Source organism: Hyla sarda, chromosome 2, assembly GCF_029499605.1.
Source record: "Hyla sarda isolate aHylSar1 chromosome 2, aHylSar1.hap1, whole genome shotgun sequence".
NCBI lineage: Eukaryota > Metazoa > Chordata > Amphibia > Anura > Hylidae > Hyla > Hyla sarda.
The window spans coordinates 231,195,695-231,339,873 of NC_079190.1; the positions used below are offsets into that span (position 1 = coordinate 231,195,695).

The window sequence follows — 144,179 nt, forward strand, 5'->3', positions numbered from 1 at the left end:
CGACCTGGTCACTACCGCCGCAGCAAGACCATCCCGCTTTGCGGCGGGCTCTGGTGAAAACCAGTAGTGGCTTAGAACCGGTCCACTAGCACGGTCCACGCCAATCCCTCTCTGGCACAGAGGGTCCACTACCTGCCAGCCGGCATCGTGACAGTAGATCCGGCCATGGATCCCGCTGAAGTTCCTCTGCCAGTTGTCGCTGACCTCACCACGGTGGTCGCCCAGCAGTCACAACAGATTGCGCAACAAGGCCAACAGCTGTCTCAACTGACCGTTATGCTACAACAGTTGCTACCACAGCTTCAGCAGTCATCTCCTCCGCCAGCTCCTGCACCTCCTCCGCAGCGAGTGGCCGCTCCTGGGATACGCTTATCCTTGCCGGATAAGTTTGATGGGGACTCTAAGTTTTGCCGTGGCTTCCTTTCCCAATGTTCCCTGCATCTGGAGATGATGTCGGACCTGTTTCCCACTGAAAGGTCTAAGGTGGCTTTCGTAGTCAGTCTTCTGTCCGGAAAAGCCCTGTCATGGGCCACACCGCTCTGGGACCGCAATGACCCCGTCACTGCCTCAGTACACTCCTTCTTCTCGGAAATCCGAAGTGTCTTTGAGGAACCTGCCCGAGCCTCTTCTGCTGAGACTGCCCTGTTGAACCTGGTCCAGGGTAATTCTTCCGTTGGCGAGTATGCCGTACAATTCCGTACACTTGCTTCAGAATTGTCCTGGAATAATGAGGCCCTCTGCGCGACCTTCAAAAAAGGCCTATCCAGCAACATTAAAGATGTTCTGGCCGCACGAGAAATTCCTGCTAATCTACATGAACTTATTCACCTAGCCACTCGCATTGACATGCGTTTTTCTGAAAGGCGTCAGGAACTCCGCCAAGATATGGACTCTGTTCGCACGAGGCGTTTCGTCTCCTCGGCTCCTCTCTCCTCTGGTCCCCTGCAATCTGTTCCTGTGCCTCCCGCCGTGGAGGCTATGCAGGTCGACCGGTCTCGCCTGACACCTCAAGAGATGGACACTTTGAGTATCTGGTCATGCCCTTTGGACTGTGCAATGCCCCTGCCGTCTTCCAAGACTTTGTCAATGAAATTTTTCGTGATCTATTATACTCCTGTGTTGTGGTATATCTGGACGATATCCTAATTTTTTCTGCCAATCTAGAGGAACACCGCCGGCATGTCCGTATGGTTCTTCAGAGACTTCGTGACAACCAACTCTATGCCAAAATTGAGAAATGTCTGTTTGAATGCCAATCTCTTCCTTTTCTAGGATATTTGGTCTCTGGCCAGGGACTACAGATGGATCCAGACAAACTCTCTGCCGTCTTAAATTGGCCACGCCCCTCCGGACTCCGTGCTATCCAACGCTTTTTGGGGTTCGCCAATTATTACAGGCAATTTATTCCACATTTTTCTACCATTGTGGCTCCTATCGTGGCTTTAACCAAGAAAAATGCTGATCCCAAGTCCTGGCCTCCTCAAGCAGAAGACTCCTTTAAACAACTCAAGTCTGCCTTTTCTTCGGCTCCCGTGCTCTCCAGACCTGACCCTTCCAAACCCTTCCTATTGGAGGTTGATGCCTCCTCAGTAGGAGCTGGAGCTGTTCTTCTACAAAAAAATCCTTCCGGGCATGCTGTCACTTGTGGTTTTTTCTCTAGGACCTTCTCTCCAGCGGAGAGGAACTACTCCATCGGGGATCGAGAACTTCTAGCCATTAAATTAGCACTTGAGGAATGGAGGCATCTGCTGGAGGGATCAAGATTTCCTGTTATTATCTACACCGACCACAAGAACCTCTCCTACCTCCAGTCGGCCCAACGGCTGAATCCTCGCCAGGCCCGGTGGTCTCTGTTCTTTGCCCGATTTAATTTTGAGATTCACTTTCGTCCTGCCGATAAGAACATTAGAGCCGATGCTCTCTCTCGTTCCTCGGATGCCTCAGAAGTTGATCTCCCTCCGCAACACATCATTCCACCTGACTGCCTGATCTCCACTTCTCCTGCCTCCATCAGACAGACTCCTCCAGGAAAGACCTTTGTTTCTCCACGCCAACGCCTCGGAATCCTCAAATGGGGTCACTCCTCCCATCTCGCAGGTCATGCGGGCATCAAGAAATCTGTGCAACTCATCTCCCGCTTCTATTGGTGGCCAACTCTGGAGACGGATGTTGGGGACTTTGTGCGAGCCTGCACTATCTGTGCCCGGGATAAGACTCCTCGCCAGAAGCCCGCTGGTTTTCTTCATCCTCTGCCTGTCCCCGAACAGCCTTGGTCTCTGATTGGTATGGATTTTATTACTGATTTACCCCCTTCCCGTGGCAACACCGTTATTTGGGTGGTCGTTGATCGATTCTCCAAAATGGCACATTTCATTCCTCTTCCTGGTCTTCCTTCTGCGCCTCAGTTGGCTAAACAATTTTTTGTACACATTTTTCGTCTTCACGGGTTGCCTACGCAGATTGTCTCGGATAGAGGGGTCCAATTCGTGTCTAAATTCTGGAGAGCTCTCTGTAAACAACTCAAGATTAAATTAAATTTTTCCTCTGCATATCATCCCCAGTCCAATGGACAAGTAGAAAGAATTAACCAGATCCTGGGTGATTATTTGCGACATTTTGTTTCCTCCCGCCAGGATGACTGGGCAGATCTCCTTCCATGGGCCGAATTCTCGTATAACTTCAGGGTCTCTGAATCTTCCTCCAAATCCCCATTTTTCGTGGTGTACGGCCGTCACCCTCTTCCCCCCCTCCCTACCCCCTTGCCCTCTGGTCTGCCCGCTGTGGATGAAATTTCTCGTGACCTTTCCATTATATGGAGAGAGACCCAAAATTCTCTCTTACAGGCTTCTTCACGCATGAAGAGGTTCGCGGATAAGAAAAGAAGAGCTCCCCCCGTTTTTTCCCCTGGAGACAAGGTATGGCTCTCCGCTAAATATGTCCGCTTCCGTGTCCCTAGCTACAAGTTGGGACCACGCTATCTTGGTCCTTTCAAAATTCTGTGTCAAATTAATCCTGTCTCTTATAAACTTCTTCTTCCTCCTTCTCTTCGTATCCCTAATGCCTTTCACGTCTCTCTTCTCAAACCACTCATCCTCAACCGTTTTTCTCCCAAATCTGTTCCTCCCACTCCTGTTTCCGGCTCCTCGGACGTCTTCTCGGTCAAGGAGATTTTGGCTGCCAAAAAGGTCAGAGGAAAAAATTTTTTTTTAGTAGACTGGGAGGGTTGTGGTCCTGAAGAGAGATCCTGGGAACCTGAGGACAACATCCTTGACAAAAGTCTGCTCCTCAGGTTCTCAGGCTCCAAGAAGAGGGGGAGACCCAAGGGGGGGGGTACTGTTACGCCGAGCGCTCCGGGTTCCCGCTCCTCCCCAGAGCGCTCGCTTCACCTCCTCCGCTGCAGCGCCCCGGTCACGTCCTCTGACCCGGGGCGCTGCGATCCTGCTGCTAGCCGGGATGCGATTCGCGATGCGGGTAGCGCCCGCTCGCGATGCGCACCCCGGCTCTCCTACCTGACTCGCTCCCCGTCTGTTCTGTCCCGGCGCGCGCGGCCCCGCTCCCTAGGGCGCGCGCGCGCCGGGTCTCTGCGATTTAAAGGGCCACTGCGCCGCTGATTGGCGCAGTGGTTCCAATTAGAGTTATCACCTGTGCACTCCCTATATTACCTCACTTCCCTTGCACTCCCTTGCCGGATCTTGTTGCCTTAGTGCCAGTGAAAGCGTTCCTTGTGTGTCCCTTGCCAGTGTTTCCAGACCTTCTGCCGTTGCCCCTGACTACGATCCTTGCTGCCTGCCCCGACCTTCTGCTACGTCCGACCTTGCTTCTGCCTACTCCCTTGTACCGCGCCTATCTTCAGCAGCCAGAGAGGTGAGCCGTTGCTAGTGGATACGACCTGGTCACTACCGCCGCAGCAAGACCATCCCGCTTTGCGGCGGGCTCTGGTGAAAACCAGTAGTGGCTTAGAACCGGTCCACTAGCACGGTCCACGCCAATCCCTCTCTGGCACAGAGGGTCCACTACCTGCCAGCCGGCATCGTGACAACAGGAATAATACACAGTGATGTCACAATTCAGGGATAATACACAGTGATGTCACAGTACAGGGATAATATACACAGTGGTGTCACAGTACAGAGATAATACACACAGTGATGTCAAAGTACAGGGATAATACACAGTGATGTCACAATACAGGGATAATACACACAGTGATGTCACAGTACAGGAATAATACACACAGTGATGTCACAGTACAGGGATAATATACACAGTGATGTCACAGTACAGGGATAATATACACAGTGATGTCACAGTACAGGGATAATATACACAGTGATGTCACAATACAGGAATAATACACAGTGATGTCACAATTCAGGGATAATACACAGTGATGTCACAGTACAGGGATAATATACACAGTGGTGTCACAGTACAGAGATAATACACACAGTGATGTCACAATACAGGAATAATACACAGTGATGTCACAATACAGGGATAATACACACAGTGATGTCACAGTACAGGGATAATATACACCGTGATGTCAGAGTACAGGGATAATACCCACAGTGATGTCACAATACAGGGATAGTACACACAGTGATGTCACAATACAGGGATACTACACAGTGATGTCACAGTTCAGGGATAATATATACAGTGATGTCACAATACAGGAATAATACACACAGTGATGTCACAATACAGGGATAATACACAGTGATGTCACAGTACAGGGATAATACACACAGTGATGTCACGCTACAGGGATAATATACACAGTGATGTCACAGAACTGCGGGCTGTCACTCAGTCTGCAAGCAGGACAGACCTTCACCTCGTCAGCAGGGGTGCTGTCTGTGCCCTGCTGTGGGCGTGATTGGGGGCTTGGGCTCCTTCTCAACAAGCTGAGGTGGCCCCAAGGAGTACCCTCCCGTGGGTCTAAATCTACAACCCCCCCAATCCCCCCCCCCCCCCCCCCCGAAGTATGGTTTAAAAAAACTATATATATATATATATATATATATATATAAAGAGAGAGATAGGTGTGTGTATGTATGTTAAATAAGTACCCTCCCGTGGGTCTAAATCTACAACCCCCCCAATCCCCCCCCCCCCCCCCGAAGTATGGTTTAAAAAAACTATATATATATATATAAAGAGAGAGATAGGTGTGTGTATGTATGTTAAATAAATAAAAAAAAACAAAAAACTGCTGCATCTATACGGATGCATCGCGGTTATTGCATACAGGTGGGATCTATAATCACTCAGTAGGGGGTTACCGCCGGTGAGGCGCTCATAACACCTCTGTCGCCATAGGGTTGCTCATACAAACTGTAATTATTTACGCTAGTTGTTTCTATCATCCTGTTTATTCTGCAGGTGGTTCGGTCGTGTCTGTTTTCTTCCAAGTCAATCCAGAAGTTGCTAGTTTCCTTAGGTAATTGTGGTTGGTTATGTCGCACGGTATCAACAGTATGTAGTTCACTTGGTCGGTTTAGATCCTTGTTCGGGAATACCTTGCTGCTGACTCATCTTCAGAGCAAAAAAAAAAACCAGTGACTACTGACACGTCTTCAGAGCACTTCATAGTCTAATATGTTCGTGTGTGCGGACATATGCGGCCGTCTGCGGGCGGGGGCGCGCCATGGTTGGGTGGTGGCGCTCTCGTGCGCCCGCAGGCGTCCTCCCACCGCTGTGCGGGTACACACGAACATGTTCCAGTGAGGTTAACCAGTTATCTGACTCTTCTTCAGATGGGGCCTACTGCACTTATTGTTACTGACTCATCTTCAGAACAATACCACGGTTCATGTATTGCATAAGGCCACCGCCGTGTCTGACTCCTCTTCAGATGGTGCCTGTTTGCATGTGTTGTTCTGACTCGTCTTCAGCGCAACAACACAATTTAGCTAACCTTTGTCTCAAGCTTGCATCTATAACCCAGTATTCATGTTTAGAAGAGGGTTAGGCAATTCACTGATTCACGGTTAAAGAGGGTGGCTGGTTGGTGTGTTCGGGTATTCTCGGGGCCAGCAGCAGCGTGCGCCCAGTTCAATTTCCCACTATTTTCACAGGTTCAGGCTTCCTTTGTCTCATCAGGCGTGAAGTGGTTCCACTCCGAGTCTAGGTCTTATCGGTCGCAAGTCAGTAGCTTCATCTTAGGCTAGGTCCCGTAGGCTTTTCTGGTACTTATGTTTATCTCATCTTCCCACCGGCACCCGTTTTGGCCCGGACAGGTCCGGCTAATATGTCCAATCCATCTGATATCGAGGAGGCGCTTTCGGTCCCGGATACCCCAGCAAGGGCTTCCGACCGGGGAAGCCTACCATCATATCGGTCTTGGACCATCCCCAAGTTCATGGAGGAGCTGAGGAGGAAAGGAATTCCCTTCCCGGCGTCCGCCAGAAAAGGGGAGCTGTATAGTCTCCTGAACCCTGATGCTGTCCCAGGGGGCAGTCAGGACGTACCTTCCTTGCGGACCATGAACACTTCTCTATCCCAACTGCATTCCATGATGAACACTATGATGACCTCCATGACTGCGTTCGGCTCCAGATTGAATGCGGTAGAACGTGACAGGGTCATTACAATCCCTGCCACCCCCGTTCCTCCCATGCCGCCTACAGTACAGGCTGCCAACTCAGGTACGCAGCTACGTCCCCCCAATATCACACCAGCACACTTTATCCCTGCTGCCATCAAAAAGGACATCTTGGAGGGGAAAGATGTGAACTTGGCCTCATTGTTGATCGCGACGAACGATCTCAATGAGACTAAGACCGTGGCTTGTGGCGAACTCTCGGTGGTGTTCAAAAGTAAAGATGCACGACTCAACAGGAAGTTGAGCATCGTGGAGTTCGTCATAGCCTTTGGTTTGTACAGGGATGTGGTGTGTTCGGCAAAGCCTGAGCGTAGGGAGGAGCTTGATTCATACCTGCACAAGATTTCACAGTTGGCATACAAATATGGGGGCACAACGTTCTATGACTATCATAAGTCCTTCGCTGCTAAAGCGGCAGCAGCTTACGCCCAGTTCAATTATGTCACGAATTGGGGGGCAGTGGACACTGAATTGTTTTGCGATCACTTCGCCGGGCTAAAAAGCCCGTCCTGCAGCCTTTGCAATGCTAACATGCACACGTCGGCCTGGTGCTCTTAGTTAAACGAGCAGAGTGAGGCTAGCACTAGCAAAGCCCCCACCGTTGCCGGTGCTCCAATGCAGAAATCCTCTTCTGCGGTAGACAGATTGGGCCGTCCAGTGAGATACCTGGGTAAGACACAGATTTGTAACAATTTCAACTTAGCATCTTGCACGTACAGTAACTGTCGTCTGCTCCATGTGTGTTTCAATTGTTATAGGGCTCATCCCAGCACGATTTGTACTCTGAGGGGCAATCAGGCATGACTAGTCGGGGTGCAGGTTCAGGCCCTTGCTCAGGTTCTGGCTGGTCATCCTGATCCCACATGGGTCGATTGGCTGGTGACGGGCTTCTGTAGCGGGTTTCACACGGGCATGGTAGCAGTATCTCAGTTCACTGTTGAGTGCAGGAACCTCATGTCAGCACTCAGGGAGCCAGAGATCGTCTCTTCCCTGCTACTGGTAGAAGTGGAGAAGGGCTTTGTCATAGGCCCTTTTGCCAGCTCTCCCTATGAGGTCTGTAGAGTCAGCCCACTAGGCTTAGCCAAGGGCAAGTTCAGTAATAAAAGTAGATTGATTTACGACCTCTCTGCGCCTTATTCCACGTCAGTCCCCAGTATCAACTCGCTAACCCCATTAGATGAATTCTCCATGAGGTATGCCTCTATAGACCAGGCCATCCAAGTAATCCTACAGTTGGGGAGGGGCACCTGGCTCTCGAAGGCAGATATCACAGATGCCTTCAAGTTGTTGCCGATCCGGGAAGACCTCTGGAAGTGGTACGGGGTAAAATGGCTGGAGCAATATTACTTTGTGGTGAGGTTAACGTTTGGGGCTAAAAGTAGCCCGTGGTTATTTAACCAGCTTGCCACAGCACTACACTGGGTCTTACAGAATGTGGCAAATTGCGAGTTCACAATTCACTATTTAGATGACTTTCTCCTGTTGGAACATCCAGCTTCCAGCCCAACCAACCTCGAGTTGTTACGGAGTCTATTCCTCAAGTTAGGGGTCCCGGTGTCCCCTCACAAAACAGAGAGTCCCACTAAGCGACTCACGTTCTTGGGCATCACGCTGGACTCAGCCAGTATGCAGGCCAGTTTGCCTCCAGAGAAACTGGCGAGGATACAACAGACGATCCACAAATTTTCAAAATGCCGCTCAGTCACTAGAGTTGAACTGCAGAGTTTGTTAGGCATGTTGGCTTTCGCGATGTGGATTGTCCCTCAGGGTCGGTCATTTATCTCCAGGCTGTTAGCGCTGCTACCAGCGGTGTCGGGGCAGCGGGACTCAGTACGCATGGATGAGGAGGCTATGGCAGACCTAGCAATGTGGGACTTGTTTCTGTCACAATGGAACGGAATCTCGTTTTTCGTGCCATCAGTGTCAGATCAGTCTCCGTTGGTAGTAACCGACTCCTCGGCTGTGGGCTTTGCAGCGTTGCACGCTCGCCATTGGTTGGCCAGCACATGGCCTTCGGAGGTGTTGGATATTCCCGGGTTCAACAGGACCTCAGCCCTGTTCGAAATTTACCCGGTAGTAGCTGCTGCTTTCGTCTGGGGTGACACCTGGGCGCATAACACTGTCAGGTTCCTGTGTGACAACGCCTCTATAGTTGACATCCTAAACAAGGGGCGTTCTAGCTCAGTGCACATCATGAGGTTTGTGAGACGCTTTACGTGGCTCTCACTTCATCACAAATTTCACTTTGCGTTCCAACACATAGAGGGGTCAAAGAACTTGGCAGCAGATGCGCTTTCCAGAGCTAAATTTAACGTGTTCTTTCAGGTGTGTCCAGACGCAGATGCAGCGGGCATCTCGGCCCCCTCCTTCAGAGATCTAGTCATGGACTAAATGCCTATACAGAAGTGGCTAACTCTTTGATCAGGCGGTCACTGGCCCCTAGCACCATTCAAGCCTACGACTCAGCCATCACCTTGTTCACTTCTTTCATGTACAACGTAGGTTTGTCCCCTGTCATTTCCGTTCACAATGCTCTGGCTTTTGTTGGTTTTTGCCACTCGTCACTACACTTATCATTTAACACTATCAAACTTTACCTCTCCGGTTTGCAACACTACCATTCTCTTTCTCACCCTGAAGCACTTTCTCTGCACTCTTCGCATGCAGTTAAGGCAGCACTCAAAGGTGTACAGATGCTGGCGGCACCCAGGCCTCCTACACGCCTGCCAGTCACGGGTGAACTATTTTTCGGCATGTCTTCTCTCCTGGACACGTATCCCTTCGGTTATCAGGTCAGCACGGTGATTAAAGCGGCTATCTATCTGGCATTCTATGGGTTTCTTAGACCAGGGGAATTCACCCGTTCTCACAACAGGTCACCGGGTCTGTCTCTGGGTCAGCTGTTACCTTGTAGTTATGGTTTCACACTCACGTTGTTATCCACTAAAACCAACAGGAACGGTGCAATCGTCAAATACATTCCAACGGCCCATCAGTGGTGTCCGGTGACAGTCTTTGCACAACTCATTTCTATGTTGGCAGGCAAATCTGCAGACAGTCCGCTTCTGCCTCTCGGTTCATCTGCTCTCACCACCGCGCAATTCCTTAGCCATGTCCGTACGTTAGTAAAAACTCTAGGCCATGATCCGCTACGCATCACGGGCCACTCATTCCAGATTGGGGCTGCGTCAGCAGCTTCCAAACACGATGTTCCTGCCCACATCATCAAAAGGTTGGGCCGATGGAATTCAAGTTGTTTTGATAGGTACATTCCTGATCCCTTTTGTGAAATGGCCAGGGTGTTCAAGGTGTTGGCGTTAAATAAAATAAAATAGAGTTGCACCTTATATTTTATGTATTGTCTTTTTTGCCCTCTATAGGCATTCCCTCCGTACGCGGTTTTGGGCACACATCAACTGTATTTTGTTTATCATCTCTATTTATTTTAGATGCTTATTGACAGCTCCAGGTATCCAGAAATGTAAGTATGAATAATTTGTGATGTTGGTATTTTGTTGGGTCACAGGTTGGTCGACTCTTCGAGCAATGACCACAAATCCAATGTGAAAGACTAAGGACTATGAGGGAGATTTATCAAAATGTCTGTAGAGGAAGAGTGGTGCAGTTGCCCATAGCAACCAAATTGTTTCTTTCATTTAAAAATGAAAGAAGCAATCTAGTTAGTTGCTATGGGCAACTGCACCACTCTTCCTCTACAAACGTTTTGATAAATCTTCCCCTATGACCAGTTGGGGGAACTTGAGGATCGAGCTTAGGAAACAATGATCTACAATGATAACCGGGTCGCGTCCTCTATGGTAGACAAAGGGCGGGAGTTTAATCTCGCGATAAAGCGGGAGCACCCCCGCATCAGGAAGACCTCACAGCAGCACACTATTATCTACTACAAGCCAACCTAACTTCAGATGGCGCTAAAGACCCGCCCACATATTGTTCATTCTCATTGCTTATTGGATGTCGAGTTATCCGTCTAAATGCCGACTCGTGATCCGGTGCTGGGATTGGTTTAGCGGCGCCCACCATCACCCTCCTCTTTCTTCAGAGCAGCGCTGCAGACTCCGCCTCCTCCCCGTGCCTTCGTTGCTTATTGGACGGTGACCTGTCCGTCTAATCCTGACTTTGGATGCTCTGCTGGGATTGGGTGAGTCGCGCTAGCACGTAGGCGGACGCAGGGTCGCAGAACAGGAGTGGATCCGGAGCCCAGTAAGGAAAATGGCGTACACCCAGGGAACAAAGAAGAAAGTGTGCTATTATTATGATGGTAAGGCGAGCGTTCAGGGCATATGGTGGAGGAAAGGGGGATGTGCGGGGGAGTACCATGCTGGGGATTGGTGTGGGCAGCAGGGGCCAGTGATATGGGGGTGCACGTACCGGGAGGAGACGTGTGATGCCAACCAGCTAGGTGTGAGTCCTCTTCTTCCCGCCCACAGTGCTAGGTATAGCGAGGACATGGGATGCCGGTATGGCGTGTTCTCACAGGTGGGAGCCGGCAGTTTACGGAAGCGTATCCCTGTATCGTGTCCGCCCTGCACGTAATCGGGGGAGAATGATGGATGGGACAATGTATGGACTTGTGGGGGCACTCTACTTGTATGGCCCCCAGTACATCAGTTGTAGACCAGCAAATAGCACGATCGGGATGTGATCAGCCATCTATTCTTGTATATATTATCAGTTGTGCATTATATACCTTTACATATGTATATATTCCTTCTTACCATTGAAGATGTACGTTAATGTTCAAATGGGATGTTGAAAATCTGACTAAAACACTACCTTTAAATGGTTAACTTTGGACAAACGTGAGACTATATCTAGTGTTCAGTTTGAATGGGCAGCAATGTATTGCTTGGTAGGAGACCCCCCCCCCCCCCCAGATCTATTAGTGGCTCCGCAGCCGTGACATTAAAGGGATACTCCGGCGCTTAGACATCCTATCCCCTATCCTTTTGGATGTTCGCTCCGGGTCTGATTACTGGCGACCACGGGGCCGGCGGCGTGTGATGTCACACTCTGCCCCCTCAATGCAAGTCTATGGGAGGGGGTGTGACAGCTGTTACGCGTGACGTCACACACCACCTGCCCCGTGGTCGCCGGTAATCAAACCCGGAGCGAACACGCTCAGGGGACTGATTTTAACTAGGGTGCTGCGTGCAAGATCACAGGGGTCCCCAGCGGCGGGACCCCCACGGGCAGGCATCTTATCCCCTATCCTTTGCATAGGGGATAAGATATCTAAGTGCCGGAGTACCCCTTTAACAGTATTTGGCCCTTTTTGATATGACAGCAACTGATCTCAATTGGCTGCCGGCTATCTCACACGGCCGGCTGTCCCCGTTTCGCTTCTGTTCTTGCAGGCTGTAAACGGATTAAAGACGGTTTAAAAAAAAAAAAATTCCATTCATGTCAGTGGGATTTTTTTACAATCAGTTTGTATCCTTCTGCGCTCATTTCCGTTTTTTGACGGCAGAAAAAACGGCACATGCAGTATTTAAATTTTTTTTTTCTTTCGTCAAAAAAAACCAGATACAGTAAATTTTACATTGAAGTCCTATGGAAAACAAATGAGCCTTTAATGGCATCTGTTTCCGTTTTTCTTTCTTTTTGGTTTATTAAGCGAACAATGACGGATATAAATGGATAACATCCGTTGTCCCTTTTTTTTTTGTCAGTTTTTATTTTTGACGGAAGAACAGGACAGGTCAAGATGGCCGTGTGAACGCAGCCTTAGGACAGTGTTTCCCAACTAGGGTGCCTCCAGCGGTGGCCAAACTACAACACCCAGCATGCCCGGACAGCCTTCAGCTGTCCGGGCATGCTGGGTGTTGTAGTTAGGCCACCACTGGAGGCACCCTAGTTGGGAAACACTGTCGTTGATAGGTGTCAGATCACAGTATGACTAAAACCCATTGCAATCCTGAGAACAAGTTTCTTGATTTGGAATAGAACTGTGGGTTGCACATGGTAACCATTCATTGTTTATGGGGTGAGAGTCCAGTCCAGTACAGTTCTTAGCTGTATAGACAAGTGTAACTCGTCCCTCCGCTCCACAATACTTAGGTAACCCTTCTCAATCAAGCAGACCCCCTGCTATCTGACACTTATTCCTTAAATGGGCACTGTCAGATACAAAAACTTTTGATATGTTGTAAAGCATGCAATAGGTTTTACAATTGCCTTCATTAGAAAATTTTCAGTATTTCATAGTAAAAAAGCCAGTCAAACGTCTGCCCCCCCGCCTGTTTGGACACATACTGGTCCTGCTGTGTCCATGCATCATCACCTATGTCATGGACACACTTCCTTGATTGACAGCTGTGAGCGCAGGGCTCATAGCTAGAGGAAAAATCCTCCCACTGTCAGCTTGTGTCCCGCTACTGTCAGTGAGGACAAGCTGGGAGTTGTAGTTTTGCTAATGCTAGGGGAGATGTGAGCAGACAGCATACTGAGGGAGGGGGCGGAGACCTGCACAGTGAGGCCACGCCCTCTCCCTTTGAGAGGAATTCAGACTAGTGAGCTAAATTGAAAGTGTAATATTAAAAATAAAGGTGCTAGACATATAAAAATAGATGTACATGGTCAGAATTAGGTACTGAGTGATATATTAAAAAACAGTTTTTAAATAAAGTAGCAGTGTCTTATCTCCAGCGCCCCTGACTCTCTGCTCTTGCTAGTCAGAGTAAACGTCTCAGGAGAACACATCCTATTCTTTGTTCTTACATCTACTTCTGAACCAGAAAGAACTGATGTCCGGCACAAGGTGATCCGATAAACTTGCCTTTATTGGAGATTCACAAATTCATAGGAAAAAACACAGGTACATGAAAACTTGAAGTTTTCACGTACCTGTGTCTTTTCCTATGAATTTGCTAATCTCCAATAAAGGCAAGTTTATCGGATCACCTTGTGCCGGACATCAGTTCTTTCTGGTTTGGATGCGCTTAATGGGTGCCGGCGGGTCCGTCGCACAGGTGTGTCTGAGAGGCCGTGGTGTAGCTGTATATGTTTGGATCTTTACATCTACTTCTGGTTCTGTTTAAAAAGTAAGACAGAATTTATCAAACCATTAACCCCTTAACGACGAAGGATGTATATTTACGTCCTCCGCGGGGTCACGCGCATATCGGGTCGGTCCCGGCGGCTATAAACGGCCGGAGCCCGCGGCTAATACAAGACATCACCGATCGCGGTGATTCCCTGTATTAACCCTTCAGACACGGCAATCAAAGCTGATCGCCGCGTCTGAAGTGAAAGTAACACGGCTGCTCTGTCGGGCTGTTCAGGACAGCCGCGGTGAAATCGCGGCGTCCCGAACAGCTTACAGGACACCGGGAGGGCCCTTACCTACCTCCTCGGTGTCCGATCAACGAATGACTGCTCCGTGCCTGAGATTAGGGATCGACCGATATCGTTTTTTTTAGGGCCGATACCGATAATCTGTGGAGGTTAGGGCCGATAGCCGATAATTTATACCAATATTCCGGTATAAGTTATCAGCTATTTACCCCCTCTTCCCCTGCAGATAATTGATTTAAAGTGGGCGCTTTAAATCAATGAACTGCAGCGGCTTTTGCGGTGCCATAGACGGCCACCCGCTTATCTCCCACTGTCTGTCCGGGGGTCCTGAATCCTATCACCGCGACCGCCGCACCGCTCCGCGCCCCCTACCTCCCCACTGCGTCGCACCGCACCCCCCACCCCCATTGCCTTCCCCATCCCCGGTTTCATAATTACCTGTTCCCGGGGTCCACTCTACATCTGGCTCCAGTGGTGTCCTCCTGAGCTGTCACTGTGCGCACTGACGGTGACGTTGCGTCACGTCACTCGTCATTGCGCGCAGCGTAACGCAGCAGGAGCCAGAAGTAGCGTTGACCCCCGGGAACAGGTAATTATAAAACCGGAGAGGCAATGGGGTAGGGATGTAAGAAAAAATCGATTCTCGCGATAATCGCGATTTTTCATTTGCCGATACAGAATCGATTCAAAATATTTTTTTTTAGGGATGTGAAATTTTTATCTGCGGACGCCCGTATCTTACCTGCCAACGAGCCCGCGGAGCTCCGGTACAGGTGTTCGGTCCCCGGGCTGTATTCTTCTTACTTCCTGTTAGTCCGGCACGTCACATGGAGCTTCAGCCTATCACCAGCCGCAGCGATGTCCCGCCTCCGCTGGTGATAGGCTGAAGCTCCATGTGACGTGCCGGACTAACAGGAAGTAAGAAGAATACAGCCCGGGGACCGAACACCTGTACCGGACTGTACCGGAGCTCCGCGGGCTCGTTGGCAGGTAAGATAAAGTGTGTTTTATTTTATTTTGCAGCCCGGACGGGATAACATGAGAAAAGTGAGCACCGGAGTACTAGATCGCCGCTGTCAAAGCTGACAGCGGCGTCTATTGGGATCTATGAATGCTCCCAGGTGGGCGATATATCGCGATATATCGCGATGTATCGTCACCTAGACGGTATCGCGATATATCGGGATATATCAAATCGCCACACTGGTATCGCGAATCGAATCGCCAAATTCTTGGCGATTCACACCCCTACAATGGGGCCGCGGAGGGTCGGTGGGGGGGCGGGGCATTATCGGCATATTGGCAAGGTAATTGCCGATACCGATAATGCCCAAAATCGTGATTATCGGCCAACCGATAATCGGTCGATCCCTACCTGAGATGCAGACAGGAGCAGTCAAGCGTCAATAACGCTGATCACAGGCATGTTAATACACGCCAGTGAACAGCATGAGATCAGTGAGTGCAGTGTTATAGGTCCCTATGGGAGCTATAACACTGCAAAAAGAAGTGTTAATAAAGGTCATTTAACCCATTCCCTAATAAAAGTTTGAATCACTCCCCTTTTCCCATAAAAAATAAAATAAAAGTGTAAATAAAAATAAACATGTGGTATCGCTGTGTGCGTAAATGTCCGAACTATAAAAAGCGTATTTTTGGTCACTTTTTATACCATTAAAAAGTTATCAATAAGTCCGATCAAAACAAAAATCATACCGATAAAAACTTCAGATCACGGCACAAAAAATGAGTCCTCATACCGCCCTGTACGTCGAAAAATAAAAAAGTTATAGGGGTCAGAAGATGAAATTTTTAAACGTATAAGTTTTCCTGCATGTAGTTATGATTTCTTTCCCCCGGAAGTACTACAAAATCCAACCTATATAAGTAGGGTATCATTTTAACCATTTGGACCTATAGAATAATGATAAGGTGTAATTTTTACCGAAATATGCACTGCGTAGAAATGGAAGCCCCCAAAAGTTACAAAATGGCGTTTTTTTTCTTCGATTTTTGTCGCACAATGATTTTCTTTTTCCGTTTCGCCGTGAATGTTTGGGTAAAATGACTAATGTCACTGCAAAGTAGAATTGGTGACACAAAAAATAAGCCATCATATGGATTTTTAGGTGGAAAAATGAAAGGGTTATGATTTTTAAAAGGTAAGGAGGAAAAAACGAAAGTGCAAAAAACTGAAAAACCCTGCGTCCTTAAGGGGTTAAAACCCTCTTTTTTTTTTTTTTTTTTTTTTTTTTTTTTTTTTTTTTTCCTTAAAGCGTACGCATCAGGTCCCAAAATAAAAAAAAAATTTTTAAATATCACTCAGTTCCTAATCCTGACCATGTACATCTAATTTTTGTGTCTAGCACCATTTATTTATTTATTTTATTACACTTTTAATTAAGCTCACTAGTCTGAATTCCTCTCAAAGGGAGGGGGTGTGGCCTCACTGAAGGTCTCGGCCCCCTCCCTCAGTATGCTGTCTGCTCACATCTCCCCTAGCATTAGCAAAACTACAACTCCCAGCTTGTCCTCACTGACAGTAGCCATACACAAGCTGACAGTCGGAGGATTTTTCCTCCAGCTATGAGCCCTGCACTCACAGCTGTCAATCAAGGAAGTGTGTCCATGACATAGGTGATGACGCATGGACACAGCAGGACTAGTATGTGTCCAAGCAGGCAGGGGGAGCAGTTGTTTGACTGTGTTTTTCAGTATGAAATACAGAACATTTTCTAATGAAAGCAATTACAAAATCTATTGGTTATACATGCTTTACAACATATCAAAAGTTTTTGTATCTGACAGTGCTCATTTAGAGACACATATCAGATTTGAAAAAACGCACTGGGTCATATAGGCCAAAACTAGCTGGGTCATGAAGGGATTAAGATGGCCACCCCACCACACAAATGAGGGCTCATTTTTGCACCGTCGTCTGTAGTTTTTATCGGTACCATTTTTTTTTTTTTATGGGACTTTTTGAATGCTTTTTATTTTTATGGTATATGAAGTGACCAAAAATGCACAATTTTGGACTTTGGTATAATTTTTTTTTACGTTTACGCCATCAACTGTGCGGTTTAGCTAACCTTATATTTTAATAGTGCAGACATTTACGCACGCGGCGGTACCACATATGATTTTTATTCATTATTACATTATTTTATTTAAAAAATGGGGAAAGGGGGGTGATTTAAATATTTTAATAGGGAAGGGGTTAATGAACTTTTATTAAATTTTATTTATTTTTTACACTTTTTTTTTTTTTTTTTTTGCCCAACAACATGCAACAACGTGCAACCTTCTGATTGCATTCACTGATCAGTGCTATGCCATTGCATAGCATTGCATTGATCAGTGTAACCGGCGATCTGCTGCTTTAGCCAGGCATAGAGCAGTAGATCGCCAATTGGACGATGGAGAGGTAGGCGAGGACCCTCCTGTCGTCTGGTAAGCTGATCGGGACATCGCGATTTTGTCGCGAAAGTCCCGATTAACTCCGCTGAGCTGCCAGGATTCTTTTACTTTCGCTTTAGACGCTGCAATCAACTTTGTTCGTGGCGTCTAAAGGGTTAATGCCGGGCATCAGCTGCCTGTAGCAACCAAGACCCAACGGGTTTAACCCATTCTCCGCCGGTGACAATGGTTTAAACCTGTTAACCTGGACCAGGGCGTACAGGTATGCCCTGAGTCCTTAAGGATCGGGGATGCAGGGCGTATGCATACGCCCTGCGTCCCCAAGAGGTTAAAACATGGGCAAAGATTTCTAACATTCTCTCCACTTTATTATGGGGTATTGAGTGCAGAATGATGGGTAGTGTGTTTTTTTTTTTTTTTTTTTGCCTACTTATCTTTTGAACAAGTTTGTATCAGTCCTGGTGCTGACACCCCCCACCAATCGCTAAACTGAAGAGGCAAAAGGGCATGGCTGCATGCACTGTGCCCCTTTATCTCCTCTCTGTTCAGTTAAAGCAAGCTGTGTACAGAATTGATAGAAGCCTGATAGTCTTCCATTGTATTTCCATATACCACTCGCTTTAGCTGTACAGAGCGTAGAGAACAGTGCTTCTGCACTCTCATTTTAGCGATTGGTTGGGGTCTCTGCACCTGGACCTCCATTAATACAAATTTTCTTATGTGTTATCTAATTTGACTAAGAAGTGACTTCAATCACAAGGTTGACAGTCATACAAAAGGAAGAACTACAGAACTTCCTGGGTGGAGGGATGAGAGAACTGTGGCTGATAAAGGACTTACATATTTTGGAATAGGATATTGGAAAAGTGTTTAACTTTGCTTCACTGCTCATTGTTCAAAACTACTTTTATCAATTCAATGTGATCTGTAACATTTTTGTAAAGTCATGACTCCTTACACCCAAAAAAGATCTAAAGTCTTACCAACTAGGTGTCCCACTTCTCTGCAATCTACTGTCCACTGCCTATTAGGCTCAGTCTGTCTCTAGTAAAGGAGACCCTGATGGAATACAGGAAATGGGGTGCAGGGCTTAGCTAATGCTGTGTCTGTTAGAGAGCCTGGGTTGGTTACCATCACTCTGTTTGCATGTTTCCATCCTCCAGATAGTCCCAACTGTTCCTAAAAGGCCAATCAAGGCTTCCTTTTCATCCCAGCAGCAGTTCAGTGATTATTGAAACTTATCTATTTTTCTCGAGGAGAAGCAATCCCTGTACACGTTAGACAGGCAATCAGTTTAGATTCTAATTTTATTTAGGACTGCAGCTAACGATTATATTAATAATCGATTAGTTGTCGATTATTTTATCGATTAATCAGAAAAAAACGTCAAAATGCCAAAATAAGGGGCTGATTCTACTTGAAGAATTATGTACAATTATGTGACCAAACAGCAATTTTGGACTTTTTACATTTTTTTTTTTTTTTTTTTTTTTTTTACGTTTACGCCGGTTGCTATACAGAGTCATTATTAATGATCCTGTAGAGAAACCTGTGTAAATTTGATATTGCTGCATGGGTAACTGTCTGAACTATTAAAATAAAATGTTAATGATTTAATAACATTTAATTTTAATAGTTCAGACAATTAGCCATGTATAGTAATAGTAAAAGGGGGAGCTAATTTTTATTGGGGGAGCGGTTTATTTAAATTTTTGTTTTTATACTTTACACTTTTTAAATAGCACTCCTATACACATAGGGATGTTTTCAGACTGCAGAGCATTGCACCAAACCCATATCTGTAGTACAGACTCTAGGATGCAAATGCTCTGCACCCCTCCCCCCAATGTGTATAGCAGTGTATATGTACTATACACACTGTTTTACCCATGGGGGTATGTGCACAGCATTGCATCCTTGTGTCTGTACTACAGACACAAGGGTGCAATGCTCTGCACATACCCCCATGTTTATATTAGTGTAAGTGTGTACTACATGCACACTGCTATACACATGGTAGTATGTGCAGAGCATTGCACCCTAGTGTCTACCGCAGACACAAGGGTGCAATGCTCTGCTATACACATAGGGGTATATGCAGTGTGTGCAGAGCATTGCACCCCTATGTCTGTAGTACAGACACTAGGATGCAATGCTGTGCACATACTGCCATGTGTATAGCAGTGTATGTGCAGAGCATTGCATCCTAGTGGCTGACACTAGGGTGCAATGCTCTGCAGATACCCCCCCCCCCCCCCATGTGTATGTCAATATGCAATAACTGCAGTAACAGGGGCAGGGCGCATTAAACTGCAGGAAACTGTCCTACCGGCGGCAGTAGTACGGAGTCCTCCGCGGCAGGCTGAGGAGGCATAATACAGAGCGTCGACAAGCGGTGGGGGAGGAGAACAGAGAAGCAGCACTCGATTGGTGAGCAGTGGATAGCGGAGGGTGGGTCAGGGGACTTAACTAATATAACAGGGGCTGCGCGTGACCGCGCGGCCGCAGCACCGTTATGACAGCTGGCGCCCGGACAACGAATCGGCCGATTATTCGATAACGGGATTCGTCTACAACGAATCCAGTTATCGAATTTCATCGAATAACATCGATTAATCGTTTCAGCCCTAATTTTATTATTCATCTTGTGCCATTTTAGAAAAACTTCTTGCAAGTATGCGAGACCTAAATGGCCCTTATCTGTTATAACAGCAAAACCTACACATTTTAACTTCCTACCTTGTTTCTAGCCGCACTAGCCTGTTTGTTTTTACACTATATGTATGATCCAATCTCATGACCTGTCTTATTTTTATAGGAGATGTTGGCAACTATTATTATGGGCAGGGACATCCTATGAAGCCTCACAGAATTCGTATGACACACAATCTGCTTTTGAACTATGGACTCTACCGCAAGATGGAAATCTATGTAAGATCATGGTATAGATGATAAGGGGGGAAATTGTGACAAGCATATACACAGGGATCAATTCTAGGGTATCTAATAGCTGGATATGTTTTCTGTAATGTCCTTTGTAACTGTCCTTTGACAATGCACATTAAAAAGATACTATAATATAAATGTGAACAGTGACTCTTTTGGAAGTTCACGTAGTGGCTGCACCTGGAGACCTGTATTCTGTATTTGAAGGGGTTGTCGAAGCAGAAACAAGCACTATGTGCATACATTTGATGGCCACAGACTACCGTATATACTCGAGTATAAGCCGAGTTTTTCAGCACGATTTTTCGTGCTTAAAACGCCCCCCTCGGCTTATACTCGAGTGAACTCTCCTCCTGTCAATCCCTTCATCAGTGGTCTTCAACCTGTGGACCTCCAGATGTTGCTAAACTACAACTCCCAGCATGCCCGGGCAGCCATTGGCTGCCCGGGCATGCTGGTAGTTGTAGTTCTGCAACATCTGGAGGTCCGCAGGTTGAAGACCACTGGTGAAGGGATTGACAGGCGGTGATGATGACGGGGGTCTGGATGATTACATGGGGGAGGGGGGGGGGGTGATGTATTTCATCAACCTAGACTTATAGTGGGGTCAATACATTTTCCTGGGTTTTGCGGTATAATTAGTGGCCTCAGCTTATACTTGAGTATATACGGTTCCTGGTTGCCACTCATCTGGCTTTCAGCACCCCTGATAAATGGCTGATTTTGCTGAGCAAACAGTGGTTAGCAACGTACTTACCTGTAGGTGTTCAAAGCCTCCATAGCAGGGCTTCTATTTGTTCTTACTCAGACAAGATTACATTAACGGGTTCTGTTTCAATGACTTTAACCCCCTGTCCCAGAACACCGTTTATAAACGGCACTGCGGCACGGCAGGTTTATGAAGCGAGCTCAGGAGCTGAGCTTGCATCATACCCGCATGGTCACCCCCTTTTTCCATAAAAAAAAAAAACTATGAATATAAACGTGGTATCGCCACGTGCGTAAAATGTCCGAACTATAAAAATGTTAATTAAACCGCACAGTCATTGGTGTACACGTAAAAAAAATTCAAAAGTACAAAATAGCGTATTTTTTGGTCACTTTTTATACCATAAAAAAATGAATAACAAGTGATCAAAAAGTCTGATCAAAACAAAAATGGTACCGATAAAAACTTCAGATCATGGTGCAAAAAATTAGTCCTCATACCACCCTGTTATAGGGGTCAGAATAGGATATTTAAACATTAAACGTATTAATTTTCCTGCATGTAGTTATGATTTTTTTTTTTTAGTAAAACAAATCAAACCTATATAAGTAGGGTATCATTTTAATCGTATGGACCTACAGAATAATAAGGTGTCATTTTTACCGAACAATGCACTGCGTAGAAACGGAAGCCCGTAGACTACTGATGTCATTACAAAGTAGAGTTGGTGGCGCAAAACACAAGCCATCATATGGGTCTGTAGGCGCAAAATTGAAAGGGTTATGTTTTTGTTTTTTTTAATGGTGTAGGGAAAAAAGGAAAGTGCAAAAATGAGGGGGAGCTGTCCTTAAGGGGTTAATGCATCTCTGGAAATATGAATCTTTTTCAATTTTAAAAGATCGAATAGTTTCTTTAAAAAAAAAATGTGAGTCTTAGTCAGACACAATACATTAGCGTTCAGTTCAATTGTTTTGTGCTGCAAAAATGGCAATCTCAGCCTGGGCAACTCTTCTAGTGTCATTAGAGAGCGTGTGACATGACATTGATATATAGAGCGGATGAAAAACAAATAATTTTATTTAAAAAATAAGTAACTCTGACAGGCACAAGTTACAAATGCTTTTGTACCAATTTCTATTTTTAACAGAGACCTCACAAAGCTAATGCAGAAGAGATGACAAAATATCACAGTGATGATTACATCAAATTTCTTCGCTCCATTAGGCCAGATAACATGTCAGAATACAGCAAGCAGATGCAGAGGTGTAAGTTTTCCTCTAGAGCACCTTCAGTAAAATTTGAGAAGTTAAATATTTAAATAACATTTTTCTCTTTCTACAGTTAACGTTGGGGAGGACTGTCCAGTGTTTGATGGACTGTTTGAGTTCTGCCAGTTGTCAACAGGGGGCTCTGTAGGTACGTCCCTTAACCTCTTCTACTGGCATGCCTTTGGGGCCTTAACCTCTTAAGGATCAAGCCCATTTTGACCTTAAGGACTAGGCCAATTTTATTTTAGCTTTTTCGTTCTTTCCTTTTCTCTCCTTTTTAAAAATCTTAACTCATTTTATTTTTTATTTTCATATTTTCATCCACAGACCCATATGAGGGCTTGGTTTTTATTTATTTATTTATTTTTTCCCCGACCAGTTGTCGTTTTTGTAATATTGCTCATTTTACCATAAATTGTATGGCGCAACAAAAAAATATTTGTTTGGGGAAATTGAAAAGCAAACCGCAATTTTGGAAGGTTTTGTTTTAACGCTGTACAATTTGCAGTAAAAATGACATGTTCTTTATTCTGTGGGTCAATACGATTAGTGACACCAATGATTATATACTTTTCTGTTATTGTACCGCTTAAAAAAAAAAAAAAAAAAATTTTGACCAAATTAGTACAGTGCCCCCCCCCCCCCCCCTCCCCTCCCTCCCTCCCTCCCCCTCAGACCTACGATGGCCCCAACATACGATGGTAGCATCAACATACGATGCTTTTGTATGTCTGGTCCACCGCATAAACGGCTATCCGGCAGCGCAGACTACTTCAGCTGCTGCAGGATAAGGTGCCCCGTGTGGTCTGGTGAGTGTCACTCACCTGTCCCCGGCGCTCCGGACTGTCCTCTTCGGGATCCTCTGCATCGCCGTCGCTCTGTCGTCATCATCACGTTGCCGTGGACGCTGTCCCGTTGTCCAATAGGAGCGGCGTGCACAGCGGCGTGATGAAGAGCAATGTTCCCGGCCAGCAGAAACGGTCTGTAGCGGCGGGGACACCCTGAGGACACTGCGACAGCGATGGAGGGTGACATCCAGGGCAGCGGTGACGGTCCGGAGCGGCAGGGACAGGGGAGTATAACTTCCTATTCTTTTAATTGCACGGATCCCCCAACAAACGATGGTTCATTTGGAACAGATTATCATCGTATGTTGAGGGATCACTGTACATTTAAAATCCCACTATTTTGTTGACCTATAACTTTTTTCAATTTTCTTTCTTAGCGGCGGTATGAGGGCTCATTTATTGCGTCATGATCTTTACTTTTTATTGATACCGCATTTGTGTATATAAAACATTTATCATTTTTTTATTATACATTTTTTTGGGAATAAAATGTGACAAAGCTGCAATTTTGGACTTTTTTACGTTCACCGTACGGGATACCAAATATGTTAACTTCTGGAAGGCAGATCAGTGCAGAAGATGCCAGGAGGGCGGCATCTGAGGGGTTAATGGCGGACATCCGCGCGATTGCTATCAGCAGCCGAGACCTGTCGCGCATGACCCAAGCATTGCTCTGATGCTCGCGGTCACGTATAAGACGTAAATGTACGTCCTGGTGCACGAAGTACCACCGCACCTGGATGTAAATTTACGTCCGTGGTTGTTAAGGGGATTAATGCCCAAGCATGCATGTAATAAATACATTTTATTATACCTTTTTATTTATTTTTTTTTCTCAATCGGTGATAGAAGGGCTTGCTTTGTTTTGTTTTTTTGCAGGACAAGTTATAATTTTTAATGCCACCATTTTGAGGTCCATATCATTTATTGGTTTTATTAACTTTGTTTGTATAGGTTCATTTTTACTGCGTTGCCATAATAGAAGTATAAAAAAAAAAATTAGGGTTGTCACATATTAAGGGCTCATTCACACGACGGATTTTTGCGTATTAGAAAGGGGGCAGGCTCTCCGCGGCTGTCCACAGAAGATTTTCGGCTGCGGAAATTCCGTTTGTTTTTCAAGCCTGTTGGTGATAAGTGTGTGGTGTTGTTGTTTTTGGTTTCCCAGATTGGTAGAGCCACGCTGCATTACTCTAGCCCTGCCATAAACATGGCAGAGTGGAATAAAAGGTGTAGCTGTGGTTATAAGTGGTTGAGGAGAATCTGTTAGCACAGAAAACGTCCACTGGGCAGCTTCTTTCTAGCTATGAGACGTGTTAATCAAAGCGAATCAGGCATTGAAAATCCGAATGTGTGTTGCTGGAAATATATTTCTCCCTGAGCCTGGAACCTGTTAAAACTAGTCTACAGCAAAGTTCCCAATTATTTTAAGCTTGAGACATGTTGTGCTAAAGCGTCTTGCAGCATACCAACGTTTAGTGGTTCTGGACCTTTGGGTGTGAAATCAATTAATGGGGCTATCCAGAAATAGAAAAAGTAAATTTCTTTCAAAAACAGCACTACACCTAACCTCAGGTTGTGCATGGTATTAAACTTGGCTCCATTTTCTTGAATGGACTATAGCTGCTATACCACTCGCACCCTGAGGAAATGTGTGGTGCTGTCTTTTAGAAGAAATCAGCTCTGCTTTTCTCATCCTGTGTCCAGTCATATGCCACTGGCATAGTAAGCAGATGCAACGGTGTCCTGAAAGGGAAGTCTCATTCTTTTCTTAAAATAAACTACTTTTTCATAAATGCCTTTCTCCTCATGAGTGTTTTTATTTTTCCTTGGCAGCAAGTTCTGTGAAGTTAAACAAGCAGCAAACGGATATTGCTGTAAACTGGGCCGGTGGACTGCATCACGCCAAGAAGTCTGAGGCTTCAGGATTTTGTTACGTTAATGATATCGTCCTTGCCATTTTGGAACTATTAAAGTATGTATGCATTGTAATGAATTTAGCTTGGTACAGAATGGTGTTATTTTCTGATGGTATTCAATGCTGTCTTATCTGCTACAGATATCATCAGCGGGTACTGTACATCGATATTGATATTCACCATGGTGACGGTGTGGAGGAAGCCTTTTATACCACTGACAGAGTTATGACTGTTTCTTTTCACAAGTATGGAGAGTATTTTCCAGGCACTGGGGACTTGAGGGTGAGTATGAAAGACACTAATGTACCGAGGGGGGGGGGGGAAGCATATGCCAGTTAAAGACTATAGGCACCTTTCTAGACCTTTTTATTGGAATGTAAATATATTATACAGTTTTATGAAATGAAACATTTCTGATTGGTTGTAAGTAGAGGGGTACTCAGTGGAATAATTATTATAATTTATTTTTTTATTTTTTATGAACTGGTGCCAGAAAGTTTAACCCCTTGGGGACTGAGCCCATTATAACCCTAAGGACGGGAGCATTTTTATCAAATCTGACCTTTCACTTTAAGCATCAATAACTTATAAATTTGATTCCAAGATTGTTTTTCTTATTTTTTTTTTGTGACATATTTTACTTTGTGGTAAATTTACATTGAAATTTGCATCATTTCTTGGTGAGAAATTCCCAAATTTCAGGAAAAATTTGAAAATATTGCATTTTTCTAACTTTGAAGCTCTCTGCTTGTAAGGAGAATAGACATACCAAATAAATTATATATTGATTCACAAATACAACATGTCTACTTTGTTTGCATCATAAAGTTGACATGTTTTAACTTTTTCAAGACATTAGAGGGCTTCAAAGTATAGCAGCAATTCTTCCCGAAAATGTAAAAATCTGAATTTTCCAGGGACCACTTAAGTTTAGAAGTGAATTTGAGGGTCTTTATGTTGGAAATCCACTATAATGGACCCCATTATGAAAACTGCGCCCTTTTTTTTTCATTTTTACAAGAGGTAAAAAGGAAATGCCTCATGTGGATGTAAAGTGAACTAGGGGGCTCAGAAAGGAAGGAGCGACAATGGGATTTTGGAGAGTGAATTTGGTTGGAATGGAAGTTGGGGGCTAGGTGCGTTTACAAAGCCCCTGTGGTGCCAGAACAGTGGACCCCCCACATGTGACCCCATTTTTAGAAACTACACCCCTCACAGAATTTAATAAGGGGTACAGTGAGTATTTACACCCCACTGGCGTTTGACAGATCTTTGGAACATTTTTATGGACGACTGTTCAAAAAATGTGATACGTGTGGGGCGTAAATGCTCACTGTACCCCTCATTACATTCCATAAGGGGTGTAGTTTGTAAAATGGGGTCATGTGGAAGGTCCACTGTTCTGGCCCCATGGGGGCTTTGTAAACACACACAGCCTTCAATTCCAGCCTAATTCTCTCTCAAAAAACCCAATGGCGCTCCTTCTCTTCTGAGCATTGTAGTTTGCCCGCAGAGCACTTAACATCCACATATGGGGTATTCCCTTACTCAGAAAAAAAAATGGGGTTACAAAATTTGGGAGGCTTTTTTCCTATTACCCCTTTTGAAAATGAAAAAATTGGGGTAACATCAGCATTTCAGGGGGAAAAACAAATTTGTCCAACTTTAACGAAAATTTGTCAAAGACCTGTGGGGTGTTAAGGCTCACTATACCCCTTGTTACATTCCGCGAGTGATGTAGTTTCCAAAATTTCTTGCATTCATGTCAGACCTGCTGTAACGATCAGCCACCCCTGTGCAAATCACCAATTTAGGCCTCAAATGTACATGGCGCGCTCGCTCCTGAGCCATTTAGTTCGTTCGCAGAGCATTTTACGTCCACATATGGGGTATTTCCGTACTGCGTTAGAATTTTTTGGGGTCTTTTGCTCTTATCTTTTGTGGAAATGAAAAGTATGGGGCAATACCAGCATGTTAGTGTAAAAATGTAAATTTTTTGACACTAACATGCTGGTGTAGCCCCCAACTTTACCTTTTCATAAGGGGTAAAAGGAGAAAAATCCTCAAAATTGTAAAGGAAATACCCCAAATGTCGCCCTATACTGTTGCCTTGAAATACAAACAGGGCTCTGAAGTGAGAGAGCACCATGCGCATTTGAGGCCTGAATGAGGAATTTGCAATAGGGGTGGACCCGGATACAAGGATGGGGCTTGTCTCCACCAAAACCCTACAGCAGTGTTTCCCAAACAGGTTGCCTCCAGCTGTTGCAAGACTCCCAGCCTGCCAGGACAGTCTATGGCTGTACGGCAATACTAGGAGTTGTTGTTTTGCAACAGCTGGAGGCTACGTTTAGGAAACACTGCTGTATGAATTAGACTTTTTTTTTTTTTTTCCATTTTTATTGGGGGGGGGGGGGGGGCTCCATGATGCAGCCGCCGGTCCGGGTAAACCGCCCCCCCCCCAACTGCCATTGGTGGTCGTACTGACTGACCAATGGCAGGGGATAGGAGGAGGTTGCAGCACTGCCACCTCGCTCCTATCCTTTAGGATGGTCGGAGCTGTCTCTTACCCGATTGGCCCAGATCGCCGCAAATCACCAGTCTGAATTGTCCGGCGATGGCCGAAATGGGGGGTGGGGGCGGTCTCATAGATATCAGCAGTCATCCCGGTCCGATCACCGCCCGGAAATACGGAGGGCGTACAGGTACGCCCTCCGTCCTTTAAAGGGGTTCTCGGGTGCTTAAATATCTTATCCCCTATCCAATCGCGCCCCTTCCCATAGGCTTGCATTGAGGGATGGAGCGTGACGTCATACGGGGGCGGAGGAGTGACGTCACACGCCACCGGCCTTGTGGTCGTTGGTAATCAGACCCGGAGCGAACACTCTCCGGGGACTGATTATAAACGGGGTGCCACGTGCATGATCCCGGGGGTCCCCAGAGGCGGGACTCCCGCAATCAGGCATCTTATGGATAGGGGATAAGATGTGTAAGCACCAGAGAACCCCTTTAAGTATCGGGACGCGAGGGGGGGTATCCATACGCACGCTGTCCAACAGGTTAACTGTTTGTAAATTACTTCCCTTAAAAAAATCTTAATCCTTTCGGTACTTTTTAGCAGCTGTTTGCTACAGTGGAAATTCTTTATTTTTTTGAATTTCTTTTTTGTGTTGTCCACAGTGCTCTCTGCTGACACCTGAAGCCAGTGTCAGGAACTGTCCAGAGCAGGAGAAAATCCCCATAGCAAACCTATGCTGTTCTGCACAGTTCCTGGCACGGACAGAGGTGTCAGCAGAGAGCACTGTGAACAACACAAAAAAGAAATTCAAATAGTAAAGAATTTTTCTGTAGCATACAGCTGCTAAAAAGTACCAAAAGGATTAAGATTTTTTCTTTTTTAATAGAAGTAATTTACAAATCTGTGTAACTTTCTGGCACCAGTTCATTTAAAAATAAGTTTTCCACCAGAGCACCCCTTTAACCCCTTAACGACGCAGGACGTATATTTACGTCCTGCGCCGGCTCCCGCGATATATGAAGCGGGATCGCGCCACGATCCTGCATCATATCGCGTCGGTCCCGGCGCTCATCAACGGCCGGGACCCGCGGCTAATACCACACATCGCCGATCGCGGCGATGTGCGGTATTAACCCTTTAGAAGCGGCGGTCAAAGCTGACCGCCGCTTCTAAAGTGAAACTGAAAGTGACCCGGCTGCTCAGTCGGGCTGTTCGGGACCGCCGCGGTGAAATCGCGGCGTCCCGAACAGCTGATCGGACACCGGGAGGGCCCTTACCTGCCTCCTCTGTGTCCGATCGACGAATGACTGCTCCGTGCCTGAGATCCAGGCAGGAGCAGTCAAGCGCCGATAATGCTGATCACAGGTGTGTTAATACACGCCAGTGATCAGCATAGGAGATCAGTGTGTGCAGTGTTATAGGTCCCTATGGGAGCTATAACACTGCAAAAAAAAAGTGTTAATAAAGGTCATTTAACCCCTTCCCTAATAAAAGTTTGAATCACCCCCCTTTTCCCATAAAAAAATAACAGTGTAAAAAAATAAATAAACATATGTGGTATCGCCGCGTGCGTAAATGTCCGAACTATAAAAATATATCATTAATTAAACCGCACGGTCAATGGCGTACGCGCAAAAAAATTCCAAAGTCCAAAAATGCATATTTTGGTCACTTTTTATACCATTAAAAAAATTAATAAAAAGTGATCAAAAAGTAATTCCGATAAAAACTTCAGATCACGGCGTAAAAAATGAGTCCTCATACTGCCCTGTACGTGGAAAAATAAAAAAGTTATAGGGGTCAGAAGATTACATTTTTAAACGTATAAATTTTCCTGCATGTAGTTATGATTTTTTCCAGAAGTGGGACAAAATCCAACCTATATAAGTAGGGTATCATTTTAACCCTATGGACCTACAGAATAATAAGGTGTCATTTTTACCGAAATATGCACTGCGTAGAAACGGAAGCCCCCAAAAGTTACTAAATGGCGTTTTTTTTTCTTTAGCTTTTGTCGCACATTGATTTTTTTTTTTTTCGTTACGCCGTGCATTTTTGGGTAAAATGACTAATGTCACTGCAAAGTAGAATTGGCGACGCAAAAAATAAGCCATAATATGGATTTTTAGGTGGAAAAATGAAAGGGTTATGATTTTTAAAAGGTAAGGAGGAAAAAACGAAAGTGCAAAAAACGGAAAAACCCTGAGTCCTTAAGGGGTTAAGATGTGGACCATGTAATTGATCTATGAAGATTAGTGTCTGGCCCCAGCATTGCCACTTAAATTTTTCCTGGCTGGGCAGTAGGCATACAATGTATACCTCCTGCTCAGCATTAAGTAGGTCCTGCGGCTATATAGGAATGGGCCCCAGCTCAGCAGCAGGCGGCCTTCTGTTCTTGAGTGGGAGTCTGGATTCCCTGGATGTAAAATATTTACAGTCTAGGCCTCACCCTATGCACTTGACCACAAGTAAATATGACCCCAGCCAGGTGCTGGATATTTAACTTTTTTTTTCTGTATAAAACAATTACAAATGTAGACTAACGCATTTTGGGATTCCCCTTCATCAGATTATTAGGATGTCATACAGTCTCACAGGCCTTAAAGGGGAATTCCAGCTTTATACATCCTATCCAAAGGATGGGGGATAAGATGTATGATCGCAGGGGTCCCGCTGCTGGGGACTCCCGCAATCTGGGTGCAGCCTCCAAGACGGGAATGGGACATCACGCCCACGCCCCTAGGGATGTTGCATCACGCCCCTTTCATTCATATCTATAGAGTTGTGGCCATGACGTCGCCTCGCTGTCACTTCCCCGTCTCGTAGGCAGCGCCCCATACAGAATGCTGGGAGCTGCACCGAGATCGTGGGGGTCCCCAGCAGCGGGACCCCTGCGATCATACATCTTATCCCCTATCCTTCTGGAAAGGGGATAGGATGTATAAAGCCGTAATTCCCATTTAAACAGTGAGTGCTGTGGGACTGTATGACATCCTAATAATCTGATGAAGGGGAATAGAGTGCATAGGGTGACGCCTAGACTGTAAATATACTGCTCAAAAAAATAAAGGGAACACTTAAACACAATGTAACTCCAAGTCAATCACACTTCTGTGAAATCACACTGTCCACTCGGGAAACAACACGGACAATCATTTTCACTTGCTGTTATGCAAATGGAACAGACAACAGGTGGAAATTAGAAATTAGAAAGACACCCCCCAATAAGAGTGGTTCTGCAGGTGGTGACCAGACCACTTCTCAGTTCCTATGCTTCGTGGCCGATGTTTTGGTCACTTTTGAATGCTGGCGGTGCTTTTACTCAAGTGGTAGCATGAGATGAAGTCTACAACCCACACAAGTGGCTCAGGTAGTACAGCTCATCCAGGACTGCACATCAAAACAACCTCCAGCAGGCCACAACTGTGTATGTGTCCACTCAAACGGTCAGAAACAGACTCCATGAGGGTCTGACGTCCACAGGTGAGGGTTATGCTTACAGCCTAACACTGCAGGACGTCTGTCATTTGCCAGAGAACACCAAAATTGGCAAATTCGCCACTGGCGCCCTGAAAGCAGGTTCACACTGAGCACATGTGACAAACGTGACCGTCTGGAGACTCCATGGAGAACGTTCTGCTGCTTGCAACATCCTCCAGCATGACAAGTTTGGCAGTGGGTCAGTAATGGTGTGGGGTGACAATTCATTGGGGGGGTCGCACAGCCCTCCATGTGCTTGCCAGAGGTAGCCTGACTGCCATTAGGTACCGAGATGAGATCCTCAGACCCCTTGTGAGACCATATGCTTGTGCAGTTGGCCCTGGGTTCCTCCTTTTGCAAGACAATGCTAGACCTCATGTGGCTGGAGTGTGTCAGCAGTTCCTGCAAGAGGAAGGCATTGATGCTATGGACTGGCCCATCAGTTCTCAGACCTGAATACGATTAAGCACATCTGGGACATGTCTCGCTTGCACCACAGTCTGTCCAGGAGTTGGTGGATGCTTTAGTCCAGGTCTGGGAGGACATCGCTCAGGAGACCATACAGGCACGGGGAGGCCCCACACACTACTGAATCTCATTTTGACTTGTTTGAAGGACATTACATCAAAGTTGGATTATCCTGTAGTGTGGTTTTCCACTTTTGATTTTGAGTGTGACTCCATATCCAGACCTCCATGGGTAGATAAATTTGATTTCCATTGATAATTTTTGTGTGATTTTGCTGTCAGCACATTCGACAATGTAAAAACAAAAGTATTTCGTACGATTAGTTCATTCAGATCTAGGATGGGTTATCTTAGTGTTCCCTTTATTTATTTATTTATTTATTTATTTTTTGAGCAGTGTATTTTACATCCAGGGAATCCAGACTCCCACTCAAGAACAGAAGGCCGTCTGCTGCTGAGCTGGGCCCATTGCAATATAGCCGCAGGACTTACTTAGTGCTGAGCAGGAGGTATACATTGTATGCCTACTGCCCAGCCAGGAAAAATTTAAGTGGCAATGCTGGGGCCAGACACTAATCTGGCACAGATTGCAGGACCCTTGCCATCATACATTTTATCCCCTAAGATGTATAATGCCGGCATACCCCTTTTTAAATATTCACACTTTAAAAAAAAAAAAAAAAAAAATTCTCTGCCACCACTGTGGCCTCCAGCTGAATTCCTAGACGTAACTTAGCACACAATTCCTAAATGTATATACATATAGCCATAGCTACATTTTGTAGTAATGGCTATTCTATATAAATGTATGAATAATGTGCTCTGTTACAACCGGGAATTAAGCTTGAGGCGTAAACACGCTCCTTCCTCCCACAGTGGTGGCGGGAAGGGGTTGTTTAAGGTGAAAATGGGTTTGGTCCTTAAGGTGTTAAAGACCAGAGCATTTTTTGCACATCTGACCACTGTCACTTTAAACATTAATAACTCTGGGATGCTTTTCCTAATCATTCTGATTCCGAGATTGTTTACTTGTAACCTATTCTACTTCAACATGGTGGTAAATTTTCCATGTCACATTTTGGAAGCCCTGTGGAGCCAGAACAGCAATAATAACCCCAACATGGCATACTATTTTGGAAACTACACCCCTCAAGGAACGTAACAAGGGGTCCAGTGAGCCTTAAAACCTCACATGTATTTCACGACTTTTTGTTAAAGTTTGATGTGCTAATGGATGTTTTTTTGTCTTTCACTAAAATGCTGGTTTCTCCCAAATTTTACATTTTTAGAAGGGGTAATAGGAGAAAATCCTCCCCCCCCCCCCCCCCCCCAAAAAAAAAGTAACCCCATATCTTCTGAGTATGGAAATACCCCATGTGCAGACATCAAGTGCTCTGCATAGCGAACTACAATGCTCAGAAGAGAAGCGCCATTGAGCTTTTAGAGAGAGAATTTGGTTGGATTAAAAGTCAGGGGCCATGTGCATTTACAAAGCCCCCGTTGTGACAGAACAGTGGACCCCATTTCAGAAACTACACCCCTCACTGAATTTATTAAGGGATGCAGTGAGTATTTACACCCCACTGGCATTTGACAGATCTTTGGAACAGTGGGCTGTGAAAATGAACAATAAAATTAATTTTCACGGACCACTGTTCCAAAAATCTGTCAGACACCTGTGGGGTGTAAATGCTCACTTTACCCCTTATTACATTATGTGAGGGGTGTAGTTTCCAAAATGGGGTCACATGTAGTGGAGGGGAGTCCACTGTTCTGGCACTATGATGGCTTTGTAAACACACGTGGCCTTCAATTTCGGACACGTTCTCTCTCTAAAATCCCAATGGAGCTCCTTCCATTCTGAGCATTGTAGTTCGCCAGCAGAGCACTTTACATCCACATATGGGGTATTTCCATACTCAGAAGAAATGGGGCTACAAATATTGGGGGCTTTTTTCCTATTTTCCCTTGTAAAAATTTGTTAAACATCTGTGGGGTGTTAAGGCTCACTATACCCCTTGTCACGTTCCGTGAGGGGTGTAGCTTGCAAAATGGGGTCACATGTGGGTATTTTGCATTTGTCAGAACTGCTGTAAAATCAGCCACCCCCTGTGCAAATCCCCAATTTAGACCTCAAATGTACATAGTGCACTTTCACTTCTGAGCAAATTTCAGGGGGGGGGGGGGTTTCCTTTTACCACTTGTGAAAATTAAAAGTATGGGACAACACCAGCATGTTAGGGTTAAAAAGAATATATATAAAAATTTACACTAATATGCTGGTGTAGATCCCAACTTTAACTTTTCATAAGGGGTAAAAGGAGAAAAAATTTGTAACTCCATTTCTCCCGAGTACGGAAATACCCCATATGTGGCCCTAAACTGTTGCCTTGAAATACGACAGGGCTCCAAAGTGAGAGTGCCATGCGCATCTGAGGCCTATTATGGGGATTTGCTTCAGTCACCAAAAAATACCTGATGGCAGTGTTTCCCAAACAGGGTGTCTCCAGCTGTTGCAAAACTCCCAGCATGCCTTAACAGTCGCTGGCTGGCAATATTGGGAGTTGTTGTTTCGGAAACACTGCCGTTCAATGTTTTTTTTTAGTGGGGGAGAGAGACGGTGTATATGTAGTGTTTTTTACTTTTTAATTTGTGTAGTGTTTTTAGGGTACATTCACACGGGCAGGGTTACAGGGAGTTTGAGCTGCGGCGGAAAATCTACCGCATCTCAAACTTGCAGCAGAAAACTCGTTGTAAACCCGCCCGTATGAATGTACCCTCTACATTCACATGAGTGGAGGGGGGAACCTTCAGCTGTTGCAAAACTACAACTCCCAGCATGCACTGACAAGACCATACATGCTGGGAGTTGTAGTTATGCAACAGCTGGAGGCACATTGGTTGCAAAGCAGTTTGTTACTTAACTCAGTGTTTCGCAACCAGTGTGCCTACAGCTGTAGCAAAACTACAACCCCCAGCATGTACGGTATATCAGTGCATGCTGTGAGTTGTAGTTTGCAACAGCTGGAGGTACACTGGTTGCGAAATACTGAGTTAGGTAACAAACTTCTTTGCAACCAGTGTGCCTTCAGCTGTTTGTTGAAAAACTACAGCTCTCAGCATACACTTAGTCGAAGGGCATGCTGGGGCTTGTAGGTATGCAACAGCTGGAGGCCCACTACTGCAACTCCCAGCATGCTCCTTGGTAGTTTGTGCATGCTGGAGGTTGTAGTTATGCAATTGCTGGAGGCACACTTTTTCACAGAATTTTTTTTGCCTCCAGCTGTTGCATAATTACAACTCCCAGCAGGCACAAACTAGCAAAGGGCATGCTGGGAGTTGTAGTAGTGCCTTCTGCTGTTGCATAACAGCTCCCAGCATGCCCTTTTGTGCATGTTGAGTTGTTGCTAAGCAACAACAGGTCAGCCTTACCTCTTGCTGCTCTGCCGGATTCTTCCCCTGCCGCGTTCTCCGCTCCGGCAGCCCTAATCCCGGGGATCAGGGGCCCCCACTCCAAGTACTCCCGGCACCCGCTCTCGCCCTCTGGAATAGGGGTGGAGCAGATGTCGCTAGGGACACCCCCCCCCCCCACAGCAGGAGCAGTTACCTGCCGACAAATCAGGACAATTGTGCCACCTCACTCCTGCTGCTATAGGGTGATAGATGCTGTCCAACACGGCACCTATCGGCCTTTTTTTTTTTTTTTTTTCTTCCGGGTTATCGGGGACCCGATTGAACCAGAATCGCTGCAAATCGCCGATCTGAATTGATTGGTGATTTGCAGCGATCGCCTACATTGGGGGCATCACAGCGAACGGCAGGGACCGGAATTCCCACGGGTGCACAGGTACGCCCTTGGGCCTTTTAAAGGGGGGCGTTATACAGCCTGTATGCTGTGGATCTGTATGCCACATTATCCTAATCTGATTAAGGGACATCTCAAAACGTGATGTTAGGCCATGTTTGTTTGCACCAATAAATTGATCACCCCCCGCCCCCCTCCCCTTTACACAGAACCCAGAAGTAAAACTTTTCTTTTCATCCTGCTGCCTCACATGGAATGAGTGCAGGGCTCTCAAATACCGTATTTATCGGAGTATACCACGCACCGGCCTATAACACGCACCCTCATTTTACCAAGGCTATTTGGGTAAAAAAAGTTTTTTACCCAAATGTCCTTGGTAAAATGAGGGTGCGTGTGTGTGCATGTGCATACCCCGATACACTGTTTCTGACCCCGCCCGCAGAAGCCCCCAGGAAAGGCAGAGGGAGAGAGGCCGTCCCTGCCCGCTCCTCTCCCCCTGCCTTTCCTGGGGTCTAGAGCCCTGCTGCCGCCTCTTCTCTCCCCCTGGCTATCGGTGCCGCTGCCCCTTCTCTCCACCTGGTTATCGGCGCCGGCAATGGGGCAGCGGCGCCGATAGCCAGCGGGAGAGAAAGGGCAGCGGCACCCATTGCCGACGCCGCTGCCCCGTTGCCTCCACCGTGCCTCGGTTTTATCATTACCTGTTGCCGGGGTCGGGTCCGCGCTGTTTCTGGCCTTCGGTGTGGCGTCCCCTGCGTTGTTGCTATGCGCTTTGAGACGCAATGACGAGTGACTTCTTCAATGTGACGTCACTCGTCATTGCGCCGCAACAGGTAATTATACAACCGAGGATGGGGGAGGCAGCAGCGCCAGCAATGGGGCAGCGGCGCCGATAGCCAGGGGGAGAGAAGAGGCGACAGCAGGGTTCTAGACCCCAGGAAAGGCAGGGGGAGAGAAGCGGGCAGCGACGGCCTCTCTCCCCCTGCCTTTCCTGGGGGCATTTGGGGGGTCAGAAAAACCAGGGATGGGGGAGGCAATGGGGCAGTGGCGCCGGCAGTCTCTGGACCCCAGGATAGGCAGGGGCAGAGAAGCCAGCAGCGACGGCAGTTCTCTGCATCTGCAAAAGCCGCTTCAGTTCATTGATTTAAAGCGCCCGCTTTAAATCATTGAACTGCAGCGGCTTATTGGCTTATAACACGCAGATAGATGTTATACGCCGATAAATACGGTACTCTGGGCAGTGTTAAACACTCGCCTTCTTGATCTACTTTTTAGGCTCAAAAACTGCAATGGAAGTTTTCCAGAAAATGGCAGAAAAAAAACCTGTGTGGAGACTTAGCCTTCTAGTGGTGGCATCTGTTTTCATGCATGCCCGATTGAAAATGTTTTAAGGCTGGCCATGCAATAGAAGTGGCTATAAACAGGTCTTATTGATCTATTGGCTGTAATATCCACTCTAAACTTATGTACACACAAATCGGACAAGTTTGCATGTTGCTATATGAGGATGATGCTATGCCATTTAGTCATTGTTTCCCTAAATTGGCTGTTTTTCTATTCCTGAATAACCTCTTTAATGAATATGGCAGATTATTTTTTATATATATTTTATATTTTAGTGGTTGTCTATTCTTTATTTCATTAGGACATTGGTGCTGGAAAGGGTAAATACTATGCAGTGAATTACCCACTTCGAGATGGTATTGATGATGAATCTTATGAAGCAATTTTCAAACCAGTAAGTGATTTTTTTTTATTCATTTTTTTATTTAAAGAGTACCTGTCACCTAACTAAACGTTTAATATATTGTTCCTTATGTTATTATGAGACACTTTGCTATTTTCTTGCTATTTGAATTCTCAACCTTTTTTATGTTTTTAATGTGATTTAAAAAAACGGCCACTAGGTGGCTCTTTTCTGTTCCCTGCACAAGTCAAACAGTTTGGTCTAATCAAATATATATGTAATACAATATATAGCATAAAGAGAATAACTAGAGAGGAAAAAAAAGGGCAAAGCAAGCGTAATACGTTGACCTCAGTAGGAGGGGCAAATGGAAACAAGAGATATGATAGTCTCAGCTCTGTAGAGATTCCTATTCATTCGCATCCCTAAATCCAGTTAGGAACACATCCAACAGTAATTCTGATGAGGGCATCTTCAAACAAACCATAAATCTTGTAGTAGTTTACAAGAAGGAATTCAAACCTGGACAATTTGTCAGGATTATGAATGTCTAGAACCAATAAGTCCCAGGCTAACCAGGAAACAAACATGACTAAGACAGAAAGACAAGGGAGGGTCAACCAGACACAAAAGGACAAAGACGGGAAGAAGGGTAAGAAATGAGAGAAGGGGAAAGAGGAAAAAAAAGGCGGGGAGTTCATGTGTCCTAGAGTAATCAAGGAAAATTACTTAAATACTCCATCCAAGGCTGCCATGTAGCATCAAATGTCTTTTGTTTATAGTTGTCCATAATCCAATTTAATTTAGAGCGGAAAAGCTGGAAAGGGACAGAAGTCTATTTCCAACTAGTCGCTATAGCAATTTTGGCAGCCCAAAAGATGTAATCGATAAGTTTGCTTCCCCTTTAGAGATGTTAGGTATTGGTGCATTTAACAATGCTTGCTCGGGAGATTTAGTAAGGTTGAGACCTGTAACAGAAAATATAAAATGGTATAAATGTATCCAGAAGCGTCTAACGCGTGATTCCCACCAAATGTGGTACATAGTACCCGTTTGTTGGCATTTACGAAAGCCAAGAGGGGAGGCTGAGGGGTATATCTTGGCAATTCTTACTTGTACCACCTAAGCAGAACTTTCCAGCCCGCTTCCTGCAAGGACGTGTTAATAGAAAGTTTAGAGGTGACAATAGCGCGATTAGCCCAATCTTTTAGCCCAGTTGATCTTCCCAGGTCCTCCTCCCAAGCCAACATATACGGAAGCTTAGTAGCAGATACCAAAAGTATACCATAGATGGACCCTCTACCATCCGAAGCATTGAAGCAAAGGGATTCGTATGGGGTGTGACAGGTGATATCAGCTCCTGATTTTTCAGACTAGATAAAAAAAAATTAGATATTTGATTATAACAAAACAGTTTAACCCCTTAACGACGCAGGACGTATATTTACGTCCTGCGCCGGCTCCCGCGATATGAAGCTCATCAACGGCCGGGACCCGCGGTTAATACCACACATCGCCGATCGCGGCGATGTATGGTATTAACCCTTTAGAAGCGGCGGTCAAAGCTGGCTGCTCAGTCGGACTGTTCGGGACCGCCGCGGTGAAATCGCGGCGTCCCGAACAGCTGACCGGACACCGGGTCCGATCGGCGAATGACTGCTCCGTGCAGGAGCAGTCAAGCGCCGATAACACTGATCACAGGCGTGTTAATACACGCCTGTGATCTGTGTAGAAGATCAGTGTGTGCAGTGTTATAGGTCCCTATGGGACCTATAACACTGTAAAAAAAAAGTGTTAATAAAGGTCATTTAACCCCTTCCCTAATAAAAGTTTGAATCGCCCCCCTTTTCCCATAAAAAAAATAAGTGTAAAAAAATAAATAAATAAATATATATATATATATATATATATATATATATATATAATATATGTGGTATCGCCGCGTGCGTAAATGTCCGAACTATAAAAATATATCATTAATCCGCACGGTCAATGGCGTGCAAAAAAAATTCAAAGTCCAAAAAAGCTTATTTTGGTCACTTTTTATACCATTAAAAAATGAATAAAAAGTGATCAAAAAGTCTGATCAAAACAAAAATCATACCGATAAAAAAATTCAGATCACGGCGCAAAAAATGAGTCCTCATACCGCCTTGTACGTGGAAAAATAAAAAAGTTATAGGGGTCAGAAGAGGACATTTTTAAACGTATAAATTTTCCTGCATGCAGTTATGATTTTTTTCCAGAAGTGCGACAAAATCAAACCTATATAAGTAGGGTATCATTTTAACCGTATGGACCTACAGAATAATAAGGCATAATTTTTACCGAAATATGCACTGCGTAGAAACGGAAGCCCCCAAAAGTTACTAAATGGCGTTTTTTCTTCGATTTTGTCGCACAATGATTTTTTTTTTCCGTTTCGCCGTGCATTTTTGGGTAAAATTACTAATGTCACTGCAAAGTAGAACTGGCGACGCAAAAAATAAGCCATAATATGGATTTTTAGGTGGAAAATTGAAAGGGTTATGATTTTTAAAAGGTAAGGAGGAAAAAACGAAAGTGGAAAAACCCTGAGTCCTTAAGGGGTTAAGCAGATTTTAATGCTTAATCTGTCGATGCAGTCAACTATGCGGAGACCTTTATTAGACCAGCAGGAGAACGCCAAAGCAACCATTCCAGGGGGAAATTTAGGGTTATGTAGAACCTGGGCCACTGGAGTATGGGGCTGATTGTAGAGGGAAGCGACCCTGGAGGCCATCCCATAAAGCTAGCGATAGTGAGAGGACAGGAGAGAGAATCGGAGGCCTCTCTTTAGCAGGGAGCTATTGTAAAAGTGACAACGGGACATGAGGAGAGGCTAATTCTTCTATAGCGACCCATTGGGGGCAGGAATGCCCAGCATGAATTTGTGCTAGCTGACTTAGTCTAGCCACCTGGAAATATTTCCTAAGATTAGGGGCCCCCAAGGGGGCAGATAAAGCGTGATAAGTCCGATTGTAAATGCTCCAAAGCTTGGGCTGGGACAGTCACTGGGATGGAGCGAAAAGCATACAATAATCTAGCCAGTAAATTAATTTTAACGGAAGCTATCCTACCCAGCCACAACAAGGGGAAACTAGACGAAGTTCAGAGATCAGTCCTAGTCTCACAATACAAGGGGGATAATTGGCAGGATATAGGGAAGATATCAAAGGGGTTAGTTGAATACCTAAATAGGGCAAACTATGTTTATGCCATTAGAAATCGCACTTGGGTTCTAGGAGTTTGACAGTTCTGTCCTGTAAATTAATGTTGAGCTACCGATTTTGAAGAGTTCAACTCCAAACCCTATATCTCCGAAAACTGGTGTAAAAACACTGAACAGATTAGGGAGAGAGGTAAGGGGGGGGGAGGGAAGACATAACAAAAGGTAGTCAGCGAAAAGCGCCAATTTGTTCCCCCTGCTCCCGCCCCAACGCCTCTAATTTGAAGAGGAGTTAAGAATAACAGCCACAAGCGGCTCCATTGCTAGGGTGAATAGGACAGGAGATAGGGGACAGCCCTGTTTCGTACCCCTTCCAATCCGAAAGGCCTCTGATACATATGCCCTGACATTGACTTTAGCCCAGGGAGCGGCGTACAAAGTGGTAACAGGGTAAGGAAATCCGGGCCAAAGCCTCTATGTTCGAGTCAAAAAGGCCTTCCTTAGATAAAGCCGAAATCCTGAGCGGGAACAAGTTACCATCCCAGGAAGAATGTAAAAGAGAGACTAAGTCTATAATCCTATGAGTTTGATCAGGCACCTGTCTGCCCGGAATGAAGCCCACCTGGTCTGGATTTACATAAGATGCAATGAACATATTCCAACACATGGCCATAATTTTAGTCAGTAGCTTCATATCATTATTAAAGACATCGGGCGTTATTGCATACGCCTTAGGAATCGCCTTAATAGCAATGTAATATCCCTGACTTATAGCATTAATGAGATTGGTTAGATGAGGGAGAAGAACATGGACACATTTTTTGTAATAAAGCACACCAAATCCATCTGGGCCAGGGGTGCTGGATGACTCAGAAGTCTTGATTGCCAGAGACCTCCTCTGAAGTAATCAGCTTGTCCATTACATCGCTATGATCTGGAGAAAGAGGAGGTACATTTGCGGAAGAAAGGAAGGCAGATGCCGGATCTCTCTCTAAGGGGGAAGATGGGCTATATAGGGTTTGAAAATATTTAGCAAACTCCCCAACGACCAGTTTAGGATTTTGAGAGAATGTACCATCATGTAGGTGAAGCCAGGGAACTGCCCAAGGGATCGTCTAGGAACCAGATTCCAAGCCAAAAGGGTGCCTGGTTTATCACCTCGGGTCTCTACCAGACCATCGTAGAGATTTCTCTGCGTGTGCCGTAAGTGCCATGTTTAAATCTGCACGAGCATCTTCAACCTTGGCTCTGTGGTCATGCTTAGGAAAGCTTTGTCCAGCCCGGAGCTCAGCGCAAGTTTTCTCTTTGGTTTTCAGGGTGGAGAGATAAGCTTGTTTCAGTCGGGCACTCAGTTGCATCAATTTCCCCCTGATGGTAGCTTTATGAGCTGCCCACACTATAGACGGGGAAACCTCTGGGGTGGAGTTAGTGGAGAAATAGAATTTGAGCTCCTCAGTAAGTTCCTCTACCCTGGCAGGATCAGACAATATTCGTTTAGATGCCAACGAAACGTCTCTGGTTTAGTCCACCAGTTGCTGAGGCCTACACATGCAATATCGTGGTCAGACCACAAACAAGGGAGAATCTTCGCATAGGTGATCAGCGGCAGTGGAGAAAAATATGATCAATAAGAGAATAAGTATAGTGTGGGGGGGGGGGGGGGGGGGAGTAATAAGTGTAATCCCGTGTAGAAAGATTAAAATTCCTCCAAGCATCAATGAGATCATGAGCGAACAATAATTTAACAAGAAGGCCTTGGGAAGAAGGATCTGTCAATTTAGATCCCGGGGTAGACTTATCCATAACATGATCCAATGCCAGGTTCGAGTAACTTCCCATAATCAGAGAGCCCTCAACTTGAGGCAGGAGGGCAGCAAACATTTTTGAAAAATCATAGTTGGTTGTCATTGGGGCATGATGGGTACTCTTTATGCATCACGCATAACCATTTTTTTTCCTTTCTGCCAGGTAATGACTAAGGTTATGGAGATGTACCAGCCCAGCGCTGTAGTTCTGCAGTGTGGTGCAGACTCACTATCTGGTGACAGACTCGGCTGCTTTAATCTAACCATTAAAGGTGAGCACTAGATAAATTGTGTGCACTAATCTTTCTTTCAATAGGACATCCGACTTTTAGTAGAAAAAAACTTTTGATTATATTGTCCACATGTCAAGTTTTGATCGTGGTGGGTATCTCTTGAGACCCGATACAATGACTAGACAGGGAAATTTGCAGTGTTGGGCCAGTCACTTCCCAGGTGTGAATCAAGTTCAACCTTTTCTCTGTATAAGGCCATGTTCACATGACGGAAATTCTGCATGAATTTTCTGCATGGAATTCTGCATGAATTTATTGCCCATTAACACTAATGGTATTCCACAATGTCATTTACAAAGAATTTCTGCTGCGGAATGATAAATGCAGAAATTCTGCTTTCCTTGTCCAGAATTTTTTTTTTTCTCTGTGGAATTAGTACGGAATGCATGCAGATTCCGCACAAACTTTTACTGTGCTGGTAAAGTCTATCTTTTTACTGAGCTGTGGAATCCTACAGAATTTGTGGAAAATTCTGTACAGATTCCGCAAATGTAAAAAAAATTAAACTGCAGAATTCTGCAGAAAATCAATGCAAATTCAGAATTCATGCAGATCGGCGGAGCTTCTGTCTTGTGAACTCGGCCTGTCTCTATGCAGACTTGTACCGAAAGAAGCCCTGATGCTGCCGCTTGCTTTTGTGGCTTATAACTAGTGGTCACAAAGGGTCTCGGGACTGTGACCTGGTACGATCAAAACTTTTGACTTCTGTGAGTAACATGTTAAGTGATTTTGTTTTATGATATCAACTCTCCATGCGGACACACTGCAGACCGCGGGCGCCGGCAGGTGCTAGGACCTCTCGAGAATGAGCTGTCTCATAGATGGCAATGCATTCCGTGGACGTATTCATTCATTCTGCAGACACAGGATTTCCGGGAATTCCGTTGTATGCACAGCGCAGCAGAATCTCATTGAATTCAATAGGATGTTGCTGCTGCAAATTCCGCATGGAAATTCTGCTTTGTAACCATAGCCTTATTGGCAAAATCATTGAGCCATTGGTCATCGCATGTTGGTTTGGTTTCGGCTGCATGCTGTTATCTCAGCCTAAAATTTCTGTGGTTCTGATTAGACTAGTAGTAATTGAGGCTAGCTAGGGAAGAAACTATGCACGAGTATCTTTAGACCTATGGAAATATTTTTACCAATATTAAAATTCTAAAACTATTTTGTATCCCTTTTTAAATCATAGTGTCTTATTTTAGGCTGGGTTTACACACAATATTTTGGACCCAGCCTGAATCTGCTGTGTTTCTGTAAAATGTTGAAAAGTAGCATATATTCATTGTAGGTTCTATTCAGCTTAGACACTATTCGGTTTTATGAATGTTTTCAAATGTTAAGATCTTATCAAGTACTTGATGAACCCTGCTAATGAGTAAATGCTCATTTTTAGGACATGCAAAGTGTGTGGAGTTTATGAAGACTTTCAACCTTCCTTTGTTGATGCTGGGTGGTGGTGGCTACACAATTAGAAATGTGGCTCGCTGCTGGACCTACGAAACTGCTGTAGCACTAGACACGGAGATACCCAATGGTTTGTACAGTTATTTATTTTATTTTTTCCATTTGGATCATTGTTGTTCAGTTTACTCTTAAACTGGAACTATTCGGAGGAATCCCAATTATGAAACCAGCTGGAATCAGTCACCCTTAAAGGGGTACTCCCACCCTAGACATCTTATCCCCTATCCAAAGGATAGGGGATAAGATGTCTGATCGCGGGGGCGGAGTCCTGACGTCACGGGCTTCCGTTCCCGGAGTCGCGACTCAGACCCTCCAGCGGTTCCGGTGAAAAGAGGTGGGTGCCGCATGCAATAATGCAGGGGTCCCCAGTGGCGGGACCCCCGCAATCAGACATCTTATCCCCTATCCTTTGGATAGGGGATAAGATGTCTAGGGTGGGAGTACCCCTTTAAAGAAAGTAAAATACTGGTGCTGGTCCTACAGTGAAGCTGTTTGGGACCACCACAATGCGATTGCGGGGTCCCGATAAGCGGACTTGACAATGAATCCCTACTTGCCTCTGTGCTATCCGATCTTTATTTGGCAGGCCCAAGAAGCAGAACGCTGATAACACGGATTTAAACATTAACAAGCTCACAATTGCAGATAAAAAGTAAAATAAATTAATCCTTTTCCCCTGTCCCATTTTTCAAATAAAATAATGTGAACAAAAATAAATATATTGTAGATGTTTTTCCCCTGTATATTTTGTGGTAATATGAATGTCATTTACAAAGTAAAATTGGTCCTGCAAAAATTCCTCATATCGCGTGATAGACTTTAATTCAGAATCGACCGCTGATCCCTTACTCAGTGCTTGAATGTAATGGTAAATGGATATAAACTGTGACAGCAGAAGTACAGTTTCTACATTCTGTTAACACATTTGTAGTAGACATATTAGTTTGGCCTTTATTTCTGAGTCTTCCTTTAGGGTAGGGTCACACGCACACTGCATCCGTAGTGTATTTCACTCTGCAAATCTGCTACTAGCAAACACATCGCGCATCCACAGTGGGAAATACTGTGGATTTTTGTAACCCTAGGTACAGTATCCTAAGCATATTTGATGCAGGATTTGAAGCTGCAGGTTCGAATGTTAACTGAGACTGAACACTGCATTAAATCTGGAGCTTCAAATATGCGCAGGATACTGTACATGTGAATAAACCCTTAATAAAGTTGTATAAAGAACTTAATGATACATTTTAAAACTTGTCATTAGTAAAAAAAAAATTCCATTACATTCATTACATGTGTAACTTGTTGCCTTTCTTTTTAATTTTCAGAGCTTCCTTACAATGACTATTTTGAATACTTTGGCCCTGACTTCAAACTTCACATTAGTCCTTCCAATATGACAAACCAAAATACAAACGAATATCTGGAAAAGATCAAGTGAGTAACTTTCTTATAAAAGTAAAGCTTTTTTTGGGAGTAGTTAAAGTAAATGATCTGGTTTTCATGACTTGATTTCAGGCAGCGACTTTTTGAGAACCTGCGAATGCTTCCACATGCACCTGGAGTCCAAATTCAGCCCATCCCTGAGGATTCTGTTCAGGATGATAGTGGTGATGAAGATGAAGATGATCCAGACAAACGGATTTCTAGTAAGTAATAAAACCCCACCTCTATAGGACCCATTCACATCACATTTCAGTGCTGTTGAAATATATTCAAAAAGGTATTTGACAGTGCAACATATCCATTGCATGCCCTTTCACTTCAATACACTGATGGTGACTATATTAGGGCTATTTCATATACTTCTTGAGGTATTCTGACTTATACCTCCGACAAAACGCTGCAGTGTAAAGTGGGGCCTTAGTGTCACATCATCTACATGTCTAATTGTGACTCTCTTACAGTTCGATCCTCAGACAAGAGAATTGCATGTGATGAGGAGTTTTCAGATTCAGAAGATGAAGGGGAAGGAGGCCGCAGGAATGTTGCAAATTTTAAAAAGGCAAAACGTGCCAAAACAGAGGATGAAAAAGATGAAGATAAGAAAGGTAAAGTCTCAAACAGTGTTTATTATTTAGCCAACAATATGGAAGGTTTCTAGTTGATTCCTAATTGGATAAACATCCTTATAGTGCTGACAAATCCCTACCATTGCCATAAATGTTATTCTAACACAGTTGCAGTTGATGCATAACACATGTTACCTGTTAAAAATAAAGAACCTTCATTAAATGGGTTTTCTGTTTTTAGGTTAAGCTTAACCCCTTTAGGATGCAGGGTGTACAGGTTTGCCCTTGCGCCATGGTACTTAAGCACCAAGGCCATACCTGTACGCCCTGGTCCCGTTACTGGGGTTTGCAGCATGCTCACAAGTTGAGCACACTTCATACCCTTCATATGATTGGGCCAATGCCTTGCATTAACCCTTTAGATGCAGTCTAAAATGCGGGGTTAACGTTGGCAGTTAGCTCAGGGCAGCTGATCAGTACATTCGCAGCAAAATCATGGGTCCCGATCAGCTAAGTGGACAGCAGAAAGGGAAGCCCCTAAAAGTTCATTGTTTTTAGAATGGAAGGAGGAAAAAACAAAATTGGGCTTGGTTCTTAACCCCTTACGGACCAAGACAATTAGGCCTGTACGCCCCCTTAAAGACCAGGCCTGTTTTTTTTCCAAATTGGGGAGGTCTGACTTTATTAGAGAATAACCCCTAACGTTTTGCCACTCACAATAATCCTGACATTTTTTTTATTTGTTACAAGTTGTCCTTCATGTACATAGTAAAAGTAAGCTGATATCATTTGTAGTATTTTTATTTTTTTTTTACAATGCAAAAAACCGTGAGAATTTTTTTTTTTATATTTTAACACTATTAGGTTGCATATTTATACTTTCTGAACAAATAGTTTGAGACATATATATGTGTGTGTGTGTGTATATATATATATATATATATATCTCTATATATATCTCTATATATATATATATATATCTCTATATATATCTCTATATATATATATATATATCTCTATATATATCTCTATCTCTCTCTATCTCTCTCTATCTCTCTCTATCTCTCTCTATCTCTCTCTATCTCTCTCTATCTCTCTCTCTCTCTCTATCTCTCTCTATCTCTCTCTCTCTCTCTCTCTCTCTCTCTCTCTCTCTCTCTCTCTCTCTCTCTCTCTCTCTCTCTCTCTCTCTCTCTCTCTCTCTCTATATCTTTCTCTATATATCTATATATCTTTCTCTATATATCTATATATCTTTCTCTATATATCTATATATCTTTCTCTATATATCTATATATCTTTCTCTATCCTGAGCTGACAATAGTATCTAGTCTGAATCTAGCCATCCTGGACTGCAGACTGTTTTTATTGCGTACCTAGCACAGTTCTGGAATAAAAAGATTCAGCGCCACACACAGGTTTTCACTTTTTCTCAATTTACTTTTAGTGAATATTTTCACAGAATCCACAATTCCGTATGCAAATTTTTTTTTTTTACTATTAAAGAACATCTCCCAAGGTGCACCTTCTCAGACACGCTAGACACTCCTCATACTGCTGGGGATTTTCAGCCCATGACCGGGCCTCCTCCTGCTGAAGATCCTTCCACGAAGGGGAACCGCTATGGAGCTTGCGTCAACACTTATGATGATTCGGTGGACACGCCTCCTTTTAAAAGTATTCCTTACAGTGCTCCAATCACCACATTACATAGGAAAAATATTATTGCGAGAACTCATTTCTTGTAATGAGAATAACGATATTAAAGTCCTAAAATAGTTAAAAACAGAGACTATGTTCTATACATATATCTATGAACAGTATAAAGATGTTTTCTCACAAGTATACTCCAAAATTACAAGATTAATTTGAGAGTTCAGAGTTTCGATCCAGTAGACCTCACGCTGTAACAATCTTCTCTTAACCTCTTCCTCAGTGGATCCTTGTACCTCTTCTATAATCATCCAGTGCAATTCACTCACTCTGTCCCTGTTCGGCAAAATGTCTGGCAACTCCCGTTTCTCCATACTTATTGGTCTCTTAAATTTTTTTTCATAAGTCTTAGCAAGTGCATGCCAGATTACACAGCGATATTCGTTAATCCGGAATTTCACACTTCACATGGTCTGACCTTCAAAGATCCTCCCGCAGGGACATTTAAGCAGGTAAACTACCTGTTTCGTTTCACAACTCTACCAACCTCTGACAGGAAACTTAGTTCCATACAACTGGTTTACAATATTTTAATGATACTAGAACAGTTAGAGCAAGATAGGCAGGGAAACGTACCTTTTGCCGAACAGGGACATAGAGTGAATGAATTGCACTGGATGATTATAGAAGAGGTACAAGGATCCACGGGGGAAGAGGTTACAGCGAGAAGATTGTTACAACGTGAAGTCTATGGATCAAAATGCTGAACTCTCTTAACCCAAATGGTTTAAATGAATCTTGTAATTTTGGAGTATACTTTTAAGAAAACATCTTTATACTGTTCCTATATATATATATATGTATAGAACATAGTTTCTGTTTTAGGATTTTAATATCGTTATTCTCATTCCTAGAAATTGCGATAACATTTCTTGCGATATTTTTCCTATGTAATGTGGTGATGGGAGTAGGACTGGGCGGTATGACCAAATGGTTGTATCACAATATTTTTGTAACTTTTGGCGGTACCATGGTATATAGCGGTATTTCCTCCAGCTAGCCTCCCCCCACCCCCAAATTATCAGCCCATCGCTGCGCTGTCCCCAACGAGGTACTACTCACATGTCACCCGCAAGTGCTGCCCTCCTCGTCCTACTGTTTGTTGCGGCCGCCGGCGCTAACACTCTATACTTTACGGTATCCTTATACTGTATCCCTATGCCCGGCTGCAAAAGGTAAACAAAATAAACCAACGCATGTTCCGACGGCGGCCTTACACTGGGGACGGGAACGTCGGGCAGCCGTCAGCCTATCACCAGCCGCAGCGATGTTCCGCCTCGGCCGGTGATAGGCTGAGCCCACTGTCATGTAAGAAGCTGGCATCTTATAAGACAGTGGGCTCAGCCTATCACCGGCCGAGGCGGAACATCGCTGCCGCCGGTGATAGGCTGACGGCTGTGCGATGTTCCTGTCCCCAGGAAGCAGATGAGGCTGGTACCGGTATTCTGTATGAACCGGTATACCGCCCAGCCCAAGATGGGAGCACTGTAAGGAATACTTGTAAAGGGAGGCGTGTTGACGCAAGCTCCATAGCTGTTCCCCTTCGTGGAAGGATCTAAAGCAGGAGGAGGCCTGGTCATGGGCTGAAAATCCCCAGCAATATGAGGAGTGTCTAGCGTGTACGAGAAGGTGCACCTTGGGTGATGTTCTTTAATTGTAACATTTTTTGCATATGGAATTGTGGATTCTGTGAAAATATTCACTAAAGCAAGTTGAGAAAAAGTGAAAACTTTTGTGTGTTGGGTTGAATCATATTATTGCATGCCTATTAAGTGAGTAAGGAGCCCTCACAAGGGACGCACGACACTAACCCAGGTGTGAATAGGTGGCTTTCTTTCTTTGATCCTAGCACAGCTCTGTACATCTGGTAGTGGCTGTACCTGTTATTGCAGCTGCTCCATGTTTGTGTTTTACTAGCATGATGACGGTTAACTCTTTTGCAGATGTTAAAGAGGAGGACAAGCTAAAAGATGACAAGTCAGAAGCTAAACGGTAGGAGTCATGTGTTTAATGTTTTATCTAATATTGTTTGTATTTTCACTTTTTTTTGCTACCCAACACTTATGTTAATGCTGACTTATGCTCCTTCAATGTATCCACAGGGTAAAAGAAGAGACCAAAACAGCCTGATCCTGACTGGTAAAAAGCAACATGTGAAGATCATGAAATCCTTGCGGTCTTTAACTTTTTATATATGCCTTGTACAGTGACTATTGCAACATCAACCCATGTGGACTAAATTATTACTGTCCCTCTGATTGGGGGAGGAGGGAATCAAGCCAGACGGAGCCTTCCTTATTGATTCATCATGTGTTTTGCAGGCATTAAATCCTGTGTCCTCTGTTGGGTGGTGACTCGGTTCCTTGCTCTCTTCATGCAAGAATCCTGATGAACCCCTTTAAATTTTTACCCTGTGTTTTAAAGTATTACTTATAGTACATCTGTGCTATATTCAACGTCTGCATCACAGTGTTGGCTCTCGAATGCTGAGGATGCTGTGTTCTTACACATTGGTTGAGCATGTACACCTCATGATCAGGATCCACAAGGAAAGAGAAAGGGATAACCCAGTCTTCCAGTTCAGGCTTATAATGTCTTGGGAAAGGGATATGCAAGTCTCCTTTTCCGTAACTCTTCAGGGATTCCCTGTTGGGGTAATGCTGCTACATCATCCCATTTTAATGTTTTTGAAGCCAACATTTTTGAAAAGATGGGGAAGCCTGGTCAGCAGTTACCTGTTACCTCAAAGGGGTTGCTTTTTGGGTTTCTACATATATTCGTACTGTGGGACTTGAGGTATATAAGGATGGAGTTCAGGGGGTTTATATGTCATTTTTTGTGACTGGGTTTTTCGTTTTAATATTTTCCTTTTTTATGGTTACGTTGTGGAGAAACTTTGTAATAAAACATTATACCACAGACCAGTGTGCTCATATATCCCTTTTTCCAAATATGCCTTCAAAGAAAAGTATTATATTCTGCAGGTTATTCCATAGGTTATATTTTAAACCTACTTGTAGCAACATGAATAATTTCTCTAATTAGTTACACTATAGATGCTGCTTAGAATTTTCTATAGTCTCTTTGCTGGTCTTAAGTGTACATCCCCTCAGGAAAGTCACAAGATGTAAAGATATGCTGAATAGAGGTCACATGAGTTGATTTTACATTAAGTGAAAAATTTCCGAAGAAAATTCTCGAAATACCCAGTTGAAATGGAAGCATACTTGACATATTTGTAAGTTAATGTTTCTACAGTATCATGACATGCTGTATTATAGAAGTTTGTAAAGTGCCTTGTGTTTAAAGTTGGTTTCTTGACTTAGTACCAGCCATTTAGCAGGCTTAATGTTTTGGTGGAAGTCGTTCCACAGGCATTGCCGTCTATAGGGACAGCAATGTGTGCGTGATCCAAGTGCCAACTAATTCAGTTGGAGTTGGCCTTGCTCGATAGCTTTGGACGTAAGTTTTCCGGAGCTTCTCAGTCATCCCATCCTCCTTCATCACTGCCTTGCCTGATGTACAGTGCTTGGATCCACCAGCAACTTAATATCTATAGGCCATAGATATACAAATGTATTGGCCTGGCTGCGTGTTGCCTAGTAATTTGGTTTCCCTGCAGTTACTCAATAAACAAGACTCCTGACAAATCTTCAGCCACCTTACTTGTTGTCATATTACTAAAACGGCGTACACACTGTGTATATGTACTTTTTATACATACTTAAAAAAAGATAAAATGGCTATTACGAACAGATTATGCTGTATGCCATACAGCAAAATGTTTCCAATTGACTTGCATTGCAACGTATCATTATGTTTTTATTTATTTTGCAGGACACTAACTAGACCTCTATGCCATTCTGTACAGCAAAAAAAAAAATTTACAGAAACCAGTGAAACCCAAAACTTGATGTGAACCCAGTCCTTACTTAGGGCATGTTTGGTGCCTCTATAAAATGATTGTGAACAATAATTATAGAGTATAATGAAAGAACTTCCTACCCCAGTATACTAGGTGTATCAGAAATATCTAGAGATGAGTGACGTTAGTGATTCCATTTGGCATGAACTTCTCGGCAGTTGATGACTTATCCTGCATAAATTAGTTCAGCTTTCAGGTGCTCTGGTGGGCTGGAAAAGGTGGATACAGTCCTAGGAGAGAGTCCTGTACACAGTGGGGGAGATTTATAAAAACTTGTGCAGAGGAAAAGTTGTCCAGTTGCCCATAGCAACCAATCAGCTTGCTTGTTTAATTTTTCACAGGCCTTCCTAAAAATGAAAGCGAGCTGATTGGTTGCTATGGGCAACTGGGCAAGCTTTCCTCTGCACAGGTTTTGATAAATCTCCCCCAATGGGTACAAAATTTGACCTATTGCCCAGACATGTCAAAAGTTTTGATTGCACAAGGTCTCCTGAGACCTGCTGTGACTGCTAGTTATAAACTGGGAATGTAAGTGACAGCCCACTTCTTGACTCCCCAGCTTATAACTAGAGGTAGTTACTTTGCTGGCTTATAACTAATGGTCGTTACTTCCCCGGCTTATAACTAGAGGTTGTAGCAGGTCTCGGTAGTGAGACCTAGTGCATCAAAACTTGTGACATGTCTGGGCAATAGGTCAAACGTTGTTTGTTTTTCATTTTTTTTTTTTTTTTCTTTAGTTTTTTTAAATAAAAGTAACCCTTTTAGGTATGAAAAGAAGGCTGTCACAACATGATTTCATTAGAATAAATGGAGCTGCCAACTTCATTTATTGCTTTGCCATGAACAATATGTGTAGGGAAGTCTAAATTCTTTCCACTCATGTTTAAAATCAGCTGTAGGCTTTTTTATTTACAGCTTAAATTTGTGGGATTTGTGTTAAAGTACAATACATTGATTGTGACTGGGGTTTGAGTGCCCATCCCAATAGAGTTGAGCGAACTTACAGTAGATTGGTTCGTAATGAACCTTGCGGCTCGGCTGTTGATGGCTTTTAAGTCTGCATAAATTAGTTCAGCTTTCAAAGTGCTTTGGTGGCCTGGAAAAGGCCCGGGTGACAGTCTTGGGTTTCCTAGGATTGTATCAATGTTTTCCAGGCAACCAGAGCACTTGGAAAGCTGAATTTATGCAGGCTAAAGTCGTCAACAGCTGACTTAAGATCGCTCAACTCTAATATTCATTTAGGAATGAGTGTTTACATCTAACACATACATTTTATACTATTGAAAGGGATAAAAAAAAAACCTATATTCTAAATGGATGCTGCTGTATGCCATGAAGCAGAATCAGTTTTCCATTATCTTGCATTAAAGGGGTACTCCCACCCTAGACATCTTATCCCCTATCCAAAGGCAGGACCCCCGCATTATTGCATGCGGCACCCACCGGTGTTCTCACCGGAACCGCTGAAGGGTCTGAGTCGCGACTCCGGGAACGGAAGTCCGTGATGTCAGGACTCTGCCCCTGCGTGACGACCGTCCCATAGACTTGCATTGAGGGGACGGGCGTGACTTCACATGGGGGCAGAGTCCTGACGTCACGGACTTCCGTTCCCAGAGTAGCGACTCTGACCCTCCAGCAGTTCCGGTGAGAGCACAGGTGGGTGCCGCATGCAATAATGCAGGGGTCCCCAGCGGCGGGACCCCCGTGATCAGACATCTTATTCCCTATCCTTTGGATAGGGGATAAGATGTCTAGGGTGGGAGTACCCCTTTTAAACAAAACTACACTATCATATGTATAAATTGACTGCTTTTGTATACAGAAAAATGAAAGTGTGACTTTAGCCAAATTACCTAGAATTGGTGAATAAGATCTTTTCATGACACTGTACATCAAATTTATGAATAATACATAATTTTATTTTTTTCAAACTGGTTAGAAATTGCAGCACTGAACTCTGCCTCTTCATTCAGTTCAGTTGGCGTGGTCTGACCACTGATCCCAAAAACACATTAAAATTGTAGCCTTGCTCCAGCTCTCTCATACAGATGCATGAAGGGAGCTTGTTGGCCATGATTTGTGCAGTGGTCGACATGCCCCATTCAGAGGGGGGGGGGGGGGGGGGAAGAGATCATGGGGGTCCCAGTGGTCTGATCCCCAGTGATCTGATACTTATCCCCCTATTCTTGGGATAGGTGATATATTTTTTTATTTATCCCAGAGTATCCCTCTAACCACCAATTCTGTGTGGGATAACTTTATCAAATGAGACTATCCTTTTTGCAAGGAATGTATTTTATTTATTTTTTAAACAGCTTAGCACCAGATACTGAAACATGTTTTTGGTTTTTAATAGTGTGTAGTGACTGAATCATGTACTATTACCAAATGATGGCTTATTGTTGCTACCATACTGTAAATACAGTGGTAGATACATATAAGCTGTTGCATCCAGAGACTTTCAGGTGATCGCTCTTTTCCTTTTTATTGTGCTTGCAAATAGTAGTAGGGCTAGAGATGAGCAAAGTTACAGTAATTTGATTCGTCACAAACTTCTCAGCTCGGCAGTTGCTGACTTTAGCCTGCATGAATTAGTTCAGCTTTCAGGTGTTCCAGTGTGCTGGAAAAGGTGGATCCAGTCCTAGGAGAGAGTGTCCAGCCCCCACCGGGGCACCGGAAAGCTGAACTCATTTATGCAGTCTAAAGTCATCAAATGCCGAGAGGTTTGTGACACATCGAATCTCTAAAGTTTGCTCATCTCTAAGGCCTTCTTTGTGCCCTGATCTGTATTTAGTCCCCACTGTTTTATTAAATAAACTGCCACTCTGCATAGGCTCCTTGTGCTGCTTTTGCCTCTTCCACTCGGCCCTAGTTAGAGCAGAGTGATGCGGGCAGCACTAAATGTGCCCCTGCATTATACAGAGCAGGTGCTAAGCTGGGTAGGGAGCCAAGTCTTACTTTGCACTTGACTATTCCGTTGTATCACGGTCACAGTTAAATGCAAGGAGAGTGGATACATTCTCTCACGAGTTCCCTAAGGTGATGGAGGCCCTAGGATGTATGCTGCCGGTGTCCTCCCTGTTAAGCAGAGCATGGGATTCTTTCTGCCACCAGGCCCTGAAGTAGCCAGAAGCTCAGTTGGTCCCTGGGCATACAAGTCCAACACTGATGAGCTGTACTTTTTCTAGACATTCAAAAATACTTAGGTGTGAATTTTAGCAGTAGCTTTGTGCCAATGTTTTGGCATTAAAGGGAAATTGTGATCAGATTTTACCCTGTATAACCATTGGCAATGGGTTATATAGGGTGAAATAAGTTGGCTCGCCATATCTAGAAATCATCAGGGCCAGCAGCAATTCTGGAAAAAATAAGTTTTAATGTTGTCCTGTGCTGTATGTAAATTAGGAGCAAATAGATTCTGGGGCCACTGCCTTCTTGATAGACATGAATGAAGGGGGTGTGGTGTAACATAATGTCTCCAGTCCCAGAAACACAGAGACTGGAGCAGCAGCCTGGCACAGAATGCCAGGTGCTGCACTGAGATTGTGTGGGCAGGCGATCAGTCTTCTTAACCCCCTATCCTTTGGATGTCTATGGCCGGAATATGCCTTTCATAGGGTACTCCAGTGTACTGGCATATAATACCAAAACCTGGACTTTACCTGCTGCAGCTACCTTGCCCAGCAATAGGCTGAGTGGCAGCTACCTAGTGCCGGGGCTCAATATGCCACACTGCAGCTTAGCCTATCACTGGCTGAGGCTGTACATCACTGCGGGCGGCAATTAGCTGGGTTTACAGTGTGATGTGACAACCACCAGCAACCAGGGAAAAAAGACTGCACCAGAGGACCTAAGCAGCCATACTGGAGCACCAAGGAAGGGGATTTGTGTGAGTGGAAGTCCCATGTAAGTCTATGGGAGTGGGACTTCCATTACATCTCTTGATTACTTCACTAAGGATAGTTGGTGCAGGGGTTGAGGTATGAGGACCTAAGTGTCATAGTTGCTTTTTTTTCTCTCAGAAGGATAAGGTAGGAAGACCTGGCTAGTGATAAGGCATAAAATAGCCTTTTGAATATTTTAACATTTCTTTTTTTTCACTGTTTTGATGAATATATTACCAGAGTACACACAGAACAAAAAAAAAGTGCTTGGAAACCTGGCATAAAATGGGAAATGCAGGTGTTTAAATGCTAAATGAAGTATGTCTGTACTCCAGTGATTGTCTAAGCTGGCAATCCGTGAGAAGATCACAAGGGGTCCCAGTGGTCTGCCCCCCAGGGATCAAACACTTATCCCCTATCCGGTGGATAGGGGTTAAGTTTAGTTTCCCAGACTACCCCTTTTAAGAGCTAATTCACATTATGTTTTGCTTAAGTGTTGTCGACCTAAACTGTGGTATACACCCGATAAGCTCGTGGAGCTTTATATGTAATGTATACTGTGAATTGACTGGTCAAAACAACCAATGAATGAGCTGATCTCTGGCCCTATTACACCTGTTCAGCCGATAATCTGTGTAATGGGGCCCTAAGTCATATGAGACCATGTAATGACCACCAATTCCTTCTCATGGATAGCCTTAGGTTTCCAAATACTATGTTTACACAGCAGAATGTCTGCTGCACACGGCGGAGCATCTACCGTGGAAATCCCTATACCTGCGTCCACAGACAGTATAGACATGTCTTTTCTGCAAATTCCACTCTGAATTGCATTGCCGTCTATGAAACAGCACATTTTCTTACCGGTCCTATCACCCACCGGAACGTTAAGATGAGTGGAATGTCTGCCCTTATTTTCCAGGTGGACATTCTGCACATTTTCAGCTGTGTGAACATGGACTTAAAGTGAATATCTTTGTTCTACCGCAAATACTGACCAAAATATGTAGTTGCCAATGCCTTGGTGTCAAGTAAAAGATCTGATAGTGTTGCGTTTTTCAGGATAGGCTTTCCAGAACACATTGGGGAGGTTTATCAAAACCTGCTCATAGAAACCAGATTGCTGCTTTCATTTTTCAGAGGCCTTTTCAAAAAGAAGCGATCTGATTGGTTGCTATGGACAGGTTTTGATAAATCTCCCCCCCCCCGTATAGTATCATGGGAGCAGATCCTGAATAGCAGTGTTCCTTAACCTGTAGCAAAACTAAAATTCCCATCATGCCCGGGTAGCCTATGGCTGTCAACTCTAAAGAGCCACAGATTAAAAGGGTAGTCCAGTGGTGAAAAACGTATCCCCTATCCTAAGGATAGGGGATAAGTTTGAGATCGCGGGGGGTCTCTGTACGGGGCCAGGCTCTCCGGCCAGATAGCGGGTGTCGACCTCCACACGAAGCAGCGGCCTACACGCCTCCTCAATACATCTCTATGGCAGAGCTGGAGATTGCCGAAGGCAGCGCTTCGGCTCTGCCATAGAGTTGTATTGAGGGGGCGTGTCAGCCGCCGCTTCGTGCGGAGGTTGACACGCCCCTTCCCGCGGGCTGTCGGGGCTCCCTACAGAAGATCGCAGGGGGCCCCAGCGGTCGGACCCCCCGCGATCTCAAACTTATCCCCTATCCTTAGGATGGGGGATAAGTTGTTCACCACTGGACTACTCCTTTAAGGAAAGCTGCCATAGAGCTATACTACAGCCATCTGAATGGATTGCAGATAAGTCTATGGAAAGTTTACCCACTTTTGCTGCACAGGAGTAGCCCCTTAGCATCGCTTCGGTAAGTCTTCTGCCACATTGAAATGAGATCTCCTTTGTGGTTCCTGTGGAGAAAGCTTATATACATCCTGTTACATATCAAAGCACCAATGTCATTGACACCAAATGTACTCTTCACACTTGGGCAGGAAGGTGAATTTAGAGCTAACAGGACTTTGTCAAAGCTAAGAGTGCAAGTTGTGTAGTAACAAATACACTTTGTATAGAAGGGGTCGATTACCTATATGTGCTATACAGAGTGGACTTGCCCTTCCCAATGGGGAAAAAATTAAAATAAAGTCTGATAGCCCAGGTTTAAAAGGGATATTCCTGTGCACTTTTTTTTTTCCCCCCAAGCAACTGGTGCCAGAAAGTTAGATTTCTAAATTACTTCTATTAAAAATCTTAATCCTTCCAATACATTTTAGGGGCTATATACTACAGAGTAAATTCTTTTTTTTGGATTTCTCCGATATCACAACCACAGTGCTCTCTGCTGTCCATTTTAGGAACTGTCCAGAGCAGGAGAAAATCCCCATAGCAAACATATGCTGCTCTGGACAGTTCCTAAAATGGACAGAGATGTCAGCAGAGAGCACTGTGGTCGTGACAGAAATCCAAAAAAGAAAAAGCATTTCCTCTGTAATATACAGCCCCTAAAATGTATTGGAAGGATTAAGATTTTTTTTAATAGAAGTAAATTTACAAATCTGTTTAACTTTGTTGATTTAAAAAAAATAATTTCCATGGGAGTACCCCTTTAAAGGGATATTCCTAACTTGAAAACATCACCTAGGGCAATGGCCTCCAAACTGCGGCCCTCCAGATGTTGCAAAACTACAACGCCCTGCATGCCCGGACAGCCAACGGCTGTCCAGGCATTTTAGTTTTGCAACATCTGGAGGGCCACAGCTCTAGGTGATAAAACACCAATTGTCCCACAAATGCTTCTGATCAGCGACAGCTTGTTGAGTTGGGAATTCCTCTTTAAGGGGAGAACTACTTTGTGCTGTGGTGGGGTATAAAGCTACATGCGGTGCCAAAAGAACAGCTAAAAAGTCCACAGGAATAAGGCATAGGACTGCACAGTATATATTTTATAGAGTCATTTACAAATGGATTCCTTTAAACTTTCTCTTGGGCTGTATCTTGTATTGCAGGTCATCTCTTCTACTTAAAGGGGTACTCCGGTGGAACACTTTTTTTCTTCAAATCCAACTGGTGCCAGAAAGTTAAACATTTGTAAATTAAGAAAATCTTATTCCTTCCAGTACTCATCAGCTGTTGTATACTACAGAGGAAGTTGTTTTTTGTCTGACCACAGTGCTCTCTACTGACACCTCTGTCCATGTCAGGAACTGTCCAGAGTAGGATAGGTTTACTATGGGGGATTTGCTCCTACTCTGGACAGTTCCTTACACAGACAGGAGGTGTCAGCAACAAGTACTGTGGTCAGACCCGTAAGAACTATGGGGGAAATTTATAACGTGTCCAAAGGAAAAGTTGCCCATAGCAACCAGATTGCTTAACTAACAAGGCCTCTGCAAAATGAAAGTAGTGATCTGATTGGTTGCTATTAGCAACTGGACAACTTTTCCTCTGCACAGGTTTTGATAAGTCTCCCCCTATACAACAGCAGATAAGTACTGGGAGGGTTAAGATTTTTTTTAATGGTAGCAATGTACAAATCTAACTTTCTGGCACCAGTTTAAAAAAAAGTTTTCCACTGGAGTACCCCTTTAAATGGATCCTAGCTGCAATGCCAGACACTGACCATGTACGGGTGTGGCACTGTTTCAGCGGTAAACACTGAAGATAATTTGTAGGGGCAGTTATGCGGTCTTCCAGACTCCCAACCATATTGGCCAATAAAAAGGAGTACAAGAGGATCCTAAGTGTCCTTCCTAGCAGATCTATGGCAAGGAGGGGGATGTGAAATAAGATGACTGACACCAATATAAAGGGGGATTAAAATTTATTTTTTTTAAAATATCACAATGAATAAAAATAAACACAACTGAAGGAATTTAGAAAAAAAAGTCACCACAGAACTAGACTATAAAAAAAATAAGTATTTACAGAAATGCACACATTCTCTCTCAAGTGACAGTCACAGCTCACATCCTGAGGAAGAGTCCGCAACACTCAGATGAGGAGGAGGGGGGTCCAAGGACAGCGCCCCCCTGATCCAGCTACATATCAGCGATGGATGGTCAGTGACTAGAACACGGCAGAGGGCGGCAGTCTGTTCCAGTCCACCTCAGCAGGACATGAGTTAACACCTAATGAGGGCAGTGAATGTTATCATGGAGGGGTCTGTTCACACCCTGCTGCACAGGACCCAGGGCTGTGGTGAATAACAGGTCTAAAAAAAGGGCTCAGCTCGGTACAGTCTATGGAGGACACCTCCGGGGCCGCAGTTACTCCTCCTTCTGAGGCTCAGTGGGCGCCTCCGTACTGGGCACGGACTCTTCGCTCTGGGGGGTCTGCTCTGGAGGAGAGACCACCTCCTCGGGCTGGGGGGCAGCAGCTTCCTCAGCGGGTACAGGAGCAGCAGCTTCGGGGCTGGGTTCCTCGGCGGGGCTGGCGGGCTCGGCATTGTCACTGGTGGACTCCACAGGTTTAGCGTCTGCCGCAGGCGCTGCCGCCTCTTCTTGCTCGGGGGTGGCGGTAGCAGCAGCTTCTTCCCCAGCAGGGGGCGCCTCCTCAGCCGCTGCGTCTTTTTTGGTCTTCCTAAAAGGCAGCTTGAAGTTCTTCTTGAAGGAGAACCTTTTCTTCTTTGCCTGCTTTCCTGGGGGCTCCTCTGGTTTCGCCTCCCCGTTAGCTGGCGGAGCTTGTTCGATAGTCTCCCCGGATCCCGCCTCCTCGGTGACCGGCTCTGCGGAGCCATTGGCAGCGGCTGTGTCCCCATTGGTCTTCGGGAGAGTATCGCCGTTTGCCTTCACGTGACCATTTTCCTGCGATAAAAACGTATTGATTAGGATAGAACTTGGTATATAGCGATAGTACCGGGAGCTCATCCAGAGAAATGGCTGAAGCCCAGCTGAATACATAACCACACCCCTCCTCGGGATAACGGGGCACCGACCCCCCTCCCGAATCCCATTGCAACCCCCTTTTATAAGCGGTCATCAGTTAACGCGGGTAATAAGACCCCTATTCAGATGGACCAGTCATCCGTAACACATAAAGAGCCGACGCTAAAGCGCATAGCTAACAATGCAATGAATGAATGAATGAAGCTCGGCATCCTCTTACCTGTTGTTCCGCAGTCTTGCTAGCGGCGGTGTCCGCACTCTGGCTTTTGGACTCGGTGCTGCCCATGTCTGCTGGTTCGGCTTCTTCACGTCTATACACCCGTAACAATGAACCCGCACGAAGCCGCGCTCACATACACCCCTCCGTATCCGCCTCTTGATTTAAGCCCTCAGCCCTCCTTTGTCTTTTATATAGCTGTGCTGGGCACGCTTTCAGCCAATCACAGCCTTGCTCTCGGCAATGGAAGCGCGACCGTAGCCAATCAGAGAGCAGAAGGGGGGCGAGGGCGAGGTCGTTGTGTAGCGCACAGAGCCGCGGTAACGTGATTTGGGGTAAATGGACCCCTGACTGGGAAGAAGTGCCCCTTCTAGAAACTCCTCGGAGTGAGGGGAAAAGGGATGGGGGCAAAGGGAGAGTTCAGGGGTGTGGACGTGACGGGGGAGAGCGCTGTGTGCACGGGGCTTTAAGGAGAACGGGGTAGAAGATGGATTCAGAAAGAGGAGGGAGGGGGTAAATGGCGGCTCGTATAGAGATGATAGCGGCTGTGGTGGGGAATGGAGCACAAGATGGTGACAGCTGATGCTGAGGGAAATACACTCTGTGGTAACTTACAGTTCCTGCAGGACAAGTTCCCATAGCGGGGCATAGGAGCATGTAATACGTGATAAAGTGGTGACACATGTGTAGAGATGAACATCACATCAGGGGGTGGGGGGCACATTCCAGGGGCTAACATCAGAAGGGAGGACAGGCATTCTTAGATAGTGGCCGCTTCCTGTCTGTGGGACACATCTTCTCCATCCCAGCAGTTCAGAGGTCACACAGGACCACTTTTACTCAGCCTGAGGGGCCACAACTACACAGCTCTTTCCCGGTGTGTATGGTAAATGTATTAATAGATCCCAGTCACCAATGGAAGCCACAATCCTGTCATAGTAGCCTCAGGGGGGGTTTCATCAGGTTTTTTTGCTGGACAGAGTAGTGCAGATCTGTGTGCTATTCAATAGAACAGTGTTTCCCAACCAGGGTGCCTCCAGATGTTGCAAAACTACAACTCCCAGCATGCCTGGACAGCCTTTGGCTGTCCAGGCATGCTGGGAGTTGTAGTTTTGCAACATCTGGAGGCACCCTGGTTGGGAAACACTGCAATAGAACACAATCCCATTAACAAAAGTATACTGTGCGGTATACGTTTTTGTTTATTTTAACATGGGAGTCTATGTACAATGTGACATCTTCATAACTATACAGTAAAGGTATCCTTCAGGGAGCCCCCAATATAAACCCTCACCAGATTCATCCATAAAAATAAACACGTCTGATCTGTTCAATTGTAAAGTTTGCACGCTTAAAAAAAAAAAAAAAAAAAAAAAAATACATTTTTCATAGAGAACCAGACAAACGTGAAAAAAGATGAATTGTTTAAATGGACAAAAAACATAATTTAGTGACTTCCAGGGCTTTTTATCACACTACATGTTGCATAGAAATTAAAGACATATATACAATACTTTAAAACTTATAACCTATCCTCAGGATAAGTGTCTGGTAGAAGGGGGGCAATCTCTGGGACCCCTTTCCCCACTCTCCAGAACAGGTCCCTGTTGGCTGTCTATGGAAGGGCAGGAGATACCGGAGTACAGCGCTTGTGTATCTCCGGCGCTCCTATAGAGACTGCATGGAGCGTATGGTGACACACGGCTCCTGGAACAGGAAGAGATTATGGGGATGTCCCAGAGGTCCTCTGGGACCCCTTGCTATCAGACATTTATCCCCTTTTCTGAGGACGATTTAAAGGAAAACTAACATCCAGTTCACCTACACTAAACCCAATGCACAGGGTTATCGTGCGGGTGAACATGACTAAAACGATGTATGACTTACATAAATCGGCAGCCCATTTGCAGAGTTATAGCCCATGTTGCTAGTAAGCAAATCTGGTCCATTGGAGGCAGTAGACAGCTTTCCAAGCCTCTCTACCCCTTTCCACTATGCTCATCTCATGAATATGCATAAATCTTAACTCTCACATCCTAATGACATGAGAGCCTATGCCCATGTAAGCGCTCTGGTAGAATAACAGAGTGGTCACATGGGTATAGGCACTTGGTCATGAGGACTTGAAATCGAAGAGAAGGCAGCGCTCATGTGGGCATAGGCTCCCACATCATTAGATGTCTCCACCAGTGGCTAGCCCCTATTTAGTGGCTCTCTTCCAATTGAGAGCACATGCTTGACTGAGTATTCATGTGTTCTCAATATCCTAATATCCTATAAATATATATGGGGAGGGGATTGCTCAGGATAGAGATCTGCTTATTTGGCTAATAGCTAATAGCTATCTTATTTGTATGGGCAGGAATGGATTCACAAGTGGCAGGTGTTGTAACTAAAATTCAGTTCTCGACATGTGAATGGTTTGTTCCATTAAGATGAACTCTACAGTCACAAATGCTTGATCTATAACATTTCTTCATGATAACCAGATCTGTTTCTTTTTAATGTGGTACCCACAACAGCTCGGAGGACTTTAAATGAAGTCTGTCATCAGTTTCACCTGCACTAACTTGTTGGTGCAGACTGGTAATGCAGGTGACACAACCATACTTACTTGATCCCGTTCCGTGCTCTGGTTCTCCCACAATCTTCTGGCGTATCTTCCGCTCCAGGGCCAACTCAGAGCATGGGCAGAGCTTCCTGGTGTAACCTCTGCTGCTTCTCTGCTGGGTCCCGCTACTCACAAACATCACGAAGCTCCACCCATGCTCGAAGTCTGCCCCTGAATAGAAGATATGGCAGAAGATTGTGGGAGAACCAGAGCATGGAACGGAACCATGTAAGTATGGTTGTCATCTGTACCGACAGGTTGGTGCAGGTTACATTGAGGACAGATTTCCTTTAAGAATTGACAAATGTTACTGCACAACAGGGGTTAAACAGTTCTTATTTTGCCAAGAAGTGGGGCTCCCAGGAATGGATATACCACACACAAGGGATATGCCATAGATGTCTTTCATATAAATAGCCCCTCAAAGAATATCTGTCAATTTCTATGTTAGGGATACTAAAGGGGATATGCCACAATTAAAAGATATCCCCTTATGAATAAGGGGGTACCTAGCTGATCGATGGGAGTCCAACTGCTGGGACCCCTCCAATCATGAGAACATAGGGGAAATGTAGTAAACAAAACCTTCCATTCATTCTATAAGAAACATTAGTGAACACTGAGCTTGGCAATGTTTGGAAGCCCCTTAGAGGATGAGTGGAGCAGCGGCCACCCATGCTCAATGCGCCCTGATCACTCTGGTGGACATTTAACCTCTGTACTTGGGATTAATGGGGGTCCCAGCGGTCACACTATCCTTTCAAGATAATCTAGTTGTCCCCTATCCTTTGGACTGGGGATAAAGTTTAATTGTGGGATAACCCCTTTATGCATCTTCATGGTTAGGGTCATTTGCTTAAAGGGGTATTCCAGGCAAAAACTTTTTTTTATATATCAACTGGCTCCGGAAAGTTAAACAGATTTGTAAATTACTTCTATTAAAAAATCTTAATCCTTCCAATAGTTATTAGCTTCTGAAGTTGAGTTGCGGTTTTCTGTCTAACTGCTTTCTGATGACTCACATCCCGGGAGCTGTGCAGTTCCTATGGGGATATTTTCCCATCATGCACAGCTCCCGTGACGTGACATCATCATTGAGCAGTTAGACAGAAAACTTCAGAAGCTAATAACTACTGGAAGGATTAAGATTTTTTAATAGAAGTAATTTACAAATCTGTTTAACTTTCCAGAGCCAGTTGATATATAAAAAAAAGTTTTTGCCTGGAATACCCCTTTAATGTCCTTCTGATGGGTCAGGGACCATTTCATGTCCTAACATAACCTAAAAGCTCACTTGTCACGTTTTGTCATTAAAAGGTGCAGTTTCTTATGACCTACTGACACATTTTAGCAAGTTCAAGCCATTGAAATAAAGTAACATGTGAACATAATATCATGTATTGCTTTATTTCCTGTTAGAAGGGAAAATAGAATAAGAAGCTTTGCAGCAAGCCTTGTTGCTGCTACCATGCCATATACCTGAAAAGAAAACTTCAGGAATACATGAACTACTCTGCAGAAAAAGGCCATGGAGATTTTCCCTTGTCATCCCATAGACTATGTAATATACAGTTCGAAGCTATCACAATGTTTGTAGATTCCCCTATGAATAAGTATATGGGAAAGTTTTCATTTAAAGGGGGTTTCCAGTTTTGTGTAAATTATGCTTAGTCATTGTTAATTAAAACTAGTCAACTTTCTAATCCTGGGAATAGCCATTAGGGTTGTAAACACAGCAGCTGCAGGAGGCACACCTCACTGTTAAAGGGGTACTCCGGTGGAAAACTTTTCTTATTTATTTATTTTTTATCAACTGGTGCCAGAAAGTTAAACAGATTTGTAAATGACTTCTATAAAAAAAATCTTAATCCTTCCAGTACTTATTAGCTGCTGAATACTACAGAGGAAATTCTTTTCTTTAGGAACACAGAGCTCTCTGCTGACATCATGCCCACAGTGCTCTCTGCTGATACCTCTGTCCATTTTAACCCCTTAAGGACTGAGCCCTTTTTCGCAATTCTGACCACCGTCGCTTTACGAATTAATAACTCGAAAACGCTTTTACTGAATATTCTGATTCTGAGATAGTTTTTTCGTGACATATTCTTATTTATTTTGGTGGTAAATTTTCGGCGTTACTTGCATCCTTTTTTGGTGAATAATCCCAAAAATGAAGCTCTCTAATTGTAAGGAAAATGGATATTCCCAATACATTTTATTCTTATTCACAAAAACAATATGTCCACTTTATGTTGGCATCATAAAATGGACATATTTTTGCTTCTTGAAAAAATTAGAGGGCTTCAAAGTAGAGCAGCAATTTTCAAAAATTTCATGAAAATTGCTCAATCTGAAGGGACAGATGTTACAGAACTACAACTCCCAGCAGGCCTGGGCAGTCTAGGCATGCTGAGAGTTGTAGTTTGGCAACATCTGGAGGGCTACCGTTTGGGCACCACTGTAACAGTGGTCACAAAACTGTGACCCTCCAGATGTTGCAAAACTACAACTCCCAGCCTTTGGCTGTCTGGGCATGCTGGGAGTTGCAGTTTGGCCTTCCTAGTTGTTGCCACAGTAAAGATCACTTTACTTTCACTTTCATTACCCCCCCCCCCCCCCCCCCCCCCCACCGTCGCTTCCCTACCTGAGCCAGGATCCAGCAGTCTCCAGCGACGATCCGGGGTCCCCAGGCATCTTCTTTGCAGGTACCCGGCCTCCATCTTCTCCCCATGTTCCCCTCGACATCCAGGGGTAGGCAGAACGGGGGGTTGCCTGCTCTGCCATTGGTCAGAATCAGTTCCATATGATGGCTTATTTTTTGTGCCACCAATTCTAATTTGCAGTGACATTAGTCATTTTACCAAAAAATTCACTGCAAAACAGAAAAAAAATTCATTATGCGACACAGTTTCTACACAGTGCGTTTTTCGGTAAAAAATGACACCTTATCTTTATTCTGTAGGTCCATATGGTTAAAATGATACCCTACTTATATAGGTTTGATTTTGTCGCACTTCTGGAAAAAATCATAACTACATGCAGGAAAGCGTATACGTTAAAAATTCTCATCTTCTGACCCCTATAACTTTTTTATTTTTCCATGCAGGGGCCAGTGTGTGAGGGCTCATTTTTTGCACTGTAATCTGAAGTTATAATTGTTACCATTTTTGTTTTGTTTTTTTTATGGGAAAAGGGGAGTGATTCAAACTTTTATTAGGGAAGGGGTTAAATGACTTTTTTTTTTTGCAGTGTTATAGCTCCCATAGGGGGCTATAACACTGCACACACTGATCTTTTACACTGTTCACTGCGAAGCCATAGCTTTGCATTGATCAGTGTTATAGGCGGTCGATTGCTCAAGCCTGTATCTCAGGCATGGAGCAATCGCCGATTGGACGCCACGGAGCAAGGTAAGGGGACCTCCACTCACGTGCTAGCTGATAGGGACATCGCGATTTTAACGTGATGGTCCTGATCAGCCCGACTGAGCTTCCGGGAAGCTTTCACTTTCATTAGCCCAGGGTCCCGGCTATCATTAGCCGCCGGGACCGACCCGGTATGACGCCTGGGGCACAGCGTGACCCCGTTTTATTTACCAGGACCGGGCGTAGGGCATACAGGTATGTCCTACGTCCTTAAGAGGTTAAAGGAGATTCAGATGTAAGGGGGAGTTGAAAGGATTTTCCCATCTGGTCAACCCCTTCACTATATGAAGATCCACTGGCAACCAACACAGAGATATGTGGCCAAATGTTTTTCCTGCAACAGCAAAAATGAAGTATGAGGCTATGTCAGTGTTTATAAGAGAGCCTCCGACTGTTCATAAATTACAACTCCTAGCATTTTTCAGACAGCCAAATACTGTCTGGTCATGCTAGGAGTTGTAGTTTTTCAACAGCTGGAGGCTCCCTGTTTAGAAAACACTTGGCTATGTGTGCAAACAGTATTTTGGGCCTCATTTTAGTCAATACTTTACCAAAACCAGGAGTGTAGCCAGCATTGTATGTGCCCATAGTCTGTATGTGCCAATAGTCTAAGGCTAGGTTCAAACTACGGAATCTCCAGGCAGAAAATTTCCGCCCGGAGATTCCGAGTGCGGCCAGCGCCGGCTGAATCAGTCGGCGCTAGGACCGCGCGGACACTGCAGTCTCCAATAGACTGCACTGTGTTCCGCACGGATTTCCGCCTTGAGAAAGAACACCACGAAAATTTCTAAGCGGATTTTCCGCTTCACAAATTCCGAAGTGTGAATTTGTGAACGGAAACCCATTCACTACACTAGACATTTTAGCAAGCGGAATTTCAGACGGAAATTTTACGACTGAATTTCTGTCGGAAATTCCGTAGTCTGAACCTAGCCTAACAGTGTCTTCCAAACTCTGAGTGTCAAGCCTATAATGGCTAGCAAAGGTAGACTGCAAGCTCCACTAGGCTGCAGAACAAATCTGGTCTAGAGGTATAAGAGATCTTTTAGCCCAACTGGTAGAGACATCTCGGGTTTAATGAGAGAACTAAGTTCTAAGCAGAGAAAGACTCCCTGAAGACCACCTCAATCCATCTACTCAGTGGCATTGCTAGGGTTGGTGTCGACCGGTGCGGTAGAAAATGGTGTCACCCCATACCTTACCCCCCCCCCCCCCTCAGTAAGTTTTTAGCCTGTTGTGACAGACACCACTGTTGTAGCGCATTGGTAGAAAATGGTGTCACCCCATACCTTCCCCCCCCCCCCTCAGTAAGTTTTTAGTCTGTTGTGATAGACACCACTGGTGTAGCGCATTGTGAGAAATTCCACTATAATAATCAGATATACCAGTTGCCACAGAATGGGAAAGTGTTAAAGAAGTTTTCACCATTTAAATATACAGCTACCAGAATTACTTAAAGGGGTACTCCACTGGAAAACATTTACTTTTATATCAACTGGTGCCAGAAAGTAAAATTACTTCTATTCAAAATCTTAATCCTTACAGTACTTATAAGCTGTTGTATTCTCCACAGGAAGTTGTGTAGTTCTTTCCAGTCTATCCACAGTGCTCTGTCTGTCCATGTTAGGAACTGTCCAGAGCAGGATAGGTTTGCAATGGGGATTTGCTCCTACTATGGACAGTTCTTGACATGGACAGAGGTGTCAGCACTGAGCACTGTGGTCAGAGAGAAAATAAATTAAAAAAGAAAAGAAATTCCTGTGAATCACTTATACAGCAGCTAATAAGTACTGGAAGGATTAAGATTTTTAAGTAGAAGTAATTTATAAATCTGTTTAACTTTGAAGCACCAGTTGATTAAAAAAAATGTTTTCCAGTAGAGTACCCCTTTATGCAGTGGTAAGGTTATGCTGGGAGTTGTAGTTTCACTCATAACTGTAGAACTGACAAGTGACTACAGCTCTGATACAGACATAGTGAGGAGAATACACAATGATATCAGTGACTACAGGTGACGTTTTCTCTATAGTGAGGAGAATACACAATGATATCAGTGACTACAGGTGACGTCTTCTCTATAGTGAGGAGGATGCACAATGATATCAGTGACTACAGGTGACGTCTTCTCTATAGTGAGGAGAATACACAATGATATCAGTGACTACAGGTGACGTCTTCTCTATAGTCTTTCCTTATCTAATTTAGATGGTACATACCGCCTGGTCCAGCTAAAACTTCTGTCTGTAGAATGTGACGCCAAGATGACTCCTCATTATGTCAGCGCATTCTCATCCTCTATATGAAAACATGTACAGTGACCCCCCGACTTATGATGGCCCGACATATGATCATTTCAACATATGATGGCCTCTCAGAGCCCATCGTATGTTGAAGGCAGCCTCGACATATGATGCTGCTGTGTGTCGGGGCCATCGTACAAACAGCTATCTGACAGCGCTGACAACTTCAGCAACTGACAGATAGTTGTTTAATGTCCCCGTGTGCCCCGTTCTGCCTCCTGTTACTCACATGCTGTCCTGCTAACTCACGCAGGCTTCCACTGTGAGCTCCGTGTAAGCCCCGCCCCCCCAGTGCAGCCATAGCCAATAGCCTGCAGCATCTTGCTGTGGGCATCCAATGAGCTGCTGGCTGCCCTCCCCTTCCTTTCCTATAGAGCTGAAGTCGGCAGGATCGTAATGGAGGACATTCTGTCCCCCCTGAAGGTATTTAAAGAACTGTACAGTACTGTATGTGATGTCACACATCACATACAATACATATACACACAATACACTCCATACATCAATGTTTCCCTATCAGTGTGCCTCCAGCTGTTGCTAAACTATAACTCCCAGCATGCCCAGACAGTCAATGGCTGTACATGCATGCTGGGAGTTGTAGTTGTGTAACAGCTGGAGGCACCCTGGTTTGTTAAACACTCCCCATACACTTCACATACAATGGTCATCCCAGAACCAATTAGCAGTTTCCCATAGAGATATGTATTCAACATACAATGGTTCCGAGGCCCCAGAACCAATTACCATTTTTACATAGACATATGTACTCGACATATGATGGTTTCAACATATGATGGTTCTCCTGGAACCAATTAATATCATATGTTGAGGGACCACTGTATTATTATTATAAACCTGCCAGACACTGTATCCTATAAATATAATACTACTATACACTACACTCTTTAATTATAAACCTTCCATACACCGTACCCACTGAATATAATACTACCACACATCTGTACATTCTGAATATAATACCAACACATACTGTACCCTCTGAATATAAATCTGCCACATACTGTACCCTCTGAATATAAATCTGCCACATACTGTACCCTCTGAATATAAATCTGGTGGTGTTGCTAGTGGATGATGGGGGTGCTAGTACTGGGGGGGGGGTGTTGCTGGAGGATGATGAGGGTGCTACTGGCCATCCCCCCTGGCAGTATCACCCCCATCATCCATCGGCAGGATCATCCTCCTGGCAGGAGCACCCCCATCATCCACCATCAGGATCTGCTGATGGAGGTGCTGCTGCAGGGGGGGTTTGCTGGTGGTTGATGAGGGTGCTACTGCCAGGGGGGGGAGCATTAGGTAGGCAGCAGTTCCCCCACTTAAGATAGGTAGCAGTTCCCCCACATTAGGTAGGTAGCAGTTTCCCCACACTAGGTAGCATAGATTCCCCACATTTGGTACCAGTTACCCCACATTAGGTAGTAATTTCCCCACATTAGGTAGTAATTTCCCCACATTAGGTAGCACAGATTCCCCACATTAGGTAGCACAGATTTCCCACATTAGGTAGCAGTTTTCCAACATTAGGTAGCAGTTTCCCCACATTAGGTAGCATAGGTTACCCACATTTGGTAGTAGTTTCCCCCCATTAGGCCGCAGGTTCCCTTGCATGTTCCCCACAATAGGTCAAAGTCTTCCCACATTAGATCGCTGGTTCAAACAACCCCCCCCCCCCCACACACACAAAAAAAACACACACAAAACAGAGACACGCACACACAGATACAGAGAGACACACACACAGTCAGAGAGACACACACTCACAGACAGAGTCACACACAGTCACACACACACACAGAGAGTCACACACATACAGAGCGTCACACACAGAGAGCCACACACAGACAAAGATAGCGACAGACAGACACAAACACACACACCGAGACACACACAGACAGAGAGAAACACACACACAGACAGAGAGTCACACACACAGACAGTCACACACACAGTCACACACACACAGTCACACACACACAGAGTCACACACACAGTCACACACACAGACAGAGAGACACACACAGAGTCACACACAGTCACACACACAGTCACACACACACAGAGAGTCACACGCAGTCACACACACACAGACAAAGACACACAAACAGAGATAGAGTGAGACAGATACACACTCACCCATCCAGCGCAGCGCTCCTTCTCTCCGGGCACTCTGCGAGTGACGTCACGTCCTCCTGCGCGGAGGGACGTCGGGCCAGCACAACAGAAGATGTGGGGGCTCAGGCCGGTTCACTGTGCAGGTGACGGGGGGGGGGGGATGGTGCTACTAGTATGGAGACAGCGCAAGTGAGACAGCGCAAGTGAGGACAGGGGGGTGCTTATTACAGAGACAGCGCAAGTGATGACTGGGGGAGGGGGTGCTAGTACAGAGACAGCGCAAGTGAGCACCGGGGCGTACCTAGTGTCACCCGGTGCGGGCTGCACCCCGATCGCAACGCCACTGGTCACACACAGACAGAGAGTCACACACACACAGAGTCACACACACAGAGTCACACAGACAGAGAGTCACACACACACACAGTCACACACACAGAGTCACACACAGTCACATACACACACAGAATCACACACAGTCACACACACACAGAGAGAGTCACACGCAGTCACACACACACATAGAGTCACACACAGACAGAGACACACAAACAGAGATAGAGGGAGACAGACACACACTCACTCACCCATTCAGCGTGGCGCTCCTCTCCGGGCAGTCTGCGAGTGATGTCACGTCCTCCTGCGCGGCCCTGCGTAGGGACGTCGGGACGGCGCAACAGAAGATGTGGGGGCGCAGGCCGGTTCACTGTGCAGGTGACGGGGGGGGATGGTGCTACTAGTACGGAGACAGCACAAGTGAGGACGGGGGGAGTGCTATTACAGAGACAGCGCAAGTGATGATGGGGGCGTGCTACTACAGAAACAGTGCAAGTGAGGACCGGGTGCATACCCGGTGTCACCCCATCAGGATGGTGTCACCCGGTGCGGGCCGCACCCCGGTCTCAACGCCACTGCATCTACTCAAAGTATGTTTGGACACTTTCAATCCTTTCTTCGGTGTGAAAAAGAGAATTAAAAGATTCAGCATTTTCCTGAAGTCCTTGGATCTGTCAATGTAGATCTGATCTGAATATCTTCAAGCAATGCAGGGATCCCTCTTTGGAGGATGATGAAGAAGGACACAAAGCCAAGATTGAGATAGCCTGGTTAACATTCCTAAGGGTAGGAACCTAAAAATTATCATAGGTAGGTGTCTAAGAAGACCTCTATCCAGTAGAAATTTGGAGTATGACTGAAAGGCTGAAAAGACCTGAAATTCTTAATTTTTTTAGACAGAAGTTATTACAACAAAAATGCCACCTCCTAAACAGGAATTTAAGATCTATCTCTTTCAGAGGCTCAAAGGGTGAAACATTTAAAACCCCTGAGAACCACAGAGAGATCCTAGTGCAGGGCACTATATTTCTGAAAAACCTTTTAATCAGCCTTAAGATAAAGATATATTCAATTAAAGCAGAGATGGTAGAAGTCTGGACCTTTAAAGTGGCAGGACTGAGGCCTTTGTCTAACCCATCCTGTGAAAATTGCAAAATGTGGGAGGGGGATCCGAAGCAGCAACCTCTCTCTTGGCACACCATTGTAATAAAATATGCTTAATTCTTGCATAAGCTTTTTGGTGAACTCCACCTTGGAGTAAGAAAGGGTTCTCAAGACTGCCGCCAAAGAAACTAATCAATCGGCTGTCAGATTAAGTCTGCTCGGATCCAGTCAGAGCTGCTGCCCTTAGACACTAGGTTCTGCATTAGAGGTAGTCTCCGATATTGCCTTCTACTCATCTGCAATGAGCTGGGTAAATCAAAACCTCTCCATGCCACAATGGTATGATTGCTACCACAGAGGTCTGATCTTCATCAATACCTTGGGTATGACAGGGATTGGAGGGAATATATAGACCAGCCTGAAACTCTATGGAATGGACAGAGCATTGATCGCCAGTGCATAGAGCAAAATGTCTCCACCTTGGAGTTAAATCTTGTATCTCTAGCATCGCCCACCGTTTAGTGATCTGAAGAATAAAGTCCTAATACAAAGACCATTCTTTCTGTGATAAGAGCCCCCTACTTATCTGGCTCGCAACCACATTGAGGTTTCCTTGAATGAGTGGGGTTTTGCTCTTCTCTTCTTAGGATCAATGCCACTTCCCTGAGGAGGGGTAGAGATCTTGTTTGTTGATGTAAAAAAACCACAGTAATATTGTCCCAGGGTTCCCTTATGGCCTCTCCTTGGCTCTGTTTACTCCATCTCTTCTTTCTAGGGTTACAGAGTCATTTGGGAGTCGTCAATGATAAACCCCAGAAATCCCATGGAGGTGGAGGGCCTGATCTCCGACTTTTGCCCATTTATTATCCCGCCTAACTGGAAAGAGCCTGCTGAAGATATTGAGTAGCTCTCTGAACTACACATGTGCGGCGGCCCTGTGCGTCAATTACACCCACACACACACAGAAGATGCCATGATGTAAAGGAGAGAGGCATTGCATCCCTTGGGCATAACGGTTCGAAGGGCTTTGCATCTCCGACTGTTTGTAACAACCTATAAAACTATTTATTCAACAAATAAAACTACTAAAGAGAGCTACAAAGGAATGACTGCAATATTAATGTATCCTTTTTGTGTACTGTATGGACCGTTTACCAGTGCAATTCGAAATGACAGTACACTTTAAACTACAAATGTTCATTACATAAAAATAAGAGCCAATTTAATTTTCATCATTAGTGAGTGAAATTAATTGTATACAACACTACATATAGTTTTGACAGAAAAATGTTGTACCCTACAACTTATTCACATTGACATCTTTCTGTTTCCATTAAATGTGACTCTATAGGAATTCCCCTGCTTTTACAGAAACAAAACATGTTGGTATTGCTGGGGATATCTTTGGGCTGTCACCTAACTTCCCAGAAATACCCTCCTGCTGAATATGGAAGTTCTTTTCTTTTGGTTTTACTTTCTGTATGCAATTGGATAAAGAATGTGTTTATACTAAGGGCTTATGCACTGTGACACATGCTATAATACAAGGCCCTTAAAAAGGTATGGACCCTTCTGGTACCTAAATAAAGAGGCATTAAGAGTTTTCCTCTGACAAATTCTTTCAAAATATGCCAACATTTTGTGGTTACCATGCCATATGTACAGAGGTATTCTCCCCTAGACGTAGTTCAGGTTGTCTGAAACAGGCTTCATGCCACATTTGACATGAAAAAAATCGTATTTCCTACAACATCTGCTTATTATCTGATTGAATTGGGGCAGGGCCTGGGCAATGAGATATTCATCCCTAGGGGCAATGATTCTAGGGGAGAATATCTCTTGACGTACAGTACTTGATGGAGCACCAGCTTACAGTTTCCTGCAAATGGCATTTCTGTGTACACAGACATCTATGTCAGTGCATGGAAAACACAACAGGTCTACAGTACCCCATGTGCATCCATATGATGTTTCTGTGATGTATTGTATTTGCTGCTGGATACTTATTGGGGAAAATAGGTCAGCAGTGTGACATGTGTCCGATTTTTCTTTTTTTGTGTGTGGATATTCAAACATATGCAAATATATTCCCATACGTTTCTATATGAAACATTTCTACATTCATTTTCATTATTGAAAAAAACTATACTTTTGCCTTCATACTCTTAGTAGAAGCTCTGGTTAGTGAAGCTCTGTCTAGGCTTTTTATTACTGAGATATAAATCCTGCCAGGTGTATGCCAAAAGGACAAATTACTGACATATGTCTGCCCTATAGAAGTTTATACCTTACATTATAGATACATTATAGATGTATTACAGATGTATATAGGCTGCAAGCTTTAAGAACAATTGTGTGGTTTCAGTAGTGCATAACGTTAACCATTTGTCCACTGCTTAAAAAATTCACAGCTGAAAATCTGCCATGAAAATTTCCACTGTCAATTTAACTTTATAGATTTTGATTCAAATGTGCATTGCTCTGGAAGTGTGTTACTCTGCTATGGGATGAGTATGTTTACTTCTCTATCCTTTAGTTTATATTGATGCATTATAATATGTTTTTCTGTCCTACTTTCTATAAGTTTTCATTTTTACCTTCCTTTACCCTTTTACCTTCCTACATTCACTTTGATGGTGATAAAATCCAGAGCTCCAGGGGTCTGTTTACCTTTAACAGCAGGGATCTTGGGGAGGAACCATTTGCTCAGCATTAGCATTCGACTAGACAGGGGCAGTAGGTAAGTAACATCTGCCTTAAGGTATACCTACAATCTAATTATCACATCTACCTTTGAACATCAGCCAGAATTAGACTTAATGCTTATGTTAAAAACCTTATAATCTTTTAAACTTGTTAAGGTGGGTTTACACACTGTGGCTTTTCATTGGATTCGTTTTGTCTATTATCTAGTTACACTGACTGCATGTAAATGTTGGAGCAGTTGTTTTCAACATAAAATACATAACATTTATGAATTTGTAGTAGATTTATATGGTATATGCGATAGAGCTGCTTCTCGGCCTTTTGGCTAAGATCAAGTGTAGTACCTTTCCTGTTAGTTGGCGGTGTGGAAGACCACCAAGGCAGGATGGGGAACCACACAGTAGGACGGGTGTACCAGGGATGGCTGTATAGCACAGCAGTCATCCCCGATGAGACCTGTTCCCTGCTGGATCTGGCCTTAAGGTCCGGGTAGAGTGAAGGCCGAGGTGCACAAGTGCCCTGGGAGTAGTGACCCCAGAGTGCCGGAATTCACTTGGGATTGGCAACCCCACTTGAATGAAAGCACATAGCACGCACTTTTTCTCTCACTCTTCTGGGCACTCACCCTTAGTATCCTGGCCTTCCGGCTAGGATCGGGGAATTTTTATAGATCCGGTCGGATGTCCGGGCAGTATTACACACTGCGCACATCCACTTATTTATTTATTTTTTTGTCACTGTGTCCACTTTTTGTGTTAGTTTGTTCACTAGGATTTGGTAGGGTGCGGTAGCCCTTCTGGTTGTCCCTCCTGCCGGTCTAGGTGAGGTGTGTGTGGCCATTAGGTTCCTCACCTCCCTGCTATACCCCGTGGCATCCTGTTTCGGCAGGATACCAAACCGGTTTTACTGGTTCCTTGGTGACAACCTGGTTAACGCCTAGTTGTTTGCCGGGAACACTTTCGGTCCCTGAGTAGCTTTGGCGAAAGGGGATATCGTACCTGGAACCTCGCAGGTGCCTTTTGGCCCGGAGGCTAAGGTTTTGGTTTGTTGGGGGGCCTCTCTCCTTTTGGAGAAGGGCTTGCGATAGACCGCATCCTCGTGCACGGCTTTTTGTGTGAACACTTAAACTTTTTACTTGCACTTGGGTGATTTGAGAGCACGTACCTCGGCTTTCAATAAAAAATAAAATAAAATATGCGATAGAGCTGCTCAGGGATTCTAAAGTTTGGCTTTTGAGGATTGTAGGAGTTTTGGAGGGGACAGAGGTGAAGAAACTTTTAGTTGCTATAATTCCTTATCATAAGTGCAAAGCCATTGCCGAACACTAGCTACAGCATATGCCACAAAAGGCGTCGGAAATTGTTAACATAATATACGAATGTCACTATCCTAATAGAGATGCACATATACGTTAAAAGAAAAGCACCAAGCAAGTTTAACAGGCACTGGGGCAAATGGATTGCAAGCCCAAATCTTGTCATAGAGGCACTACTAAGGACTTGTGTACTAGGCCTTTAATGGGAATCAGTCACCATGAAAATCTAATCTATCAAGATCATGTTATAGACCAGGAGGAGTTGAGCAGATTGATATTTATCTTTACTAAAAAAAAGATTAAGTATAACTTGTCATTTTTTTATCAGATAATTTTGATTGAAAACCTTTAATTGTTTTTACAAAACACAGAAACAAAAAGTTCAAAAGGCAAATATAAGGGGAGAATCATGTACACAGAGCATAGGAACTAATAAAAGAAGTGGGTTCCAAACATACAAGTTGCAATATCATACAAAACAAAATAAGAGAGATTATACAGCTAGCTGAGGCATAAGTGGTAAAGAATTAAAACAAACCTCAACATATTCAATCCCTCCACATATTCAACAAGCAAACATTTTGAGAAAGAATTGCAAGGGGTTTCTACAAAGATCTAACAATACCCTTGTCAGTAGGCGCAGTTTGCAAAGCTACTGACATAAGCAAGGCCGTGTAAATGGATAGGCGTTAGATAGCAAGTTCACAAAATAATAGCCTGTAAACTAGGCCTTATAGCTTGATCCAGTAAAATAATGCTTTGTCAGTAAACCCATTAGAAAAAATAGAAATAGCTACCAAAGGATATGCTGAATAGTATTGAAAGGGGACCTGTCATGACTTTCATGCTGCCTGAACTACACAATATCAAAATGGTTCATGGTGGCTTCTGTCTACCTGGCCGGCATTAGTTCGTAGATCTTTCCCTATACCCAAACAAGAAAAGATCTATCAATCAAGGTTAGTGGGGCATGAAGAAGCTGCCAGGGACCAACCAATGATTTGGGGTTCGGGCAGCATAAAAGTGATAATAGGTTCCCTTGTACAATAATGGAGCTTTTTGAGGGCATAACTATAGTATCTGTTGTGGCTCAATCACTGAAAATCGGATGGAATTGTAAAATATTTTTCAAACATATGGGTTATCAAAATGTTTTGCTATTTTATTGATACAAACACTGGCTACAAATCAGCTTTCCACGTAGCTAGAGACTAGAGAACGTATAAAAGGTTGCTTTAAAATGACACATGACTCATCCAACAACAGTATGGTGCTACCAGGTGCTTCCCGCTTTGTCCTCCAGCTGTATTAAAAAAATAAAAATGTATAGGGTGTTTTCAACCTGTAAATGACAGCTCTCGAATTATGGATCAGTATCATATTTCTGAGGCATTGGGTACACCATTATGTGATGTCATTGTGCATTCTAGGTCAGCTAATGTTTGTGTAAGAGGGAATATATACAAAGCATACATGTAGAAGGGATCTCTATGGTAACAGCCATCCATGCTATATTACCCAGTTCTGTATGTACATGAGCATGCGCTAGTAGCAGTCTCTATGAGTGACATCTTCACAGCATTTCCATGACGACAGTATAAAATGAGAGCTATGTGCATGTTGCTGAGCACAGTAGCCTTATGTCAGCCTATATATTGTTCCATATGTCCTCTTCTAGGCTGGTCTCTCTGCACTGCAGGGTACATGTCTGTCACCATGGTAACTACAGCGCTGCTCTAACAGAGATGCCCTGTCCTATCTTTATCACCAAACAACCTTAATATCATTAGTGTTTATGTTAGAAATGAGTCCAATATGCAGCAATAAAGCCATTTCATAATTGTCCATAGAAGCCTCTTGCATCCAGATAGACAACTGTCAGCAGAATACTTGGAGTAATCAATGAGAAGCAGGCAAGGACTGAACAACTGGAAAACATCTTGATAAAATGTGCATTGCATATGTGAGTGTGTGCTTTTCTCCAGATCAGTGTGTTGTCTGGGTGTGAGCCTCTAACACATCACCTGAGTGTCTGAGACAAATGTGGCAATAGTTACAACGTGCTAATTGGAAGTCTTGCTGCTATTCTTAAAAACCTTACTCTGCATTGTGTATAGCTGTCTGCCACCTTGGTGAACATCTTAATGCTATTTTTTATGTGGGCCATTTGGATATTATATGATATCAGATTTACTAATTACTCATGAGTTTGCTTATTATGTATTTTATTTCATAAACATAATTTTTTTTGATTGAAAATAGCTTTATTAGCAATTAATTATCAACTGCATATATAATAAGTAATACATTCACCAGACATAGCATAGCATGACAGCACAATATACAGCACAGGTTCCATACCTCATACATGCTACACTAACTCTCCTGCATATTGAAGAGCCGAGGTACGTGCTCTCGAATCACCCAAGTGCAAGTAAAAAGTGCAAATGTTCACACAAAAAAACGTGCACGAGGATGCAGTCCATCGCAAGCCCTTCTCCAACAGGAGAGAGGCCCCCCAACAACAAACCTTCACCTCCGTGCCAGAAGGCACCTGCAAGGTTCCAGGTACGATGTCACCTTTTGCCGAAGCTACTCAGGGACCAAAAAGTGTTCCTGGTGACTAACTCTCCTGCATATGTTGTAAAAACATTTATAGACTGTAAGACATGTCATACCTTAATCAGCCATTGCTTAGCAAAGCTTTGCGATCTTAGTGGGGCTGTTTTGTCGCATGTGAACGTTCACTAAAGAGTCTAATGTTCATTATGTAGACCTAAGATTGTACATATCTCGATGACCTTTAGTTAGCAGCTAATAATATACATACAGTAGCTCCACCTTTGGAGACATGCTATAGAATATATTATAGAATTGCTTACACAGAAATGTTATTCATGGAATGCTGACATTAATTCATATGCAAAAAAAAATAAACCTGGCTACTGGGTAAATTCAAATGCCCTGCAGTCCCCCGTGTCATGAGACTACAGATTGCATTCTACAGGAATCTCTTGTCTGAAAATGGGATCCAGACTATAGACAGCTGTAATTAGGCCAGTCTGTTTAGGGGGTTGTGCAATTTCCCCTGCAGGCAGCTCAATAGTATTGCAACTGTGTAGCTAAAGGGAATACTTCCGTTAATATTTTAGCAAATTGCAACAGCCCCAGATTAATCTACTGCTTATATGCATCGAACATTCCCTAATTGATTTTAGAAGCCCTAAAACAGTGACAAAGAAGGGTACAGTGCTATTGTAGTTCCCCCTCAGTAAAACTAATGCTGGCTATGGAAAGTTTGATTTTCTTTCTTAATCCATAGTGTGATAAGGAAGTCTTCTTCGTTTAGGGACACTTTCTTTATGCAGATATGCTTTTCTTTGTGGAAACTGGAAGTACTGCAGATAGCAACTTGAAGAGGTAGTGCTAATTTGTATGACTTTTTCATGCACACTACTGTATATCCATTACAAATGTCCTTACACAGTGGTTGACTTCAGAATTGCAGTTCATGAACTCTTTGCTGTCTCTGATACATCACAAAAACATTGCACCTGCTCAACCACTATCTTGCCTACTGGCACATCTACTTGTCTACACCTTGAGCAACATACTTCCTGTTACAGAAAGTGCAGTAATATATATATATATATATATATATTTATATATATATATATATATATATATATATATATATATATATTTCACAATACTAAGACCCCTAAAGCATACCTGTACTCTCAAAAGAATTTAAGTTTAAAAAACAACCTGATTTGTTACTTTAACCCTTCAGAGTGGTGACAGGGTGATTCCAGTGCTCTCACTGATGTTATTGAGCCTCTAGGGACCACTCCATGGTGCCCAGCTCATTTTCATTCACCTTTCTTTCAGAGAAGGGTGGGTTGTTTGCCAACAGTACTCATGCTTAGATTTCCTTTCCCTTCTCCCCGATCACAGGACATTACCTATTCTTTATTGCTATGCCATAACATAATTTTGGGGAAAGTGTAGTGGATTGGATAGGCTAGTACTTGGCCCAGGGATGATTTATAGTAAGGCTCAGTACATGCCATGTGGTAGAGGAAAGGTCATATTAAAGCACTGTTTTTGCAAGGTTCTAAGGCCAGCATTTATCACAGCGTTTACCCTTTTTTTCGTCTATATTTGGCGCTATTTTGGCACAAGTGTCCTTTTTTTTGCACCTTTGGTTTACACATTTCTGCTGATTTTGAGTTGTAACCCACTGATTTTGGCAATACACATGATATGGAAGGGATTTAGGAACTGCGCCTTTTCACAAAAAAAGACACCAAAAAAAGACAGCCCAGACATAGCTTAGCTTTTTGGTGTATGTGAAGAGTGAAATTTCAGAAAATGTGACCTGCAGAAAATTTATCAAATGCTCTGCGACCATTTAATACATTTGGTGCTCCTACACATTACCAGCACACAAAAAAAGTGTAGAAAAATGCTTCACTTACACCTACAATGATAAATGCCCCTCTAAGTGAGCAGAAAGGAAAGTAGCAGCATCATAGCAAGGTAGGTGCTACTTCACAAAATAATTCTTTAGATACATAAGCAGTGAACTTCTGCTCATAGTGAGCATCATGACAAGCTAAATGTGTGTTTGCGTGTGTGTGTGTGTTTGTGGGGGGGGGGGGGGGTTACAGCATTGGAGGGGTTACATCATAAAAACAGCCCTGGGACTTACGGTTCAAGTACCATGCTGTGAAGATGTGCCTGCACATAGCTCTGTGCCTGACAGTGAAAGGCATATCTTCTAAGGATAGGCCATCAGAGTAAAACCAAAGGCCAGGACAAGATGCTGGAGAGGGCAGATGGTGATGAGCATATCACGTCCTTGCCAGCCTCGAGCAGGGCACATTCACTGGCTTGCTTAGACAGGGATTCACTGGTTGGGTGAGATGATCAATAGCAGTTTCCGGTGGACTGTGGTGCCTTGGTGAAAGAAGTGGCCAGATGTATTATGCTTAGTATTCAGAAGATGTAGATTGCCACTGTTAACATTACCTTACAGCAGCTACAAGGTGAGGTGTCGCAACATGGTTCCTGTTTGTCGGCAGTAGAGGGCCGTGAGAATCTGTAAGATGGTGCTCAACAATTACACACAGAGTGCATAATCTCGAGAAGGACAACAAGTGCTTTTTGGATTAAGTAGCGGACCATGAGTACCATTCTTGCAGAAACTACCTGTGTATTCGGGGGGTCCCGAAAGCTGTCTTGCCTATACCTTGCCTAATCTCCCAGACCTAAATATAAGTGCCATGTCGAAAGGGCGCATAGACTGGAACCTGATCTGTCCAGCGGTCCAGACTGTGGCGTACCCCTATAGCAACAATTAACGTTTCCACTCGTGACAAGTCATAGTGGAGTATCTTGACATTACTGATAAAGTTTTGGGGGCATTTGTGAAGGTCTGATGCTGGATGGTCATCACCTTCTAATATTTGGAAACTTTTCCCCTGAAGTGACCAGGCGCCGCAAGCTGTTCAGACCTTTATGCATGTCCCTGTAACATCAACAAGTGTGATTTTCTTTATTGTATCCTGCCACCCTCTGAGTCTTCCATCAAGATGAATCTCTATCAACCTACCATACCATGAAAGAAGCATTGGCAGGCCTTGAGTGTTACCTGCTGCTGCCTTTCTGTTTGATAATTATTGTCAATTCGTCCCTATTGTTTATACCATTTTCATACCCTATTCTTTATTTCTTTCTTCAGTTTTGCACTTTTAATGTGTCTCATGATGGCCTTTACTGCTAACTCTTCATATGGCCTGCTGGGTCAGACTATCTTAGGTTCTGGTACTTTTCTCATATCCTGTCCAATGGATTTATGATATCTTTGTAGTTCTTAAAAAAATGTCTTCCTAATTATCCTTGTCTTTTGGTTAGTTGTTGTGGGGGGAGGGAGGGAATGGTCCAATGATCTATTTTTATTTCATGTTATATCTGACTTTTTCTAGTCTTTCTGTTGATGCATATAGTCACTTGGAATGTGAAGAGGCTTAAAGCCTACCGTAGCACAACATGGCATTGTGACATCTTAAACTGTTTATCCGCAATATTGCACTTTTACAGGAAGCACACTTTGGCACCTGCGATTTCTTTAGGTTTCATAAAGGGTGGGTTGGTCAGTTGGTTGGCTTCTTAGCACAAGACCATAACGCTGGGGTTCCTTATTTTAGGAGGATTTAGTCTTTGTTCATACAGATGATAATGGCAGACTCTGCTGGGTACACATTAAGAGGATGTTGAGGTCACAAATGAATATGGCCCTAATGGGGAATATAGACAGTTCCTAGATGATTTAGCTCTCCAAAAACATTCTATCCCCATTTCAGGTAATATAGTGGCTGGGGACTTTAATGTGATCATGCATCATATTGAGGATCACAGGAGTAATCAGCCACCTGCTCTACCCCAAGAAACAGGAATAGTAGTTTGGGACATTGGATGACTCATTTACATTTGTCTGACTTGTGAAAATTATTACATCCCGACTCACATGACTTTTCCCATTATTCCTATGCCCAAGACTCATGGTCTACGATTGATTATCTCTTTTTGTCTAGCTTACTGTTACCCACATTACTTGTTAGTTCCATGGAAGATCTGGTCATATCATATCACTCTCCCATTGTTTTTAACGCTTTCTGATCTGCTTCTCCGTGGGACGGATTTTATACAGAATTCCTGATTGGTCTGGCAAGGGATGATAGTATATACTCTTTATTGAAGTGGTGGTGGTTAGAGTACCCTGAAGACAATGCTAATCATGTGTTTAATTTACAACTGTATTGGGGTATGGCTAAGACAGTGTTGAGGGGACAAATTTCAACTAATAACAACACAATGACAACACCAATAAAAAAAAATTCTGCTCAGCTTAAACAGAAAGAGGAAGCCCTTTGACAAGCCTACACTAAGTTTCTTTCCTCGCCCTCAGAAGCTACCAAGTTGGCTTGGTGACTTGCTAAGGATTTCTATGAGGCCTTAGTAAAGCGGAAAGAAAATCAAAACAAAATCACTTTGACACCAACTTCTTTTGTTACAGGAACAAACCAGGTAGACTTTTAGCAAAAGAAGCTAAGTGACCTCTTCTCATTCTCACATCTCTATATTGATGGATACAGCAGAGGTTTGTCAACAATGTCCTGAGTAAATACTGTAGTTTCTTTAGGACAACTATTGTGATCTGTATTCGGACTCCTCAAATGTTTCAAAAATTCAAATTAAAAAAAGACTGGTTAAGGGACAGAAGGGATCTCCTTTCACCTTCTCCTGGGAAAAAACTTTACTTAGCGTTCCGTTTTCATAAAGTATTAAAGAACTGTTTAAACATTTTAATTTCTGTAAAGCACCTGGGCAGGACGGCTATAAGGGGGATTTCTTTAACCCCTTAGTGACCACGGACGTAAATGTACGTCCTGGTGCGGAGGTACTTCGCACACCAGGATGTACATTTACGTCCTGTACATGACCGCGAGCATCGGAGCAGTGCTCGTGTCATGCACTGCAGGTCCCGGCTGCTATCAGCAGCCGGAGACCAGCCGTTTCTGGCGGACATCAGCGATCGCGTCGATGTCAGCAATTAACCCCTCAGATGCGGTGATCAATACAGATTACGGCATCTGCGGCAATGCACACGTTTCGATGAGGTCCCCTCACCTGCCTCCGGCCATCTCCTGGGGTCTTCTGCTCTGGTCTGAGATCAAGACCAGAGCAGAAGATTGCCGATATTCCCTGTGCATAGCACTGAACAGTATTAGCAATCAAGTGATTGCTATAGATAGTCCCCTATGGGGACATAAAAAGTGTAAAACAAATGTTAAAAAATGTAAACATAAAAGTAAAAAAAAATTGAAAAATCCCCTTCCCCAATAAAAATGGAAATTGTCCCTTTTTTCCATTTTACCACAAAAAAGCGTAAACATTTATTTTTTTATAAACATATTTGGTATCGCCGCGTGCGTAAATGTCTGAACTATCAAAATATGTTAATGATCCCATACAGTGAATGGCGTAAACATAAGAAATAAAAAAGTCAAAAATTGCTGCTTTTTTTTCACATTTTATTCCCCCCCAAAAATTATAAAAATTGATCTAAAAGTTTAATATACACAAATGTGGTATTGATAAAAAGTACAGATCACAGCGCAAAAAATTAGCCCTCATACCACCGCATATACGGAAAAATTAAAAAGTTATAGATGGTCAAAATAGGGCGATTTTAAACATACTGATTTTGTACAAAAAGTATGTAACCATGGGTATCCTTTTAATTGTATTGACCCAGAGAATAAAGAACGCGTGTTATTTTACTGTCAAGTGTACAGTGTGAAAACAAAACCCTCCAAAATTAGCAAAATTGGGCTTATCATTTAAATTTCCTCCCTAAAAATAAATTTTTTTGGGTTCGCAGTATATTTTATGGAAAAATGAAAGGTGTCATTACAAATTACAATTGTTCACGCAAAAAACAAGCCCTTATATGGGTCTGTAGATGGAAATATAAAAAAGTTATGGATTTTAGAAGGCGTGGAGGAAAAAATAAAAATGCAAATATAAAATTGGCTTGGTCCTTGAGGTAAAAATGGGCTTGGTCCTTGAGGGGTAAAGATTTTAGCAGACGATATCGCTCTGTCCCTATAACTACTCTATAATTTTTACTATTGCCGAAGCCAGAGAAGGATTTCACTCCCACAAATAGAGAAACAGAACATAGCTGCACATCCACAACATGTACAATGATCTAATTGCTTCTCAGCAAAATTTTGAAAACTAACAGGTTATTTATTAGTGTACCATTTGTTCAAAATCTGCGAGCCCACTCGCCACATCAAGGCCACCTGATACGAGTTGGTCCCTATACTAACACTGGTGTAGCGCCGGGTGGCGATCACTTCCGCTGCGACTCCAAGCCCACAATGAGAATGATCCAAAAGCTCTGGGTCACACCACCCAACAGACAATGGCCCTTATTTACTAAGAGTGGAGTGTAGGTTTCCTTGTCGGTTTTAATTCCCTAAAATTTATTTTCCACGGTATTCAGTAAGGTTTCCCTACATTTTCCACTTTCCCTACACTTTGCTTTTTTTTTTACACATGCTCTGATCTGTCTGGTTTTCCTCAGCTCAAATCCACCATATTTGCTGTAGAAACCTTAGTAAATATGTTAGGTTTTTGTGAAAATGTTGGGAACATGCCCCTTTCCGGAGACCACGCCCCCTTTTACTGGCAGTCACGCCCCTTTTTGGGGTTTTCTTAGCAAAATGGAGAGTTAGTCAGGGTTTTTTCAATTCTGGCGCAAACTCTGGCGCAGACAGAATTTCTGGCGCAATGCGACAGAAGCTGGCGCACAACCCGACAAAACATGTCGAGTTTGCAATAGTAAATGAGGGCCAATTTCTCACAGCAACAATGGCCACTGCAGAGCATCACAACAGTGTTGCTATTCTCCTCCCCAGGGGGTTACTGACCCATTTCCTTGATTAACCCCTTAAGGATCGGGGTTTTTTCCGTTTTTGCATTTTCGTTTTTTGCTCCTAGCCTTTAAAAAATCATAACTCTTTCAATTTTGCACCTATAAATCCATATGATGGCTTATTTTTTTTGTGCCACCAATTCTACTTTGTAATGACGTCAGTCATTTTGACCAAAAATCTACGGTGAAACGGAAAAAAAAATCATTGTGAGACAAAATTGAAAAAACCCCGCAGTTTTGTAACTTTTGGGGGCTTCCGTTTCTACGTAGTACATTTTTGGGTAAAAATGACACCTGATATTTATTCTGTAGGTCCATACGGTTAAAATGATACCCTACTTACATAGGTTGGATTTTGTCGTACTTCTGGAAAAAATCATAACTTCATGCAGGAAAATTAATACGTTTAAAATTGTAATTTCTGACCCCTATAACTTTTTTCTTTTTCCGTGTATGGGTGGTATGAGGGCTAATTTTTTGCGCCGTTATCTGAAGTTTTTAACGGTGCCATTTTTGCATTGATAGGACTTATTGAACTTTTTATTCATTTTTTCCTGATATAAAAAGTGACCAAAAATGCACTATTTTGGACTTTGGAATTTTTTTTAATTAACGATATATTTTTATAATTCGGACATTTTCGCACGCGGCGATACCATATATGTTTATTTTTATTTACACTGTGTTTTTTTTTTAATCGGAAAAGGGGGGTGATTCAAACTTTTAATAGGGAAGGGGTTAAATGATCTTTATTCACTTTTTTTTCCACTTTTTTTTGCAGTGTTATAGGTCCCATAGGGACCTATAACACTGCACACACTGATCTTTTACATTGATCACTGGTTTCTCATAAGAAACCAGTGATCGATGATTCTGCCGCTTGACTGCTCATGCCTGGATCTCAGGCACTGAGCAGTCAGTCATTCGGCGATCGGACAGTGAGGAGGCAGGTAGGGACCCTCCTGCTGTCCTGTAAGCTGTTCGGGATGCCGCAATTTCGCCGCGGCTATCCCGAACAGCCCACTGAGCTAACTGGCACACTTTCACTTTAGACGCGGCGTTCAACTTTGAACGCCACGTCTAAAGGGTTAATAGCGTGCGGCACTGCGATCAATGCTGCGCGCTATTAGCCACGGGTCCCGGCCGTTGTTAGAGGCCGGGCCCGACCCGCTGTGGCCCCGCGTTATAGATTGGGAGTGGACACATGACGTTCCAGTACGTCATGTGTCCTTAAGGGGTTAATACTGATTCTAAACTATTGTCCAAAATTACGGCTCACCACTAAGCTTAGATATTACCTAAATTAATTTATCTTGGTTTTGTGAGGGGCAGATTTGCTGTTGTTAACCTTTGGAAAGTGATTTCTGTCTTGGATGGTGTGCATCTGAGGACTCATCTTTACCCCTCCCCAGCCATATTGTCCATATATGCTGAAAAACTTGACAATGTGTGCTAGGAATGGGTGTGGTAAGTGATGGGTTGTATGGGATTCGAGTAGATGTTTATGTTTTTTCTTTACACCCTACATGCAAATCCTTTAGCTCAGATCCACCTCCCTGATATTCTTTCAACTCCCTTTTCACCCCAGAAAGGAACGAGACACTGGAGTCCCTTGACCACCCTACATTTTCACTTAGCAATGTAGCCTCTCTAGAAAATTCTAACTAAGACCCCTGACATAGCAAGAATCACTATAGGAAGTGAAAGTAAAAACTGATTTGTTCACTGATGACCCATTACTATTTTTAACCTTTTCCTGGAAGATTTTGCTGCATAATCTGAATTCAAAGTCAATGTCTCCAAAAGTGTTTTACTTGACCTTTCGAGCAGCCCTTTTGGAATAACAACTGGGTCTCTTCCTCTACTCTAAGGGGAACTCCGATACCCACAGGATAGGGGATAAGTGTCTGATTGCAGGAGGGTCCGACCTTATGGTAAACTGTGTGCCATATAGTTCTGGTCATTTTCTACAGTACAACCAAACTATGGCTTTTCTCAAACGTTGGTGGATATATCTAAGGAATGTTCACTCATTCCTTCGATGATGGAGAGTTTATTCTCTCTCCTATCTTTACTGGAAATTATGTCACACCAGGACCCTTCCACACCAGGCATCTCTATTTCACTATTAGGGAACTAAACTGGGAAAGGACAATCTAACCAAACCCATTTTGGAAAGCTGGGCAAAAGTACATAAGGTGGTCATGACTCTTAGGACAGTGCTAGGCTTAAGTTACAGGTAGGTTCAAAAACTGCAGTTCTCCTTTTACATAACTATTATCCTATGCCTAAAATCTGAGAATTTGTTTTAGTAGACAATTACAAATGAAATGCTATCCTTGCTTTAAGATAATGTCTCTTTCAGGCAATTGTTAGCAAAAATCCCACTAAAGGAGCCAGTGGGACTCTCAATTATGGATAACTTTTTGCTGCACTTTCTCTTTAACATTGAGCATTCTTCCTGCTGTTCTCTCACTCTCTCTCTCTCTCTCTCTCTCTCTCTCTCTCTCTCTCTCTCTCTCTGATTCCTTCCACTAGTCGTTCCTTTTGATATCTGCTATCTCTTTATTTTCCTGTTGTAATAGTCCCCTTCATCCCGGCTGTTTTTTCAACATAACTGGAAGTTCAGAGTTTTGGTCTTTTCAAAGATAAAGGAAACCTGAATGAGTCACACATTTATGATTCTTTTTGTCCCCTAGGTGCGACACATCTGATTAGGAAACATACCTGTGTGACATCATATCCTGGGACAATGAAACACACTGTGTGACTCATTGACTGAGACGTGACAGCTACTTCTATAAAATTTTCTTCAGTGTTTCTATTGCACTGGCATACTACTTCACTATACTTAGAATTGAAAATGGATCTGTTTTTGTAGGGGAGCTTTCAATTTCATTTCCAAATAAAACACACATGAGAGTAAAATGCTGATAAAACATAAACTTTCCTGTCAGACGGAGGGAACATTCTGGAGTAATGACAGGAAACACCCATGAACATGAAGGGCTGGATTACTTAATCTGTGATAAGTAAAAAAAAAAATAGAAATAAAAATTATGTAGTATTGAGATTGTTAACACCTAAGGCACTTCTTTTAGAAGAGGAATTACACGAGTGTGATGTTAATCACAACTGTGCAACTGATATGTGACACAATTTTGTCATATAGAACGGTAACATGTCAGATTTGATTCAGAACTTCTAATGCCTAATTCAGTGCTTGACTAAAATATATATTTTTATACTGAATTTAGACATGCATACATTTGTAATTTAGACTTACATTTTGTAAGTATATTGTTAACATTGTTATACTGTTAGGGTATGTTCACATGTACAAAAATTGGTGTGAAATTTGCTGTGCAGTTTATGGTGCTCATTTTGATGCCTATAATGTGGCTTTTAAAGCTCCAATTAATTTTATTTCTTTTTTCACATTCTTTGAAAACCACATGGTTGTTGCAACATTCCCCATTGAATCAATGTAAACTGTGCATTTTGGGGGCCTTTTTTATTGCCTGTGTGAACATACACTTGCAACTTCTAGACAGTGGCACACATTGTCTTTGAAATATAATTGGTAAATGTGCCCAAAAGAGTTTCATGTATAAATATATGACATCCCAGTGTAAGTGCCCTATTAGCGTAAGTGCCCTATTAGATGGCCCGATCCTGCACTATAAATGAGCGCCAATCATGTAGATTGATTATAGTTTACTGAGCCTTTACATAGGGAGATGAGTGGCCAATGTTTTGTCACTTTTTAACCTGTGCGCCAAAATGTGCAAGTTTTTACAAATTCTGTCCACATTCAGTTTTGCAAGCCAGGTCAGGGCTTCATAAAAAGCTTCTAAAGCAAAAGTAGCAATGAAAAGTCCCTAAACAGCAATTAAGACAAATTGTGCGATAAAACTACACAACAAAAACAGGGTAAAACCAATGATAAATTCCCCTTCCTTCCCCTTCCTTTTAGCCATTAGGGATAGAAATCCTTGGGTCTGTCTGTGGTCTCCGGACCTGACTAATGAGCAGTATGTCATTTAGGAGAATAGAAAAGCTAGGTGAGAAATTATCACCTAGCTTTACATTCTCCTGAATGGCATATCTGATTCTCTTTATAATAACTGTATCACCCTCACAAAAAGGACACCTAACAAAAAGGGAATCGGCTGTCCTTTTAACAACCAGTTCCTGCGAACTGTGGAGAACCGGCTGAATATCACATCTGGGCTTAAGGAGGTAAAAAAGACAGTACCTTTGCTTATTGTAGCCACATGTTGTTAATTTATATTGCCCTTGTTTTCTAATCCACCCTAAAGGTCAGAACGGCCAGCCAAGTCGCAGCAGCTCGATTCCTCCCCGTCTTGACCAAGGAGAAAGCATTCCTCATAGGGAGGTGACAGATGCACTTTAATGTATGTAAGCTGAACCATGTTGCCACTTTACAAATCTGTTGTACTAAGGCATCTGCTCTTTCTGCCCAGCTTGTTACCATTGCTCGGGCTGAGTTTGCTTTTATACTCACAAATCTTTTAATTCTGAAATTCATAATTCCGCTGTATAGCCCCTTTAATCTATCTAGATAAGGTGTTTATTGCTGTCTTCTTCCCCTTGTTGGGACCTTGATACTGAATAAATAAATGTTTGTCTTTTCTCCAGGGTTCAGAAATTCTGGTGTTTTCTAGAACTTCCCTTTTACGGTATGAAAAGATTACACTCTTGGATGGATTAAAGAAGATGTTGTTACTTTTCCCACCTACCAATTTTACCTTTCCCTCTATAAGAATCCTGTCTTCCAGTGGCACGAAAGAATTCACTTAAAGGTTTGGCCTTCAGGCAAAGATTTCATCCTGTTTGTACATTTCTCTAGGATCTTATCAAGAGATGGCCCAAACACTAATTTCCCTTTGAATGAAATACCTAAAAGTTAAATTTTTCTAGTAGAATCACCAGACCACAATTTTAGCCACAAACATCTTCTAGCTGAATTTGTAAGGGTTGCCCCCTTTGCTGAGGAGTCAGCTAAAAAAGCTATGGCCATTCTATGGGTAGGTAAAGAAGAGATAATAATGTTTGATCCATTTAAATGGGCACTGTCACCAACTTTATTTTTTGATATGTTGTAGTACTTATGTACTACAACATATCTCTAATATACTTTTATTATTTTTTTTTTCATTAAAAAGGTTTAATTTACATTTAAAAACCGGCCACTGAAAAAGGACTGATTTTGGAGTGGCAATCAGTCCTTTTTCAGTTAGGCTGCACCCGCTCCCTGCCTGTCAATCAGACAGGCGGGAGCGAGCGCAATGGCTCCCCGTCCACTGGCTGGTAGGCCACTCCTCCCGCACATCGCCGCCGCCTCGTTGCCGCCGATGTCCCTGCACGCCCGCTGCCGGACTCTGCAGTAACTACAACTGTAATGAGGGAACGGGGTATGCGGGGTAGGGGTTGGGGTTGGGGGGGAGGAGGGAACGGGCTAGTGCCGTAGCGGGGGGGGGGGGGCCGGGCTAGCAAAAAAAAAAATATAGAATGGTGGGAGCTACCCTTTAAACGTAGCTCTAGCAATACGTGGCCACTATGTTAGAGCTAAGAAATGATTATTAAAGGAGATGTCCGGCGCAGACTTTTTCTATTCCGTCCGGCCCAGGCTGCAAAAAAAGACAGAACAAACTATGGAGGTAAGTGAAAGTTTGTTTTGTCTTTTTTTGCAGCCCGGGCAGGACGGAATAGAAAAAGTCTGCGCCGGACATCTCCTTTAAGTCTCCTAAGCTCCTCTAAGTAGACCCTCTGCTTTTCTGTCCATAGGATCTATGAGCTGCGTGACATCATCAAATGCTAAAGTAGTTTTCTTAGATACTTTTGCAAATTGTTCAGTAATTTTCAAAACATCTTGCCAAAGTTTAATATCTTACGCATTCAACAGAAACATTTTCCTAATATCAGAGGGAACATAAAATTCCTCTCAGGCTCCTTCCTTGTTCTTTAAAAAGAAAATAAATAGGGCAAACTGTCCTTTTTCTGGATCCCAGCCCAACAAACATTTCATCATGGCCACTTATCTGTTTCTGAATATCCTCAGTGTGCATAGAATTATGAACAGCTTTCATTAAGGTTTCCCTATTCTCAAAAGTTATAATAACATAACAAAAGTTAGGTTTATTCTCTTCCTCAGTGGGAGGAGCAACAATTTCACAACCACTGGAAATATACATATCTGAACTCTGTCCAGAATTAACCTCAGAATCAGAAGAAGATATTTTTCTATGGTTCTTAGACACATTAGGCTTGGTTCACATCTGCGTTTCTCATTTCCGTTACGTTTCGTTGAAGAATTTGAGAAACTGAAACTGAAGTTAACCCATGCCATTCATTTCAATGAGCCATTTTTCATCGCTGCTATCCTTAGATGTAATCAATTCTGCATAATTTCTCTTAAAGGGGAAAAAAATACACTGGCATGCACTAATTTTTTTCCTGTCAGAAATAACAGACATTCTAACGCATGTTGGTAACTTCAAATTGAAGTCTATGGTGGTGGAAGTAATCTCTGTTAGCCTCCGTTATCTCTACATGCATTAATTCTAGATTGCATGCTCAGAAAAAAAATGATTGAAATGGTAAAAAAATAACTGACATTAACAGATGTTTTAACTGTTAATAACAGATGTTAACAATCCGTTATATTTTATGTACGGTAATTTTAACAAAATCTTTTAATATAATAGATCATTGGCTTCAGTTAACATCAGTTTTTAGATCTGTTAACAATGACCGCCGTTATGTGACAATAACGGACATTTCATAAAGGATTTGCCTAAGGCTAGGTTCCCATTGCCGTCCCGTCAGGCTCTGCAAAAAGGAGATTCATTGGCAAGTCCGTCGTAACAATGGGAGTTTAGCAGAGAAAAAACTCTGCTAAACTCCTGTAAACTGCCGACTCCCCAATTGACCCATTCAAGTCAATGGGATCCGTCAAGACCCAGTGCAGTCCGTTGTACTCCAACTCGTTTTAAAGCTATTTGGCGCAAAAAAAAGGGCCAAACAGACCCAGAACGGGACAGAGCCCAACTGCAATGTGAACCTAGCCATAGATGTATAGTATTGGTAGCTGCCAACTCCACAGATACTGTTGCAGGTACTACCACAGGTATCTGTAGGGGATCTGTAGGGGACCAGATAGAATGAAGATTGTATTTCACCCCTGACCTCATTGTCTTACCTTTGTGATTCTCTGACTTTTGATGATGCACAAGTATCTGCCTTGCCCAAAAGTTAGAAGCTGTACTTGGAGTGGACAGATCTGAATAATAAGTGCAGCTGCTTTTGAAGACCAGGAACATGGCTTTTGTGGAGAGACAGAGCTCATAGAGAACCATACAGTTCTTATCAATTATTATTCATTTGTGTTAATTATCTTGTGTCACAAATAAACGTAACTGGGAGCAAGTAATTGTCTGCCATGGTCATAGCTGTCTCCTGCTTGTTGGTATGTGTTTAGGCATTTGTATTTGTTGATGTGTCTAATGCAACATTGTGTCTTTTTTCCAATAACATATTTTATTAATGTAACTGATGTGCAGCAGAAATGCTGATATAGATATTATGTATAGGATGTAAATTTTAAATAGAGATGTTTAAAGGAGTATTATAGCGGTGGTTTTTATGATCCCATTGTGCTTGGGCTGCAAAAAGAAGAAAAAAAAACTTTAACTCAATTTCCATCACTTTGTTGCGCCACCTTCTCCCTTCTGCCCTGGTCTGTTACATGACACTGCCTTCAGCCTATCAACGGCCAAGGCGGGGCATCATTGCGGCCGGCGATAAGCTGATCGCAGTGTGGCGATCCATGCACACAGAAGCAGGAAGAACACAGAGAACACCGGTCACAATGAGATCATAAAATAACACCAATACACTACTCCAGTAGAGCTGTGTCAGCTACCATCCATTAGAGAATTATCTGGTGGCTGAAAGTTAGGGCTCTGCTCTGAGATATTCCAGGCAGAGATTCCATCTGCAGCAGGTGCCGTAAAAACAAGCCGGCACTAGGACCACTTGGTAATGTGCGGTCTACTGAAACGGCAATGCATTCAGAACATGTTTATTTTTCTCAACTCTGGAATTTCCACGGTTGACACTCTGCCTCAAAAATTCCATAGTGTGTCCAGAACATAGAAGCTATGAGCTTCCGTGTTCGTGACGTCACACCAATCCCCTCCATTCATTGTCTATAGAAGGGGGCATAGCCGTCAAGCCTCCTCCTACAGACATTGGCGGCTGTAGTCAGCAGTCATCGGAACGAAGCAGAATTTGCTCCATGCACCGGATGACTGGGGTGGAGATCTCTGGAGTCCCCAGCGGCAAAACCCCTGCGATTAGACATCTTATCCACCTATCCTTTTCCAGGAGTACCTCTTTAAGGTGTTCCTGTCACCAAGGAAGCTAACAAAAAAAAGTCATAATTTTTCTGTCACTTTTATCTATGTTGACACTAGGTCTGGCCAGATATCTGCCCAGTAGCCTGCATTACTTCCCTTGCATTGTCTCTCTAGCAGGGGGTGTATCTGTGAGCAAGCTGTGTCAGCTTTCACTTCCTGACTTTTTGTCTCACAGTGCCTACTTCAGGGACAAGGCTGACATGCTGTGTGAACCTAGATGACTCAGCTAGAAACTGAATGTCAAATTAGCCTGTATGGGGACATCTAGTGCCCAAAATTATAACGGCCAAATATAAGGTAAAAAACACAATATTTAAATAAAAAATCAGGAAAAATATAAATACTTTATGCTTATGACAGTGCCTCTTTAATCTGATACATAAACTGAGGTGATACAATAGTCAATGTGTTAATATACTTGTCTTTAATGTACACAGTTAAATAGTAATTTGGTCACATGCATCTCCTAACCAATCAGTACAGTAGAAAGTCCCTAGTTCAATCTCCTGGGGTAATGGGAGGACCTAAACCTGTTAGAACTAGTTGGTTGAGACCTGAGTTTTGCGAGAGCCACATGTGTTTCCGGCTGCTCTAAGGCTGCTTTCACACTATAAAAATACCTCCGTTATAAATTCCCGTTATAAAAACCCTGGAAATTGTCCGTTAAACGGCCGTTAGAAAATCCCATTATAGCCTATGGGATTTTTGGAATAGCCGTTTTAACCCGTTATCGCCCATTTTTAATAACGGCCGTTATTTTGTACGGGCGAATGAACAGAAGAAATAATGCATGCACTATTTCTCCCGTTACTATCGCCCGTCACAAAATAACGGCTGTTATTAATAAAGGGGCCATAACGGGTTAAAATGGCTATTAGAAAAATCCCATAGACTATAATGGGATTTTCTAACGGCCATTTAACGGACGATTTTCAAGATTTTTATGACGGACGTTCATTACCGGATGAATTTTTATAGTGTGAAAGGGGCCCAAATGTGGAGGGAAGTAAATTGGTCATAGGTTTACTACTTCTAGGTATGCCTTACATATACATCACATATCATTTCTCCCTCTTTTTGAACCTTGTTCATGTCCATGCTGTAAGGATATGTTCTACTATATTCCAGACTCCAAGAGGGACAATTTAATTGTGCCAGAGAGGAGAAGTTGAACTAGGGCCTCTCTGCTTTACACTGAATTATTGTGGGCCTACAGTCAGGTCAGTGCTGCCTGTCTGCAATGTCATGAAGACTTCTTTGGGTGCACCTTTCCTAGTGTCACAGATTGCTGCCAAAGTGTGAGTAAAGAAGTCTATATTTGCACCATACACCACAGTGAACAAACACATTCAACATCCTCATTCAGAAGTTTCAGCAATTCTGAACTGAAGACTGGAGAACCAGAGAACATATATTCCTGCACATACTGTACATATGCAATAGACATTACATGTACAAGTGCTAAAAGCATCTAAAGATTCCTAAATTTAGCAAAGCAGCTATAATTAAAGGGACAGTGACCACATTTCTATTTAAAGCTGTATTCCAGCAACTGAATTTCTTGGAATTGTGAAAGTAGTTCAGTAAAGTTTACAGGTTGCTTCACATAAACATTGAGTTAGCTTGTTAATTAGTATAATCACTCTGCCATGTGACATATACTTTAGGGACTACTACGCCCAGCATAAGTCTCTAAAATCCCCATAGCCACCACATTCATATATACTGTACATTGCTGCCTGTGATGTTACTAGTAAGCTAAGAACAGGGGACAATGTTCTTATCACTTATTTTGTATGAGGGGTGTAATTTTATGTATATATTCTTATCTTGTTTGCACTATATGTTGGCAGTACTAATCTAAAGCAGTCGACATACAATGTCACAATAGTCAAGACATTTTAGGTGTGTACTTGATCTTTCTAATGTTACCCATGTGTGACCTCCCCAGAAAAAACATTCCTCCAGATTAAAATCACATGTTGGGTCAAACTTTATTTACAGTAGGTGCTTTCCTAGGATTTCAGGAATTAGCAGTTGTGAAATCTACATTGGTATGTCCCTTTATTAGCATTTACTTTAGGGCATTTTATACAGGCAGATGAATTACCTGTTTTCTTTTATTTTACACTTGTCAATTAACCACAGGGATTCGAATGAACATTTATTTTTGGGATCGTCCATTCACACCCTTCCGTTCATAAACATACAGTTCTATTCCCCGCTTACATGGGGAGATATGCTGCTGACAAAAGAAGAGTTTAATGTCTGCATAAGGGTGCATTCACATCATGTTTTTACATATGGTTGTCGTATACAGCTTTCAATGTGAAAACCGTATGCAACCGCATGGAAAAATATATTCATTGACATCCCATACAAAAATGTACACAACTAGATGTATCTGGTTGTGTACGTTTTTGTTCTTGCACGTTTTTTTATCTTTCATGATGTCCGGATTTTGGTTCTTTCATGATGTTATAAAAACCGTATACAGTTTTTATAACATTGCACTCAATGCAAAATGCATTGACCATTTAAATACATATGGTTGTGTCAGTTTTTTGTTTCCCGTTTAGGGAAACAAAACACTGATACGGCAACCGTATGTAAAAAAAACGTGATGTGAATGTAGCCTAACAGACAATCAAGATGAGCCAAATAAACAAGCATTTGTCGGTTGACCTTTTAGATGTTTACACTGTTTTGTGACCGGGAATGAATGTAGGAACTATAATGACACCAACTGGTCAATAGACAGCAAAACTGGGCTTCACCTATAGTCGTTGCCTTTCCTTAGCCCTAGCTGTTCCCAGTACTCATATATCTCAGGACATACAGTAGAGCTGAATAGTATGACAAGCATGCAAACGTTTATGTTAATGATATTAACACTTTTCAGAGCAATAGATTGATGCAAAATACCTATACTTTTTAATTCATTAATTCATAATTTTAATTAAAAAAAAGACATACCCAGAATCTTAGAAGTGTTCACATCAGCTGTCCGTGCTGAAGAAAGCACCTAAGTCTCTGACCACTACAATGCCCAATGTTTATTTTATAGTTATGTCAGTGGTTCTTAACCTGCGTTCGATCGAACCCCAGGGGTTCGGTGAGTCAGTCCCGGGGGTTCGGCGGGGGAGGTCGCAACTGGACAGGCAAACCAAGCAATTGCTTCGGGCCCCGAGCTGGCCGGGGCCCCGAGCAGAGCCAGTGTTTGCCCGTCCTGTAGTGACGGGGCAATTCCCCCCCATCACTATTAACTCCCTGCGGCCCCGTGTTAACTTTAAAAACGCAGGGCCGCCGGGACATAGCGCACGCTGGGACGTCACTGACGTTCCGTGCGTGCGCCCATGGAAACGAAGGCGCCGAGGACCGGAGGATAGAGAAGGAGGAAGACGCGCGCTGGCCAGCTTGGTAAGTGACAAGCGGCACGTCATCTTCGGTACTCCGACCACCGGTCTCGAGACCTACTGCTATAGCCGGAGCGGTGGTCGGAGCACTGAAGTAGGGCAGTACACAGGCATACAGCCTTCAGCCATACACTGTATATGGCTGGAGGCTGTATGTCTGTGGGGGAACACTGCCTACATCAGTGGTCTTCAACCTGTGGACCTCCAGATGTTGTAAAACTACAACTCCCAGCATGCCCGGACAGCCGTTGGCTTTCCGGGCATGCTGAGAGTTGTAGTTTTGCAACATTTGGAGGTCCGCAGGTTGAAGACCACTGGCCTACATAATGTGGGGGAACACTGCCTGCCTAATGTGGGGGAACACGGCCTGTCTAATGTGGGGGAACGCTGCCTGCCTAATGTGGGGGAACACTGCCTAATGTGGGGGAACACTGCCATTGTTGCAAAAATGACATGAGAGTGGCACTTGCCAAGGTAAAGCCGCGCATTTCTGAACTGGTCTCTGAAAGACAACAGCAGAAGTCAGACTGATTTGCAGTAAATATTCATAATGTTTATGTGTGAAAATCATGTTTTCATGGTTTTGTTCTTAATGGTTTTGTTCATTTTGTGCACCTATGTATAAATATATACTTAAATATATACCTCCTATGTTTTGAATTTGAAAAAATCATATTTTATTTTTCCAATTAAGAAGGGGGTTGGTGAATGTGCATATGAAACTGGTGGGGTTCAGTACCTCCAACAAGGTTAAGAACCACTGAGTTATGTTGTTTAGATCTTATATAGCAACATTAGCTTACTTACTGTATGGAGGTTGTACTTGGTCATTGTATTTTGGTATATTTACAGCACTGTATGATATGATTAACCTTTGCAAATTAAACTCACTATTTTGTATGGTTGAATTGGTTGATGATCACCGTGTGGACATTATGGGCTTTTATTATATTATTTTGGTTTTTGTCTACGTTGGAGAAGGAAATCTATAATGTTTATAATTTAAACTGTTAATATCTAGTTTGCAAAAGAAACAAAAGCATTACCCAATATCCAGATCTGCTAGGAACACAGAACAAACATTCCTCTGATGTTTGCACTTAAATACATGCACCAAAAATCTTGTAGATGAGTTCTTTGTGTCATTTATAGATTATATACTTCTACATTGAAAGGGTTCCAATCCTATATTTGCAGTGACAGTAGTTAAAACTGTTCCTTCATGGGAGTGGGAGCAGGAAACCTAAGGAATTCCAAGGTCAAAAGGAAGTGGAGAGAGGGGAATCAGAGGTTTAGGAAAAGGATGTGATTAATGAAGGGGAATAATATGTGGGTGACTGCCACTACAGTGGGGGTATGGTATATGAGAAATGAGAAGAGAAGGAATGCATGAAACTAGAGCGCACAGCCAAAATTAAAAGTCATTCCATTCATTTTCTATATACTCATTATTGTTCTTTTGAGTTAATCTACATCGTTTCTATTGAACATAAACTTGTATGGCAGGGTTTTCTCCTATTGTAGATAGTTACTACTATGCCTTAGTGTTTCTGTTCTTGTATTTTTATCTTCCCAGTCCTTTTTTATACCACATTGTACAGCAGTATGATATATTATGATGATTCATTGATAAATAATACCAGAGGTGTTTATTTCAATAGAATAACACTTATTCTTAGCCTTGAAATAACAGAGGATATGTAACAAACAATAAATGACATATAAAAATTATTAAAGGGACTTTTACACGGGACGATTATTGGTCAAGCGGGAGATTTTATTACCTAGTATAAAGGTGTGCTCACATGTTCAGGTTTTTAATGGCAATTATTGAATGCAAAGACAGGACCAGATCATAATAGGGAGGGCATACTGTATATAAAGGAAAGACTGCCACTTTTCATTTTTTCATATCCATTACTGGCTTTGTATTCATTATTGCAATAAAAAAAATCTGTTTGTGTTAAAGGGGTACTCTGGCCCAAATACATGTTATTCCCTATCCAAAGGATAGGGGATAAGATGTAAGATTGCGGGGATCATACACAATCTGTCATTCCGCACCCACCTTTGTGAGCTCTCCGCAGCCCTGTAGGCTCCGAGTGTGAAGCGTGACGACCACGGGGCCGGAGTATCGTGACATCAGGACTCTGCCCCTATTTTTTCCACTTTTTCATTATGGGGTATTAAATGCAGAATGGGGGGGGGGGACTTATCGTTTTTTTTGTTTTTTTTAAGGGGTACTCCGGTACTTAGACATCTTAACCCCTATCCAAAGGATAGGGGATAAGATGTCTGATCGTGGGGGTCCCACCACTGGGGACCCCCGCAACCTCTCATGCAGCACCCACCTGTCTCAGCTGCAGGAAGCGATGATCGTCCGTGTCTGAAGACTAACGACCACGGGCCGAAGTATCGTGACATCACGACTCCGCCCCTTGCGATGTCACACTCCGCCCCCACAATGCAAGTATATGGGAGGGGCATGTCTTGCATTGAGGGGGTGGGGAATGACACCATAAGGTGGCAGAGTCGTGACATCATGATACTCAGGCCCATGGTCGTTAGTCTTCAGACACGGAGCGATCATTGCTTCCTGCTGCTGAGACAGGTGGGTGCTGCATGAGAGAATGCGGGGGTCCCCAGTGGCTGATAGGGGACAAGATGTCTTAGGGCCGGAGTACCCCTTTTAGTCCACAAGAAAATGAGAAAAAAGTGAAAGGGTCTCAAAACTTAGTGGATTAACCAGGAAGAAAGGCTAAGACCACGTTCACACAACAGAATTTCCTGAGTGGAATCCGCCAGAAAAATTCAGCGCAGAAAGTCCCTTGCAGCAGAATCCCATTGCATTGTTGCTGCACTGTGCACATGGCAAAATTTCCACAGCAGAAACGTTGGAGGGGTGCAAGAGCGATATAGGGTGGGACCCAGAAATGGATGTCTCAGTAGTCTAGGTGGGAAAAGACGAGAACTTGCAGTATCATTATTTTTTTTTTTACTCATGGAAGAGACATTGAAGTGGAGGCATTTATATTGCTTGCATTTGTGGTTTGAAAGGAATGATGGAATGAAAGTTTATGTCAAGGAATCGGACTTGTGGGACTAGGAAAATGTGGAGTCATTAACTGTGTGTGGGAGGGTTGAGTGAGATGAGGGAAAGTTTTAGATAGTATGAGGAATAGTATTTAGCTGATAGACACTGAAATCCTGTCATGGGTTGGAGACTTCCAGTAAAGGAAATATTGCAGTAGTGATTCCAGGGTACTCTAAAGATTGATGACACATCATAAAAATAATAAGGTTGATGTCAGGATCCGGACTGGTATGCAGGGAGGACACGGGTGGTGGATCCTCTGTGTCAGTGAGGTGATGGCGTGGGCCGTGCCAGGGGAACGGAATCTAAGGGGTTACTGGTTTTCACCAGAGCCCGCCGCAAAGCGGGATGGACTTGCAGCGGCAGGTAACCCCCAGGTCGTTCCACCCGATAGCGACTCAACCTCACTGACAGCTGAGACAGGCGCGTTACACAAGGACAAGGCAAGAGCAAGGTTGGACGTAGCAGAAGGTCAGGCCAGGCAGTAACGGTTCGTAGTCAGGGGCAACGGCAAGGGTCTGGATACACAGGTAATGGAACACACAGAAACACTTTCTCAGGGCACAAGGCAACAAGATTCGGCAGGAACAGGAAGGGGAAGTGGGTTTATATAGTCTAGGGAGTGCTTGGAACTAATTGGGCCAGGCTCCAACTAAGTGGGCCAGGCCACGGGGATTGCATCCCCGCCGAGGGACACAGAGCAGCGCTCCCGGTCAGACTCACTGCAAGCAGGAGAGTAATGCCGCGAGTGCTCTGGAGGGGAAATCGAAAGAGGCTCGTACAAAATCGGTCACATCCTTTTCCAAGGAGGACCACCAATAGTGTCTGGCAATCAACTGTAAAGTCTTTTTGATTCCAGCGTGACCAGCCAGAAGGGAGGAATTGTCCCATTTGAGGATCCGGAGGCGAAGACGGGGAGGAACATAAGTTTTTCCTGGAGGGGTAGGCACCAGAGAAGCAGGAGCAGAAGAGATCAGACACTCGGGGGGAATGATGTGCTGAGGAAGGGTCTCGGCTTCAGAGGCGTCAGAGGTACGAGATAGAGCATCAGCTCTGACATTCTTGTCTGCGGGATGAAAATGGATTTGAAAGTTGAAACGGGCAAAAAACGACCACCTAGCCTGGCGAGGATTTAGCCCCTGGGCGGATTGGAGATAAGACAGATTTTTGTGATCTGTATAAATGGTGATGGGGTGAAGGGATCCTTCCAGAAGATGTCTCCACTCCTCAAGGGCCAACTTAATTGCCAATAGTTCACGGTCTCCAATGGAATAATTTTTTTCTGGAGGAGAAAAGTTTTTGGAGAAAAATCCGCAAGTGACATTTTTTCCTTTAGCAGATTTTTGTAGGAGAACAGCGCCGGCTCCAACAGAGGAGGCGTCAACCTTGAGGAAGAAGGGCTTCTGAGGATCTGGTCTGGACAAAACTAGAGCAGAGGAGAAGGCGGCTTTGAGGTGGTTGAAGGCTTCCTCCGTCTGTGGCAGCCAGGATTTTGGATTAGCATTTTTCTTAGTCAGTGCTACAATAGGAGCAACGATGGTGGAGAAGTGGGGAATGAATTGATGATAATAATTTGCAAATCCGAGAAATCTTTGGATTCCTCGCAGGCCAGTGGGACGAGGCCAATCCATTACCGCAGAAAGTTTATCAGGGTCCATTTGAAGGCCTTGTCCGGACACAATGTATCCCAGGAAGGGAAGACTGCTGCGTTCGAATAGACACTTCTCAATTTTAGCGTAAAGTTGATTTTGGCGTAGTCGCTGGAGCACTTGACGAACATGAAGGCGATGTTCCTCTAGGTTGGAGGAAAAAATGAGGATGTCGTCAAGGTAGACTACCACACAGGAGTACAGCATGTCCTGAAAAATCTCATTAACAAAGTCCTGAAAGACTGCTGGGGTGTTGCATAGACCAAAAGGCATGACTAGGTATTCAAAGTGACCATCTCTGGTATTGAAGGCGGTTTTCCATTCGTCGCCTGCTCGAATACGGATGAGGTTATATGCGCCCCTTAGATCAAGTTTGGTGAAAATCTTGGAACCTCGCAGTCGGTCGAAGAGTTCGGAGATGAGAGGCAGAGCATAACGATTTTTTACGGTAATTTTATTGAGACCGCGGTAATCAATACAAGGGCAGAGAGATCCATCTTTTTTAGCGACAAAGAAAAATCCAGAAGATTTCCAGATAAAACCTCTTTTTAGGTTTTCTTGTATGTACTCAGACATAGCTTGTGTTTCCGGGGCAGAAAGTGGGTAAATCCTACCACGAGGCGGTGTGGTACCAGGGAGCAGGTCGATAGGGCAGTCGGAGGGTCTATGTGGAGGTAAGACCTCTGCTTGCTTTTTACAAAAGACGTCCGAAAAGTCTAGATAGGCCTTAGGAAGACTTGGCAATGGAGTAGCCATGGAGACTTGGCAAGAAGAAACTGGGTGGAGACATCGCTTGTGGCAAGAAGATCCCCAGCTCTTAATGTCCCCGGTGACCCAGTCGAGGCTAGGCAAATGACGTTGGAACCAGGGCAAGCCCAGAAGAATTTCAGAAGTGCAGTTGGGTAGCACAAAAAATTCAATATGTTCATGATGGTAAACTCCAACACTCATGAGTAGCGGTTGAGTGCGATAACGCACGGTTCAGACCAGTCTCTCTCCATTGACGGATGAAATGAAGAGAGTTTTGACAAGACGGGTAACTGGAATGTTGAATCTGTTGACTAGGGAGGCTTCAATGAAAATTCCTGCTGAACCCGAGTCCAAGAAGGCCACAACGGAGAAGGAAGTAGCATTAGCGGGTATAGCAATCCGCACAGGTAAAGTCAATCGTGGAGAGGTAAAATTCACTCCTAGCAACGACTCTCCTACGTTAACTAGGTGAGTGGGTGCGTTTCTGAGACACAGAGGACGAATAGGACAGTATTTTAGGAAATGTTCGGTGCTTGCACAGTATAAGCACAGGTTTTCATTCCTATGGCGAGTCCTCTCTTGTTGGGTCAGGCGAGACCGATCCACTTGCATAGCCTCCTCGGCAGGAGGCACAGGAACAGATTGCAAAGGACGTTGGAAGAGAGGAGCCTGGGAGTTAAACTGCCTGGTGGGAACAAGATCCTTTTCCTGACGAAGTTCCTGGCGTCCTTCCATGAAACGCATGTCGATGCGGGTGGCCAAATGGATGAGTTCAGACAGGTTAGCAGGAATTTCTCGTGCGGCCAGGACATCTTTGATGTGACTGGATAAGCCTTTCTTGAAGGTTGCACAGAGGGCCTCATTATTCCAGGATAGCTCAGAGGCGAGGGTGCGGAACTGGATGGCATATTCGCCCACTGAAGAACTCCCTTGGACAAGATTCAGCAAAGCAGTCTCGGCTGAGGAAGCCCGGGCTGGCTCCTCAAAGACACTACAACTTCTGAGAAGAAGGACTGGATTGTAGCAGTGGCAGGACCGTTGCGGTCCCAAAGCGGTGTGGCCCATGACAAGGCCTTTCCAGACAGGAGGCTGACCACGAACGCCACCTTAGACCGTTCTGTAGGAAATTGGTCTGACATCATCTCCAGGTGTAGGGAACACTGGGACAGGAATCCATGGCACAGTTTAGAGTCCCCATCAAACTTGTGTGGAAGAGACAGGCAGAAACTGGGAGCAGCCACTCGCTGCAGAGGAGATGCAGGAGCTGGCGGAAGAGATGGTTGTTGTTGTTGCGGCAGAAGCTGTTGCAGCATAGCGGTCAACTGAGTCAGCTGTTGTCCTTGTTGCGCGATCTGCTGTTATTGCTGGGCGACCACGGAGGTTAGGTCAGCGACACTGGGCAGCGGGATCCATGGCCGGATCTACTGTCAGGATCCGGACTGGTATGCAGGGAGGACACGGGTGGTGGATCCTCTGTGTCAGTGAGGAGATGGCGTGGGCCGTGCCAGGGGAACGGAATCTAAGGGGTTACTGGTTTTCACCAGAGCCCGCCGCAAAGCGGGATGGACTTACAGCGGCAGGTAACCCCCAGGTCGTTCCACCCGATAGCGACTCAACCTCACTGACAGCTGAGACAGGTGCGGTACACAAGGACAAGGCAAGAGCAAGGTCGGACGTAGCAGAAGGTAAGGGCAGGCAGCAACGGTTCGTAGTCAGGGGCAACGGCAAGGGTCTGGACACACAGGCAATGGAACACACAGAAGCGCTTTCTCAGGGCACAAGGCAACAAGATCTGGCAGGAACAGGAAGGGGAAGTGGGTTTATATAATGTAGGGAGTGCTTGGAACTAATTGGGCCAGGCACCAATTAATGGTGCACTGGACCTTTAAATCTGAGAGACCCGGCGCGCCCTAGAGGGTGGGGCCGCACCCGCCGGGACTGAGCAGAAGGACGGGGCCGGTGACTGACACGGGATGCGACCCGGGGGCGGGCACGTCCCGTCACGGGGATCGCATCCCCGCCGAGGGACACAGCGCAGCGCTCCCGGTCAGACTCGCTGACCGGGGTGCTGCAAGCAAGAGAGTAACGCCGCGAGTGCTCCGGAGGGGAAACGGAGCCCGGAGCGCTCGGCATTACTGTTGACTTCTCCTTTAATCATAATTACTTGTCTACTGAAAATAGTACATATACTGGTGTATTTCTGTAGGATTTACTGTATGCTTGAGACAACTGTGTTTGCTGTGTGCATGTTTAATGCCATAGATAGGCTGCTGCCAGACAGTGCTGCCAATGTTCACCTTCTATAACAAAGAAATAGGCATGTTAAGATCCATTGTTCTAAGGGTGCGTTCACACTAAGGAATTCACGCTGAATCTCCACTCGCAGATTCCATCGAGCAGACATTCAGCCTGGCAGCCGCTGCCATTACCATTGCACGGCTGTGCAATTTGATGGCTATGCAGAGCTTGTGGAATTCCGCTCAAAAAATGAACATGTTCATTCTTTGCGCGGAACAATTTCAGCGGCAGAATTGTCCGCCGCTGAAATTTGTTAGTGTGAATGGGTCTCACGAAAGACCCATTCACACTGATGTTAAAGTTCACCGTGTGGCATTCCACAAGAATTACGTAGTATGAATGCACCCTTAAGCCTTTAGGGTACTCTCATTACTATTAGATTGTCAACTGAGGGAATCAAAATCAGTAGGACCCCCTGACAATTATCTATTGTGTACTGTAAGGCTAAATCTAGTTAGGCCCTGTTATTACCACATTTAAAAACATCACATTTTATGAAAAATTTAAAAAATATGTTTACAGTTTAAGACAGTTGTCCACATATATGCATATTTTATTTTATTATAGAAAATAAAAACAAAAACAAAACAAATGTATTATATGGATACTATTAAATTGAATGTCGTGTACAGGATCATAAAAAGGAGTTGCCCAGTTTAGAAAACCCAATTTCATGTCGCTTATTAACCCCTTAAGGACACAGGACGTAAATGTACGTCCTGGTGCGGTGGTATTCAACGCACCAGGACGTACATTTACGTCCTGTGCATAACCGCGGGCATTGGAGCGATGCCCGTGTCATGCGCGGCTGATCCCGGCTGCTGATCGCAGCCAGGGACCCGCCGGCAATGGCCGACGCCCGCGATCTCGCGGGCGTCCGCCATTAACCCCTCAGGTGCCGGGATCAATACAGATCCCGACATCTGCGGCAGTGCGCGATTTCAATGAATGATCGGATCCGATCATTCAGAACGCAGCACGGAGGTCCCCTCATTTTCCTCCTTCCGGCTCCCGGCGTCTCCTGCTCTGGTCTGAGATCGAGCAGACCAGAGCAGAAGATCACCGATAACACTGATCTGTTCTATGTCCTATACATAGAACAGATCAGTATTAGCAATCATGGTATTGCTATGAATAGTCCCCTATGGGGACTATTCAAGTGTAAAAAAAAATGTAAAAGTAAAAAAAAAGTGAAAAATCCCCTCCCCCAATAAAAAGTAAAACGTCCATTTTTTCCTATTTTACCCCCAAAAAGCGTAAAAAATAAATTTTATAGACATATTTGGTATCGCTGCGTGCGTAAATGTCCGAACTATTAAAATAAAATGTTAATGATCCCGTATGGTGAACGGCGTGAACGGCAAAAAAAAAGTCCAAAATTGCTACTTTTTTAATACATTTTATTTAAAAAAAAATGATAAAAAATGTATTAAAATTTTTTTATATGCAAATGTGGTATAAAAAAAAAGTACAGATCATGGCGCAAAAAATTAGCCCTCATACCGCCGCTTATACGGAAAAATAAAAAAGTTAGAGGTCATCAAAATAAAGGGATTATAAACGTACTAATTTGGTTAAAAAGTTTGTGATTTTTTTTAAGCACAACAATAATAGAAAAGTATGTTATCACGGGTATCATTTTAATCGTATTAACCCTCAGAATAAAGAACACACGTCATGTTTACCATAAATTGTGCGGAGTGAAAACGAAACCTTCCAAAATTAGCAAAATTGCGTTTTTCTTTTTAATTTCCCCACAAAAATAGTGTTTTTGGGTTGCGTCATACATTTTATGATATAATGAGTTATGTCATTACAAAGGACAACTGGTCGCGCAAAAAACAAGCCCTCATACTAGTCTGTGGATGAAAATATAAAAGAGTTATGATTTTTAGAAGGCGAGGAGGAAAAAACAAAAACGTAAAAATTTAATTGTCTGAGTCCTTAAGGCCAAAATGGGCTGAGTCCTTAAGGGGTCAAAGTTTAAAAAACTGGGTCTTCTCTTCAGGATCTTGATCTCTTTGACAGAGAGATTGGATAGAGACTGGATAGTGGTTACAAAAAGTATCTCGTGCTTTTGTGGACCAGTCCTGTATTACACAAGCTTTGTTATCAGCTTATTGTCAAAGGACCCTTCAAACAAGTAGTTATTGTCCCAAGTGGACAACCCCTTAAAGTAGGCCATGCAAATGTAAATTATTCCCTGATTCAACAGTTTAAGGATGCTGTTTGTAAGACCTCCAAGTGATTAAATGATTTTCCTTGGGGAAAAATGTTTTAGCATTTGCCAATATCATATACTGTGGTCGTATCGCATTATCAGCTGTTTAAAAACTTTATGGAAAAGATATATAGACCAAAACATATCTGGTAATTCCGGCACACAGCTGATATAAGAGAGTCCTCACCACTTAGACATTTTCCCTCCATCAATGTGATATGGGTATATCAATGATTAGTTGTTGCTTGCAACTGGGTCTCTGCTCTGACATAAAGGGAAATTGATAGTGGGTTCACCTGCACTAAGCCCAATACACACAAAAAAAAGTGTGGGAACTCAACCAAGATTTTCACTCAAGGGTTGTTCCTGCTGTGGAAAATGTGCAGCAACTCATCAAGTGCAGGAACTTCCCAAGCATCCCTGCAGGACTTGAGCCCTGGTTATAGCGTGGGTGAATCAGATATCACTTACCCAGACATCCATGAGAGAACCGCTTTAACTCTTTCATGAGTCAGACAATTTTCATTTTTTTTTTTTTCACTTTGACAGCCATGCTTTCTAGGAGCCATAACTATTTCACATTTCCTTCTACAGACCCATATGAGGCTTCTTTTATGCAGGACAAATTGTACTTTGTAATGACATCACTAATTTTACTACAAAATGTACAGTGCAACTAAAAAAAATATTTGCGAAAGGGAATTGAAAAACAAAGCTAAGCACAATTTAGCAAATTATGGTAAGGCTAGATTCACGCTACAGAATTTCCGGATGGAGACATTCTGTCCGGAGATCCCGATTGCGCCCAGAACCAACAGAGTTCAGTTGGTGATAGGACCTCGCGGACATGGCTGTCCCCATAGATGGCAATGTCTTTGTGCAGATTCTGTCTGTTCTTTTACCGCCGCTAAAATTCCATAGTGTGCACAGTGCAGCATAATTCCATTGCCAGAAACGGCATTCTGATGCACAAGGATTTTCCACTGACGTTCCTTCAGCATGGATTCTGCTTAAAGAATGAGCAAGATCTTTATTTTAGCAGCAGAATTTCAGTGGCAGAATATCCGCCGCTGAAATTCCTTAGTGTGCACTGTACAGGGGAATCCTATTCCAAGAATTTCATGTTATCATAATTAGAACAGACATTTTGTTCGGAGGCTTTCCAACCTCTACATCCAGAACACCTCTCTTTGTTTTCTGTTCTTTTTTTTTGTCCTCTATTTTCGTCAGTACTAACCACTTTAGATCTGACACTTATTTTGATTCCTCAAAATGACGTGCTACCGATGCCTCTCCAAATTTCCTATTTTTTCCTTCTTTAGTGATTCTTTTAGTTTCTTAGAAGATCAATGCTGATTTAATCTCATCTAAATTTTTCTAGACGTTTGCCCCACATATGACATGCCACAAGGGCATTTTTGATCTGCTGCAACACCTGCTCCTCCAGCGAAAGAAAACAGTATCGCTGAGTGTAAGGAAACAAAGAACTAAATGCTAAAAAGAAGACTCGATTTATATGAGTTGATAACAGCCCAAAGATACACCACTTTCTACCAAAGGACTGCTAGTTTATTTATGCACAAATATATTGTTTTTTATGTATTTATGACAAAAAAAACTATAAAGAAATTATTTGCAACAAGTATGTAGTGCATTGCATTATCTTGTTGATCTTTATTCTGTTTTAAGAAAATAAGTATGCTTAAAATTGCCCTATCCTGACCCCTATTTATTTATTTTTCTTGTCTTGGGGGAGGAGGGGGCTGATCTTTAGTCTTTATCAGTACTATTTTTGTTTAGATAGAATTTCTTTTCTCAATTTTTATAATTTTTTTCTGGTAAATTAGCAATTCTGGTATTTTTACACTATTAACACAATTTACTTTGAGGCTTTGTTATTGCAATATTAATGTTATATTTTACAGTTCAGTTCTGCACATGACAATACCAAATATGTTTATATGTGGTTCTGTTAGCATATTTAAATTTGAAAAATGGAAAAGGGGAGTGATTTAAATTTTTATCTTTTTTAAAACTTTTTTTTATCCTATATATACTTCATAAGTTTCCATAAGGGCAAATAATAATCAATGTTTCGATTGGTAGGATGGAGGTAAAGAGAAGCCCCCCTCCAGCCGCCATCTTAGTTGATCGGGACCACCACACTGCGGAGGTGCCAATCAGTCCCCCAAAATCATTAGCACACCATAATTGCTGGTGTCCATCATTAGCTGTGAGACTCTAGCGGTAAGCACACTTCATACACCCCGAGTGTGCAGAGGACGTATACATGCTCCAATGCAGTCTCCCAAAACATGTCAATGATCAAAAACTGGTCACTAGCCTAAGCCAATGTTCACACGACAGAAATTCTGCTTAAATTCCATGCAGAAAAGCAGAATGTGGACTTTATGCAGATTTGTCGAATTTTAATAGGGCTCTGAGCAGAATTTTGCTAAATTAGAAGACTTGTCTTATAATTTTGCGGAATCCGTAATGAGGAATTTCTGCTGTGTGAATGGGACAGGGGAATACCATTGTACATGATGTGCACTGAATTTTGCAGAAATTCCGCTGTGTGAACATATCTTTAAAGGGAATTCCTAGAAACAGATATTTATCAAGGGAGATAATTATTCTCTACTAGTCTCCTCCATACAGCAACTATATAGTGGTAGATACCAGTACTACAGAACCCTGCAGCCGTATAAGAGATAACAGTTACTTTGAGTGACTCACAGGTGACATCTTCTCTGATTTTAGTTGTGTTCTTTCCATTTTCTTCTTCATCTGACATAGATGGCCTTGACTCATTTCTGCATTGTGTATGGTGTCCCGATTAGTGACCATAATACCTTAACTATTCCCCCCATTTATTAATAATGCCCTAACTATGCCCCCCACTTACTAATAATGTTTCAACTATGCCACCCACTAATGCCCCTACCGTGATCTCATTCAAAAATAATGCTCCACTCATAACTAATGTCCTTTGTGTTCCCATGTAATGTCCCCCTTTGTCCGAATACAGTAATAATGTCCACTGTGTCTCAATAAAGTAATATTGCCTCTTGTGTCTCCATAAAGTAATGGTGCATCCAGAGTAAAACAGCTCCCTGTTCCTCCATTAACTAATAGAGCCCACTATGCCTCCCCAAAGTAAAAGGGCCTCCTGTGTCTCCATATAGTAATAGTGCTCTGTACATCCATACAGTGAAAGTGCCCCCTGTGCTTCCATATAGTTATAGTGCAACTTTCTGCTTCCATCTGTCCCCTGTGCCTACATTTTAGTGCCCACTTGTGTCTCCATATTAGTGTCTCTTGTGCCTCCATATATAGTGTCCCCCTGTGCCTCCTTATTAGTGCCCTTCTGTGTGGTAGGTGTGAGATGCAGGGCATATGGAATTACCATAGGGGCAGATGGCATTAACCCCTTGTATTCTTGACGCCAGGGTGTGGTTTATCCTCAATACCACCTGAAGGTATACTGCTGGATCCTGGGCTAGGCACTGGGGCAATAATGACGCAGACGCCAAGTTACGGACAACAGTAGCTTTACTGAATGACAGATGGTACAGTCTATACAGTGTAGCCAGGCCCACTGAGGTGACCAGTGACTTCAGAGGGGCTTGCTGGGACTTGCAGTGGTTTTGGACAATTTAGTGCAGGCCACGTTGACTTGACAGATGACTTTGACTTGACTGACTTGTGACTGATAATGCTGTTACTGTAGCTTACTTGTAGCTTGTGGCTGCAGACTTGATTTGAGGCCTCCTATGACTCCAGACTCACTCCTAGACACGACTGCACCTGACCTCAGCTTAGCAGAGAGAGACAGAAGAGACTCCTCCCAGGGCTTTTATTGGGGAGAATCTGGTGGGATCCCATTGGTCACCCTTAAGTCACCTGGTCACTGATACCTCCTGGGTAACAATCACATGATAACTCACATGACAACTGAAGATCACATGGGAAAATTTCTTAAAGTTATAACACTTCTTTACACACTTTACATAATTAATGGAAAACATATGTACAAGAGGGGACGGGTGTAAGGGGGCCCAGGGGACACTGCAGGGAGGCTGCCTGACAGGGCAGCAAGGATACGGGGTGACAACTCCCGCACTGGGCGATCACATCTGCGCCTCCTTATACAGTTCCCCCTGTCTCTTCATATAGGTGCCCTTTTGTGTCTCCATATATAGTGCTCCATGTTTCTCCATATATAATGCTCCAAGCTGAAAAAAACCTCACCTAGTCCTGGCTCCAATGCTTAACAAATTTCCTTTTCTCTCATAGGCACTTTAGTCCTGCAATCTGTGAGCCGTAGGCACGGGATCCCCGGCCAGGCACAATGATGTCATCCTGGCACCTCATAGGCTTCAGGACTGAAGTGCCAGCCTATGAATGAGAATAGTGAAGCCGGAACTGATAGTTCTCGCTCCACCATTCTCTTGCAGATGCACTGATTTAGTGCTGCAGACAGACCTGTTTGGTGGCGTGCGCCACTACATTGTTGTAGGGCTGGGCGGTAAGGCCAAATATGTGTAACGCTGTATTTTTGTAACTTATGGCGGTTCCACGGTATATAACGGTATTCCCCCCCCCCTCCCCCAAAATTAATTATTAGTCCAGCGCTGCACTGTCCCCATCGGGGTACTACTCACATGTCATCCGCAAGCGCTGCCTCCTGCTCCTCCTGTTTGTTGCGGCCGCTGGCGCTTACTCTCTCTATACTGTGTGGTATCCCTATGCGGTATCCCAATGCCCGGGCTGCAAAAGGTAAACAAAATTAACTCACGCATGTTCCGACGTCGGCCTTACGCTGGGGACGGGAGCGTCAGACAGCCGTCAGCCTATCACCGGCCACAGCAAAGTTCCACCTCGGCCGATGATAGGCTGAGCCCACTGTCATGTAAGAACCTCTAGCCGGCTTCTTACATGAGAGTGCGCTCAGCCTATCACCAGCCGAGGCAGAACATCGCTGCAGCCGGTGACAGGCTGACGGCTGTCCGACGTTCCATTCCCTGGGAAGCAAGTCCGGACCAACGGGGAAGGTGAGTTAAGGGAAAACTGTCAGATATTTTCTCCCGCACTATCCACTGGTACTGGTGGATAGTGCGGGAGACGCTGATTAAAACGAGCCCTACCTTGGTCGGATCCGCCCGGCCGTTCTCACGCAATTGTAGTTTAATTATCTGTTGAAATCTTCCTGTAACTGGCACAGGCGGTGCTTCGGCGCTTATCTGGCACTGATGTCAGCGCCACTTATGAATATTCATCCCCCCAGTTATGAGCGGCAAAGAGAGGGAGAGCTGAAGGGAGAGGGGATGAATGTTCATAAGTGGCGCTGACGTCAGTGCCAGTTAAGCACAGAAGCCCTGCCCATGCCAGTTACAGAAGATTTCAACAGATAATAAAACTACAATTGCGTGAGAACGGCCGGGGCGGATCCGACCAAGGTAGGGCTCGTTTTAAACAGCGTCTCCCGCACTATCCACCAGTACCTGTGGATAGTGTGGGAGAAAATATCTGACAGTTTTCCTTTAAAGTTTATTTTGTTTACCTTCTGCAGCCCGGGCATAGGGATACAGTATAGAGCAGTGATTTGCAATCTGCGGACCTCCAGATGTTGCAAAACTACAACTCCCAGCATGCCCGGACAGCCAACGGCTGTCCGGGCATGCTGGGAGTTGTAGTTTTGCAACATCTGGAGGTTGAAGACCACTGGTATAGAGTGTCAGCGCCGGCAGCCGCAACAAACAGGAGGACCAGGAGGGCTGATAATTAATTGGGGGGGGGGTCACATATGATTAGTTCCCCGATGGGGACAGCACAGCGCTGGGCTGATAATACATTCCCGAAGGGGAGGAGTCAAACCGGTATTGCGGTATGGGTTAAAATTCATATCGTGCAGCACAAAAATTTCGGTATTCGGTATGAACCGGTATACCACCCAGCCCTACATTGTTGTATGCAGTAATTCTGAGTGCCCGAGGGGTCAGTCCACCCCTGGATATAGACCTACTTTTTGCTTAAATAATCATATATGCATACCATCATCTGTGCATTTATTGGTTCTGTTTATGTTTTCATCAAAAATGTAACCATAGCAATGATAGTACTATAAATATGCAAGCTGTGTAGCTTGTAGGCAGTCATCAATAACAATGTTACATGTGAATATACGGTCACGTTATTATTTATTTATTTTACTATTTTCTTTTGAGAGCAAATGCAGATTGATTTCTTGATCTACAAATTCTACAAGGAATATCCCATTTTTTTATGAAGACTCAGCATCGTGCATGTGTCCAAATGTCACAGCTGCTTTGATTGACTTAATTGTAGCTGCATAAACAGTTTACATCCCCTCCACCATGTGATGTCAATCATCACCATCGTGCTGTAAGACTGTACATGGAATTTCTACATGAAGGGGGAGATTTATCATTGTTTTGCTGTGCAAAGTCCTTTTTTGTGTGTTTTGGGGGGGGGGGGGTTGCGCTGTTTTTTGCTGTTGTGCACCAATTTTATCAAAAAGGCACACAGACTTTAATAAATATTGTGAAAATTTAAATTCACCTCACAAACGGTTGTGAGCCGCCAAATTGGAAGTTTACTTTCGTTTTCCCTCAGACTGATTTGCCTGTGCTCCGGAGACCTGTGTGCTCGGTACAGAAGGTGCTGACATAGCAGGTCGCCCTACTTGTGTTTAAAGGGGTACTCCGGTGCTTAAACATCTTATCCCCTATCCAAAGGATAGGGGATAAGATGCCTGATCGCGGGAGTCTTGCAGCTGGGGACCCCCGGGATCATGCACGCGGCACCCCCTTTGTAATCAGTGCCCGGAGCGTGTTCGCTCCGGGACTGATTACCGGCGACCGCAGGCCCGGCGGCGTGTGACATCACGCCTCCGTGTGACGTCACGCTCCGCCCCTCAATGCAAGCCGACGTGAGGGGGTGTGATGTCTATCAAGCCCCCTCCCATAGGCTTGCATTGAGGGACGGAGCATGACGTCACACGGGGGCGGAGGCATGACGTCACACGCCACCCGCCCTGCGGTCGACCATAATCAGACCTGGAGCGAACACGCTCCGGGCACTGATTACAAAAGGGGTGCTGCGTGCATGATGCCAGGGGTCCCCAGCGGCGGGACTCCCGCGATCAGGCATCTTATCCCCTATCCTTTGGATAGGGGATAAGATGTTTAAGCACCGGAGTACCCCTTTAATGTTAAAAAGGTTTTTCTGCCTGTCTTGTTTTTTAACTTTTTGTATGCTGCAGGTCCTTTTCTGCCTATTTCCCCTCAGACAGAGTTAGCCTGCTTAATCGCCAATTGTTCAATAACGTAACAACCTGGCGTGCCCCAAGTTGGAATAACCAAGAGCTGTTGTGTCTGTCTGTTAAGGCACATGCACCAACCTTCAGACTAAATGCAGCTTACCTGTTACCAAGCTGTATACCCCGCAGCGGTTTCAACAACAAGGCCAGTGTTTCTCTACCAGTGTGCCTCCTGCTGTTGCAAAGCTACAACTCCCAGCATGCCCGGGCAGCCATAGCATGCTGGAAGTTGTAGTTTTGCAACAGCTGGAGGCACACTGGTTGGGAAACACTGGCCTAGGCCATTGTGGCTAGGATTGTCACCGCTCCCTGGTCTCAAAGTTCTCCAGTTTATTAGGTGAGCAACAATTTAAGGAGATTTGGTTCACACAGCAACCCAAATACATGTACATATACTCTCTCCAGCTGGTTGTTAGAAAATACAAGAACAGCAGTGGTGTCTCCAGCTGTTGCCAAATGTGAAATACAATCCAACATGATAATACTAGCTTGTTTGGCATGTCCTAATGTTATGTAATGTTGGTTAAGAATAATTTATTGATATATTAGATGATCTGATTAGGTCACACAACCCTGCTGGGAGCTTAGGAGGAGATTTCGCAAAACCTGTCCAGAGGTAAAGTTGCTGAGTTGCCCATAGCAACCAATCAGATCACGTCTTTCATTTTTGACAAGGCCTCTGAAAAATAAAAGAAGCGATCTGATTGGCTGCTATAGGCAACTCAGCAACATTTCCTCTGGACAGGTTTAAATAAATCTCTCCCAAATTCAGTTCTTCTTTGATTTTGCTTACTCTATTAGAACAGATGCCTCTTTACTAAATAACTGGTCCCCCATGCTTCAAAGTCATTTCACTGGGGTCTGACATTTTCTTAAGCCAAGTTGGTCATGGTCTACATTTGCAGTGTTTCTAACACGGTTGCGCAAAATATTTGCACCTTTTTAACAAAGGTGCAGTTAATAAATACTGTCCACTGCATGGGCAACTGCACAGCCAGTTTTTCCAAAAAATGTCTATTTCAAAAAGGTGCAAAAAAAATTGTGCAAGATCACAAAATTTGTGCAAATTGCGCCTTTTTACAGCCAAAAAAAATGACTGGAACAGCTTGATAAATCTCCCCCTAAGTGACAAGGTTAAACCAAAACTCCAATGGTTTTATGACAAATGACTATGGTGCAGCACCGTGCACAATGGTAATTTTTCTAAATGATCTTAATTTTTAATTTGTTGCCGTTCTACCTTCTCTCCAGCGCAGGACACAGTGTACTGGGATTCTATGGCACTGGGTCTCACACTGGAGGTTTAACATGCACAGCTACGAGCTGCAGAGAACGATGCCCCCACTGGGGCATGTAGGCAGCAAATTGAAAATGAAAATAATCTAGAAAAATGACCGTGCACAATGCTCAGTGGTTAGCACTGTTGTCTTGCAGCACTGGGATCCCCAGTTAGAAAGCATCTGAAGGAGTTTCTAAGCTCTCCTCGTGTTTTCGTGGGTTTTCTTCCACATTTCAAAACATACTGATAGGTGAATTTAGATTGTGAGCCTCCCTGTACAGCACTGCGGAATATGCGGGTGCTATATAAATTAAGGAATACAGTGGTCCCTCAACATACGATGGTAATCCGTTCCAAATGGACCATTGTTTGTTGAAACCATCCTATGTTGAAGGATCCGTGCAATGTAAAGTATAGGACAGTGGTCTACAACCTGCGGATCTCCACATGTTGCAAAACTACAACACCCAGCATGCCCGGACAGCCAACGGCTGTCCAGGCATGCTGGGAGTTGTAGTTTTGCAACATCTGGAGGTCCGTAGGTTGAAGACCACTGGTATTGGAGGTTATACTCACGTGTCCCCGCCGCTCCGGACCGTCACCGCTCGTCACCGCTGCCCTGGATGTCGCCCTCCATCTCTGTTGCCGCATCCCCAGGGTGTCCCCGACGCTCCGGCAAGGCCTCTGCTTCCATGGCATCCTCGATCTCCGTCGCTGCCATCACGTTGTTATGCACGCTGCTCCTATCGGATGACGACGATGGAGAGCGCCGACGACGCAGGGGATCCCGAAGAGGACGCGCCGGAGCCCTGAGGACAGGTAAGTGATAATCAGCGGACCACACAGGGCACTGTAAACGGCTATCCAGTGGTAGCTGAAACAGTCAGCGCTGCCGGATAGCCGTTTATGCGATGGCCCCGACATACAAAAGCATCGTATGTTGATGCTGCCTTCAACATGCGATGGCCTCTGAGAGGCCATCGTATGTTGAAATGATCGTATGTTGGGGCCATCGTAGGTCAGGGGGTTACTGTAAATACTTTCTGGTCTGTAATAGTGCAAACAAAATATACCATGTGCCAATGTACTGTCCAAATGAGCTTACGTAAGAGTATAGGTCAAGTTGTAGGCATTGTAATCTCGGTAGTAAACCTTTTCCACATTAGAACAATCTAAAGAATGCTGCACCAGTTCATATTTCATATTTGAGTTATGTGGTTCCAGTATGTTAAGCCTACACGCCATACTAAGAGAGTATTGTGGAAAATATGGATTTTTACCATTCAGATAGTGTCATTATTCTAATATTAGAAAATCTGTTTCCATATCTTTTCTTATCTAAGATATCTGAACTGTTTAATTTCCATAGCACTGACAGCAGAAGACCTTGTGTGATGCAGAGATATGCAAATGAATGTTCATTCCTAGATGTCTTGAGGATGAAGGCGAATTAATATTCAGCTCATGTTACGGCACATAATGTAAACTTTATTTAACAGATTCACAAAAAAGAAGGTAACAAGATGTGACATATGGTTTGTGTAATGTCATTATCATTGGTATGCATGCTGCTGTCATTGGTATGCATAATACTATTTCCTTAACCCTTTTAAAGACTGCATGTAGTTACCCTGTGAAAATGATAGTCGTTGGTATTTAAGGAGCATTTAGCTTATTGTCTCAAAGAGATTAGCAGACGACTTCACCATTAGCCCTATAAATTTGTGGAAAATACAGTAACTCAATAGCCCCTGGAACAGATTATGGCCCCTGATATACAGCGAAGCTCTGCTGCTCCTCTATTACAGAAGTGAATTACATCAGAGACTGTCATGGTAACACAGATGCTGTTGCCATGGAAGCACTTTAAGGGGAGAGCGTAGAGCCCCCCAATAACTGCATCATGTCTCCGTGATGGAAGAATTCTCAACACATGGATTGCTACAGGGAGGTGGGAAAGAGGATATGTAGAAGGAATGAAGGGAAGGGTAGGAAGTGGGGGTGGGGGGAAATTGGGAGGAGGGAGAGAGACATGGAATGCAGGACAGAGGACATGAATTTTACAGACAGGGAATCGAATGAGGGGGAAGGGTTGGAAAAAAAGGAAAAAGACTTCCACTAAGAGAGACAGAGAGGTGTCCTATAGGGAGACAGGTAGGAGAGAGGACAGGGGGAAGCTAGAGAAGAAGGGAGGGGTGAGGGAAAGAAATAGAGGAATATGAAGAGATGTGTACTGAGGATGCTCTGATCCTGACCAGTCACCATAGCAACAGTTTTCTCTCTACAGCTCAATGAAATCAACTGTGCAAAAATCTTAGTGTGAGGCGCAAAGTCACCATAGAAAATGACATGTAGAAGGTATAGATTCCCTGCACTCTTCACACTCTAAACAGCATATGTGACTTGGTTATGTCTGTTACAATAGATAAAAACGAGACAAGAAAACAAATATATGGATATGCCAAGCGCAGTGATATGTATGGTAATAGACAAACATATGTATGTCCAGCTGATGTGTCAGAATGCGGAAGGATTTCCCGAGGGATGTGTGCACAGCTGTATCCTGCCTGCAATGGGACAGGATATCCCTCTATCCAGCCTGGGACTGATCCAAACTGCCCCTTCCCACCCGCAGCAGGTCACGTCACACATGTCTGTATATACTCTCAATATTTCACATACTGTCAGGGATGGTGTAAACATCCGCTGAACTGATACTGAGGGGTGTGAGCCTAGAATGAGCCAAACTCAGGCAGCTGTCTCCCAAAGTAGGCAAATCTTGTGAATAACATTCCATTGTTTAATAAACAATAATAAAACGGGCACATTGTTGATAAATATAAAGATTAAGATTAGGATTTGATCATGGATTTCACTCCTGTCAATGGCTAGATTAAAATCTGAAGCAAAATTTGGAAAACAAATCTGCAGTGGCAAAGAGCATGCTGGGGATTTGAAAATCTATGCAGACTTCTGTAGCATGTGAATGGTGTTTTTAAAGACCACATTCACTTGCATTGTACTCTACTATGCTGCAGGTTTTTGTTTAGAAAAGGTCTTAACCCCTTAATGATCACCCACTGTCATTTGAAAGCAGGCAGTATGGCGGCCCTAGAAACATCACGGCAGCAGGAGAAATGGTCAATGTGGATTGACTGAAAGGTGCAGATAGAGCCTTTATCACGAGGAGTTTCAACGTGCATGGCCACAGCTAGGGAGCTATTGATGTGTAGCACTGGAAACTGAGTTTGATTGTTATACTGGTCCTCAGTCTGCAGCGACATCTTTTGGCATTGCTGCAGTTGAAGGGGGGGGGGGGGGAGGTGAGTCTGGACCGCTCCTGCATTAAGAACTGTTGCTGCCATTAAAGGTACCCAAATGCTTTGATGTTCTTTCAACCAAAAGATATCTCTTCCATTCATGTGTTCTGAATCAGGAAAGGGTGGGGAAGACAGCTTGGGGGGGTCTCCCTGAACATCATCTGTTCAGGGAGAAATGGGCCCCATATGACCCCATCAGACACTAGGGAGTCATTGTGCAGTCAGCCTTGAAGACCTAGAAAGGTCCCCATAGCTGTCTGTTGAGTGATCTTGCTGTTAGGGCACAGTAATGCTCTTTTCACACGGTGGAATGTCCACATGGAAAAGTTACGTGCAGACATTCCACAGACCGCTCTGAAATGCACTCATAGATGGCAATGCATTTCCGAGCGGAATCCACAAGAACATTAAACAGGTTCAATGTTCTTTTTGGAGATGCTGGAATCAGTTTTTCCACGGAAGATGTTCCTGCCCCGGAAATTCTGCCGTATGAACAGAGCAGCATAATCCCAGTGAAATCAATGGGACTCTGCTGCTACAGAATGTCCATGCGGAATATACATGCGGAATTCTGCACGGACATTCTGCCGTGTGAATATAGCCTAGGGGCCCATCCACATAGCTAAATCTCCGCCTGGATATTCTGTCTGCAGAAGATTCCGCCAAATAACCCCAGTGGTAGGACCACTCAGACATGTGCCATCCCCATAGATAGCAAATACAATCCTAGTGTAAATCTGCCAAAAGATTAAACATGTTCATTCTTCTGACAGATCCTGAATATTCTGGTGTGAAAATTCTGCAGTGTGAACGGTGCAGCAGAATCCCATTAAAAACAAAGGGAAATCTGCTGTAAGCGGAATTCTGCAGCAGAATTTTTTTTGGTCTGAAATTCATCAGTGTTGCCCCCGCAGCAGACTGTGTTGAAGTAACACAGAGGCAGGTGTTTTAAAATATATATGTATACTAATAAATTATAGTTTTTTTAAAGTTGTAAAATAGAATTTTTTTTATTTAGTATAATTTTTTTTTTGAGTGCATACATTACATTAAAAATAAAACATATTAGGTATAAACACATTCGTAAAAACATGAAGAATTAATTTAACAGGTTTCAGTGTGAAATGTGAACCGTATAAAGATTTAATTAAAATCAAAGCAAAAAAAAGTTAAATGCGCCAATCATTTGCTATTGTATTGGCATGGCATATACGGTCATGCCAATACAAATAAGTTTTGACTCCTAAAGTGCAAAAATTTTAAATGGAAACTTTTGGCTGGCGATAAAGGGCTTAAAGTGTCATTTTGTGTCTACAGTGTATTTTGATGCAGCTTGCAATCATACCTGTTTTCTCTTTAGGATACATTCATATGTTCCGTGTTTGCTACAGAAATGATGCTGTGTTCAGTCTTTTAGTTACACAGTCTCAAACTTGAAATACAAAAAATGTTCCCATAAGTAACAGATCCTACGTCATCATTTTATATGCAACGACAAAACACCAAAACGTATATAGATCAAGTATAAAAAAAAGAATCTTCATTAATACATAAATGCAAGACATATACATTTAAAATTCATAACATATGTAAAGTCATGGAGAGTAATGCTGGTATGAATCAAACAAAGATGGAGGCTTGATAATGCCAAAGACAGTAAATGAGGTCTCACAATGAGTGGATACAGAGTCTAATACCAAACAGTCATGTACCAAGTGGAAGGTGTACCAAGCAAAGCCTCTAACACCCGATGTTTCACTCAAATGGCTTCTTCCGGGGCATGGTTCCGCTCCAATGGCTTCTTCCGATATTGGAGTGAAATGTTGGGTGTTTGAGGCTTGCCTGGTACACCTTCCACTTGGTACATGACTGTTCGGTATTTTTTCCTTTTGTTGGATATTTTGCTTTTAGACTTGCATTACTGACTGTGGGATATTACTAGGGTTGTCCATTTTAGGGGTATAATACCTTATATCCACTCATTTACTGTCTTTTGGCATTGTCAAGCCTCCATCTTTGTTTGATTCATACCAGCATTACTCTCCATGACTTTACATATGTTATGAATTTGAAATGTATATGTCTTTCATTTATGTATTAATAGAGATTATTTTTTTATAACTTGATCTACATACGTTTTGGTGTTTTTATGGATTGCATACGGTATCAAACCCGCATCAAACAAGCATTGTAAGCATAGGGGGAAAAACATGCTTAAAATGTCCTCCTATATAGTAAGAGAAGTGGGCTCAAACTGGATATATCACAATCTGGGCGCTACCAGTGCTTCCTAATCAAAACAATTGCCAAACAAGAAAAAGCAAAAGCACACAGAGGTGCACACCAATAATTATGCAATATATACTTTTATTAAATCACTGTGTATGTATCAGGATTAAAAACTATTAAAATATGGGAGCCAGTAAATACATGGTCTCCCAACGCCACGGAGGAGGACCCCCAGACACCTGGAGAATCCCCTCAAGGGACACCCTCAATCCCTATGTACAGATAACACGAATACTATACTATACTATATATAACCAATAATATTGTATAAACTGCACAAGTCCTAGAAGCAATAATTGACAGAGTAGTAACAAACAATGTCAAGTCGTATAATAATATCTGTGCAAAAAAGTGCTAATAATGGCAACAATAGCTAAATAATGTAAAACCACAATACCCGTAGTCACAGGTTAGTAATGGTGTTAGCCTATCTGATCACAAGGGAGAAAAAGACATAAGTGATACATCACATGGTAGGTACAGGAGCGGGTGTCCCCCCAGAAATGGTCCCCACACGTTCCGTCACCAAGGGTGACTTCCTCAGGGGCACTGTACATAAGGATTGAGGGTGTCCCTTGAGGGGATTCTCCAGGTGTCTGGGGGTCCTCCTCCGTGGAGTTGGGAAACCATGTATTTACTGGCTCCCATATTTTAATTGTTTTTAATCTTGATACATACACAGTTTATTTTTCTATGTGATTTATTAAAAGTATATATTGCATAATTATTGGTGTGCACCTCTGTGTGCTTTTGCTTTTTCTTGTTTGTAAAATGTCTTCCCACACAACCATTTTAGTGGATTTCCATTGGCCTTTGCTTACATGGTGACATGTTGTTCTGGAATATGGCTGCTCCAGCTGCAGTCATGATGCCAGTTTGTATGGTACACATCCACTGCAGCTAGTGATTGGCTGGAATCGTCTAATGCCAGTAACCTTTTACACAGCGACCAGGGGCCACTAGCAAATTTAAAAGGTAAGTATGGGCTTATTCCATTATGTTATCCCATTTGCAAGTGCAAGCTAATTTATTTTTAAAGCCCAGAAAAAATTCCTTTTTATTCAATATTTCATCATTTACAAATTTGTAAAAATGCATAATATCTTCTACTTGCTTTTGGGTTTATGATTTCTCCTTCTATGATTAAGTGAATTTTTCAAAGTTTTTGATAAAAAATAAAGTGTGAATTTCAGTGAAAGCAAAATGTATATGCAGGGTGGGCCATTTATATGGATACACCTTAATAAAATGGGAATGGTTGGTGATATTAGCTTCCTGTTTGTGGCACATTAGTACAGTGGCCCCTCAACATACGATGGTAATTCATTCCAAACGAGCCATCATTTGTCGAATCCATCGTATGTTGAGGGATTCGTGCAATGTAAAGTATAGGAAGCTGTACTCACCTGTCCCCGCCGCTCCGGACTGCGTCCCGCTGCTCCCGATGGTGTCCCCGCCTCTCCCAATGGTGACCCCTGGCCTCCGCTGGGCTCTCCTGGTCTTCTCCGGTCCTCTGCTGGGCTCTCCTGGTCTTCTCCGGTCCTCCGCTGTCTTCCGCAAGGCCTTAATGGGCCTGCGTAGCGACGCCATTACGCCGCTGCGTACGCCGTATCTATTGGATGATGGGACGGCGTGCGCAGCATCTTATTGACGTCACCGGAGTGGGCCGAGAAGACACCGGAGGACCAGCGCTGGACCCGAAGGGCACCCCGGAGCATCGCGGAGGGGTAAGTAATACTCACCGCACCACACAGGGAACATTAAGCTGCTATCCGGCAGCAGCTTAAGCATTTTGCGCTGCCAGATAGCACTTAATGCGATGGCCCCGACATAAAAAAGCAACGCATGTCTATGCTGACATCGACATGCGATGGCCTCTGAGAGGCCATCGTATGTCGATTTGATCATATGTCAGGGCCATCGTATGTCGGGGGGTCACTGTATATGTGAGGGGGGAAACTTTTCAAGATGGGTGGTGACCATGGAGGCCATTTTGAATCCAACTTTTGTTTTTTCAATAGGAAGAGGGTCATGTGACACATCAAACTTATTGGGAATTTCACAAGAAAAACAATGATGTGCTTGGTTTTAACGTAACTTTATTCTTTCATTAGTTATTTACAAGTTTCTGACCACTTATAAAATGTGTTCAATGTGCTGCCCATTGTGTTGGATTGTCAATGCAACCCTCTTCTCCCACTCTTCACACACTGATAGCAACACCGCAGGAGAAATGCTAGCACAGGCTTCCAGTATCCGTAGTTTCAGGTGCTGCACATCTCGTATCTTCACAGCATAAACAATTGCCTTCAGATGACCCCAAAGGGGGTCAGATCGGGAGACCTTGGGGGCCATTCAACTGGCCCACAACGACCAATCCACTTTCCAGGAAACTGTTCATCTAGGAATGATCGGACCTGACACCCATAATGTGGTGGTGCACCATCTTGCTGGAAAAACTCAGGGAACGTGCCAGCTTCAGTGCATAAGGGTACGTTCGCACGCGCAGATTTTTTAGCAGGTTTTCCACTGCGTATTTGAAAGTGGACGGGCTCTTATCGGCTGTCCTCAGCAGATTTTCCACGGCGAAATGTACACTGCGGAAAATCCGCCTTAAGCCCCATTGAAATCAGTAGGGACTGTGGCAGATTTTCCGCAGCGTAAATTCCGCCACGGAAAATCTGCTGCAAACAGCCGAGAAGAGCCCGCCCACTTTCAAATACGCAGCGGAAAACCCGCCAAAAAATCTGCACATGTGAACGTACCCTAAAGAGGGAAACACATCATCATTTTCGCATATCCAGTGGCCTTGAGGTTTCCATTGATGAAGAATGGCCCCACTATGTTTGTACCCCATATACCACACCATACCATCAATTTTTGTGTTCCAACAGTCTTGGAGGGATCTACCCAATGTGGGTTAGTGTCAGACCAATAGCGATGGTTTTGTTTGTTAACTTCACCATTCACATAAAAGTTTGCCTCATCACTGAACAAAATCTTCTGCGTAAACTGAGGATCCTGTTCCAATTTTTGTTTTGCCCATTCTGCAGCACCTGAAACTACGGATACTGGAAGCCTGTGATAGCATTTCTCCTGCGGTGTTGCTATCAGTGTACATTGAACATTGAACACATTTTATAAGTGGTCAGAAACTTGTAAATAACTCATGAAAGAATAAAGTTACATTAAAACCAAGCACATCATTGTTTTTCTTGTGAAATTCCCAATAAGTTTGATGTGTCACATGACCATCTTCCTATTGAAAAAACAAAAGTTAGATTCAAAATGTCCAACTTCAAAATGGCCGCCATGGTCACCACCCATCTTGAAAAGTTTCCCTCCTCACATATACTAATGTGTCACAAACAGGAAGTTAATATCACCAACCATTCCCATTTTATTAAGGTGTATCCATATAAATGGCCCACCCTGTACATTTAGGAAACAGCACTTCTCTTTCATGCAAATCTTTCTAGCATCAATATCAGTAATATTCGAATGAAACATCTCAATATACACATCACACATAAATACATGTATGTACAAACAACATATCTATATGAATAAGATTCAGGCTTTAAATATTAGTGGCATTTGTAAAAAAAAAAATTGGCCATGCCATTCAGACAAGTCAAAAGTTAAGATTGCACGGTTTCCCAGTCCTAATGCCTGCTGCGATCGTAAGATATAGCAAGGTAAAGCTCTTCACTCCCCAGCCGGCCGCCCCATCCATCTAATTACAGGATACTGGCTGCATAGATTATAATAGAGCCTGTCTCCTGTAATGAGTTGGATGGTACAGCAGGTTAGAAGTGAAGTGCACAGCCGCGAGCTTCACCCTGCTATAACTAACAATCACTAAAATTTGCCATCACTTTGTGGGAACAACCACTTAAAGGGGTATTCCAGGAAAAAACTTTTTTTTATATATCAACTGGCTCCAGAAAGTTAAACAGATTTGTAAATTACTTCTATTAAAAAATCTTTATCCATTCAGTACTTATGAGCTTCTGAAATTAAGGTGGTTCTTTTCTGTCTAAATCCTCTCTGATGACACGCGTCTCGGGAACCGACCAGTTTAGAAGCAAATCCCCATAGCAAACCTCTTTTAAACTGGGTGTTTCCCGAGACAGGTGTCATCAGAGAGGATTTAGACAGAAAAGAACAACCTTAACTTCAGAAGCTCATAAGTACTGAAAGGATTAAGATTTTTTAATAGAAGAAATTTACAAATCTGTTTAACTTTCTGGAGCCATTTGATTACTATAAAAAAAAGTTTTTTCCTGGAATATCCTTTAAGACTATGATGGACTGTAGTAGTCTTTGGGGTTAATTTTAATTTATGTTTTTTCTGAAGCATAACAGGCTTAGAAAGGTGTAGAAACATTCCTCAAGTGGAAATATTTAAATTGTAAATACAGTATGTCAAACATGCATGCGATCATGCACTGCCAAGTGTGTGTCACTTGTTCTATCGCCATCTGGTGGTAATAGAACAGAATTTTTATGTTGTTGAACTACATTGATTTCTGAGAACTCGTTATATCAACGGAAAATATGTTATGCAGAAATAGCATGTTTTTTAGCAATTACATTTTTCCACATATATTTGACTGACAGTAGCAAGAATAAGTATTGACCTTAATTTGCTACATACTCTTAGCTTCTTGCATGTTTCTTTTGAGCTACTAATTTGTTTGTCAACCAAATATACCAGTGTTTCCTGACAAGTGTGCCCCCAGCTGTTACAAAACTACAACTCTCAGCATGCCTGGACAGTCTTTGGCTGTCCGAGCATGCTGAGAGTTGTAGTTTACACCGTCTTAAAGGGGTACTCTGGTGGAAAACAACATTTTTTTTTTTTTTTTTTAATCAACTGGTGCCAGAAAGTTAAACAGATTTGTAAATGGCTTCTATTAAAAAAAATCTTTACTCTTCTAGTACTTTTTAGCAGCTGTATGCTACAGAGGAAATTCTTTTCCATAGCAGCAGTTCCTGATACGGCATCAGGTGTCAGCAGAGAGCACTGTGGTCAAGGCAAAAAAGAAATTAAAAAAGAAAATAATTTCTTCTGTATCATACAGCTGCTAAAAAGTACTGGAAGGGTAAAGATTTTTTAATAGAAGTCATTTACAAATCTGTTTAACTTTCTGGCACCAGTTGATTTAAAAAAAATTTTTTTTCTCAAAGACCTTGTTGAAAATGAAAGAAGCGATCTGATTGGTTGCTATGAGCAACTGCACTGCTCTTCCTCTACACATTTTTTGATAAATCTCCCCAATGTGTGTATGTATGTGTGTGTGTATGTGTGTGTGTATGTGTGTATGTATGTATGTATGTATACAGGGCCATTTGAAGGAATTTGGGGGCCCCAAGCAAAATAGACATGGAGGCCCCCCCCCCCACACGCAAAGCCTACAGGAACCACAGCATAGCCATACAGTTTAAGTTTACCCACAATTTATATAAAGAAAAAAGGAAGTTAACATTGCAATTTTCATGCACATTAAATGCAACAGCAGTATTTGCACTGTGCTGTTGCATTTAATGTGCATGAAATTTGAACATTTTCAATAAATGAACATTTGCGAAAAACACCACTGTACCATACAAATTGTATGGTACAGTGGTGTTTTTTGCAAATGTTTAATGTATATTCAATACAATGTAGTACCCCTAGATTAACCCCCTCCCCCCCAGTAGGCAGTTAGGGGGTTCATCTGGGGGTGCTACCTTCCTACTGGGGGGGAAGAGGGGGTTAATCTGGGGGTACTACCTTCCTACAGGGTGGGGGAGTAGGGGTTAATCTGGGGGTACTATAGGAGGTCGGGATAGGAGGCCCGCGATAGGAGGACCAGGATAGGAGGTCGGGATAGGAGGTCGGGATAGGAGGTCGGAATAGGAGGATGGGATAGGAGGACGGGATAGGAGGTCGGCATAGGAGGTCGAGATAGAAGGCTAGAAAAGTGGAGGCTCTTGCCTTGTGAATGCCTATTTAAGTTGATGAAGCAAGCATGGTTCCATGATACCTCTGTATTTGCAGGGACAGAAAGGGTGGAGTCTCATCACTGCATTTGTTCCCAGTCCTATCTAAGTGCAGAAGTGACATAGAAATTCTGTCCCCTAACTCACACTATAAAGTCTCATAGGACATACAGCTTCAGCCTGTCTCCTTTTCTTCCTGTTTACTGTATCTCTTACACACAAGTGAGCAGCATCTGGCTCTACCACATAGGACACTAGAGAATCATAGAACAGCTAAGGCTGGGTTCACACCACGTTTTTGCCATACTGTTTTCAATCCTTTTTTCTAAAGAAAACCGAATGGCAAAAAAAACGGATGGAACAGTATGGAAAAAAGTAAACCGTATGTGTTTTTAAGCAGTATATTGTTTTTAAAAGTGCATACAGTTCCGTCCGTTTATATAGAAAAAAAAACATACGTTTTTGAAAATTTTGTTAATTTTTAATGGGAGGGGTGTTGGGTGGGGACTTAAGGATGCAAATGCGCATGTGCAAAGTAAAAACGTATACGTTTTTCCCGTATGGAACCGAATACATGTGTGTTTCCCATTGACGTCCATGTTAAAAAAAAAGGTATGCGGTTGCAGTACGGTTTTTAAACCGGAGACAAAATCGTGGTCAACCACGATTGCAAGCCTACTGAGGAAAGGGCCGTGTTTAAAGCATATGAGAGCCCTGAAACACGTCTAGGTACAAAAGTATTCTACACCACCGCTACCTGACTGTATAACGGTGAACTCCGATCCAGCTCTGCAAACCAGTTCAACGCTCCCGAGACCAACTTCCAGGCAGCACTGCCCAGCGCCTGTGACGTCACCCGCCATCGAGTTACCTAGAGGTCCGCACCTGCTTCTCTACTTGGTTACCATCTACGGCGAGACATCAGAAAGCGGCTATCTTTCCAGCTGGTCTGTGGCAGGTAGACTGCCGCTAAGACGCGTGCCAGCGTCCGGTACCATTCCACCTGTGCGGACTCCACATCATAACTCAAGGTGACCTTTTACCGGGACCCATTGCAGGCAATTATAATTATAATACATCTATCATACGTATACCATTTTGGAATCTATACCATTTATGGGACTTGAACTCATTTTCGGACTATCGGAGGCCGGACTACTAAAAGCGACATCGCATTGTTAAAAATTTCTAAATAACAGCTACCGGTGGTTGTTGATGTTGTTATTTTATTTAGTGTTTTTATATCTTAATTCCCTTGGCACAAGGGCCCTGTGCTCTGAGGATTTACTGTTTTAAGATGTTTCATGCATTTTAGATTGTGTAATAAATTTGCACTTTTCATATTATAATTGAAGCACGATCCAGTCATTACTATTACTATTATTATTACATCATTGTATCAGGCAACTGATGCTAGTCTAGATGGGCCGGCTATCTTTTAATTTTGTCTTTCTTATTCAAAACACCAGGTGTAGGTGTACCGCCCTCTTACCTCGGCTAGTTAATTGTGAGCTTCACATTCCCAATTTTTTTACCCATTTTAATTTACAAATCTGTTTAACTTCCTGGTACCAGTTGATTTAAAAAAAAAAAAATTTCACCGGAGTACCCCTTTTACCCTTTAAGGACCAAGGACGTACCGGTACGTCCTTGGTCCTGCTCCCGTGATATAACGCGGGGTTACACGGTAACCCCGCATCATATCACGGCGGGCCCAACGTCATAGTGAAGCCGGGACCCGCTGCTAATAGCGTGCAGCGCCGATCGTGGCGCCGCACGCTATTAACCCTTTAGCCGCGCGCTCAGAGCTGAGCAGCGCGGCTAAAAGCAAAAGTAAAAGCTGCCGGTTAACTCAGTGGGCTGTTCGGGATAGCCGCGGCGAAATCGCGGCATCCCGAACAGCTTACAGGACAGCGGGAGGGCCCCTACCTGCCTCCTCACTGTCCGATCGCCGAATGACTGCTCAGTGCCTGAGATCCAGGCAGAATCATTGATCACTGGTTTCCTATGAGAAACCAGTGATCAATGATAAAGATCAGTGTGTGCAGTGTTATAGGTCCCTATGGGACCTATAACACTGCAAAAAAAAGTGGGAAAAAAAAGTGAATGAATATCATTTAACCCCTCCCCTATTAAAAGTTTGAATCACCCCCCTTTTCCCATAAAAAAAAAAAAAAACACAGTGTAAATAAAAATAAACATATATGGTATCACCGCGTGCGGAAATGTCCGAATTATAAAAATATATCGTTAATTAAACTGCTCGGTCAATGGCGTGCACGCAAAAAAATTCCACATAGTGCATTTTTGGTCACTTTTTATATCATTTAAAAATGAATAAAAATCGATCAATAAGTCCTATCAATGCAAAAATGGTACCGTTAAAAACTTCAGATCACTGCGCAAAAAATGAGCCCTCATACCGCCCCATACACGGAAAAATAAAAAAGTTATAGGGGTCAGAAGATGACAATTTTAAACGTATTAATTTTCCTGCATGTAGTTATGATTTTTTCCAGAAGTACGACAAAATCAAACCTATATAAGTAGGGTATCATTTTAATCGTATGGACCTACAGAATGAAGATAAGGTGTCATTTTTACCAAAAAATTTACTACCTAGAAACGGAAGCCCCCAAAAGTTACAACCCTGCGTTTTTTTTTCAATTTTGTCGCACAATGATTTTTTTTCCGTTTCGCCATAGATTTTTGGCCAAAATGACTGATGTCATAACAAAGTAGAATTGGTGGTGCAAAAAATAAGCCATCATATGGATTTTTAGGTGCAAAATTGAAAGAGTTATGATTTTTTTAAAGGCAAGGAGCAAAAAGTGAAAATGCAAAAACGGAAAAAAACCCCGGTCCTTAAGGGATTAATATAATCAATAAATGTCAGCTCCTGATATTATTATTAACATTTGTAGATACAAATAATCTCATATACAACAAATTATTTAACTAAAAATCGATGTGGGGGCACAGAATTTTTATTAACCAACCATGTTAAAGGGCTTTAAGAAGTACTGGTAACTGCACAGAACAAGTTGTTAACATGGAATTAAAGAGGATGCAGCAGAGGGGAAACGTTCAAACAAGGGAAAAGGAAATGTATGGCACAGGAGGTATAGGTATCCTGGATGTACAATAGTGCCTAAGGATGTGGAGGGTGTCAAATACAGAGGTTACAGTGGCCTCAGGTTACAATATTTTCAATATACAATTGAACCAATTACCAGTTTTCCATAGAATTTTGGTCTCAAGGTACAATATTTTACACTTACAACTTATAATGGTTGTCCTAAAATGTATAAATATTGTAACTTGAGGGACAACTGTATTAAGAGAGATATAGGGTTGTGTCACAGTTATAAAATCATCCCACAAGGCAAAGAGAATAGAGTTCACCAGGTTTTTCACAGTCAATATTAAAAACATTTCTCCTACCACTTGAAATTGTAATAAAATAACAAAGATATAGTTAACAGTTTAATCCTCCCCATGCCCAGCAACAAAGCTCTGGGCCTACCTGCAGCGAGGATACCCGCATGTCCACTTCTTCTTTTCAGCCAATCACTGCCCTCAGTGGTATACAGCATTGACAACATTGAGGCCAGTAACATACCGTATTTTTCGCCGTATAAGACGCTCTTTTTCTTCCCCAAAACCGGGGAGGGGGGGGAAAGTTGGTGCGTCTTATATGGCGAATACCTGCGGCCATCAATGGCCGGGACCCGCCGCTAATACAGGACATCACCGATCGCTTACCTGCCCATGCCCCACCTGCCATCTGTCATGTTGCGTCCCCTGGTTGTCAGGGAAATATGCACCGTGCAGTGTGGCACCAGCTGTGCCTGCAATGAGCAGGGGGGGGCTGGCCAATCAGGATACTGGAACGCTGGACAAATAAACCAGTCCAGGCATCCCATGCTTTCCTATAGTAATGTATATAAACAGGCATCTGCTTTCCACAGACACCTGTGATTAGACTTTTCCAGGCATTACTAATATTTCCAAAGTACTCAGCTTTTCTGGTACCCTAGGTGACTGCTTTGTTTCATCACTTTGACTTTGCCTGCCATTTAGACCAGAGGTTACTCTTCTTGTTTGACCTCTGTCTGATTTTGTGTTCTGACCCTTTGGCCTGATTTTTGTTTTATTCTTTCAGTGCTCTGGTTTTGCCTTTTACATGCCTGTTTGGTATTAACCTTAGTCTAGTGTAGGGACCAATGCACAAGACCATTTGGACAATCTGCCGTTTAGGACAGATTGTCCAAATAGGTAGGGACGGTGGCTGAGGTGAGAGCAGGGCTGCACTGTTCCCTAACTATCATGATAGAATCACAGACCATTCTTTTCTGGTGCCCCCACAACATTGCAGAGCACTGAACTTAGAAATGTTCAGTGGCCCCATCAAGAATGAAAAGAGCGCTGATCACACACGTATGGTATGCATCATTCATTCTGTGTCTCAGCAGTCAGACCCCCACCGATCAGCTCGATGAAATGGGAATACCACTTTAAGAACTTAAAGGGCTTGCTAAGATTCATTTTTGTTTTCTGTATGCAGTGTAGGTTAATTTAAGGGGCACATTTTAGAGGATGATTGGTTATGCAAGTATGTACTGCATATTCCTTTTATTTCTCATTTCCCTTTTCCCATTTCCTAGCTCATTCCTTTATCCAGCTTATACGTCATATGTTCATGAGTTCAGTTCTCATACCATTGCTCTCTTATTGCCCTTCCAATACATCATCATAAACCTGTCATTAGAACAAGATGATAGTTGCTTCCGGCTGTAATCCTATTTTGCAGAAGGACATCTATACAGCCTAGGTACACAAAAATAAAAAACATTTCTGTGCTTATATCATTTCCTCTGGCGCAGCTGTTTGACATTTGGCCATGTCATGATATTCAATGTATTTGGAAAGTACCATATATTTTTTTTTTTGCAATTTGTGCTGAAATAAAAAACAAACTAAAGTTTCTCCTATCAGTATGCACTCATAATGCCCTATAATGACAAAGAGAAAACAGAATGTCAGAAAGGAATATTTAAATATTGCATTGATATAAATGTATTCAGATCCTTTACTCCAGTGTTTCTCAAGCGCGGTCCACACGTACCCCTCACAGGTGATGTTTTTAGGATTTCCTTAGTCTTTCACAGTTGATATGACTGATTCACTGACCATAATTATATCAACTGTGAAAGACTAAGGAAAAACATGACCTGTTGGGGGGGACTTGAGGGCCGCGCTTAAGAAACACTGATTTACTGATCACCCCCATAGCCCCCCCCAAATCACAGATTGTAATGTTTTTTCATTTGATTTTGCTTTTTTCAGGATGGAGTGGAATGTTAATGTAGCATGTGATGCGATGTAAAGCTTAGGAAACATCTGAAATGATAAGTTAAAGGGGTTATCCAGGAAAAAACTTTTTTTTATATATCAACTGGCTCCAGAAAGTTAAACAGATTTGTAAATTACTTCTATTAAAAAATCTTAATCCTTCCAGTTCTTATGAGCTTCTGAAGTTAAGGTTGTTCTTTTTTATCTAAGAGTTCTCTGATGACACGTGTCTCGGGAAATGCCCAGTTTAGAAGAAAATTCCCATAGCAAACCTCTTCTAAACTGGGCGTTTCCCGAGACATGTGTCATCAGAGAACTCTTAGATAAAAAAGAACAACCTTAACTTCAGAAGCTCATAATTACTGGAAGGATTAAGATTTTTTAATAGAAGTAATTTACAAATCTGTTTAACTTTCTGGAGCCAGTTGATATATAAAAAAAAGTTTTTTCCTGGAATACCCCTTTAAATTTAAAGCACAATGTGGGAGATTTGTAAAAACCTGCACAGAGGAAAAGTTGACCAGTTGCCCATAGCAACCAATCAGATTTCTTCTTTCATTTTGGAAAAGGCCTCTAAAAAATGAAAGAAGCGATATGATTGGTTTCTATGAGCAACTGGTCAACTTTTTCTCTGCACAGGTTTTGATGAATCTCCACCAGTGAGTCACATACGACACTGTCTATGATAGCGATAATTAATCCATTTATCCCACCTCTCATTTAAACAAGGGAGTTCCAAGGTCGCAGCTTAGGTGCGTTCAATAGTATAATTGTTATTAACAAAGTTTGTAATTTCAGGAATTGAGTGGAGTGTAGAATGTTTTTGATGTTTGGCCACAGCGTACATACGTAAAAACATGGAAGGTGATCGATCTATAACCTTCCATATTAAGGTGATGAAATCAGTATGTAGAAGTTCAGGTTCCAGTGTACACCCTATAGAAAGAAGAGAACCTCAGCAAGGGGAGCAAAGATACTCTTCAAAAACATGGGCAAGGGAGCAAAATCCTGGAACATGTGTTTAATATCACCTGGAAGAGCAGAACAACTCTAACATAATGGAGATGGAGAGGTTGTAGGAAAGATTACAGCCAGGTGTGTAGGAGTATAATACCAATGGTATGTAATCTTCCTATGTGTTTTAAGATGATTTGTACATTTGGACAGTAAAGGTATTCTCCCATTCATCAGCAGAGAATTGTATATTTAAATAAAGCGTACCCGTCAGATCAAACAAAAAAAACTTTTTTTAAAATATATCACTCAGTACCTAATCCTGACCATGTACATCTAATTTTTATGTGTCTAGCACCTTTATATTTTTTATTACACTTTTAATTCAGCTCACTAGTCTGAATTCCTCTCAAAGGGAGGGGGCGTGGCCTCACTGTGCAGGTCTCCGCCCCCTCCCTCAGTATGCTGTCTGCTCACATCTTTCCTAGCATTAGTGAAACTACAACTCCCAGCTTGTCCTCACTGACAGTAGCGGGACACAAGCTGACAGTGGGAGGATTTTTCCTCCAGCTGTGAGTCCTGCACTCACAGCTGTCAATCAAGAAAGTGTGTCCATGACATAGGTGATGATGCATGGACACAGCAGGACTAGTATGTGTCCAAGCAGGCAGGGGGGCAGTTTTTGACTGGCTTTTTCAGTATGAAATACTGAAAAATTTCTAATGAAAGCAATATTGTTTTTGCATGCTTTAGAACATATCAAAAGTTTTTGTATCTGACAGTGCCCATTTAAGTCTGTTTTCCACCAGTTTTGAAACATGAATTTATGCACTTTGTCCATGCTCTAAAGTGCTTTGTATATTTTAGTATTACACTTAGTAAGACAGCTTTTGTTATAGTTGTTATACTACAATTCAAAAGGAGTTTTAGGAGTCAGGGTTTTGCTGATTTACATTGTTATACAAAATGCCTGATCCATAGATTGAGGTTGGTAGCCCTTATTTCTCGGCAATAGCAGAAAAGGCAATAGCATCATGCTACAGATCAGAAACCGACTTGAATCTAATGTACAGAGCACAATAACTGATATGGGGATCTCAGGAACACGGAAGGGAAAAATATTGTGTGAAAAAACTGCTTTTGTTCAACTGAAGAAAACTGCTTTTTAGAGAATGTGTCACCATTTTTTTTTTGGTAGAGGATAAAAAAAATCCCAATTGTTAGATATTTTTGGAATTGTTTAAAATTTTTATGACTCATCACAGAATATTAAAACTTAAATAACTATGGAATCTGGAGAAGGCAAGCTAATAACTCAACTGCTGCAAATTTGGCCTCACCCATCTCCCTGATGTCGATCTCACACCACACTTCCTCTTGTGTCTGTGTGCGAAAGGAGGGGCTTGAAAGTTGTTTTTCAATTCCACTGTGCAGTGCCATTTTGTTGGTGTAAGCACAGTGGTAATATACAGCTGCTACAGACTATGGGTGTACATAGGGCAAATCTTCTGTAAACTTTCCATCTGAATTTTATAGGTAGAAAATCTGCAGCATATTACAGTATCAGCAAAGTGGATGACATCATAACAGATCTTATCTATATGCTGTGGAATGATTTTTCCCAGTGGGTGTCAGCTACATATAGCCACCAAGCAATCAGCTGAGGCCATCATAAGCCAGGATACCACAGCCTGCTCATACTTCAAGTGCCAGGTAACCGTAGACTACAGGTGATAGCTCAAACTTGGGGACTGGCACATTGCCCTGCCTGATTCTCATAGGAGCTGACTATATTATGTAATAGTGACTGGCTATATTATATAGTGGGGACTGGCTATGTCATATAATGGAAACTGATTATCATCAAATTTTGCCTAGGGTGCTCAAAAGTCTAGCACTGAGCCTGAATATGTGCTAGTATCTTCTTTCACTTGCTAAGATGTAACATGGTGGCTGCAAATGGGTAGACATCTTAGAGGCAAGTTTCTGATTCCCCAACCACAGAAAGTGTTTACCAAAGGTACTTCAGCCTGAGGCTGGGGTGCTTAGGCAGATGAGGTGTCCTGGGGCAGTGAGGTTGGTACAAATGCAGTCAGTCATGTACTGTGTTTAACAATTACCATATGCTACTACATTTAGGCATCTTTCTACAGTAAACAAGTGCTTTCTATCGCCCAAGTGCAAGAAAAAGTGCAAACGTGTCACAGTTAAAAACGTGCATGAGTATGTGGTCCATCGCAAGTCCTTCTCCAAAAGGAGAGAGGCCCCCCAACAAACCTGCCGTTTCCCTCCAGGCCAGAAGGCACCTGCAACGGTACGGATTTGATGTCACTTTTGGCCGAAGCTACTAAGGGACCGCAAGTGCTCCTGGCATCAACCTAGGCATTAACCAAGGTGTCAGCCAAGGAGCTGTATGCTGATACAGGGTGAACCAGGAGTTTATTAATGACCAAAATGCAAATCCCGTTGACAGATGCAGAATCCAACACAATGGGGATATAGGCAGTCCACATCAAGGGAAGATTGATCAAGAAAACAGACTTACTCAATGATAAAACTCTCCAAAGGAGTTTCAATCTAGCAAACTTCAACCATATAGTGACCTGAATGGGGGGATTTTAGTCCTGTGTTTTAGGACAACAGAGAGAATGCGAAAGCACTCGTATTCTCTTTCCTATATCACTCACACCAGGCTCTGTCAACTGGCAGCATCCAAGTCAGTCATCTGGAGTAGGAGGTTAGTGTATGTCTTCCCTATAAGTGTGGAAACAAGCAGAAGCTATTTATCACTAAAGGCAGACTCTGGAAATCTTCTTTCTCAAACAGTTCATGCACTTTAGTCATCTAAATGTCCATACTTATAGGTTAGACCATCTAGCCATGCACATACGTTGCATGTTGAGTATGGTCTTGAGTAACAATGGTGCAGGAAAGACCATTATATATTGAAAATATTGTAACTTTATAACTTGAGGGATCACTGAATGCTGCTTTTCAAACTTGCATATTAAAAGTGAATGACATGATCCACAGTATATGCCAAATGTGATAGCAAAGTTAATAGAAGAATAAGGTTTCTAGATTCATTAATCTTAACAGTTTAGGCTTAGGTTACTGCAGATGGATCATTCATCAGCTGAAGTAATCAATAACCACTGGCATCTTTCCTTCTTCATTTAAACATCACGCTTATACTCAAAAAGCCTTGAACAATACACTTTGTCCAGCTATTGTCCCATCTCGCTTCTCCCCTTAGCCTCAAAACTTTTTGAACAACATGTCTCTCTTGAATCGTCCTCACAACTCTCATTCAACTCACCTTTCCACCAGCTATAATCTGGCTTCTGTCCCCACTACTCTACTGAAATCGCCCTGACAAAAGTGATCAATGATCTACTGTCATGTGTGACATCCCACTCACACACCATCTCTACATCTCTCTCTCTCTCTCTCTCTCTCTCTCTCTTTCTCTCTGTTGGAGTACCTTACAGCTCTATTCTGGGGCCCCTTTTCTTCTCCATGTATACTTCTAGCCTAGCTTCAGATACCATGTCTATGCTGATGACTCAATTGGAATTCTTTTCCCATCTCCCTAAGCCCCCCACCAACCCACGTAATTTTTCAATTACAGTCAATGGTCCACTGCCTTGGGATAACCTTTAATTATGCTCTTTCGTTCAAACTACACATCTAAGCCCTTACCTCCGACCATCTCCAATATTTATTTCATGCATCCTCTGAAATCTGTAGCTCACTAGGCTGACATATGAGATGCTTGCCTACTATCAAAACATTGAAAAGCTGCTTGAAAACCCATCCCTTTAGGAAAGCCTACATCCTATTGTGACAACCTAGTGAGAGCCCAGCAGAGACAAGAATGTATGGATCGACCAGGTGTAGTAATTTCACAGCTGGTAACAGTTGCTTGAATGTTGGCATGAAGCATTTTGTAAAATATTTCCATAGATCATTGGCTAGCACAGTGAAGAGGGCACACAGCAGTGTAAATGGCAATGGTTTCTTCGGGGCACACCGTAAATAGGGTCTGCCCTGATGATTGATGGGGTGCCCATAATGGTAAGGTGTGGGTCATTTTTAACTCCGTCTTTTACTTAGCTCCTAAATCAGCTAGGACATTGGAGATAGAGCCCTGGCATGACTGTTTACTTAATCCTGCTTCCATGCACTCCCCATAAATATCTTACCATTACCCCCAACCCCCCCTCCCCTCCCAAAACATTTGTTCCGCTCCCGCAACTCAAATATACTATCCCGACCCCTTCCACAAACATTCTGTCACAGCTTCCTGAAAGGTGCCACCTGCCTAGTAAGAAAGTGATAGAGGTGCAGGCAGCTTAAAGTGTATTTGTCATCAACAATTTTTTTTTTATATAATGTAGATAATACCATTATATGTATATTTGTAATATACATTGGCTAAAAATGTGTATATTTTTGGGTGAAAAAGGGCTGTTCCTGCAGCTATTGTCTGTGTCTCTATGAGGAATCCAAACACAGGAAGTGAGGGCAGAAGAAGCAGGGATCTGTGCAGGCTCCTGGCTTGTCAATCATTCTCATGTGTGAGCCTGTAGCATGTCACAGAGCCTCACTGCACAGATCCCTTCTTGTCCTCAGTGCAGAGAGCCCTGCTTGTCCACCGTCACCTCCTGCATTTGGACTCCTCATAGAGACACACAGGCAACAGCTGCAGGGACAAAAAGATACATATTTTTTAACTAATGTATGTTACAAATATACATATAATAGTATTATCTACATTCCATAAAAATATTTTTTGATGACAGATACACTTTAACTCCTTAACGACCACGAGTGTATATTTACACTCGCGACCGGCTCCCGTTATGTAAAGCTGAGCTGAGCGCGCTTCATACCCGGCAGGTCCCGGTTGCTATCAGCAGCCAGGACCCGCAGCTAATACCGGACATTGCCGATCGGGCTGGTGTCCGGTATTAACCCTTTAGACACCGCGATCAAAGTTGACAGCGGCATCTAAAACAGAAGAAAAGCGTTGCCAGTTAGCTCAGTGGGCTGTTCGGGACCGCTGCGGTGAAATCGCGGCATCCCGAACAGCTGAGAGGATAGCGTGAGGCTTCTTACCTTATCTCCTGCCGTCCGATCATTGCTCTGCTGCTCCATGCCTGAGATCCAGGCTGGAGCAGCAGAGCACTGATAACACTAATCAATGGACTGCTATGGCATAGAATTGATCAGTGTCTGCAATCAAGGTATTGCATGTTAAAGTCCCCTATGGGGGCTATAACATTGCTAAAAAAAAAGTGTCAAAAAATAGTTGATAAATGGGATTTAACCCCTTCCCTAATAAAAGTTTGACTCACCCCCTTTTTCGCATTTAAAAAAAATGTGTAAGTAAAAATAAACATATGTGGTATCGCCTTGTGCGTAAATGTCCGAACTATAAAAATATAATATTTATTAAACCACATGGTCAATGGCATACACGAAAAAAATTCAAAATTGCATTTTTTGGTCACTTTGTATACCCTAAAAAAGTGTATAAAAAGCGATCAAAAAGTCCCATCAAAACAAAAATGGTGCCAATAACAAACTTCAGCTGCCAACTATATTAGACCAGTATATTGAGGGTTAAATAATTTGTTTCCAATAGATCATATTAGATGATTCAATAATGCCCTAAATTTACCATATGCTTATTTAAAATTGCTTATCTTTATTATTTATCACACCAAAATAAAGTGAGTTAAAATTGCTGGTCTATTCCTTCTGTAGTTTTCCTCATACTTATGGTGCACTAAGAGTGCGACCTTTTAAAAGTGAATAGCTGTGGCTGCAGTGCACACGCTATATTATTCGCTATATTATTTGTGAATTAGACCATTATTAAAACCTAACACCATGCACCCCTCAACATGTTTCACCACTAGATGTGGCTTTGTCAAGAGGTAGTGGTCATATGGTGGTGAGAACGCTGTCTCTTAGTTTATAAAGCCTTTGCCTATGACATCACTGTATTTCCTGTTTGCATCCATTGACGAATCATCCTTTGGCTTCCATAAGATTCCAATGGGATCCTTTCTTTTTCTGATTGATTAGAATGTCCACCAATAATCTTTCCATTAGACTAACCAATTCCATACCATGGGAGGAACTTCTACTTACCATTGGACCATATCTCTATATGTCTGCGCATCAAGACCTACGCGATCTGTTTGTTTTTCTTCGTTGCAGCGGTCTGACCTTAGCCGGAAGTTACGTAGTGCGAGACATACTGCTGTGCATCGGAGCTCCTGGTTACACATCACTCCCACTCCCTCTATTGTACTGTCTATTATCCCATTTAATGTGGCTGTGTGACTCTTTAATTTTATTATTTTCTGATTTGTTGAATTCCTATATAAATGGGATGAACGTAAATCCTTCGCTGAGTCCTCCTGGGCTCAAACTCTTCAATCGGTATATCCATTTTGCTTCTTCACACATTAGTTTTATGTCCATATTTCCCCCTCTGGGACCTAGTTTGGGTTTTGATACTCCCCAAAATTGTAAATCAGTTGTATCACCACCATGTTTTGTGGCAATATGTCTTGCAAAAGGGGTGTCACCTTTAGTATTTATCACACTAAAATGTTTGGACAGCCTTCTACCTAATTGCTGAACTGTCTTCCCTACTATATTAACGGGCACTTACCTTGGGCTATGTATGCAACTCCACTTGATTTATGAATTCCCGTATTGTATATTTCCATCCATCATTAGGATTGACAAAATCCCATTTTTTAGGCATAAATTTACAGAATGAGCATTTGCCACAGGGATAAGATCCAACTGTGGGGGATTGAAGCCATGTGGTTTTACCTCCTTCTTCTACAAAATGCCTCTGAACAAGTTGTTCTTTTAAATTTTTACCTCTAAAATACGTTACCGAGGGTTTTTCTGTAATGACTTCCCTGAATTTGGCGTCGGCCAACAAGATTGGCCAATTCTCAGGGACTGACCAGAGGACAGGGAGTGTGAGCCCTAAACTGACCCTAAAACCGCTCTCTCTGCCTACTTGCCCATCCACCCTAAACGGTGGATCGACAACTGGGTGCCGGTCCCTCCCTGAGCTAAAGTGCAGGGGCCTAATAAAAACACATACTAATAAATCGTTGGTCACAAACCAGAAACATACAGGAATATAGAACTCCATAGTATAAAAGTTCAGAGGGCAAGGATCAGAGAGTTAGTACAGAGGTCACTATATCAGCGGTCATGAACAGAGGACTCCATAGATCATCGGACATGAACAGAGGACTCAAAGGTCGTGAACAGAGGACACTATAGATTGGCGGTCATGAACAGAGGACACTATAGATAAGCGGTCATGAACAGAACTCTAAAGTTCTGAATAAAGAACTAATAAACATATAGAGTTCAAAGCACCAGATGGAAAAACGGATAAGTCTTAACATACTCCAGAACAAAACAGGAATAAGCTTAATCCCCTAGAAAAACCTCTGGTAGACATAGGAATAACAATACCCTCTGAGTCCCCACGGACAGGTAAATGGGATCTATCGCTAAACACCTCCAGTAGACACGGAGTCCCCATGGACAGGTAACCGGGATGCCAAGTTACAACTCAGAAAAACGGATACAACAGGATATAATTATAGAACACTGTTGACACTGAACACAAGACAGGATAAATCGCAATCCCTCAGAACATCTCCAGTGGACAAGGAGTCCCCATGGAACAGAAACAGGGATGCCAAAATACACAGGATATAGATATAGAACAGTATTCACACTGAACGCAAGACAGGAATAGCAATCCCTCCGAACACCTCCAGTAGACATGGGGTCCCCATGGAGCGGTAACAGGGATCTAACATAGGACACTGTTCACACTGGACACACAAACTGGATGCTCCACTCCACTAAAGGAGTAGCCATAATAATAAATCCAAATAGACTACTGGCCAGCAGCACACTCACCAGTGTGGACAGGATGCTGAACCGGTAGGAAAACAGAAATATAAAACACAGAACTTCCTAAGAATGGATGCAAGAGAAAAACACAGTGAACAGACACATAGTAGAAATAGCAGAAAAGATATACAAATCCTAAAACCGACTATACAAACACAGATTAAAATGTACTATAAGCATGTCACCTAACAATGGCTAAAACTGGAAAATACAAAGTGCATGCTAAAACAGAGATAGTAGATTAAAATCTCAAACAAAGAGTGTATGACCAAGAGCTCCATGCAGTATGTGCAGCATCTTAGCAAGTCAGGATATAATGAAGTATCACCAGCCCTGAGGCTAGGCTGACTTTAAATAGACACACCCTAGGAGCTATTGGCTAGCAAGTCAAAGACTATTAACTGTTCCCTGACCAGGGAACATAAAACTGTTCACACACAACTAAACCAATAGCTGTGTGTGAACACAGGCCAATACAGACATGACACCAATATTTGCGAAGGATTCTAATGACTTCTTTGTTATTTTGATCATATGCCCCTATACATCTCTTAATCTTTTATTCTGTAGTTGGTATTTTGGATTTCCGAAGTAATTCACTTCTAGGGTTTGCTTTAGCCCTCACAAATTCCCTATGTAATACCTTTTTTGGGGTATCCCTTGTCAGTGAATCTGTTATATAGTTGGTTGTCATTACTAGAGCAGTTACACTTAGCTCTCAAGTAATGACCAGTAGGGATACCTTTTTTAAGTGGTACTATATGGTAACTCGTCCATTTCAAGAATTTATTGGTTGATGTTGGTTTTGTGTATATCTCCGTTTGTACCTTTCCTTCTGAATCCATTGTTATTTTTAACTCCAAGAAATTAAGTGTTGTTGGGTGAATTTAGAAAGTGAAGTGCATTATTTTTATTTAATGTGCCAATGAATTGGTGAAATAAATTAATTGTGCCATCCCAAAAAAGTAAAACATCATCTATAAAATGACCCCAATATAATATGTGCTGAGTGTCGGTGGTTTGTGCTTCTGAAAAAACAATAGTGTCTACCCACCACCCTAGGAATAGATTTGCTAAATTTGGTGCACAAACTGTGCCCATTGCTGTGCCTCTTGTTTGTAAATAATAATGTCGATTAAATGTGAAATAATTGTGTGTCAAGAAAAAGTGAAGAAGTGCTAACACAAATTATTGTGCTCAGTGTATGTGTACCTCGTATATCCAGAAAGTGCTTTACTGCCTTCAACCCCAGGTCATGTTGTATATTTGTATAAAGCGCCTCTACATCGAGGCTTGCTATCAATGGTTAATGTATCTTTTGTTTCTTTTAGATACGATGGTAAGGTTGGAACAAACGGAGATATAATTCAAATGTTCAGAGTCATTTTGTAGAAGAAGGAGGAAAAACCACATGGCTTCAATCCCCCACAGTTGGAGCCTATCCCTGTGGCAAATGCCACAGGGAAAAACTGGATTTTGTCAATCCTAATGATGGAAGGAAATATACCATACGGGAAGTCATAAACTGTCAATCATGTGGAGTTGTATACATAGCCCAATGTAATTGCCCGTTAATATATGTAGATAAGACAGTTCAGCAATTAAGAAGAAGGATTTCCAAACATTTTAGTGTGGTAAATACTAAAGGTGTCTTTAGCAAGACATTTTGCCACAAAACATGGTGGTGATACAACTGATTTACAATTTTGGGGAGTATCAAAACCCAAACTAGGCCCCAGAGGGGGAAATCTGGACAGAAAACTAATGTGTGGAGAAGCAAAATGGATATACCGATTGAAGAGTTTGAGCCCAGGAGGACTCAGCGAAGGATTTACGTTCACCCCATTTATATAGGAATCCAACAAATCAGAAAATAATAAAATGAAAAGAGTCACACAGCCGCATTAAATGGGATAATAGCCAGTATAATAGAAGCCTAAAATTAAAAATACTAATAACAAAACTAAAACTAAGTCAGTAAGTAAATTGCATCATAAAAGAAGAATTGAGGAAAATGGGATA

General features: G+C 43.3%; 2 protein-coding genes and 1 long non-coding RNA gene across 4 annotated transcripts; 2 read left to right on the top strand and 1 right to left on the bottom strand.

Moving 5' to 3' along the window:
* Positions 1–10,618: 10,618 nt before the first annotated feature.
* On the top strand, positions 10,619–51,128 carry HDAC1 (histone deacetylase 1). 2 transcript variants are annotated; one of them, XM_056556531.1, is made up of 14 exons: positions 10,619–10,892; positions 20,166–20,278; positions 22,150–22,267; positions 22,344–22,418; positions 24,955–25,093; positions 25,178–25,319; positions 36,950–37,042; positions 42,147–42,255; positions 43,673–43,813; positions 45,072–45,180; positions 45,262–45,392; positions 45,651–45,794; positions 49,412–49,460; positions 49,571–51,128. In XM_056556531.1, the coding sequence occupies exons 1-14, from the start codon at positions 10,844–10,846 to the stop codon at positions 49,596–49,598; spliced, it is 1,440 nt and encodes a 479-aa protein (XP_056412506.1). In that variant the 5' UTR covers positions 10,619–10,843; the 3' UTR covers positions 49,599–51,128. The 2 variants fall into 2 exon arrangements, with proteins under 2 accessions (XP_056412506.1, XP_056412507.1); XM_056556532.1 differs by lacking the exon at positions 10,619–10,892 and adding an exon at positions 11,262–11,292.
* A 7,914-nt stretch (positions 51,129–59,042) lies between these two features.
* Positions 59,043–60,508, bottom strand: MARCKSL1 (MARCKS like 1). Its single transcript, XM_056556533.1, has 2 exons — positions 60,343–60,508; positions 59,043–60,041 (listed from the first exon to the last, which is right to left on the bottom strand). Exons 1-2 carry the CDS (start codon positions 60,406–60,408, stop codon positions 59,505–59,507), a joined length of 603 nt encoding a protein of 200 aa, XP_056412508.1. The 5' UTR covers positions 60,409–60,508; the 3' UTR covers positions 59,043–59,504.
* Positions 60,509–60,650: 142 nt separating this feature from the next.
* LOC130355824 (uncharacterized) lies at positions 60,651–109,279 on the top strand. The gene is made up of 5 exons (XR_008888672.1): positions 60,651–61,216; positions 74,900–74,989; positions 90,104–90,199; positions 90,444–90,607; positions 109,035–109,279. It is a non-coding gene; the product is annotated as an uncharacterized LOC130355824 (long non-coding RNA).
* The last annotated feature ends 34,900 nt before the right edge of the window (positions 109,280–144,179 follow it).

Coding starts and splice junctions, on each gene's coding strand:
- HDAC1 (XM_056556531.1), top strand. CDS start 10,844: ATGGCGTACACCCAGGGAACAAAGAAGAAAGTGTGCTATTATTATGAT. Junction 22,268..22,343: donor CAGCAAGCAGATGCAGAGGT/GTAAGTTTTCCT, acceptor CTCTTTCTACAG/TTAACGTTGGGGAGGACTGT. Junction 45,795..49,411: donor AAAAGATGAAGATAAGAAAG/GTAAAGTCTCAA, acceptor ACTCTTTTGCAG/ATGTTAAAGAGGAGGACAAG.
- MARCKSL1 (XM_056556533.1), bottom strand. CDS start 60,408: ATGGGCAGCACCGAGTCCAAAAGCCAGAGTGCGGACACCGCCGCTAGC. Junction 60,042..60,342: donor GCAAGACTGCGGAACAACAG/GTAAGAGGATGC, acceptor TTTTTATCGCAG/GAAAATGGTCACGTGAAGGC.